The sequence below is a fragment of the Schistocerca americana genome, unplaced genomic scaffold, assembly GCF_021461395.2.
Source record: "Schistocerca americana isolate TAMUIC-IGC-003095 unplaced genomic scaffold, iqSchAmer2.1 HiC_scaffold_51, whole genome shotgun sequence".
In the NCBI taxonomy this organism is placed as follows: domain Eukaryota; kingdom Metazoa; phylum Arthropoda; class Insecta; order Orthoptera; family Acrididae; genus Schistocerca; species Schistocerca americana.
In genome coordinates, this window is record NW_025726247.1 from 1,443,598 (window position 1) to 1,587,776 (window position 144,179).

At 40.8% G+C, this 144,179-nt stretch overlaps 3 protein-coding genes across 3 annotated transcripts; 1 reads left to right on the plus strand and 2 right to left on the minus strand.

The window, feature by feature from the left end:
- Nucleotides 1–18,188: 18,188 nt before the first annotated feature.
- LOC124585878 (molybdenum cofactor biosynthesis protein 1-like) lies at nucleotides 18,189–58,721 on the minus strand. The gene is made up of 4 exons (XM_047131401.1): nucleotides 58,596–58,721; nucleotides 49,237–49,382; nucleotides 40,357–40,442; nucleotides 18,189–18,244 (listed from the first exon to the last, which is right to left on the minus strand). The coding sequence occupies exons 1-4, from the start codon at nucleotides 58,719–58,721 to the stop codon at nucleotides 18,189–18,191; spliced, it is 414 nt and encodes a 137-aa protein (XP_046987357.1).
- A 78-nt stretch (nucleotides 58,722–58,799) lies between these two features.
- LOC124585879 (molybdenum cofactor biosynthesis protein 1-like) lies at nucleotides 58,800–99,050 on the minus strand. Its single transcript, XM_047131402.1, has 4 exons — nucleotides 99,003–99,050; nucleotides 77,066–77,286; nucleotides 72,627–72,882; nucleotides 58,800–58,820 (listed from the first exon to the last, which is right to left on the minus strand). Exons 1-4 carry the CDS (start codon nucleotides 99,048–99,050, stop codon nucleotides 58,800–58,802), a joined length of 546 nt encoding a protein of 181 aa, XP_046987358.1.
- Nucleotides 99,051–133,705: 34,655 nt separating this feature from the next.
- Nucleotides 133,706–134,140, plus strand: LOC124585881 (cyclic pyranopterin monophosphate synthase-like). The gene has a single exon (XM_047131403.1). The coding sequence runs from the start codon at nucleotides 133,706–133,708 to the stop codon at nucleotides 134,138–134,140; it is 435 nt and encodes a 144-aa protein (XP_046987359.1).
- The last annotated feature ends 10,039 nt before the right edge of the window (nucleotides 134,141–144,179 follow it).

The following is a 144,179-nucleotide window of genomic DNA, read 5'->3' on the forward strand; positions in this document are numbered from 1 at the left end:
GCAATTGCATCGGGATTGAATACATAAGGCACAATGCCGACTTAAGTACAAGAAGAGTAAGTCTTCTAAGAGTTTGTGCTTTGAGCGGCTCCTGGGAGACCACTATTCGATTCCGATGCACTAGGGTTGGTTTACTGTATCCCTTGGACCTTCACATTGACCATGAAATACAGCAATTGCATCGGGATTGAATACAAATGGGAGAATGTAAACTTATGTACAAGAAGAGTGGATCTTCTTAGAGTTTGTGCTTTCAGCGGCTCCTGGGAGACCAGTATTAGATTCCGATGCACCACTGCAGGTTTTCTGTATCCCTTGGACCTTCACATTGACCATGAAACACAGAAATTGCATTGGGACTGAATACAAACGGGACAATGCCGACTTAAGCACGAAAAGAGTGAATCTTCTAAGAGTTTGTGCTTTGAGCGGCTTCTGGGAGACCAGTATTAGGTTCCCATGCACCAGTGCGGGTTTAATGTATCCCTTGGACCTTCACATTGACCATGAAACACAGATATTGCATCGGCATTGAATACAAAAGGGACAATGCCGACTTAAGTACAAGTGGAGTGATTCTTCTTAGAGTTTGAGCTTTGAGCGGCTCCCGAAAGTCCAGTATTAGATTCCAATGCACCTGTGCAGGTTTACTGTATCCCTTGGACCTTCACATTGACCATGAAACACAGAAATTGCATCGGGATTGAATACAAAAGGCACAATGCCGACTTCAGTACAAGAAGAGTGAATCTTCTAAGAGTTTCTGCTCTGAGTGGCTTCCGGGAGACCAGTATTAGATTCCGTTGCGCCAGTTTAGGCTTACTTTATCCCATGGACCTTCACATTGACCATGAAACACAGATTGCATCGGAATAGAATTCAAAAGGGACAATGCCGACTTAAGTACAAGAAGAGTGAATTTTCTAAGAGTTTGTGCTTTGAGCAACTCCTGGGAGACGGGTGTTAGATTCCGATACACCAGTGCAGGTTTACTGTATCGCTTGGACCTTCACGTTGACCATAAAACACAGAATTTGCATCGGGATTGGATACAAAAGGGACAATGCCGACTTAAGTACAAGAAGGGGGAATCTTATAAGTGTTTGTGGTTTGAGCGGCTCCTGGGAGACCAGTATTAGGTTCCGATGCACCAGTGCAGGTTTACTGTATCCGTTGGTCCTTCACATTGTCCATGAAAAACAGATATTGCGTCGGGATTGAATACAAAGGGGCAATGCCGTCTTAATTAAAAGAAGAGTTAATATTCTAACGTTTTTGTGCTTTGAGCGGCTCCTGGGAGACCAGCATTAGATTCCGAAGCACCAGTGCAGGTTAACTGTATCCCTAGGAACTTCACATAGCCCATGAAACACAGAAATCGCATCGGTAATGAATACAAAAGGGACAATGCCGACTTAAATACAAGAAGAGTGAATCTTCTAAGAGTTTGTTCTTTGAGCGGCTCTTGGGAGACCAGTATTAGATTACGATGCACCAATGCAGGTTTACTGTATCCCTTGTACCGTCACATTGACCATGAAACCCAGAAATTGCATCGGGATAGAATACAAAATGAACAATGCCAACTTAAGTACAAGAAGAGTGTATATTCTAAGAGTTTGTGCTTCGAGCGGCACCTCGGAAACTAGTATTACATTCCGATGCAAGTGTGCAGGTTTACTGTACCCCTTGGACCTTCACATTGACCATGAAACACAGAAATTGCATCGGGATGGAATACATAAGGGGCAATGCCGACTTAAGTACAAGAAGAGTGAACCTTCTATGGGTTTGTGAATTGAGCGGCTCCTGGGAGTCCAGTATTAGATTCCGATGCACCAGGGCAGGTTTACTGTATCCCTTGGACTTTCACATTGACCATGAAGCACAGAAATTGCATCAGGATTGAATACAAAAGGCACAATGCCAAGCTAAGTTCAAGAAGACTGTATCTTCTAAGGGTTTGTGCTTTGAGCGGCTCCTGGGAGACCAGTATTAGATTCCGATGCACCAGTGCAGGTTTACTGTATCCCTTGTACCATCACATTGACCATGAAACCCAGAAATTGCATCGGGATTGATTACAAAATGAACAATGCCGACTTAAGTACAAAAAGAGTGAATTTTCTAAGGGTTTGTGCTTTGGGCGGCTCCTGGGAGACCAGTATTGGGTTCCGATGCACCAGTGCAGGTTTACTGTATCCCTCGGGCCATCACATTGATCATTAAACACAGATATTGCATCAGGATTGAATACAAAAGGGACATGCCGAAATAAGTACAAGAAGAGTGAATCTCTGCAGAGTTTGTGCTTTGAGCGGCTCCTGGTATACCAGTATTACATTCCGTCGCACCACTGCAAGTTTACTGTATCTACTGGACCTTCACATTGACCATGAAACACATAAATTGCATCTGGCTTGAATACAAAATACACAATGCCAACTTAAGTACAAGAAGAGTGAATTTTCTAAGAGTTAGTGTTTTGAGCGCCTCAGCGGAGACCAGTGTTCAATTCCGACGCACCAGTGCATGTTTAGTGTATCCCTGGTACCGTCACATTGACCATGAAACCCAGAAATTGCATCGGGATTGAATATAAAATGAACAATGCCAACTTAAGTACAAGAAGAGTGAATTTTCTAAGAGTTTGTGCTTTGAGCGTCACCTCGGAGACTAGTATTACATTCCGATGCAAGAGTGCAGGTTTACTGTATCCCTTCGACCTTCACAGTGACCATGAAACACAGCAATTGCATCGGGATTGAATACATAAGGCACAATGCCGACTTAAGTAAAAGAAGAGTAAGTCTTCTAAGAGTTTGTGCTTTGAGCGGCTCCTGGGAGACCACTATTCGATTCCGATGCACCAGGGTTAGTTTACTGTATCCCTTGGACCTTCACATTGACCATGAAATACAGCAATTGCATTGGGATTGAATACAAATGGGAGAATGTCAACTTATGTACAAGAAGAGTGGATCTTCTTAGATTTTGTGCTTTCAGCGGTTCCTGGGAGACCAGTATTACATTCCGATGCACCACTGCAGGTTTTCTGTATCCCTTGGACCTTCACATTGACCATGAAACACAGAAATTGCATCGGGACTGAATACAAACGGGACAATGCCGACTTAAGGATGAAAAGAGTGAATCTTCTAAAAGTTTGTGCTTTGAGCGGCTTCTGGGAGACCAGTATTAGGTTCCCATGCACCAGTGCGGGTTTAATGTATTCCTTGGACCTTCACATTGACCATGAAACACAGATATTGCATCGGCATTGAATACAAAAGGGACAATGCCGACTTAAGTACAAGTGGAGTGATTCTTCTTAGAGTTTGAGCTTTGAGCGGCTCCTGAAAGTCCAGTATTAGATTCCAATGAACCTGTGCAGGTTTACTGTATCCCTTGGACCTTCACATTGACCATGAAACACAGATATTGCATCGGGATAGAATTCAAAAGGGACAATGCCGACTTAAGTACAAGAAGAGTGAATTTTCTAAGAGTTTGTGCTTTGAGCAACTCCTGGGAGACGAGTGTTAGATTCCGATACACCAGTGCAGGTTTACTGTATCGCTTGGACCTTCACGTTGACCATAAAACACAGAATTTGCATCGGGATTGGATACAAAAGGGACAATGCCGACTTAAGTACAAGAAGGGGGAATCTTATAAGTGTTTGTGGTTTGAGCGGCTTCTGGGAGACCAGTATTAGGTTCCGATGCACCAGTGCAGGTTTACTGTATCCGTTGGTCCTTCACATTGTCCATGAAAAACAGATATTGCGTCGGGATTGAATACAAAGGGGACAATGCCGTCTTAATTAAAAGAAGAGTTAATATTCTAAGGTTTTTGTGCTTTGAGTGGCTCCTGGGAGACCAGTATTAGATTCCGAAGCACCAGTCCAGGTTAACTGTATCCCTAGGAACTTCACATAGCCCATGAAACACAGAAATCGCATCGGTAATGAATACAAAAGGGACAATGCCGACTTAAATACAAGAAGAGTGAATCTTCTAAGAGTTTGTTCTTTGAGCGGCTCTTGGGAGACCAGTATTAGATTGCGATGCACCAATGCAGGTTTACTGTACCCCTTGTACCGTCACATTGACCATGAAACCCAGAAATTGCATCGGGATTGAATCCAAAATGAACAATGCCAACTTAAGTACAAGAAGAGTGAATTTTCTAAGAGTTTGTGCTTTGAGCGGCACCTCGGAGACTAGTATTACATTCCGATGCAAGTGTGCAAGTTTACTGTATCCCTTGGACATTCACATTGACCATGAAACACAGAAATTGCATCGGGATGGAATACATAAGGGGCAATGCCGTTTTAAGTACAAGAAGAGTGAATCTTCTAAGGATTTGAGTTTTGAGCGGCTCCTGGGTGTCCAGTATTAGATTCCGATGCAGCTGTGTAGGTTTACTGTATCCCTTGGACCTTCACACTGACCATGAACCACAGAAATTGGATCAGGATTGAATACAAAATGGACAATGCCGACTGAAGTACAAGAAGAGTGAATCTTCTATGGGTTTGTGCATTGAGCGGTTCCTGGGAGTCCAGCATTAGATTCCGATGCACCAGGGCAGGTTTACTGTATCCCTTGGACTTTCACATTGACCATGAAGCAGAGAAATTGCGTCGGGATTGAATACAAAAGGGACAATGCCGACTTAAGTGCAAGTGGGGTGAATCTTCTAACAGTATGAGATTTGAGCGGCTCGTGAAAGTCCAGTATTATATTCCGATGCACCTGCGCAGGATTACTGTATCCCTTGGACCTTCACATTGACCATGAAACACAGAAGTTGCGTCGGGATTGAATACAAAAGGCACAATGCCGACTTCTGTACAAGATAAGTGAATCTTTTAATGGTTTCTGCTCTGAGTGGCTCCTGGGAGACCAGTATTAGATTCCGTTGCACCAGTGAAGGTTTACTGTATCCCTTGGACCTTCACATTGACCATGAAACACAGAAATTGCGTCGGGATTGAATACAAAAGGGACAATGCCGTCTTAAGTACAAGAAGAGTGACTTTTCTAAGAGTTTATGCTTTGAGCAACTCCTGGGAGACGAGTGTTAGATTCCGATACACCAGTGCAGGTTTACTGTGTCGCTTGGACCTTCACATTGACCATAAAACACAGAATTTGCATCGGGATTGAATACAAAAGGGACAACGCCGACTTAAGTTCAAGAAGGGGGATTCTTATAAGTGTTTGTGGTTTGAGCGGCTCCTGGGAGACCAGTATTACATTCCGTTGCACCGGTGCAGGTTTAGTGTATCCCTTGGACCTTCATATTGACCATGAAACACAGAAATCGCATCGGGATTGAGTACAAAAGGGACAATGCCGACTCAAATACAAGAAGAGTGAATCTTCTAAGAGTTTGTGCTTTGAGAGGCTTCTGGGAGACCAGTATTAGATTCCGATGCACCAGTGCAGTTTTACTGTATACCTTGTACCGTCACATTGACCATGAAACCCTGATATTGCATCGGGATAGAATACAAAATGAACAATGACAACTTAAGTACAAGAAGAGTGATTTTTCTAAGAGTTTGCGCTTTGAGCCTCACCTCGGAGACTAGTATTACATTCCGATGCAAGAGTGCAGGTTTACTGTATCCCTTGGTCCTTCACATTGACCATGAAACACAGAAATTGCATCGAGATGGAAGACATAAGATGCAATGCCGACTTAAGTACAAGAAGAGTGAATCTTCTAAGGGTTTGAGTTTTGAGCGGCTTCTGGGTGTCCAGTATAAGGCTGCGTTCACACTGCCGGCCAGGCCGGGCCGGGCTGACGCGTGCTGGCTCGGCTCGTGCCTAGCCAGCTCAGGCCGACGTGTAGTGCATTCACACTGCGCGCCGAGCCGAGCCGGGACGGCGAAATGGGGGAAAATCCACTTCTCCGATTTTCATGTTTTAAAAATTCTTAGCGGTATTTAAGACTTCGCCACATCGTTTTATGAACTTATTTTTTCCTTAAAAGCGTTAGTTACGTCGTGAAAAATGAAAAAGTCTACTTTTCGTTTCGCGTGATTTCTTAGTTTCATAACGCTTCCCAACCGATTTTGAAGAAAGTATGCGGCTATAGAATCTGATTTTTGTACACGTGGTAGTGCAACATCTTAGCTCCGTATCGAATCATTTATCTTTCCATATTTCTTAACAGTCATTGTGAAATGATGCTATTTGTCAACGTTGTGCACTTGATTTACAAATCTTGTAGTGAAAAAGTTATGTAGCGGGTAGCTTACTGTTAGATGCGTTTTACACCATACATTGTTGCGAATGAAATGTAGCTAAAAGTACCAAAAAGTTTTTGAAATGATAATGACACTGATATCTGTCTCTGGTCACAAGGAATGCGAGATATTCAGTGGCGTCAGTGCCGCGTCCGCAAGCCACGGAGTTCGAGCGGTTACAGCTTGGTTTAGTGTAGGCATATAATGCAGGACAGAAAAAAAGTAATTACTAGTGATCAGCGCAGACCTAGTGCCGGTCCCTCGTATTATTTTAATGGTCTTATTCTCTAGATAAATCCAAATGTATAAGAATTTTTCCCTCGGCTACTGGACAATCATCTGCTATGCTTTTATAATTGGTCACACGTTGCATCACAAAAGACAAACAATTATTTGTCATCAACATCGTACAATTAGTATGATGTACATTTCGTATTTCGAACTAAAAGATAACTGATGCGCAATTCTGTAGTCTCGTTGTCTACTTTGACAGAAAAAATAATGGAGAGTTAATGAAACTACTGTAGATCGGCACAGATGTGCGTGTCATTGTTCTTCATTGTTTTTTTTTTTTCTTCCTTGGCGGGCTGCGCTGCACTGTCAAGGTAATCCCCACTCTTTGGCTAAATGGCTGTTAGCTACCGGAGGCCAAATAGATAAATTTAAAAAGATCCCCACCCTTCGACAGCTGACAAGCGAGTCAGTAGAAAACGCAGCTGCAGTCAACAGTTGCTCACCTTTAGCTAGTCTGTGCTGTCGTGTAAAACAATGTCTTCACTCTTTTATTGGTATTGTTTTGACTCTGCAGTAACTCATCGAGTTTTGAAGTACAGAAGAACTAGGAGGTTATGGATTCATCCCATAAATAGCGACGGACATTTAGGAGAGTTTTTTTCTTTATATGAAGAACTTTAAAACTATCCTGAAAAATTTTATTCAAATTACAGAATGAATCATAATACATTTCAGCATGTGCTGCAGAACATTCAAGACAAAATTTCTAAACAGAACACAAATTTTCGCAGAAGTATAACAGCAGGAGAAAAATTGTGTATAACGATAAGGTAAGATTCGTTAGTACACACTTTTTGGTTTGCAGTAGAACTTTGTGCAGCAATCACTACCTCCAATTAATTGTAGTCATGCTTTCGTATTTTAAATTTCACAAACGCTTACCTCTGAGGGGAAGAGAGTTTATAGGACTCCTGAGAATCATTAGGAAGTAATTAGCTTCGTCATTTTGGGTAATGTCTTCCTGTGCCTTCAACGAAGAATCGCAGAAATACTCCTTCAGAATTTTCCAACTTTTTTCTTCATGATGCAGCGCTTGGCAGTGGTGATGGTTCATCATGTGGAGCCACTGATGACCTCACAGAATTCTTTTCATTACCTTGTAAGATAGACAGATTGATAGGCAAAGAGTTTTGAGGTAATGCCCTTTGACTCAGTGGTTCTATCTCCACAGATAAGGAACTGCCACAGCATTACTTTACAATGCATTGTCATCTGGTAGGGACACATTTCCGTCCCTCAGTGACACTCGTATCTGTCTCCGTTTACAAGTAAATGCGAAATATTCAGTGGCGGCAATGTCGCGATCGCTGGCAAGTTATTGTTGTAAATGCATGTAAATACGGTAGATTAAATAAATGAAATAAAGGTAATTTCGCATGTATCATCATAATAAACGTAATTTTTCCTCACTGATTGTGAAATGTGAGGTAACATCTTAAAATAAAAGACGTGTGCAGTCACACTTGAGATGAAAGCAGAAGGGAGACGTGTGATGCGTGTACTGCAACGCCACAGGCTCGCGCCTGCGGCCGGCTCGCGCCGGCAATATTAAACACTCGGAATGTCGTCGGCTCGGCTCCGGGAGGCTCACGCCGTGTCGGCGCGGCCCGGCCGCCAGTGTGACCACCGCCAATTCAAAACCATGTGTTTGATATCAAAGCGGGCGGCGACCCGGCCAGGCTCGGCTCGGCCCGGCCGGCAGTGTGAACGCAGCCTAAGATTCCGATGCAGCTGTGCAGGTTTACTGTATCCCTTGGACCTTCACACTGACCATGAACCACAGAAATTGCGTCGGGATTGAATACAAAATGGACAATGCCGACTGAAGTACAAGAAGAGTGAATCTTCTATGGGTTTGTGCATTAAGAGGCTCCTGGGAGTCCAGTATTAGATTCCGATGCACCAGGGCAGGTTTACTGTATACCTTGGACTTTCACATTGACCATGAAGTACAGAAATTGCATCGGGATAGATTACAAAATGCACAATGCCAACTTAAATACAAGAAGAGTGATATTTCTAAGAGTTTGTGCTTTGAGCGGGTCCTCGGAGACCAGTATTAGATTCCGATTCACCAGTGCAGGTTTACTGTATCCCTTGGACCATCACATTGACCATGAAACACAGAAATTGCATCGGGATGGAATACATAAGGGACAATGCCGACTTAAGGACAAAAAGAGTGAATCTTTTAAGAGTTTGAGCTTTGAGGGCTCCTGGGTGTCCAGTAATACATTCCAATGCACCTGTAAAGGTTTACTGTATCCCTTGGACCTTCACACTGACCATGAAACACAGAAATTGCATCGGGATGGAATACAAAAGGGACAATGCCAAGCTACGTTCAAGAAGACTGTAACTTCTAAGGGTTTGTGCTTTGAGCGGCTTCTGGGAGGCAAGTATTAGATTCCGATGCACCAGTGCAGGTTTACTGTAACCCTTGTACCGTCACATTGGCCATGAAACCCAGAAATTGCATCGGGATTGTTTACGAAATGAACAATGCCAACTTAAGTACAAGAAGAGTGAATTTTCTAAGGGTTTGTGCTTTCTGCGGCTCCTGGGAAGCCAGTATTACATTCCGATGCACCAGTGCAGGTTTGCTGTATCCACTGGACTTTCACATTGACCATGAAACACATAAATTGCATGTGGATGGAATACAAAATACACTATGCCAACTTAAGTACAAGAAGAGTGATTTTTCTAAGAGTTAGCGGTTTGAGCGCCTGCTCGGAGACCAGTGCTCAATTCCGATGCACCAGTGCAAGTTTACTGTATCCCTTGGACCTTCACATTGACCATGAAACACAGAAATAAAATCGGGATAGAATACATATAGCACAATGCTGACTGAAGTACAAGAAGAGTGAATCTTCTAAGAGTTTGAGGTTGAGTGGCTCCTCGGAGATCACTATTAGATACCGATTCACCTGCCCAGGTTTACTGTATCCCTTGGACCTTCACATTGACCATGAAACACAGAAGTTGCATCGGGATGGAGTACATAAGGGACAATGCCAACTCAAGTACAAGAAGAGTAAATTTCGTAACTATTTGTGTTTTGTGCGGCTCTTGCGAGACCAGTATTAAATAGCGATGCAACAGTGCAGGTTTACTGTATCCCTTGGACTTTCACATTGACCATGAAACACAGATATTGCATCGTTAATGAAAACAAAATGTACAATGCCGACTTAAGTACAACAAGAGTGAAACCTCTAAGAGTTTGTGGTTTGAACAGCTCCAGGGAGACCAGTATTAGATTCCGATGCACCAGTGCTGGTTTACTGTATCCCTTGGACCTTTTTATTGACCAGGAAACACAGAAAGTGCATCGAAATTGTATACAAAAGGGTCAATTCCGACTAAAGTACAAGAAGAGTGAATTTTCTAAGAGTTTGTGGGTTGAGCAGCTCCCGGGAGACCAGTATTAGATTCCGATGCACCATTGCAGGTTTACTGTATCCCTTGGACCTTTAATTTGACCATGAAACACAGAAATTGCATCGGGATTGAATACAAAATACACAATGCCTACCTAAGTAGAAGAAGAGTGAGATTTCTAAGAGTTTGTGTTTGAGCGGCTCCTCGGAGAGCAGTGTTCGCTTCCGATGCACCAGTGTAGGTTTACTCTATCCCTTGGACCTTCACATTGACCATGAAATACAGAAATTGCTCTGGATTGAATACAAGAGGGACAATGCCGACTTAAGTACAAGAAGATTGAATCTTCGGAGGGTTTGTGCTTTGAGCGGCTCCTGGGAGACCAGTATTAGATTCTGATGCACCAGTGCAGGTTTACTGTATCCCTTGGGCTTTCACATTAACCATTAAACACAGAAATTACATCGGGATTGAATACAAACGGGACAATGCCGACTTAAGTACAAGAAGAGTGAATTTTTTACGAGGTTGTGGGTTGAGCAGCTCCAGGGAGACCAGTATTAGATTCCGATGCACCAGTGCTGGTTTACTGTATCCCTTGGACCTCTTTATTGACCAGGAAACACAGAAAGTGCATCGAAATTGTATACAAAAGGGTCAATTCCGACTAAAGTACAAGAAGAGTGAATTTTCTAAGAGTTTGTGGGTTGAGCAGCTCCCGGGAGACCAGTATTAGATTCCGATGCACCATTGCAGGTTTACTGTATCCCTTGGACCTTTAATTTGACCATGAAACACATAAATTGCATCGGGATTGAATACAAAATACAAAAAATACAAAATACAAAAAAATACAAAAAATGCCAACTTAAGTAGAAGAAGAGTGAGATTTCTAAGAGTTTGTGTTTGAGCGGCTCCTCGGAGAGCAGTGTTCGATTCCGATGCACCACTGTAGGTTTACTCTATCCCTTGGACCTTCACATTGACCATGAAATACAGAAATTGCTCTCGATTGAATACAAGAGGGACAATGCCGACTTAAGTACAAGAAGATTGAATCTTCGGTGGGTTTGTGCTTTGAGCGGCTTCTGGGAGACCAGTATTAGATTCTGATGCACCAGTGCAGGTTTACTGTATCTCTTGGACCTTCAATCTGACCATGAAACGCAGAAATTGCATCGGAATTGAATACATAAGGCACAATGCCGACTTAAGTACAAGAAGAGTGAATCTTCTAAGAGTTTCTACTCTTAGTGGCTCCTGGGAGACCAGTATCACATTCCGATGCACCAGTACAGGTTTTCTGTGTCCCTTGGACCTTCACATTGACCATGAAACACAATAATTGCATCGGGATTCAATACAAGAGACACAATGCCAACATAAGTACAAGAACAGTGCATTTTCTAAGCGTTTGGGTTTTGAGCGTCTCCTCGGAGACCAGTGTTCGATTCCGATGCACCAGTGCAGCTTTACTGTATCCCTTGGACATTGACATTGACATTGAAACACAGAAATTGCATCGGGATGGAATACATAAGGGATAATGCCGACTGAAGTACAAGAGGACTAAATCTTCTAAGAGCTTCAGCTTTGAGCGGCTCCTGGGAGACCAGTATTAGATTCCGATGCACCAGCGCAGGTTTACTGTATCTCTTGGACCTTTACATTGAACATGAATCACAGAAATTGCATCGGGATTGTATACAAAAGGGACTGCCGACTTAAGTACAAGAAGAGTTAATCATCTAAGAGTTTGTGCTTTGAGCGGCTCCTGGGAGACCAGTATTAGATTCCGCTGCACCAGTGCAGGTTTACTGTATCCCTTGGACCTTTGCATTGACCATGAAACACAGAAATTGCATCGGGATTGAATGCAAAATACACAATGCCAACTTAAGTACAAGAAGAGTGAATTTTCTAAGAGTTTGTGCTTTGAGCAACTCCTCGGAGACCAGTATCAAATTCCGATGCACCAGCGGAGGTTAACTGTATCCCTTGGACCTTCACATTGACCATGAAACACAGAAACATCGGGATGGAATACATAAGGGACAATGCCTACTTAAGTTCAAGAAGGGTGAATCTTCTGAGAGTTTGAGCATTGAGCGGCTCCTGGGTGCCCAGTATTTGATTCCGATGCACCTCTGCAGGATCACTGTATCCCTTGGACCTTCACAATGACCATGAAGCACAGAAATTTCATCGGGATTGAATCCAAATTGGACAATGCCGACATAAGTACAAGATGTGAGAATTTTCTAAGAGTTGTGGTATCAGCTGCTCCTGGTAGACCAGTATTAGGTTCCGATGAACCGGTGCAGGTTTATTGTATCCCTTGGACCTTCACATTGACCATGAAACACAGAAATCGCATCGGGATTGAATATTAAAAGCACAATGCCGTTTTGAGAACAAGAAGAGTGAATCTTCTAAGAGTTTGTGCCTTGGGTGGCTCCTGGGAGACCAGTATTTGATTCTGATGCACCAGTTCAGGTTTACTGTGTCCCTTGGACCTTCACATTGACCATGAAACACTGAATTAAATGGGAACCAATACAAAAGATACAATGTCGACTTCAGTACAAGAAGAGTGAAACTTCTAATAGTTTGTGATTTGAGCGGCTCCTAGGAGACCAGTAATAAATTCCGATGCACCAGTGCAGGTCTACTGTATCCCTTCGACCTTCACATTGACCATGAAACACAGAAATTGCATCGGGATGGAATACGTAAGGGACAATGCCGCCTAAAGTACAAGAAGAGTGAATCTTCTAAGAGTTTGAGTTTTGAGCGACTCCTGGGTGTCCACTATTAGATTCCGATGCACGAGTGCAGGTTTACTGTACCCCTTGGACCTTCACATTGACCATGAAACTCGGAAATTGCATCGGGATTGAATACAAAAGGGACTGCCAACTTCAGTACTAGAAGAGTTAATCATCTAAGAGTTCGTGCTTTGAGCGGCTCCTGGGAGACCAGTATTATATTCCGATGCACCACAGCAGGTTTACTGTATCCTTTCGTCCTTCACATTGACCACGAAACACAGAAATTGCATCGGGATTGAATACAAAAGGGGCAATAAAGACATAAGTACAAGAAGAGTGAATCTTCTACGGGTTTGTGCTTTGAGCGGCTCCAGGGATACCAGTATTAGATTCCGATGCACCAGTGCAGGTTTACTGTATCCCTTGGACCTTCACATTGACCATGAAACACAGAAATTGCATCGGGATTGAATACAAAATGCACAATTCCAACTTAAGTGCAAATAGAGAGAATTTTCTAAGACTTTGTGCTTGAGCGGTTCCTTGGAGACCTGTAATACATTCCGATGCACCAGTGCAGGTTTACTGTATCCCTTTGACCTTCACAATTACCAAAAAACACAGAAATCGCATCGGGATTGAATACAAAAGGGACAATGCCGACTTAAGAACAAGAAGAGTGAGTCTTCTAAGAGTTGGCGATTTGAGCGGCTCATGGGAGACCAGTATTAGCTTGCGACGCACCAGTGAAGGTTTACTGTATCTCTTGGCCCTTCACATTGACCATGAATCACAGAAATTGCATCGGGATTGAATACATAAGGCACAATGCCGACTTAAGTACAAGAAGAGTGAATCTTCTAAGAGTTTCTGCTCTGAGCGGCCCCTGGGAGACCTGTATTCGATTCTGTTGCACCAGTGCAGGTTTACTCTATCGCATGGACCTTCACATTGACCATGAAACACAGATATTGCATCGGGATTGAATACAAATGGGACGATGCTGATTTCAGAACAATAAGAGTGAATTTTCTAAGAGTTTGTGGTTTGAGCGGCTCGTGGGAGGCCAGTGTTAGATTCCGATGCACCAGTGCAGGTTTACTGTACCCCTTCGCCCTTCACATTGACCATGTAACACAAAAAATTACAGCGGGATTGAATACAAAGGAGGCAATGTCGACTTAAATACAAGAAGAGTGAATCTTCTAAGAGTTTGTGCTTTGAGCGGCTTCTGGGAGACCAGTATTAGGTTTCGATGCACCAGTGCAGGTTTACTGTATCCCTTGGTCCTTCACATTGACCATGAAACACATATATTGCGTCGTGATTGAATTCAAAACGGACAATGCCGACTTAAGTACAAGAAGAGTGAATCTCTTCAGACTTTGTGCTTTGAGCGTCTCCTGGGATACCAGTATTAGATTCCGATCCACCTGTGCAGGTTTACTGTATCCCTTGGACCTTCACAATGACCATGAAACGCAGAAATTGCATTGGGATTGAATACATAATGGACAATGCCGTCTTAAGTACAAGAAGAGTGAATCTTCTAAGAGATTGTGTTTTGAGCGGCTCCTTGGAGACCAGTATTAGATTCCGATGCACCAGTGCAGGTTTAGCGTATCCCTTGGACCTTCACATGGACCATCAAACACAGAAATTGCATCGGGATTGAAAACAAAAGGCACAATGCCGACATAAGTACAAGAAGAGTGAATCTCCTAAGAGTTCGTGGTTTGTTCGGCTCCGGGGAGACCTGTCTTAAATTCCGATGCACCAGTGCACGTTTACTGTATTCCTTGGACCTTCACATTGATCATGAAACAAAGAATATGGATTGGGATTGGATACAAAAGGGACAATGCCGACTTAAGTATAAGAAGTGTGAGTTTTCTAAGAATTTGTGGTTTGAGCGGCTCCTGGGAGACCAGTATTAGATTCCGATGCACCAGTGCAGGTTTTCTGTATCCCTTGGACCTTCACATTGACCATGAAACACAGAATTCGCATCGGGATTGAATACAAAAGGCACAATGCCCACTTAAGTACAAGAAGAGTGAATCTTCTAAGAGTTTGTGCTTTTAGCGGCTCCTGGGAGCACAATGCCAACTTAAGTACAAGAAGAGTGACTTTTCTAAGAGTTTGTGGTTTGAGCAGCTCCTGGGAGACAAGTTTTAGATACCGATGCACCAGTGCAGGTTTACTGTATCCCTTGGACATTCACATTGAGCATGAAACACAGAAATCGCATCGGGATAGAATACTTAATGCACAATGCTGAATTAAGTACAAGAAGAGTAAATCTTCTAAGGGTTTGTGGATTGAGCGGCTCATGGGTGACCAGTATTAGATTTCGATTCACCTGTGCAGGTTTACTATATCCCTTGGACCTTCACATTGAGCATGAAACACAGAAATTGCATCGGGATTGAATACAAAAGGGACAATGCCGACTTAAGTACAAGAAGGTGAATTTTCTAAGAGTTTGTGGTTTAAGCGGCTCCTGGGAGACCAGTATCTCTGAAACCACAAACTCTCAGAAGATTCACTCTTCTTGTACTTAAGGCGGCATTGTCTCATTTGTAATCAATCCCGAAGCAATTTCTGTGTTTCATGTTCAATGTGAATGTTTAAGTAATACAGTAAATCAGCACTGGTGCATCGGAATCTAATACTAGTCTCCCAGGAGCCGCTCAAAGCACAAACTCTTAGAAGGATCACTCTTCTTGTACTTACGTCGGCATTGTGCCTTGTGTATTCAATCCTGATGCAATTTTTGTGTTTCATGGTCAATGTGAATGTCCAAGGGATACAGTAAACCAGCACTGGTGCATTGGAATCTAATACTGGTCTCCCAGGAGGCGCTGAAAGCACAAACGCGTAAAAGAATCATTCTTCTTGTACTTAGGTCAGCATTGTCCCTTTTGTATTCAATCCCGATGCAATTTCTGTGTTTCATGGTCAATGTGAAGGGCCAAATGATACAGTCAACCTTCACTGGTGTATCGGAATCGAACACTGGTCTCCCAGGAGCCGCTCAAAGCACAGATTCTTAGATGATTCACTCTTCTTGTACTTAAGTCGGTATTGTGCATTTTGTATTCAATCCCGATGCAAATTCTATGTTTCATGGTCAATGAGAATGTCCAAGGGATACAGTAAACCTGCACTGGCTCATGGGAATCTAATACTGGTCTCCCATGTGCCGCTCAAACCACAAACTCTTAGAAGATTCACTCTTCTTGTACTTAAGTCGGCATTCTGCCTTTTGTATTCAATCCCGATGCAATTTCTGTGTTTCATGGTCAATGTGAAGGACCAAGGGATACAGTAAAGCTGCACTGGTGCATCGGAATCTAATACTGGTCTCCCAGTGCACCAGTGCAGGTTTTCTGTATCCCTTGTACCTTCACATTCACTATGAAACACAGAAATTGCATCGGGATTGAATACAAAAGGGACAATGCCAACTTAAGTAAAAGAAGAGTGAATCTTCTAAGAGTTTGTGCTTTGAGCGGCTCCTGGGAGCTAACTCGTTACAATACACCCAGGAAGTGGAGAGCAACCCGCACTGAGCACCTCAAAAGGCAGAACATTGGGAATTATTGTAGGTGTAGCTTAATGTTATATCTGAAGGGAAGTAACAAAATAATGTGTACTAGGATGGGACAAACCTGCCCAAGTCCTCTACAATGGGTACCAAGGGTCTAAATAATGTTTTGATAACATTTTGTATTTAAAAATATTTGTGTGTATAAATTGTTCATGTTGATGTAAAATTGACAATTTAATAAATGGTCATGCTTAGGAACAATGTAAGAAATAGGTGTTATGTAAAACCCAGTGTGCTTTTGTTTGAAACGAAAATGGCTGTGGTTAGTGGAAAAGATGCGAAAGGCGAATTGGCATGCTACCTTGAGCAAGTGCAGGAAGTAAGTCACACAGTCTGTAGGCAGCAGTGATTGAGGTAACTCCTTTTTGGAGCAGAAGCTTTGCCTGCAAATTTTCATAAAAATGCCTCGGTTGAAGACTGCAAACAGCTTACAGCATAGCTGCGAGTTGTTGAGCTACTGTATGTAAAACTGAATGAAGCCAAGAAGAGAAATTGAGCCCATACAGCAAGAAACTTGCAGGCCGTAGTGTGGGTAGTTTAGCTGTCATAACTGTTCGCCACACCCAAGCCTACAGCCACCAGATAAGATTTTTTTCTATTTTTACCTTTTTACAGCATGAACCATTAATTTAAACTGTGTTTTAATAATCATTCTTGTACTTTACGGAAACTGGCTCACCCTGTTATTTCATTCTAATCATACATCTGTATAGGGTTCCTTCCTGGTGTTTTATTAATCCGAGTGTCCTATTTTACAGACTTATGAAGTTCCAAGTTAATATAAAGAGGCACCATTTAAATAGCTTTAGTGTAAATAATAAAAATGCTTTCTTAACTATTGCAAAGTGTTGTAGTTTGCTTACATAAAATTCAATCAGAGTGAAGCCAAGTTACTAAAACCTGTTAGATGGCTATACCGAATTAGTTCAAAGAATAATAGCTTTTGAAAGTAAATTCCACCAAGAAAGAGGTTTTCTTTAAGTGAAATGTTCAGTTAAAAAGTGTGTGCTTTAGTGTCTAAGTATGTAAGTTTCTTGATTATGGAAAGTGCTTTTCTATAGGTTGTCCCCACCACCCCGGCTAATTTTTTTTTACCTTCTTTGGAGTTATCTACTGGGCTTTTTCTTTTTTAAAAACATAATGTATAAAGATGTAGCCCAAAATTGTTTAAGTGGGGTAATTTATTTGAAGAGCCAAACTAAACAATAGCAAGAAAGTAGGCAAAATTCACATTTCTGCTTCTCCAATACTTCACTATTTCATTGCCAGTATAGGTTGGTGACCATTAAGTACATGTTTTAAACCACTAAATGAACTTGGAAATGAGTTGTCCTAGCTTCAGTATATTATTATTCACACTGTGTTTCTATCTAGCCCCTGGGTAAGATCTTAGGAAAAGAAGTGAATAGTCCAATTTACTTATCCATTAGACGCAACACATGGTAAATACTGTAAGAAGGATAACTCTGTTGATTATCTTTTCCTATAAACAGGACTATCCTTCCATAGTGTATTTTATTTGGAAACTATACTAAATTTTAGTAAGAGGGTTATACGTGGCAACATAGAGACAGGGTTTCTGTTATTTACGTAAAAGCATACTAATATCATAATGGTAGTGTTATAAGGTCCTATTAATGTGTGGACATGACATTTGTTAAATGTCTCACCACATTCCTATTGAAACTATTTACTCTTCTTGTAAATAACACCTATGACAATTTTATACAAATGTCCACTAAGACTTTGCTCGTCAACTTTCATTTAGGTAACAGCGATCTTTTAGATGTATTTAAATCAGTACTGTTAAGAAATACTGACTAGCTTTATTTTCAAGAATCTCAAGTTATACATACTGTTATCCTCCAATAAGAATCATTGGCCGATTCTTCATTTTTGACAGGTTCAGCATGCCTGCAATGCAAAACATTATCTTTTGTATTAACAGATGAAATCCAACTTTTAAATTTAATAAATGCTTATACAAACATAAAGTTTCTTCAAAAAATGTATTTCTGACAACTTCCTGTCACAGATAATTTTCACTGAATGTTGCAACCCAGTTATATTGCTGATGAGAAGCAAATGTTGATCTTTTCCCTCTCTTCCTTCACCATCTCCTGTTTTGTTCACCTTGACATATTTCTACCAAAAAGACTACCCCAATGGATCCACTGCTTATATTTAACACACAGTAAATTCAGTTCAAATATTTCCTTAACACAGGATGTGCATTGACGAGCTTGAATTAATCAGAAAAATATAAACAGATACTAACCATTCCACAGCTCTTACAAAATACTTGCATTAAGTAATCATCAAAGCTACTTTTTGTACAGCAAGAGGACTAACAGTCAAAATGGTGCTACATGCTACAGACAGTGCAATACAATTTATTTTACTCATTGCTACAGCAATAAATGTACTTATAAAAATATTCAGACTTAGACTATAATCAAATACAGAGAGAGAAAATATTCTAACTAAAGAGATATAGCAGCCATAGGCAGATACAAATAAAAAAACTGATACTAATCTTAGCTTTGAGGACCAAAAGTTTCTTCATCTGGAAAATGTAAAAAGAGAAATGAGACTGTTCAAGAATTAAGGATGAAAATTCAGGATCTTGGGTCAAGGAAGATGGATGGTTAAATGAATGAAAAAACTAGACTGGACATGATGAAATTCAGTTGCGAAAGAGCAGCAGATGATGTAATTTTAAATGCTGAGAAATAAGATCTCTTCAAGAGGAGCCACCAAAAGGTCAAATAAGTGAAGAACTAGCTGAAAATACCGGTAAATGGGCTAAAATGGCGGCAAATAGATAAAGGAAACAGAAAGGAAGTGCTGAAGAACAGGCAACCAAACAACAACAACAACAACAACAATAATAATAATAACAGCACATTGTAGTAATACATAATAGCATTCCCACAACATCTGGAGGAAGATTTTCCACTAACAGAGCAATAAATTCATGAAGTCATCAAATCATTCCAAGACTTCAAAGCAACAAATGAAGACTCCACTACAGAAAAATTATTGAAATAGTCAGAACACACAAATGATCTACAACTGCTGTTTGAGAACATTTGGAAGCTGAAGAGAATATGGAAAGCATTAATCCACAGCTATGAAAAAAAGGGGACACACAAAATGTCAACAATTGCAGAGATGCCTCACTTCTGCCAGTGGTATATAAAATATTATCAAACATTCTCTGGACAGAGTTGTAGAAACTTTAGACAAATAACTGGGAGAATCTCAAGGAGCTCTAGAAAGGGAACACCCTGCACAGAACAGATGTTTATTAGAAAATCGATAATTCTCCACATACTGTTAATCACCAAACCTATAAGAGTATCATGTATTGGTTTCAAGAAAACATTTGATTTGGTAGGCAGAGAAATTATAGGTAAAATCATCAAAGAATTTTGTGTTAAAGCAAACATAATCCTCAAAACACTAGCAAATAGGATGACTGAAGCTAAATTTATGGGAGAAGTATCTCAACCATTTGAAATAAAAACTGATGTTAGACAAGGGGACAGTTTATCACCTTTACTGTAACACTGCATTCTAGAAAAAATAGAAAGTATCTGGAATTTGGAGAAAAAAAAATCACAAAATTGAACCAATAATTTTAGGATGAAAAACAAATGGAATTAAGGTAAACTGCCTGGCTTCTGCAGATGATTCTGGTATACTTTCAAAAAATCTGACAGACAGTTATTGAAAGAAATCTTTTGGAAGAAATGGCAAAGAGAGCTGGTCCCAAAATTTCAGCCGAAAAAACAACATTGATGACAATTTCAAACAATGCATCAACATTCTTAGAAAAAAAAAAAATGTAAAATAGCATTAGTAAGTAAATTTAAATATATTGGACAAACTGCACAACAAAATGGACTAGAAGAATTAACAGTAGATGCAAGAGTCAGCAAACTGGAGAGAGCAAATCGTTTGACAAAGGATATTTACAACAAGAAATGTACAACTAAAAAAACAAAACTAAAACACTATCCCACAGTGGTATGACCAGGATGTTTATATGGATGAGGATGCCTAGTGATGAACTATAAGCTGGACAGAACAGAGGTTCCTCAAAGGAGCATTATTAGAAAATAATGGTTGCAATACAAGCTACAGATGGCTGTAAAATGAGAAGTAATGAGGAGTTCTACAAAAATTTTGAGAAAATATCAGAAATAATATCTAAAAGAAGATTAATCTTTTTTTTTTTTATTAGAGACCTCTACTGAATGAGTAGTTCTGGAAGATGGAATCAATGATAGCATGGATTACAGAAATAAGAAAGAAACAACATCAAACAATCAGAAATAATAGAAAGAAACCTTTTTACAGATAAAATACTGAATTTAAAAGGATCATCACCTCTCCAAGATCAAAATTAATTTCATCCCTCTCAATAAGACCATGAAAACCGGAAATAAAATTCATAAATGTGATATTGCGAAGCTCAAAATCAATCAAAACATATTGGAACAATGCCACCAGTAACTGACAGTTGAATCCCATAAATGGGCAGACATTGACTCCATGATCCAACAAGCAGCTAATACTAAAATCCTGACAGCTAAAAAGAGGAATCATACATGGTGGAATGAGGTTTGTGGTGAGGTGGTGGCCCAAACAGCAAGTGCATGGAAAAAGTGGAACTCTACCAGGAGACCTGATGATTTTGATGTATTCCATGAAGTTCGAAAATATGCAGCCAGAACTCTACGAAGGGCTAAGCAGTTGCATGAGAAACAGCAGTTAGAACAGATCGATCAGCATTTCCAGATAAACAATGTCAGAGACTTCTATCAGACGTTCAAATCGAATTTGAAAGGATACCAAGCCCCTAGTTTTTGTTTTAGAGACGAAAATGGAAAGCACAGTGTTGTGTACATAGTTCCGCGTATTCAGCGCGTACACAAATTTCGTACTAGAGTGCGCCCCGCTAAGCACAACAGCGCAGGTGCAGCACTCGTCCATCTCCGCACTACGAGATGGCGCTGCCATAGAGACGGACCAAATTCTGCTTCCGCCGATCCGCGTATTAGTATGTAACGCAGCCAATGAGATTGCTGCTAACATAGAACACTTTCTCCTCGCGCATCACACTCACGCAGTGATACATGAACGTGCGAGGTATTATAACGAGTGTAAAGACCTTCGATCAGTCAGTCTGCATTTGTCTGCACCAGTCTGCATTAGTCTGTACCAGTCTGCATTAGTCTGTACCAGTCTGTACGAGTTCTACAATTGTCTGTACCAGTCCATAGTCAAGATTCAGTCTGCACCTAATAAGATTACCATATTCCTGTACATAGCCATGAAGATAAATGTATAGACACTTTTGTCAAGTATCCGAGATATATGTGAGAATAAGATTAATGTATCAATACCAAACGAACTTCAGATTGTCAATTGTAAATAGCATCCAGAACCAAGTTAAGTAATTTTTATATTTGTTATTATTTTAATAAATGTATGTGAAAATTAATCAAGTTCTGTTTAAAGTTGGTCACTGTCAATCTGCTACTCTAAGTGTGCAAGTGGCATTTCTATCGTCTGACCTAATGGCAGAAGATAAACACACCATGATAAGACCACGAGACATATTGCTGACACTCGCTTACTTTGTTAGAGCAACAAGTCAAATAATCTGATGGTGTGTGTACTCAAGGTCTTACAGTACGCACACCACACTTGGCCTGACCAACAAAAAAACCTGCAAGATAATGTCTCGTCACTTTGAAAACCTACTTAATTGTGATGAACCAAAAGAAAGATTCCCTGTATGTGCCCCAATCCACAAACTACCCCTCATCTCCATCTAGTAAAGAGGAGACCAAAGAGATCATCAACAACTTTAAGAATAATAAGGCAGCTGGAGAGGATTCAATAGTGGTGGAACTACTGAAGCTGGCAAATAATGAAACTCTAGATATACTAGTCCAACTTTTTGAGGAGATCTGGAGAGCTAGGATGATACCAACTGAATGGCAGTCAGCTTTAATCCATCGTCTACACATAAAAGGTGATAAATACAATGTCAATAACTATAGGGGTACCTCATTAGTATCTGTTCCATATAAGATTCTCTCCAAAGTGATACAGAATAGAATAGAAGATCATTGTAACCAACTGATTGGGGACTATCAAGCTGGTTTCCGAAAGGGCGATTCTTGCGCAGAACAGATCTTTAACCTGAAGAACATCATCAGGTACAAAAAAAATTGGAAGAAGTAACTATGTAGTCATGTTTGTTGATTTTCAGAAAGTATATGACTCCATCGACTGACAGGCATTAATGAATATTTTGGAAAAGTTTGGGGTGGATAATACATCAAGAAAGCTGATAAACAAAATCATGCTAACACAGTGTCAAAAATTAATTTTATGGGTGAGGTATCTGAACCCTTTACAATCAGAATGGACGTAAGACGAGGAGATGGACTATCTCTCTCCTTTTCAATTGTGTCTTGGAAAAGGTGATTCGAGAGTGGAGAAAGTTATTAGCCCAAGAAGAAACAAATGAAGAGTGGTTCAGACTTGGTCCTAAGAACAAAGGGGTGTGCATTGACTGCTTAGATTTTGAGACTGACCTGGCCATTTTTGCTAACAACATAGAGTCAGCAGTCAACAAGATAAATAGGCTGTCAGAAATTGCTGAAAAAAGTTAGACTCCAGATCTCTATTCAAAAGACAAAATATATGACGAACATCTGTGACGGACCTGAATGGATGATAACCAACCTGGGAAAAAATTGGATGAGTTAAGAATTTCAGGTATCTCGGTGAAGTCATCCACCAGGAGAATGGATTAAAAGAAGAAGCAATTGTCGGGATGAGGAAGTTAGACCAAGCATACCAACTGACAAAGAATACTTATAACAAAAAGTCTATGAGTATATGGGCCAAGTTCCAACATTATAATACAGTTGTACAACCTGAGGGCTTATAAGCATCCAAAACTTTGACCACGAATAGACAAGGTCAAGCTGAGCGGCTGGAAAAGCGTGAGTGTAGGATATTAAGGAAAATCCTAAGGTAATAGATGGGTCGATGGGCAATGATGAAAGAGAGCAAATGAGGACTCGTGCAGCAAGACAGAACCTATCACAGCATCCATTACAAAGAAATGATTGTTATTTTATGGTCCTCTCATGAAAATGGACGGTGACTGACTAACAAAAAGAATACGGAGTTTCATCCTATCTAAGAAAACGAGGCCGAGATGGTTCAAAGAATGTGAAAAAGATCTTAAGCAGATTGGTATCTCAGAGAGAAATTCCTGAAAGGAACAAATTTAGAAGATTGGTGACCAACTACCACGGTTTTAACATGGTATCAACATCCGAAAGACAGTGAGGACCATTATCTGAAGAGCATAAAAAGGCACTTCTTGGAGGGGCTCAGAAGATACTGGCAGGAAGTCAAAGCTGGAGCAAGAACAAGACCTGGACACTAGAGTGAAGTCGGTTGTTACCACGCAGTCTGTAGAGACTCACCTCGATAAAAAAAAAGTAAATAAAAAGAAAAGGCTTTCAATGCAGAAGAAATAGGGGATTGAGAACAACACGAATAGAATAAAGGGGGAAAAACATGAGGAGGAGATGGACGAGTACTGGAAAAACAGGAGACGACAAGGGAAGAAGAAGAAGTGAAGTTATTACATGACGAGAGATGGTGATTGGATTTGATTTGATTCAGTTTTCGTTACATACACCGAAAAAATGAGATGATTCTATAATGAATACTACCCTGATCATTTGTCACGATATTGTCAAAATAGGTGAATACAATACAGTAAACTGGAAAAGCTAATATTTACATAATTAATACGCTGTCAGAACGAAACATTGTTATGCACTATTAATAAATTTATCATACACAAAATACTTAATATTGACTGTTGCAACCAAGTGCTGTCAAAACTTAAATCTAACATATTTTTACTTAAGCTGGCCTAATAGTCTCTGTTAGGATATTCATCTATAGAGTAGAAGGCATTGCCTATCAAAAAGTCATTCAAACTCTGTTTAAACTGTACTTTATCTGAAACCAAGTTTTTAATGGTTGCTGGTAATTTATTGAAAATGTGTGTTCCTGAATATTGGACCCCCTTTTGGACCAACATAAGTGATTTTAGGTCTTTATGTAGATTGTTCTTATTCCTAGTATTGATAATATGTATTGAGCTATTTGTTGGAAATATAGATATATAACTTGCAACAAATTTCATTAAGGAGTAAGTATACTGAGAAGCAATGGTCGGAATTCAAAGTTCCTCGAATAGGTTCTACACGATGTTCTTCAAAGACTGGTCCCAGATACTCCATTGCACGATTCACCGAACCTGATAACCCCGAGCCGTCAGTAACAAAAATTAAGTCTTGCTTAAGAGATTTACAACACTACATGCACTTGTTACCAAAGTCTCATTTACTTTTAGAGCTATCTGTTCCACTTCCTTTTTGGCCCCACTTCTCTCTGTCTTCACTATATCCCATACAGTTCTTATTTTGTTGCCCTATACAATTATCTTTTTCTCTTAATAAAGCTACTTCGATTTCTGGATTACTTGATTCAATATTTTGCAGTATTCTTTGTAATGCATTACAATGCTAATATCAGAAATGTTCCTAGATAGTAGATACAGTCTCCTTTTTGCCCCACATGATATCTTTATTCCTTGTGTAATCCATGGTTTATCTTTTGATTTCTGTGTGATTTGAGATACCTTTAGGGGAAAACAATTTTCAAAAGAGGAGGTAACTTTATTAATAAATGCTTTGTATTTTCCATTTGAGTCAGCTAAACATCTCTCCAGTTCATGTCTTTGAGCAATTTCCTGAATTCCTCAATTTCTGGCTTATTTATTATCCTCCTGCACTCAGATTTAATTTTTTTTTTATCCTGACAAGTTTCAACATTTAACACAAGATGCTGCACGTCATGATCAGATAGTCCATTTACTATTGGTTTTGTGATATGACTTTTTTCCCCTAGATTTGATCATAAAGATATTATCAATAGCAGTCTCAGAGCATTTACATATCCTAGCTGCAAAGTTCACAATAGGAACTAAATTGAATGATAGTGTTAAAAACACCAGCAACCACTATTTCCTCTTCTTCTTTTTTTTTTACACAAGCCATTCCTTTCGCTTTGTGAAATGAAGCACTGCCTAGTTCCAAAACACAGGACTACTATGACAAGATGAAATGTTCTCAGAGTGCTACATGTATGATAGTAAATGTAATCAGCACTATAGTTGTTTTCTGAGTAGTTATGCTGTGTGTGTTTCATTCAATCAGATGAAATGGAATAAAATCATCAATTTATTTATTTGGGCTCTTTATCACCAAGATACATTCAATGTTGGTTGAGGTTTATCTTTTGAATTCACTCCAGTGTAGATTGTCAAAATTTTATCAGTTGTCAAAGTACTTGTAACACAGTTTCCGAATTTACTGCCATCCAGGAAAGTCTCGCACTCAAATTACTCTCAGAGACTGAGAGCTGGCTGAAACCCATAGTAGAAAGCTCTGACATATTTAGTGATTAATGGAATATATATCGGAAAGGCAGGTTAGACACTGTAGGAGAGGAAGTGTCCATTGTCTCTATTGAGGTCAAAGCTGATTGTGACAGTGAAGTTATCTGGTTGCGTATAACAAGTCTAAGTGAAATCACGTTAATTAATGAATATTTTAATCAGCCACCCAGTTCCACTATGACAGTTTTGGAGCCATTCAAAGAAAGTCTACAGACAGCAGCATGTAAATACCTAGATCATGCAATACTAGTTGGAGGTTAATTTAGCCTACTGAGTATAGATGGTAGCCTATGGCTTCATTGCAGGGGGTGCAGTCAATCTTGTGAAGCACTTTTGAATGTGGTTTTCGAAAATTGTCTTGAGCACCTAGTTTGGCACGCCACATGCAATGGAAATATCTTAGACCTTGTAGTTACAAACAGGCCAGATATCATCAATGACTTCAGCATAGAGATGGGGATTAATAATCACGATAACATCATAACAACTAAGGTTACAAAAATTAATAAATCAGTCAAGAAGGCTAGGAAAATGTTCATGCCAGAAAGAGCAGATAAGCAGATGTTAGCATCTCACCTAGACAGAACTGACATTACTTAGTTCCATTAAGATGGACGTAGAGAGATTATTGTCAAAGCTTAAACAGATCGTGAATTGCACTCTCAACAAGTCTGTACCTAGTAAACGAATTAAGGATGCAAAAGAGCCACTGTGGTTTAACAATGAAATTCGGAAAATACTGAGGAAGGAAAAGCTACTGCACTCTTGGTTCAAAAGAGAATGCCAAATGGCAACAAGGAAAGGTTACAACCACTGTGATACCTCAGCAAAAGATCTGGCTGAGAAGCAGGGGAAATTATTGTCCTATGTAAAATCACTAAGTGAGTCAATGGTTTCCATCAAGTCACTTGACCAGTCTGGTGTGGCAGTAGGAGATAAATGTTTTAAATTTTGCATTTAAGAAATCATTCATGCAAGAGAATCATATAAACATACCATCATTTGACAATAGCACAAAGACACCTAACAACAATCACCACAAGAGGCCAGCACTAGCACAAGTTGTTCACATGAGTTTCATTGGACTGTTGCCTGTAAACCCGTCCCATGTCAGTGCTCTTGGAAGAGAGCTGTGGCAGTGACATGGCTCTGTTGTTGTTCCTGTGCAGTGATCTGCAAAGACGCGACGGTACGGGACGGGGGGTCGGGTCGAGATTCAAGCAGTGATTAAATACTTCATAAAGAAAGGTATGAAAGCGAAGGACATTCATGCCGATTTCCAGAATACACCAGGGGCTCTGCTCCTTTGTCTTCAACTGTTGCCAAGTGGATAAATGAATTTCAATTTGGTCAGGAGAGCTTAGATGATGATCATCCATGAATAGGTCAGCCAAGATGTGTCACTACTCTAGAAATCATTGCAAAAGTGCGCATAATGATCAAGGAGGATCACCAATTTAGAGTGCATGAAATTGCTAACGCTTGCCAGATGTCATCTGAAAGGTATACACAAGATGGGTGCCGTGACTCTTGACGCTGGGTCAAAAACGCATGAGAATGGACATATCACAACAATGTTTGGCCTGTTTTAGGAGAAACAAACAAGATGTTTTGTGCTGGTTTGTGACCACGAGGAAACTTTGGTTTACTACTATACCCCAAGGACAAAGCAACAATCAAAGCATTGGAAACATGCTGAATCTCCGCCGCCAAACTCCTTCAGCGGGGAAGGACATGGCGTCAGTGTTCTGGGATGCGCCACCAAATTCCTTCAGCGGGGAAGATCATGGCATCAGTGTTCTGGGATGAGAAGGGGATTCTGTTTGTACTTTATCTCCCCACTGGGCAAACAATTACTGGAGAATACTATGCTAACCTTCTGGACAAATTGCAACAAAAGATATACAAAAAAGGCCAGGTTTAATAAGGAAGAAAGTCATCTAGCATCAAGCCAATGCACGCTCGCACGCATGTGCCATCGCCATGGTAAAATTACACAAACTAAGGTATGAATTGTTGCCACACGTGCCTCTTCCCTAAACTGAAAATTTTTCTATGTGGATGAAGATTCACTTAAATGAAGAATTGATAGCCTGAGTTGACAACTATTTTGTAGGCCTGGAGGAAAATCATTGTCGAGATGGGATAAAGGTATTGGAACACTCTTGGACCAAGTGAATTAATCTACAAGCAGGGTACATTGAAAAACAAAAAAGTTTCAGTGACATAAGTACTTTTTTTCTATTCTGTTTCAAGAACTTTTCAAACCACCCTCGTAAGCATCCCCGACGCCTGAAATAATTAAAAACAAATAAGTCGCCAGTTGCAGATGGAATCTCAATTTGGTTTTACAAAGAGTGCTATATGGCACTGGACCCTTACTTAGCTTGTATTTATTGTGAATCTCTCACCCAGCAGAAAGACCTAAGCAACTGGGGAAAAAATACAGAGGCGTCTCCTGTATATACGAAGGGCGAAAGAACAGACCCGCGAAATTACAGACCAATACCCGTAACATCAGTTTGCTGCAGAATTCTTGAACATATTCTGGGTTTGAATCTAATCAGTTTCATAGAGACCAATAAGTTTATGTCCACAAATCAGTACAAAGCATCGCTCATGGGCAACTCAGCATGCCCATTTGTCATACAACGTCTGTTCAAAAAATTCCAGAACTTTGTCCACAAAATTTTCTATGCTTATCTTTTAGTTACTATGGATTGTCTCCTTCGAAATACTCTCCTCCACAATTGATACACTGCTCCCAATATCATTTCCACTTCCGGGAGCAGTCTTGACACACATCTTGCTGGGTTGCATAAAGTGCCGTCTGCGAATCATCTTCTATCTCATCTACCATTGCAAAACTTCATTCTTTTCACCTTTGGAAATAAAAAGAAGTCTGCAGGGGTCATACTATTCTCGCAAGGAACATCTCAGTCTCATTTGTGAGATCCAAAAGGTTTTGTTGGTCTTGACTCATGAGCCGTGGAATGAACTTGACGGCAAAACAATGCATTCCAAGATGCTGTGTCATTTGATAACATGATCCAATTTAAATGTTACATTCTTCTACAATCTCTCGGACAGTGAATCTTCGACTGGCACACACAATTTTGTTGACGTTCTTGACACAAGCATCATCAGGGGACATCTAAGAGCGTCCTGAACAAGGATCATTTTTGACTTTTATAAAGCCATTTTTAAAACGTGTGAATAATATGTAACACCGAGTATGGCTTAAGTACTCATCGCTATAGGCTCCCTGCGTCATTTGGTGTGTCTCTGTAAATGTTTTCTTGAGTTTCACACAAAATTTAATGCAGAAGCATTGCTCCTCCAACTTTGCCATCACAAACTTCACAAACCCAGATTCCATATTCCTTGATTTCCGAGAAGCATTTGACATAGTGCCTCACTGCAGACTTTTAACAAAGGTACAAGCAAATGGAATAGGTTCCCAGACATGTGAGTGGCTCAAAGACTTCTGAAGTAATAGAACCCACTACATTATCCTGACGCTGAGTGTCCATCAGTGACTAGGGTATCATTAGGATCGTTCCAGGGATGTGTGATAGGAGCGCTATTACTCATATTTTCTATGTGCATAACTGATCTGATGGACAAAGTGGACAGTAATCTGTGGTTGTTTGCTGATGATGTTGTGGTGTATGGAAGGTGTCATCGTTGAGTGATTTAGGAGGATAAAAGATGACCTGGACAAAGTTCCCAGTTGGTGTGATAAATGACGGCTAACCCTAAATGTAGAAAAATATAGGTTACTGCAGATGAGTTGGAAAATCAAATCCATAATGCCAGAATCCAGCATTAGTAGTGTCATGAATGAAGAAGTCACATTGTTTCAATATCTGGACATAACATTGCAATGTGATATGAAATGGAACAAACGTGTGAGGGTCATGGTAGGGAAGGCGAATAATCATCTTTCGTTTGTTGGGTGGATTTTACTACAGTGTGGCTCAGCTGTGATGGACATCACATATAGAATGCTAGTGTGATCTCTTTTTGAGTACAGTTTGAGTGTCTGGGATCCGCAAAGGGTCAAATTAAAGCAGACATTGAGGTAATTCAGAGGCAGGATAATAGATTTGTTAACAGTAGGTTGAAACAACAACATACAAGTATTATGGAAATGTTTCTGGAACTCAAATGGGAGTCCCTGGAGGGATTTTGAGGAACACTGTGCTGACTGCAGAACAATTCTGCTTGCACCAACATACATTATGCATAAGGACCACGAAGATAAGAGACGACAAATTAGGACTCATAGAGAGGTATGTAGACATTCACTTTTTCCTCACTCAATTGGCAGATGGAACGGGAAAGCAACTGACTACAGTTGAAATAAAATTACTTCATAGTTGGCACTTCAAACGCCAATAAGAGTAGTCAGCGTCACACTTGAACTGTCTGCTGTTGCCAAACTCCACCAAAATTGGCCAGTCACTTCCAATTCCTGGTTCAGCATTCTTTCTTGATGTATTTGTATCCCGAATTACGAGCCCGACACTTTTATTATGTATTTCATGACACGCGATAGCTACACCAAAAACAACACACATTAACAATGCTAATGAAAGACACACATTTCATTCATAGCACTAACCAAACACTACCGAATAACTCAGCACAAGGTGTAATTCAGTATCATACGTATAGTTATCATATTCACAGTGATCATCTTACATTAGATAAGCTTTTCACTACACTGCGTGAAACTGAAATTTTTAAGGTTGCAATTCATAGTTGCAACTGGGTCACTACATTCACATATATAAATACTTCATGCAGTGCTGTGGCATAGCACAATGGTTGGCAGATTAATCTAATGTGTGGCATGTCGTAGGTTTGAATCTCATCAATGTAGCAAAATTTTTATTTCTAAATCTAACCAAAAGAGTGTGATTATTATTTTCATTCAATTAATTGGTTTAAATATATTTTTTTTATTTTTCATAATTTGCTGCATCATTTTTCATCATTGTTTTGACTGTTCTATTTGGTCTTATTTTTCGTCCTGTCATTATTTTTTCATTTGGAATCTGCCTCAGTCATCTATAATCCACGACCAAGTGCCCACATGGACTGTTCACTGGTTTCTAACATGGCAGCATGTGCAGCTAGTGTAAGGATAGTTACAGGTAACAAATGACACGGAGAAATTTCAATTTGCTTTCAGCCCTGAAACTGAGTTTTTGTTGTCTTGAGTTTACCCTTAAGGGTTAGCTTTAATCGCCATGAACAAAGCGATCATGATATTAGTACTGCTGCAGACTGTTGACCACAATTATCTCGGATGGGTTAGGACACAAGTTTACAGTCAGGGATACAAAACGGGTCGTCTGCCCCAGTTCAGTCACTGGTCACTTTAAATCAACAGTCGACAGAGTATCCAACATTTCTGACATACCTTGCACCAGCCACTAGAAAAATTCCTCTGTGTTAAACATTTAACATAATTTGTGAAGTGAGCTGCTTGTTTGTTGTCACCTGTAACCAAATGGTAGCTGGTAGCCAATGTGGCAACATTGTTGCAGCAAGTGATTGATGTCAACTATCAAGTAATTTTATTCAGACTATTGTAGTGAGACAGGGTACCTTCTGCCATGCACCATATGGTGGCTAGTGGAGTATGTATGTAGAAGTGCAATCACATCCCATCTGGAAAGTCAGCCCTTGATCTCCAGTTCTGGGTAACTTTCTCAAAATCTACCCTTTTTCCTAGACCTATCCTTCACCCCTCTTCCTTCCACTTCCACCTTCTGCCTGAAGAATGAGCTACTGGCTCTGGAAGCTCGCCTAATTATAATCTTCTTTTATGTGTGTGTTCTGCCACCACTTAGCGAGTAGATTGTTTATCTATCCAATTCAATTATCATGTAATCAAAAGCTGCATTTAACACACCAAGTCTCTTTTACCAATCACTTTTAATATGTCCTACAGAATGTACTGTCTATCCTGTCCTTTTTTGAGATTACTGTTTTGTTGTACTTTTCCACAGGCATCATCTTACTTATTAGGACTCAGTTCCTTCATGTTGTTGTTGTTGTGGTCTTCAGTCCTGAGACTGGTTTGATGCAGCTCTCCATGCTACTCTATCCTGTGCAAGCTTCTTCATCTCCCAGTACCTACTGCAACCTACATCCTTCTGAATCTGCTTAGTGTATTCATCTCTTGGTCTCCCTCTATGTTTTTTACCCTCCACGCTGCCCTCCAATGCTAAATTTGTGATCCCTTGATGCCTCAAAACATGTCCTACCAACCGATCTCTTCTTCTAGTCAAGTTGAAGAGCTGCATGTCCTCGGGAAAAATCATGGCTGCAGTTTCCCCTTGCTTTCAGCCGTTCGCAGTACCAGCACAGCAAGGTGTTTTGGTTAATGTTACATGGCCAGATCAGTCAATCATCCAGACTGTTGCCCCTGCAACTACTGAAAAGGCTGCTGCCCCTCTTCAGGAACCACATGTTTATCTGGCCTCTCAACAGATACCCCTCCATTGTGGTTGCACCTACGGTGCGGCCATCTGTATCGCTGAGGCACGCAAGCCTCCCCACCAATGGTAAGGTCCATGGTTCATGGGGGGAGTTCCTTCATAGTCAACAGTTAAGGAATGGGTGGCTGAATTCATATGTGGCATATGTCTCTGTAAGATGACTCATGAACTACTTCCTAGAATTACAATCAAATATGAAAATGCTGAGAAAGAACACAGTGTGATATTGCAAGATCAGTAATTAAAAAGATGTGCAAAACAGTTGATGCCGTGGCCGTACCAGAAAGTGAGTGGCATGTCTGTTGAAGCCTCACTACAACCTAATGTGAAAAACAATTTGGGACAATCTGACGCACAACTGATTCTATGCACCAATCTGTTCCCGTGGATGAGAGATGACTGAAATGAAACAGCAGTTGCACAAAAATAGCCAAGGTGACTTCATCGGAGAGAAAGAGTGGTCATTGTTTTCTAGGATGCAAAAGGGATTGTATTTTAGATTAGCTTGCGAGACTGAAACAATACCTCACAAATACTATGCAAGTATTCTGACTCAACTGGATGAAAAAATATGGAGCCAAGACCCAGGGGGGAAAAAAAGTTTGTCATCAGTGAAATGCATATGGTCACAAAGGCACTTTCACAATAGGAAAACTGGGAGTTTCAAGTGTGAAGTCTTCAAATATCTATTCCATTCTCCAATTTTTTCACATTCTGACTTTAGCTTCCTCTTCTTTTCTTTTTGTATGAATGATTCACTTAAGACTACATGCGTCACAGCTCAAAACCGTTTTGTGAGTCAACAACTGGATATGTTTTCACTGCTCTGTCTCTTGTAACTCCATTGGACATGGAGGTAGCAAATGAGGATGTAGGATGTCCATGACATACTGCTGTGCTGTCAGAGTGACCTGAAGTCATATCCGATGCTGCCCCACACGCCCTCTCCCTATGTCGTTGTCATACTCACTGACAACTGTCATCGCGGGTCTTGCAGGATGTGACTCACTGCTAATCACATGACAGGTGCAGGTGTGAAAGGGTTACAATGTGCTCAGCGTACTTACAGCAATTCTCCCATGGGCTCATCAGACACGGTCAACCGGAAGCTTGCTGACAAGCATGCCACCCTTACGTACCCAAGCAGTCCAACATGGGGACACTACCACATCTGAATGTCTCACAAATCTGCATATTGCATAATTCAATCAGCCTGGCAAATGGAGACACACAATTAGGCCCCTTCAAATTTTGTTACGTGCTGATAATGCTGACTCACAGAAGTGCAGGGCATCTGTGTCCTTCACAGGGATCACTCAACATCTTACGCTCTTCACATCTCTTATAGCTCCTACCATTCACGGTAATAATCCGAGACACAAACAAAGCTAATGCAATCTGGTGGCCTTTGAATCAATTTCAGAGAGTTGCGACTCTCATACTTTACCACTGGTATGCACACTTGTGAAACTACGTTGCTTCAGGGAGCTTCCCTTTTTTTTCTTCAAGCAGTTTAGTTCTTTGAATCCATTTTTCTTGTAGCTCAGAATAATTATTTTATTGGGTAGCAAACTTACAGACTAGCATTCTGGCCTGAGCTGTCGGAGTTGGCGGTCATGTGTGTGTGAGGTGTGCTTGCTTGTGTGAATGAATGGCGTGTATTTCTATTTCTTTTTCTGATGAAGGTTGTGGCCAAAAGCTTATGTGTAAGTGTCTTAACTGTGCCTGTCTGCATTTTAACGTGCCATTTTTATGGTAATTAGCACTCTATCTTTTCCTACACTGCTGATATTCCAACCTGGAGTTTCCATTGTTTGAACTTACGGTCTACTGTTTTATGTTGCAGTGCACTTCTACAAGTGTAATACACAAATGTTGCCTTAGGAAAGAGTCACAATAACATCCATGTCTACCGTTTGCTATTTTTTACGAAATAGCATGTCACACTCGAAATTTAACTTAGCCAATGAAATAAATTTGAAGATTTATTGTGTGTAAAAGACACTATGGCCCACTGTGTGGGAAATGTGGGAAGTTCTGTGCAGAGACGGAGTTATCCACAGACGTGGTAAGTCTGGGGAGCTATACGGGTGTTAAAACATCGCCACCTGCTGGGATGAGGGGCCACTTACTCTGTGGTGGCGCTGTGCCAGCAACGAGCTCGACCCATTGATTAGCACCACAGATGACAATGAGCAACCAGCTGCTTCTCTGTGCAGAGAGATAAAATTTATCGATTTTGGACATCAGGTGACAATCTGTCACATGGATAACAATGTTTACTCTGGAAATTTTAACACTAATCTAGTGTTCTGCAACATATTAATGTGAAATGTTGTCTATGATGTTGAGGAGTGTAAGTTAAACTGATATCTGAGAATTTGTTGTTTTTGTGGCACTATCTGGAAAATGGCCTCTCTTGCAGCACCAAGCATAAATGTATAGTGAAGAAGAATAATTAGCACAGCACACTGGAACCAAGTAGGGATCCGGTTTACTGCTCGGCCACTAAATTAGCATATCATGAGTACACCAGAAGAGATGCTGTACACACTTGCATATACTACATACACAAGTACAAGCATCGATCAAGCTACTGTGAAACTGCACTCTGTGTGACTCATCACTACATCAGAATACTGTAAATGTGGTGATTCCAATTTCTTAAGGTCTCTTCCTGTTTGTTTTCATCAGTTGGATCTTATTTTTCAAGTATGTGGGAATCCAATGAGCTGCCTGTTTGGTTACATTCTTTCTGTATGTCCCACAAGTTGGATTCTTTGGAGACACATTGTAACAAGAGCTTTTAGGAATTTGCCTGGAGATTTCACACTGGGTTCTGTGTGATGTATTCCATCTTTTATTCTTGGACCTAAGATTTTTACTACAATTTTACATTCTTCTAATTCAGTTTGCTGTTTTCATGTCTTGTGTTGGACAAAGAGTCTCTCTCATGCATAAAGAAATTCTAATTTGATCACTGTTGTACAATGTTAGATTTTTGAGTTCCAGGAAAAATACTTTTAGTTAACTGAGAGACAGTTTGTATTTTCTGAAGTCTGGATTCTATGGCCTTCTTTTCATTATGATGTTCAGTGGTCTTTTTCGCCTAATTATTTAAACTATTTAACACCGAATACTATGTCGTTGCCTATATAAGTTCACCCAGTGCCATTTTGGTATCAGCCAAGAATTTTTTCTCCAGGTGAAATTAGTAGTCCAATTTTCCTAGCTTGCTCCCTTAATATTTCAAATTGCTTTAGCACATCAGTGATGTTTTTGTCAATTAGTATTATGTCATCAGTATAGGTTACACAATATAATTCTATCTTTAAGTTTACGTTCTAGTCAGTGTAATAGTGCACCTGCTCTTCTCCATTACCTTACAATTTTCTTAGGGGCATAGTTGAATAGCAATGTGATATGCCATCCCATTTTCATATTCTTATGTCTGTCTTAAATTACACTGCTTGAAAAAAAGTGAGACACTCAGAAGGTGGGGAGAAAACAAATTGAAACATAGCTAATTTAGAGGGTATGTGATGTTATTTCAGTGATAACAAAACAGTCAAATTTACACAGAACTTATCAGTTTGAGCCCACTTATCAATACAGCAATGCACCCTGTCTGGCCTGGACAGTGCGGGAGGATGTCGTAAAGCTGCTGCATACCCTCCTGAGAAAGGTGATCCACAACTGTTGTAACTGGACATTGCAATCATGGATACAGGCAGTGGGATGGAGTTGACGTCCATGTTGGTCCCATAATGTTCTATTGGGGACAGATATGGGGACTTTGCTGGCCACAGGAGTATATCAACATCACGCAGACAATTTAAAGAGACACATACTACATGTGGACAAGCACTGGCCTGTTGAAAAATAGCACCACAATACTATTACACACTGCTGTACCATCAGAGTTCCCTCGGCCATTACAAGCCGTGACCTGAAGTCATACCCAATGGCTCCCCACACCATGGGACTGCTTTGTGACCCCCCCCCCTCCCCCAAAATGTGGAAGAATGGGACCTCTCCCAATCTCCCCGGGTCACTGTCAAACTTCTCCACAATAGTCATTTGGAGCAGTGCAGGACTGGGACTCATTAGTGAACATAATGTGACACCATTCATTAGCAGTCCGTACTTCTCGATCATGGCACCACTTCACATGCAGTCATTTGCTTGGGTGTTAATGGCAGCCTATGCGCAGGACAGCAATTCCATAGTCTGGCTGCTCCTAGCTGTATGACACAGCATGTTGCAAGGAGTCTATTACAGTGAACTCCTGCTTATCCGAAATGATTGGGAAGGTGGCCGGTTCCGATAACGAAAATTTCAGATAAATCAAAGTCCCCCTGTTTTCACATGTGAACACTACAAATTTCATCAATATTGCGAAATACAATCATAAAACGTGGGTAGAGTATGTAAAACGTTACTGATACGGTTGCAAATAACCCTGCACTTTTTTACTGAAAAAATTGTGTTGACATGTTAAAAGGCACCAAACTATGATTGAAAACTCAAAGTTTTTAAATGCTGTATAACAAAGCTCGTTTATTTTGCATTCTTACAGAAAAAATCTCCCTTATTTGGCAGCAGGAAACAACACTAGTTTTAATTTTATTACCTACTCTTTTGAGTAAAAAATAAACTACTGAACCAAATTATGAAACAAATCTAGAGATTACTCAAAGGAACGAAAAGTCAGTCTAGAGGAACTTTCTAGAAAGTTAAAAAAGAAAAAAACTTTTTAAGTTATGGACATAGAAGTTCTAGGATGCTTCATTAGAGTTTATTTTTTGGTAACGAAGTCACAAATGTCTTTTTTTGTTTTGTTTATTTGCTTGAGAAACTATTGCTGCAACAATACATCTCCAACGTTGAAATCAAACTATTTCAGGATAAATCGTCTCCTCCTGTTGGCTGATGTACTTCAGGGCAGTTTGGATAACATCGTAACAGAATGTGCGAGGAATATTTTTCTCTGATTCATCATCAGAAACATAGTCTTCTGACGCTTTATGATCGGTCACAATTTGGACGATTTCATCCTCAGTCACATGAAAAAATGCCATTTTCCATCCACTCTTCAATGTCTTCGAAGTGTGTGTCTTTACAACCAGCTTCTCCAGTAAATTCACCAAAATTATGTCAGCTTGAGTTTCGGTGTTGCCTCCTCCTTCCCACCACTTAGGTTGCCTTACGATCTAAGAGTTTTTTCCAAGACCTAACAAGAGGAACTGGAGGAATTAGATTCCAAGCTTCAGCAATCAATGAATGACACTTAAAACATCGATTTTTTTAAGAGCTTCCACAAAATCATCTGGAGCATCAATCACACCTATTAAGTATTCCAGCATCTTGTGTCTGTAATGTTTTTCCATCGCCTCAAGAATACCTTGGTCCATCGGTTGACATAGAGATGTGACATTTTGTGGGAGAAATACAACTTTGATATCCCCATCTTGCAGATCACCTGGGTGATAAGGAGCACTGTACACAAGAAGTAGCGCTTTTCAAGGAAGTCCATTTCCTTCCATGTAATTTACTACAGCTGGAACAAACTCTGCCTGGAACCACTCTCTGAAGATGGCACTGTTCATACATGCCTTAAGACTGATTCGTGTACCTCAGTGGCAAAGCTGGTTGGTTGGTGTCTAAATGCTCTTGGTGTTTTGGATTTGCCAATTAAAGTAAGACACAGTTTATGATTGCCAGTGGCATTACTGCAAGTGAGGACAGTAAATCTTTCTTTGATTTTCTTGTATCTGGAAGCCATTTCTTCTTCTTTAGAGGCAAGGGTTTTCGTTGGCATCATTTTGTAATTCAACTCAGTTTCATCACATTTGTAAAGTTGATTGCCAGTATAACCTCCTTTGTCAATGATTGTGTGCAGTTTCTTCTTAAAATCAGCGTAGCAGCTTCATCCCCAGATAATGATTTGGCACTGATGGCAATTTCATGAATGCCATGCCGCTTCTTGAAACGATCCTGCCGGCCATTACTTCCGAGGAATTCTTACTTCTTTCCTTCAATCAGCTCATCAGCTCATTTTGACAAAGTAGAGGACCTGAAACTGACACACATTTGGCTCTTATTTATTCGTGCCACAAAAATAATGCCTCTTCTAACTGAGGATGTGCACCTTTTCTCATTGTTTTTCAAGATTTCACTGCGCTGCCCAATGCTTGGATGGAACAAAATTTTTCAATTCCTGATCGATTTGTCTTCCGATCAGTAATTGTACTCCTACTCTGCAGCAACTTTTGTGGGTGGCTCACCAGCATCAATTCTCTGCAAAGTGTGAAGCTCTTTTTCCAACAAGATCACATTCGTTTTATGTTTTATGCCCGTAGTCACGTTCAGTGTTCTTTTTACAGACACTCGACTGAGTCCTTTATGGTTTTTGGCCCCTTTTATCTCTGGACACTTTAAGGCACATAGTGGGAGCACAAAACCTCAAATCAGAAACACACAGATGCATAACTTGACAACACTCGAGATGCACTAGACAAACTTTTGACTTTTGAAACCAGGCTGTGGCAGCCATCAAATGAAAGCATTCGATACATCTATGCCATTTCCTCTGTTCTACCCAAGCCCACGTGGCAACACAACAGGGTGTTGTACATTCACTGTTAAACACTCAGCTTTGATGTACCAACAACAAGTGGAAAGTGTTAGGCAATGCACTCTAATTGTCGGTTTTGACAGGGCTACGTTGCGCTGCATAGAACAATACTGTATGTACTGTACTTCCAAGGAGTTCCAATAGGTGGCATGAAACCATGCAATACGAATAAGAAACACACTAGAGCTTCAACCAACACATGCACGAATTGACGATACTTGGACTTTTGACACGCACCAGTGCACTGATTAGCAGTAGATTGCCAAAAAACACCAGCAAATGCTTGGCTCCAGGTGCACGCAAATTGAAACTTGTCAAGTGTCAATCTAGCTAGCCAAAAGTGTAGCTGCACGAGAGTTTACTGTACTTGTTCTCAGATGGCAGTCACAGACGTGAACGGGTTACAATGTACTCAGTACACTACACAGTGATGCTCCCTTGTAGTGGTCTGATGTAGTCAACTGGAACATTGATGATGAGTATGCCCTTACTTTCCAACATCAGGCCACTGTCAGATCCAAATACTCCAAAAATACAGATGTTGCAAGGTTTAACCAGGCGACCAAATGGACACCCACAATGAGGTTTCTTCAAACTCTCATCAGATAATGCTGTCTCACACCAATATGCAGCACCTTCATATCCTCCAGAGTGAGGATTCAACATCTGACACTATTCGCATCCCTTATATACCACATGATGCTTGCTAAACAACAATAAAAATGAAGAACACTAATGAATAATGATGGAAAAGACAGACTGTTACTTACCATAAAGAAGATACCTTAGGCTGCAGATGGGCAGAATTAAAAGACACTTACATAAAGCTTTCAGCCACAGCCTTCACCAGTAAGTAGTAATCTGTCTTTTCCAACATTGTTGATATTCCTACTGGAATTTCCATTGTTTCAAGGACACTGATGCTTTTCTGTGAGTGTTTCCTTTATGATGTTTTCTGCATTTTAGCTTTTTTTTAAAAAAGGAAAAAAAAAGAAAGAAAGAAAGAAAAAAAAGAGATTTGTTGCTGGAAAACTTCTGAAGTCCAATAAAGGAGTTACAACAGCCATATATGGTTATCTGGTGGACCTTGCAGAACCAAATTCTAGGGCTGAAATGTACTGTTGACCAATGGGCATTAATCAGAATGAATACTAAATAAAAATTAAATCCAAGTTTACACAAAAAACACAGGTTCTATCACTGTTGTTTTTCGTTCTATTTTGCTCTTATGTTTGCTATGACTTGTTAAGCAGAAATTTTTTTCTATCTATAGAGTTACATTTGCTGTAATGTATCTTACCTGCATGTTGTTTCTTCTTTCTTCTCACTGCTGCCCCAATCATGGCAAGCAAGTCATCCTCACTGCATTTGCTTCGTATTGCATCTCTGAAACAACAGTTAAAACACCCGTTAAACAGTACCAGGCAATTACCACACAGTGAAATGTTGGTACACTAAAAAGGAAGAAAAACTTTGCAGAAATCTTCAACAGTAATCTTGTAGTCTGCAGTAGGCAACAGCAGGGTAACAAACCCACTGGACAAGAATGGGAAAGTCATGATAGAAGTTACTTTTATTTTTATAAATAAACAGGTATCTTACACAAATGCTCAAGAGTATACATAGGATCTCGGGCTGAAGAGGTGGAGCAGAAACTGACATTAGTTTTGTTGAAGAGGGAGTACTGGAACACAGCACAATTTCTTGCAAAATGAAGCCAAATTTATTGATAAACTGTTAATTAATTGCCAAGCTCACTAATGCGACCATTTTACAACAGGTACTTACTGCTTGGAGTATATGTGACTTTTCAGACTTGCCTGATAGATCTGTTGCAAAAACACTTTGGGTTCCCCACCAGATAACATTATGCAAGTCCCTCCCTCAATATTTCAGTGACACAACATTTTGGCATCTTCAGGTGGTGGTGATTCCCACCATCACTGCTGCAAGATGCAACTGGCAATTTCCACATGACAGCTTTGAAATTTATCATGTGGATGACTATGACCATCATATTTAGAATTCAGAGGATTTCATAGAACACCTGAAGATGCTTAAACTAGAACTTTCAGATCTTTTAGTTAGCTCAAATGTTATATCATTACTTACAAAAGTGCCCCTGCAGCCCTAATTAGAGGTTATTAGCAGCAAGTTTGAGAAAGAAATTGTGGTGCTGTTTACACATGTGCATACCTCATCCTATTTCTTATGTAACACCAACTACTTTGATCAAGTGGACAGTGTTCCCATGGGAGATCCTCTATTTCCCTTAGTAAATATCCAACATTCCTCCTTCTGGCAGAATGCTGAAGAGACATTTGTGGTGTGGCCCACATAATACAGACACTACCTATGTTCCTGCAGCATTTGCACTCGTACCATCTGAATATTCAGTTCACTGTGGAAGTACAAAAAGATAGCAGCTTACCATTCCTGGATGTCACAGTCAGAAGAAAAGCTGACAGAACACTGGGGCATAGTCTCTACTGCAAACTGATACACGCAGAGTTATATTTGCGGTCCAAAATTTGCCGTCACCCTGCACAATGTGGTAGTGTCTTACACTCCCTGGCACATAGAGCACACGTGATCTCAGATACTGACAGTCTGCCTGGTGAACTGTAACACCTAAGAACAGTGTTCCAGCAGAATGTTTATTCTTGTAAACAGATTTGCAATGTGTTCTGAGCAAAGCAAGTTCAGTGTAGGGATGTAAATGAAGATACTTAGACAAGCACTGCAAATGGCTTTCTTGCCATATTTCTGTGGCATGTTTTCAAAAATAGAAATAATTGCTAAGAGAAACAGAATCAAGTGTGTTTTTCGTCTACCAGCAAAACTAAGGAATTGTTTGTGTTCAGTTAAAGACAATCTTGACCTTAGAAAACACAGATCATATATAAGATCTGATGCCATTATGGGAAACCTTATATAGGGCAGACACCTCACATTGTGCAAGAACACTGTGTTCAACAGCGCTGACAAAAATGCCACCCAGTAAATTAGTGGTAGCAGAGCACTGCCTGAATACAGGACACCACATGTTTCCCAAGAGGACTGAAATTTTATCCTCAGCATCATCACTCTAGGATTGTGTTTTTAAGAATGAGGCATGTATCCATACGGTGGGCAATCTTACCAACAGGAATATGGAATTTTGACTAAGCACTGTCCAGAATCCAGCACTGACTGCCATGAAATTAAAACAGTAGAAACCAGATCCTCCGATGTATAACCTGATGCAGCACCTTGCAGAGAGTTAATTCAGCTTTTAACCACACGAGTGTCCAGAAGTGCAGTCATTGCCCACAACACATAAGCAGAAGGCTACTATGAATGGCATTTCCATCCAACTGGGAGTGCCTGTCCACACATTCGTACTCCTGCTTCTAGCCTGACAAATTTCAATTCTGCTGTGCGAATATCACCAGCCACATCTTGCAGCAGTGATGACAGGACCCACCACTACCTGAAGATGACGAACAGTTGTGTTGGGGAAATATTGTGAGGCTTGCACAAAGTTATTCAGTGGCAAATCTGAGAAGATTTGTATACATTATTTTTCTGTGACGCAGGTAACGTGCAGCAAAATGTGATAACTTTCCGCATTTGCCTTTTTGTACATTTCAAAATACCCCCAAAAATTGGTGAGAAACACTGAACATATGACGTAACCAGATGACATACCCCACAGCATGTGCAGCAGTCGGGGTTGAATGTAAAGGAATGATTGAGCAGTGCAATACTTTCATTTGAGCAAACAGAGCAAATTTCGAAAACATTTTGTAAATATGATCTGTTGTAAATGTAGATGTTACAAAATTATTGTCCCTGCTGTAATCAAGCAAAAGCAGTTCTGATTTTGTGTTTTTTGCTTCTGTCACTTCTCTTTTTGTTTACAGACATTAGTTAGTAAGGAAAACAAAGGTCATTTAATGGCGATGATGCTATTCTGAAGTTTACACTCATCTACTTGTTATGCAATATGGTAGGTTTTCATTGTACTGTACTTTGCAAGAAATCAAGGAAACTGCAAGATCGGTAAATAAAATAATAAACTTCAATATAAATACATAATTGTTTAACACAATGAAAAAATACTGCCTGCCAGATGCAAGACTCAAATCCTGAACGCCATCACTTAAGTCGCACATGTGTGTCCGTAGCCACAATGATATGAATACTTGACTTGGGTTGGGATGATCAAGTGTGACAGACCAAGAGGCTCTACCACTGCAAGCATGGCAAGGTACATCATCTGGTGACATTTGTCATTCGCTTTTGACACATTTCCCAACATTTGTATCGTATCCAACATTTGTGATCCCATGTGTCTTGTATTAAATTACTTGTCTCAGGGTCATCTACAGTGCTTTGGAGGTTTTTAAATGTTAATACGCATCACCCTGTGTGTGTGTGTGTGTGTGTGTGTGTGTGTGTGTGTGTGTGTATGTGTGTGTTTATATATATGAAACAAATACTAACAAAGAGATAGAGGGCCTGGCCAGTACTTACCTCAGCTCAGTACAGCCGATACATACACAAAACAGAACAGAAAATTGACGTATCCTAGCTTTCGGAACTTCGTTCCTTCATCAGGGAGGAGAGAGGGGAAAAAAGGGGAAGAAGGGAAAGTGGATTCAGTTATTCACAACCCAGGTTATGAAGCAACAGGGGAAAGGTAAACAGGGAGGGTAGCAAAGATGGAGGCATGGATGTCAGAGGGAAGCCAAAGATATTCTACTGTAATTACTGTGCCAGCTTCAAACCAAGGAGGATGAATACAGAAGTAAAGAGGTACATAGTATAAAGATAAACACAACTATGTAGGATGAAAAAATGCGTGAATGGCTAAAGAGGAAAGGGAAAGAGGAGAAGACTAAAGAGTAAATGGGAGTGAGGTTGGTTAACATAGGTTCAGTCCAGGGGGATGGCGGGATGAAAGGATGTGTTGGAGTGCAAGTTCCCATCTCCGCAGTTCCGAGGTACTGGTGTTGGGTGGGAGAAGCTAAATGGCACATATGGTGTAGCAGGTTCCTAGATCCCTAGAATTATGCTGGAGGGCATGCTCCGCTACTGGGTATTGGACATCTCCTAGGTGGACAGTTCGTCTGTGCCCATTCATGCGCTCAGCCAGTTTAGTTGTCGTCATGCCAATGTAAAAGGCTGTGCAGTGCAGGCACGTCAGCTGATAAATGACGTGTTGTCTCACATGTGGCCCTGCCTTGAGTTGTGTATGTTTTACCAGTAGCGGGGCTGGAGTAGTTGGTTGTGGGGGGATGCATGGGGCAGGTTTTGCATCGGGGTCGGTTACAGGGGTAGGAACCGCTGGGTAGAGAAGATGGTCTGGGAATATTGTAGGGTTTGACAAGGATGTTACGGAGGTTAGGGGGTCGGCAAAAGGCAACTCTGGGTGGTGTGGGGAGAATATTGTCAAGGGATGATCTCATTTCAGAGCTTGACTTGAGAAAGTCATATCCCTGGCGGAGTAATTAGTTGATGTATTCGAGGCCAGGATAATATTGGGTGACAAGGAGGATGCTTCTGTGTGGTCTGGGGGTAGTAACATTGTTGTTGGGTGGGGAGGAATGTATTGCTTGGGAGATCTGTTTGTGGACAAGGTCTGCAGGATAGTTGTTGGAGAGGAAAGCACTGATATATAATATAATACAGGGAAACATTCCAAATGGGAAAAATATATCTAAAAACAAAGATGATGTAACTTACCAAACGAAAGCATTGGTATGTTGATAGACACACAAACAAACACACACACAAAATTCAAGCTTTTGCAACCCACAGTTGCTTCATCAGGAAAGAGGGAAGGAGAGGGAAAGACAAAAGGATGTGGGTTTTAAGGGAGAGGGTAAGGAGTCATTCCAATCCTGGAAGTGGAAAGACTTACCTTAGGGGGGAAAAAGGACAGGTATACACTCGCACACACACACACACACACACACACACACACACACACACACACACACACATATATCCATCCGCACATATACAGACACAAGCAGGGTATATGTGCGGATGGATATGTGTGTATGTGTGTGTGTGTGTGTGTGTGTGTGTGTGTGTGTGTGTGTGTGTGTGGCATACTGATCTGAACTATGCAGCCTTAAAATGGAAGTTTTTTGATCATTCCTTATTTTTCTCCCTGCCACCTTGGCAATATGTACCGCAAATCATCAGACAGACGACCTTCCTGCATGCTTCGAGCATCCCCTGGTGCTGTTCCGAACCAATGCTAATCTTTGTAACTGTGACGAGCAGTGTGCAGATTGCATCTTTGTATCCCACAAAGAGGTGACAGTTCCCAGTGGCATGAATGGTTACTGTTTATTGACTGTCACTGAGTTGGTGAGTCATTTGCTACATTGCGGCCCACCTGTTCGCTGCTAAAGCCATGCTAGTCAGTGGTAACCCCTGTCAATGATATCCTGTTGCCCATAGCAGTTCACTCTGCTGATTGTGGTAGTATTTTCCTTGAATAAATCTGCTCACAGTACACCTTTGACACTGTGGTTTTAGAAAGCCCAATGACTACACACCCTTATAGAATAAGTGTCTCGGGTCATGGGTACCCACGATATGGCAGTGATAAAATCACCCTGTGATCAACTGTCACACTGCAGCTGTAAGCTGCACCTCCTTTTTCAGAATACTCAGGTTTATTAATTTGAAGTAAATCAGATCATTTGAAGGAAGATTTAACAAAAAGAGCACATCCAGGAAAGGATGAAACCATGTCCAATTAACTGGAACACAAAATTAATAATTAGTGGTGACAAAGATCCTCTGCAATAAAAAATAATGTCCACTTACTTCATGTATTAGTCTTCAAGTGACAGAATATATGTAACTGTGTCCTTCTTATTTACACTGATTAAACAATGGAAATTCCAGGTAGGAATATCAACAGTGCAGGGAAAGATAGATCACTATTTACCGTAAAGAAAACAAAGTTGCACACAGGCACAACACACAAGCAAGCACACCGCGCATGCACGCACGCACGCACACACACAGAGAAAAAAAAACTGCCAAGTCCAGCAGCTAGGGGCAAGCTGCTGGAGTTGGCAGTCATATGTGTGTGACATGTGCTTGCCTGTGTGTATGAATGTGTGTGTTTCTCTGTATCTCTTTTGCTGATGAAGGCTGTGGCCGAAAGCTTTGTGTAAGTGCCTTTTTAATTGTGCCTGTCTACAATGTAACATGTCTCCTTTACAGTAAGCAGCAATCTATGTTTTCCTATATTTTTCATTTACACAGATGTAATTAACAAATCAGAGTCTATTTATTCCAGAGAAGTGACAGTTTGTTCATGACAGTTCAGCACAAATCTGATTTTTTATATACAGCAAGGCTACCTATAAATTATTCTGTGTGCCAGTGTTCATGCTGACTATAGGGATTCACACTGATCATGTGTAATTTGACATCTGGTCCTGTAAACTTACTTCTGCTCAACGTGAAAAATTCTCCAATCCACATTTTGTAATTAACCTTAACATATCAAATAATGCACCCTTTGATATAACTGCTTATTGTCCACTTCCCATCACTCTATTCCCAATGTCAACCCAGCTGACCTCTACTTCTAATCCAAAAACCATGGTTGACTCAATGTTTGCTATTGCAAGCTATTGCTATTGCAACACAAAAGTGCCAGAGGCATCAGTAATGATATATAATTAAAAATACTAGAAAGTAAGGCTCACCGGTTAGTACATGCTAAGACAAACACTACAAGTGTCTAAGACACTGCGCTCTCACACAACAAGTACGAAGTCTGAATACATTCCACTTACGATACACTAAACTGTTTCGTTCACGGTGGCAATATACATACTCTCTCCCCATTAAACAGAATAGTTATAACTCAATTGTTCACAAGTGTATATTATGACTCTTGCCACAGCTATGCAGTCAGTATGCCACAGGTGTGCCATAGAAAGGGATCAGGTTCAATTCCTTGTAGAGCCGGGAAATTCTGCTCAGTGGACGGACTGGAATAGGGTACACTCTGCTTGCAGTTCCAGCTGAGGAGCTACTCAAGTGAGAAGCAGTGTCTTCAACTTCTGGAAGTTGATAACAGCCTGGAGAGTTGTATACTGACCCCCTAACTCTCCATAGATATATAGTAGAGGACATCTCTCGAAGAGCATTGCGTGGTCTTCTGGGCCCAATGCAAAGTTCCTTTATCAATGTATATTGTATATCACCACTCGTACACACTCATCAGCACAGTACCATATTGTCTCTTCACGTGGCAAATTTTTATTCCCTTGTTTTCAGATCAAGACTTTTCCTCTTCCTCTTCTTAGTTTCTTTTTTTTACTATCATTACTTGTACCACACATATTCCACACGGTTTATGCTCACTCCTTCAATGATACTTCCCATCCTCCTCTAGTGTGCGAGTTGTCCCTGCTTTCCTGCGTGTTTGTTGGTTTAAACACCCTTGTTTCAAAAGAGAGTGACAGCTTAGATACAGTCTTGTCAACATTTTGTAATTTTATTTAGCAATTATTGTTTGAGCCTTATAGGCGAATGTCACAAGATATTGTCAACCACTGCATTCACTAGATTGGAATGGGGTTCATGGTAACTTATCAATTCATTTTTTAAGTTGCTGTTATCTTTTTCATCCTATCTTGGACTAGCTTTTCGATACTCCCACTCTATTTTACGTAGTCAAACAGTTATCTGCCCTTGCAAACTTGCTCCTTTACTACCAAGTGAACTAATACTGGGCAGCCTAACAGAAGTTACAATATCCAGTCTTTCACCACAATTCACCTACACACAGTTTTCACTCACTGATTTTCTTTTTTCAATGTCATAAATATTTTGCTTTCACAGACTGCTGTGCTTTGAACATAAAATTGTAGGAAAATCTGCCTCACATGTCATTTTTTTTTTTTTTTTTTTTTTTTTTATTAAAGAATATGTTCCTTGCTTATTCCTATTTGCTTCTGATACATTTCCATTCTCACTTTTATTTTGTTTTGATCCATTTCTTTTTTCTTTGATAGACAAGTCAAACAACAACGGCAATATGTTGCAGCCCCCTGTGTTTCACCCTACTTACTACGAACTTATTTTTCTTAGCTTCTAATTTTATTAGTCATTTGGTTTTTAAGATACTTAAATTAATTGTTTGACCCTGTATTTTTACATCTTATTTTACCTTCGGTTGATAAAGGATTTCTGGTATGCTCACAAAGAGAGAGCTGATTCTTCCCACCCCTCACCCCCCTTACCTTGTCCTGAAGCAAACTTATCGCCAAGTATCTTGCAGTTTTTTTCCTATTATTAATCTCTTAGTCTAGTCATCAATTTAAAAGTGTCAGTTGTTGGTCCCATTGTCTAATAATTTGTACATTTATACACATGAAGTTCCGATTTTTATTTGGAACATATAGACTCTGATAATCATGAATCACAGTTCAAATGGCTCTGGGCACTATGGGACTTAACATCTGAGCCAAGGCAGGATTCAAACCTGCGACTGTAGCAGTCACGCGGTTCTGGACTGAAGCGCCTAGAACCACTCGGCAACGGTGGCTGGCAAATCATAGTTACCATCACATGGACAGAAATACTGTGTTAACTTTATTAAACATAGGGACATAGCTAAAAATGTCTTTACATAATTTCCAGTTCTGATTACTTTCCTTTAATTTAATCTCACAAATAGGTTAGTGTAACATGATGTTGACAGAGGCAAATTATATATACTCACAAATTATTTAGCTAGAGGTATCTGGTTTGTATGTCTGGGAGGGAGGAGGGTGCAAGCTGAAAACTTCAAGAAAAGATTACTCATTTCATACCTGCTGGATTTAACTGCAGTTTATCTCTTCCATATACCAACCACATACCTAATGTGCATGGCAAACAGTTTGAAAGTATTATTCTATACTCAGCATTTGGAACTATCAGTTCCTTCATGAGAGAGGAAAGAGGGATAAGTTTCTGAAGGTCTGAAAGGTCACTCGGACTCCACGACTAATGTGAGGACAAGTGGAACGAATGTGTCTATAAGAAGTTTTGGAATTTCACCTCCTGAAGGTAAAATACTGACCAGTCTGTCAGTCTTCTAGTAATTTTATGGTTTCCTCGCATGAATTTTCACTTGGACACGATTATTCTATGTTTCATCACTCACCTGAGAGATATCTCTGAATTCCCAAAGAGACACACCTCCAAATTGCCATCAGCTGTTATCCGTAAACGGTTGCACATGCCACAGAAGTGTTCACTCATTGAGGTAATAAATCCCACATGTCCCTTGAAGCCCGGGACATGGTATGCCTGCAAAAAGAAATTGTAAGAAAATAGCTACTGCTGTTGTGAAAATACTATAAATGTGTTGCTCACCAAGTGGAGGAAGGAGAAAATGTGCATTAAGGGGAGTTTGAACGCCCTATCCTGACAATGTTAAATTTGGTGACTTAACTTCCCCGTATTTCAGGAACAACTGTAGCCATTGACAAGAAACTTTTACAGGACATTAAACTATATGTTCTGAGTCTTACAATAATTGCATTTCAGCCACTGCTTTTGGAAATACAATTGTTTAATTACACAGTTAAAATTTTGTGTACTTTTTTGTATGTTATTCTAAATAATTTTATTTGTACATAACATTATGTTCTTCTTTTAGTTCAGAAGACTCAGGATACATATGTTATTACTCCCTGAAAATTTGAATTCGCTACTCGAAGTAGTTTCTGAGATTTAGGGAAAAATGCAAGAGAAAATGTAAATTTTCAGGAAGAGTTTTTAAAGTTTTAATAGACTGTAACTCAATATATGCTTAACATTTTATTTTTAGTCACTCAGAAGCACCCTGCACCATACTGTATATCATCCTCTTGATCTTTTTTAAGTTTTTTCTTGTTTTCTTCTTTCTGGACTCCGTAGTGGCCAACTGTGCTGCATACTCTGCTTTACCAGTGCAAACCTTGTCCATCCATTCAAATTCTCTGATGCAGTTTGCTCCAGAATTAATTCCCATATGTTGTAGCACTTTCACGCTACCAATGTTGCCATCATTAAAAGCAATAACAGCATGACTGACCCCCACTTTAGTGTCTTCATTACAAGAAAAACATTTTTTGATCTACATCTACATCTACATCCATACTCCTCAAGCCACCTGATGGTGTAGGGTACCTTGAGTACCTCTATTGGTTCTCCCTTCTATTCCAGTCTCGTATTGTTCGTGGAAAGAAGCATTGTCGGTATGCCTATGTGCGGGCTCTAATCTCTCTCATTTTATCCTCATGGTCTCTTCGCGAGATATACGTAGGAGGGAGCAATATACCGCTTGACTCCTCGGTGAAGGTATGTTCTCGAAACTTCAACAAAACCCCGTACCGAGCTACTGAGCGTCTCTCCTGCAGAGTCTTCCACTGGAGTTTATCTAACATCTCTGTAACTGTTTTGCGATTACTAAATGATCCTATAACGAAGCATGCTGCTCTCTGTTGGATCTTCTCTATGTCTTCTATCAACCCTATCTGGTGCGGATCCCACACTGCTGAGCAGTATTCAAACAGTGGGCGAACAAGTGTACTGTAACCTAATTCCTTTGTTTTCGGATTGCATTTCCTTAGGATTTTTCCAATGAATCTCAGTCTGGCATCTGATTTACCGACGATCAACTTTATATGATCATTCCATTTTAAATCACTCCTAATGCGTACTCCCAGATAATTTATGGAATTAACTGCTTCCAATTGCTGACCTGCTATATTGTAGCTCAATGATATGGGATCTTTCTTTCTATGTATTCGCAGCACATTACACTTGTCTACATTGAGATTCAATTGCCATTCCCTGCACCATGCGTCAATTCGCTGCAGATCATCCTGCATTTCAGTACAATTTTCCATTGTTGCAACCTCTTGATATACCACAGCATTATCCGCAAAAAGCCTCAGTGAACTTCCGATCTCATTCACAAGGTCATTTATGTATATTGTGAATAGCAACGGTCCTACGACACTCCCCTGCAGCACACCTGAAATCACTCTTACTTCGGAAGACTTCTCTCCTTTGAGAATGACACACTATGTTCTGTTATCTAGCAACTCTTCAATCCAATCACATAATTGTTCTGATAGTCCATATGCTCTTACTTTGTTCATTAAACGATTGTGGGGAACTGTATCGAATGCCTTGTGGAAGTCAAGAAACACAGCATCTACCTGGGAACCCGTGTCTATGGCCCTCTGAGTCTTATCAACGAATAGCTCGAGCTGGGTTTCACACGATCATCTTTATCGAAACCCATGCTGATTCATACAGAGTAGATTTCTAGTTTACAGAAAAGTCATAATACTCGAACATAATACATGTTCTAAAATTCTACAACTGATCGACGTTAGAGATATAGGTCTATAGTTCTGCACATCTGTTCGACGTCCCTTCTTGAAAACGGGGATGACCTGTGCCCTTTTTCAATTCTTTGGAATGCTACGCTCTTGTAGAGACCTACGGTACACCGCTGCAAGAAGGGGGGCAAGTTCCTTCACATACTCTGTGTAAAACTGAACTGGTATCCCATCAGGTCCAGCGGACTTTCCTCTTTTGAGTGATTTTAATTGTTTCTCTATCCCTCTGTCATCTATTTCAATATCTACCATTTTGTCATCTGTGCGACAATCTAGAGAAGGAACTACAGTGCAGTCTTCCTCTGTGAAACAGCTTTGGAAAAAGACATTTAGTATTTCGGCCTTTAGTCCATCATCCTCTGTTTCAGTACCTTTTTGGTCACAGAGTGTCTGGACATTTTGTTTTGATCCACCTACCGCTTTGACATAAGAGCAAAATTTCTTAGGATTTTCTGCCAAGTCAGTACATAGAACTTTACTTTCGAATTCATTTAACGCCTCTCGCATGGCCCTCCTCACATTACATTTCGCTTCGCGTAATTTTTGTTTGTCTGCAAGGTGTTGGCTATGTTTATGTTTGCTGTGAAGTTCCCTTCGCTTCCGCAGCAGTTTTCTAACTCGGTTGTTGTACCACGCTGGCTCTTTTCCATCTCTTACGATCTTGCTTGGCACATACTCATCTAACGCATATTGTACGATGGTTTTGAACTTTGTCCACTGGTCCTCAACACTATCTGTACTTAAAACAAAACTTTTGTGTTGAGCCGTCAGGTACTCTGGAATCAGATTTTTGTCACTTTTGCTAACCAGAAAAATTTTCGAATCTTTTTTAATATTTCTATTTACGGCTGAAATCATCGATGCAGTAACCGCTTTATGATCGCTGATTACCTATTCTGCGTTAACTGTTTCAAATAGTTCGGGTCTGTTTGTCACTAGAAGGTCTAATATGTTATCGCCACGAGTTGGTTCTGTGTTTAACTGCTCAAGGTAGTTTTCAGATAAAGCTCTTAAAAAATTTCACTGGATTCTTTGTCCCTGCCACCCGTTATGAAAGTTTGAGTCTCCCAGTCTATATCCGGCAAATTAAAATCTCCACCCAGAACTATAACATGTTGGGCAAATCTACTCGAAATATTTACCAAATTATCCTTCAGGTGCTCTGCCACAATAGCTGCTGAGCCAGGGGGCCTATAGAGACATCCAATTACCATGTCTGAGCCTGCTTTAACCGTGACCTTCACCCAAATTATTTCACATTTCGGATTTCCGTCAATTTCCTTCGATACTATTGCACTTCTTATCACTTTAAACATGCCTCCCCCTTCACTGTCCAGCCTGTCTCTGCAGTATACATTCCAATCTGATTTTAGAATTTATTACTATTTGAATCGGGTTTCAGCCAACTTTCTGTCCCTAGTACTATGTGGGCATTGTGACCATTTATTAATGAGAGCAGTTCTGGGACCTTTCTATAGACGCTCCTGCAGTTTACTGTTAGCACATTAATATTGTTATTCCCTGTTGCATTTTGTCTACTCCTACCTTGCCGCATCTCAGGAGGTGTCTTGTCGGGCCTAGGGAGGGAATTCTCTAACCTAAAAATCCCACATGTGCACTCCACACATACTCCGCTACACTTGTAGCCACTTCCTGCATGTAGTGCACGTGTGACCTATTCAGGGGGACCCTACATTTCTCCACCCGATAGCGGAGGTCGAGAAATTTGCACCCCAGATCTCCGCAGAATCGTCTGAGTCCCTGGTTTAAGCCTTCCACTCGGCTCCAAACCAGAGGACCACTATCGGTTCTCGGAACAATACTACAAATAGCTAGCTCAGATTCCACCCCGCGAGGCTTTCCGCCTTCACCAACTCCGCTAACCACCTGTACGAACTGAGGATGACCTCTGAACCCAGACAGCAGGAGTCATTGGTGCCGACATGAGCAACAATTTGCAGTCGGGTGCACCCAGTGCTCTCTATCACTGCCGGCACAGCCTCCTCCACATTTCGGATGAGACCCCCGGCAAGCAGACAGAGTGAACACTGACCTTCTTGCCCGACTGTTCCGCTATTTCCCTAAGCGGCTCCATCACCCGCCTAACGTTGGAGCTCCCAATAACTAATAAACCCCTCCCCCCATGTGCCTGCTCGGACCTTGCTGAAGAAGTGGCCACATGTCCACTCACAGGCAGAACGGGCGATGCCACACAGCCAGCCTCCACACTGACCCTCTGCCTCGTGCGCCGCGAATGCCGCTGAACCCGCCACTCCCCTTGGGAAGAGGGTGGCCCAACCGCGCCCGGTACCCGCAAAGATGTGTCGACAGAAGGGTCAGTGGGTGAAGCATGTAACACCTGGGGTGTACCATGCAAAGCACCAGACTCCCCACTGCCACTACACTCCGAGGCAGCAGCCTGAAGACAGCTAACCGATGCCATCAACACGTTCAGCTATTCGCGAACAGTGGCCAGCTCCTCCTGTGTCCGTACACAGCAGTCACACATCCTATCCATCCTAAGAAATCAATTTACTGTAGAGAGTTAATCAACTTATAACTAGACTGCTAATTCACTAAAGGCGGCTGATAGTTGACTAAACTGTGGTTACTAGACACTTCCTGTAGAAAACAATGAAAATAGCACTACCTGTCTCTGGCCTGTATTGAAAACAAACACTAGCACTACTGGCACTATGGCTTACTAAAAGGACTCTCTCTGACTGTATTCAAAACAAACACTAAATCTATGGAACACTATTACTAGCACTCGACAATTAAAGCTTCCTAAAAGCAAAAACACACGGAAGAAGAAGTGACAAGTAAGAAAAATAGAGTTAATACTTATATTAGCGTAGCTCGCTGCACAGCAGACATGACGCAGATGGCAGTTACGACAACACTGACACTATAAGATTATTGAACGACTCATTGGGATTTTGAGTCTGACAATGCAGACACTTCTTCAATAATTCAGGATTGCCAAGTCTCTGTAAACAGGTTTTATGATATCCACAACTGCTGCTGGGATAGAATGTATGTGGCTGTATGACCTGTTTGAGTACTGGGCATTGCGGTAATTGCACCATGAACCAGATCCAGGAGGGCAAAGATGGTGTACTGGTTTATCATCAGCTGACAGTCTCTGGAAGAAGGTAGCCCATACTGCCTGCTTCATTTTCAACAAATCATCAGTATTATTTCTATGGCAATCTCATAATACTGTTGTAGTTGATCAATCATTTTGTCTGTCAGCCTGCTTCTTATGGTCTTACCACCTGAAAGTTTCTTGTATCTCAAACTTTGTTTCAACTTCCTCAATCTGGTACCCATCCTCTTCTGGACATGACCAACACATTCCAGTTCTGTGATAAGCTTCTCACCATAAGGCTGAGTGGCTACTACACTGTTATATGCATTTGAGTCTGCATAACCTAAGAACTTAGTGTAACACACTCCCCTTTAGTTTACAGATCGATTATAAATTTCAACAGCTGCACAGGCCTCCGTACGACTAGTTGTCCTTCATAATTTCTGTCACAGATATGCCCTTCTTCATTCCCTGATTTATACTTATAACAATGTTTGGTTAAAATCTGGAAATCTATTAGCTTTCCAGTATCAACACTGGTCACTGTAGCAACAGAATTCTTAGAACTGCAGCTGCGCTTCTACCAAGTGCCCCAAAAGCTACTGATATGACAATCATACCATCGTTTATTTCAGCAGCTTCATTTGTAGCACCCTTAATTGACTCACATGCAGTGGATTTCACAGCAGCTCCAATAAATCCTGCATACTTGTCCATTTTACAAAGTGGGCGTGGCATATACATCACGACACACATTGTTTCTGCTGCAGTGTGTCCTTTGCCAATAGCTCTCAATCCATAAAACCACCTAACATTTATGTCAAAATAATCATCTTTACACTTATCAGAATTCCAAAATGAATGAGTGTATTTACAAATGGCAGAATTAATGGTAAGTTTCCTGGCTAGTCCATTTGATACCTCAATGTCTTCATGTAAACTAACTGGCCCTCCACATACATACAGCACACACATTCAAATAACACCCCTGTTAGGATGTGTAAATGTATCAGAATATAACCTAACCTACCATTTACATGAGTTTTGTTTTGAGATAACTGTGTTATCACTATGTTTCATTTTAATCTTCGAAGCACTAATGGGTGTTTCGCTAGATACTCATGAGTTTGCCAGTATTTCATTGTCTGTAACTTCACACACCACATGCTGAACACAATGTTTCTCTTTATTCAAAAATTTATTACCATGAAACCCACATTTCTTAAAAACACTTCATTTTGGAGTCATACTTTTTGAGAGATTTACCAGTTTATTCGTCACTTTTCCTCGGAAAAACGTTAGCACTTCGATATACAAAGCATGTTTATACTATGAAAAGATACGATACTATTTTCGACAGTGCTACCAATACAAACACATAATTTAACCTTTATAACACAGCAATCCACAGCTTTCTACAGGGTGGTCCATTGATAGTGACCGGGCCAAATATCTCACGAAATAAGCATCAAATGAAAAAACTACAAAGAACGAAATTCATCTAGCTTGAAGGGAGAAACCTTGGCCTGCTAGATGGCACTGCCATAGGTCAAACTCATATCAACTGCATTTTTTGAAAATAGGAACCCCCATTTTTTATTACATATTCATGTAGTACGTAAAGAAATATGAATGTTTTAGCTGGACCACTTTTTTCGCTTTGTGATAGATGGGGCTGTAATAGTCAAAAATGGTTCAAATGGCTCTGAGCACTATGGGACTTAACTTCTGAGGTCATCAGTCCCCTAGAACTTAGAACTACTTAAACCTAACTAACCTAAGGACATCACACACATCCATGCCCGAGGCAGGATTCGAACCTGCGACCGTAGCGGTCGCGCGTTTCCAGACTGTTGCGCCTAGCACCGCTCGGCCACTCCGGCCAGCTGCTGTAATAGTCACAAACATATCAGTATGTGGTATCACATAACATTCCACCAGTGCGGACGGTATTTGCTTCGTGATACATTACCCGTGTTAAAATGGACTGTTTACCAATTGCGTAAAAGGACGATATCGTGTTGATGTATGGCTATTGTGATCAAAATGCCCAAGGGGCGTGTGCTATGTATGCTGCTTGGTATCCTGGACGACAGCATTGAAGTGTCCGAACCATTCGCCGGATAGTTACATTATTTAAGGAAACAGGAAGTGTCCAGCCACATGTGAAACATCAACCACGACCTGCAACAAATGATGATGCCCTAGTAGGTGTTTTAGCTGCTGGGGCAGCTAATCCACACATCAGTAGCAGACAAATTGCGTGAGAATTGGGAATCTCAAAAACATCGGTGTTGAGAATGCTACATCAACATCGATTGCACCCGTACCATATTTCTATGCACCAGGAATTGCATGGCGATGACTTTGAACGTCATGTACAGTTCTGCCACAGGGCACAAGAGAAATTACGGGATGATGAAAGATTTTTTGCATGCGTTCTATTTAGCGATGAAGCATCATTCACCAACAGCAGTAACCTAAGCCGCCATAATATGCACTATTGGGAAATGGAAAATCTACGATGGCAGCAACAAGTGGAACAGCAGCGACCTTGGCAGGTTAATGTATGGTGTGGCATTAAGGGAGGAAGGATAATTGGCCCCCATTTTATCGATGGCAATCTAAATGGTGCAATGTATGCTGTTTCCTGCGTAATGTTCTACCAATGTTACTACAAGATGTTTCACTGCATGACAGAATGGCGATGTACTTCCAACATGATGGATGTCCGGCACATAGTTTGCGTGCGGTTGAAGCAGTATTGAATAGCATATTTCATGACAGGTGGATTGGTCGTCAAAGCACCATACCATGGCCCGCACGTTCACCGCATCTGACGTCCCCGGATTTCTTTCTGTGGGAAAAGTTGAAGGATATTTGCTATCGTGATCCACCAACAATGCCTGACAACATGCGTCAGTGCATTGTCAATGCATGTGCGAACATTACGGAAGGCGAACTACTCACTGTTGAGAGGAATGTCATTACATGTATTGCCAAAGTCATTGAGGTTGACAGACATCATTTTGAGAATTTATTGCATTAATGTGGTATTCACAGGTAATCACGCCGTAACAGCATGCGTTCTCAGAAATGATAAGTTCACAAAGGTACATGTATCACATTGGAACAACCGAAATAAAATGTTCAAATGTACCTACATTCTGTATTTTAATTTAAAAAACCTACCTGTTACCAACTGTTCATCTAAAATTATGAGACATATGTTTGTGACTATTTCAGCGCCATCTATCACAAAGCGAAGAAAGTGGTCCAACTAAAACATTCATATCTCTTTACGTATTACATGAATATGTAATAAAAAATGGGGTTCCTATTTAAAAAAACACAGTTGATATCAGTTTGAGCTAAGGCAGCGCCTTATAGCAGGCCAACCATTGCGCCAGCTGGTTTCCCCCTTCGAGTTGACAAATTTCGTTCTTTGTAGTTTTTCGTTTGACACTTATTTCGTGAGATATTTGGCCCGGTCACGATCAATGGACCACCCTGTACATAAAAAATTACCGATTTTATTAGGTCTTGAAGTAATGCATGTAAAAATTTTAACATTTTCAACTGGTGTAGATTACATTTTAGAAAATAAAATAAAATACTTCCCACGCAAGTTTATAAGTAATATACATTTCATTTTATTTGGAAAATTGAAAATTTTATAATCAGATAAAAACCCAAAAAAGTGAAAAAGAATGTTTTCCCCTTCTAACTCCCCTTAAAGTTACGGAAATGTGCAAACTTTTGGAGTCAGTGGCTTCTTCTTCTGCCAGAAACAATGAAGGGGAAGGAAAAGGGAAGAAAGAAAAGGATTGTCAAGGTTTAGGAAATGGGGAGAGTTGCAGAAAAGCTGCAGAGAAACCCAGGCCAGGACAGACTTACTGAATGGGATGAGAAATATGTAACTAAACCAGTCCATCTCTCATACCACCAGCAGATGTGAAGTATTATTGTGATTGGTAGTAAGTCATAAACATTAAATTATTTTCAATGTATGTTCATATGTAATACTGCACGTACCTTTGAGGTATCATTGGGCCCATTGGGAAGAGGATCAAAATCAGGCCACTGCTTTCTAATTATTTGGAGCATTTCGCTAAATGAGACCATCTTCCCATCGTTCCATTTGTTGCCGCTGAAAGGCATGTACTCGATAAATCTTACATCAACATTTTTCCCTTTTGTTAACTCCACAAAACTGCACACTTCATCTTCATTAAAACCTCACATTACAACACTATTTATCTGTGGAAGAAAGACACCATTAAAAACTTGGTATCAGATAAAGCATGGTTTAAACAGAGTTTGAAAGACTTTTTGATTGGCAACTCATCCTACTCTATAGATGAATATCTTAACAGTGGCTGTTAGGCCAGCTTAAATAAGAATGTCTGTTAGATTTCAGTTCTGAGAGCACTTTGCCATAACAGTCAAGATTATGTACTTTTTGTTTGATAAATTTATTAATAGTGCATAACAATGTTTCAGTCTGACAGCGTATCAATTCTGAAAATATTAGCTGTTCCAGTTTGTATTGTATTCACCTAGTTTGACAATCTCCTGACAAATGATCAGGGTATTCAAATGTTTTATATTTTTTATGTTATACTTTCTGGCATGTTACTCACCCATGAGAATCATCTCATGTTTTGGGTCTTGGAACAAAAGCTGAATCTAATCTAATCTAACCTACAAAATAATGGTTCTACAAGTCTGTTGTTATATTTGTATACCTCACTGATTCTGTTAAATTAATCTTTTTCTCTCTTTTTAGAGAATGTGGGAATTTATCTTAGCATGTCAAGCTGTTAACCTTCTTAACAATTTAAGAAAATTAAACTACATACATCTCCAATCCTTTCTCCCACTCCAACGCACACATCTTTTGCTGAAGGTATTATTTTAACTATTACATTAAATTATGAAGCTTTCTTGAAACTGTGCTGCCTTTTGTGAAACAAAGTTAAAAGTGTTCTCAAGATAAAAGGTCTTCACAAAAGGAGCATTTAGTATCTGTGCAGGTGGTAACACTGACAGCCTTCATATAAACAAGCCCAAATGGTATAACATTCTGCTTTACACATACACGCAATGGCAGAAAAAAGGAAAAGAGCACACCTTTCATTCAAGCATTGAATATATAAACTGATGAGACAAAACACTATGACCTCCTGTTTGATAATGTGTTTGTCCACTGTTGGAACACAATACAGCAGTGATTTTGTGTGGGACAAGTTCAACAAATTTCAGGTATGTTCCCAGCATTATGTGAGGTATGTTCCCAGCATTATGCAGCACCGCATGTCTAAGCACAGGTCATGTAATTCCCATAAATTGGAGATCAGTGGTTTCTGGGTGCAGAACTGGTATCTGATAGCATCGCAGATGTATTCCATCAGATTCAGAAGGGGTGAATTTGATTCTGGCCTCGTGACACTGAAAGTCATATTGTTGAAACATGTCACCTTCATTAGGGACAGGGTGCGGACAGTGCACAATAATGTTCACACAGAACAAAGCTGTTATGGAGCCTTCAGTTACTACCACAGGACCCATAGAAGACCAGGTGAATGTCCTCCATAGCATAATATTGCTCCCACTGGCCTAAGTCTGTAGCAAAGTGCACCTTTCAAGCACCAATTCACTCTGTTGACAGTGTATGTGCACAAAACCGTCAAGCAGGTGTAATGCGAAACACGAATGATTCAACTAGATGACACATTTCTATTGATTCACTGCCCAATCTCAATGCTCCTGAGCCACAGAAATTGTAATTCAACAGTGTTGTCAACATGGGAACATACAGGGGTAGTCTACAGCAGAGCCCTATTTTTAACAATGTGCAATGAATGGTGTGCTCTGAAATACTCGTGCTTCCACCAGCACTGTGTCATCAGATGTGCCACAGAAATTAGCTTCCTCAGCTGAATGTCATCTTTTTCAAAGGAACCATCCCAGCATTTGTCTTAAATCATTTAGGGAAATCAAGGAAAACCCAAATTTTGGTGGCCCCATGGGACTCGGGTCCGTTGTCCTCTCGAAGGCAAATCCACTGTCTGACCACTGTGGTGGCATGACCTAGTCTTAATTAAGCCAGAAAATCCTGGGAAATGCTGACATACTTATTGATTTAAGATATAACAATTTAAAACAATCCTTTCATGAATTTCACTACAATTTTCTGCTCTTTTGAAAAACAATTTCTTTTGACTGTTTTGATGTTGTTTGGTATGTTTAAATAATAATGGCAGTCTCTATAAATAGGCAGTTTGACTTTTAAGTTTAGTTATACTGTTTTGAACTACATCCTGCATCTATTTGTCCATCCAGAAGTGCTATAGGATATAACTTGAAGACTATGGTGAGGTGGTGGGGGACAGTCATGTGTTGAGAAGGAGGTGCTGCCAGAAATGAAGTGTGTGAGGTGACGTTATTGACACTGCATACAGGGAGAATAAAAATACTCTATTCCACATTCATTTACAATCTACATCTGGCCCCCATATGGTTTTACTTTTCTCCAATAAGAAAAAAAGAAATTGTCAGTAACTGTCTTTATAAGGTCTTAAAAGGAAACAAACAATAGAAAATCTAGGCTGGAATAATGACCATATTATAAAAAAGATACATTGCTATTCACTGTATACAGGAGATGTTAGGTCACAGACAAGCACAACAAAAAGACTACTAAACACGTAAGCATTCGATCAGAAAGTCTTTTTCCAAAGTGGACAAAACACACACACACACACACACACACACACACACACAGACCCACACACCCACACCCACGACCGTTGTTTCTCCCATGATGCACAGTTGCTCCCAGTCCGGCCCTAGCAGCCAGAGACAGTGGTCATGTATGTGTGATCTGCATTTGCGCGCGCGCGTGTGTGTGTGTGTGTGTGTGTGTGTGTGTGTGTGTGTGTGTGTGTGTGTGTGTGTGTGGGAAGGGGGGGGGGGGTTTGCACCAAAAGCGTACGTGTTTAATAGGTGGTGTCTTCCCCCCCCCCCCTCCCCCCTGCAAGCAACACACCGACACTATACAGTGAGTGCCAATCTATCCTTTTCATAATACTGTCGTTACCACCTTGCCAAGAGGCATATTGTGGAGTAATCCGAAGGGCTCTACTAATTTGTACAAGAGGAAGGAGAGCACAATCTCAATGTAAGCTTTTAGAAAACTGGTATGTGCATTACTTCTGCAAACCATTCAGAAAGGACATGGTATGCACTTCATTCAGCAAGATGAGTAATAAACAATATTAGCAATACTGCATCAAACTTGTTCACTTTCATCTTTGGATTAAACATTCGATTTCAGAGAGTACAAAATTTGGCAGAATCAAATTTTGGGCATATGTGTAACTGGGACAATGGCATATTTTTTACCCATTCAACAAACTAAGCACTGCTGATTGCTACTTTTATTGTGTCTGCTGCTGCAATGCATATATGAAACTGTAAGTGCAGCATCTATGATGGAATAAAATGTTATACAAATGAAACAAACAGGTACAGTGAAATAGAGTAGTATGGCTCATCATTTCGGTCTCACAGATTAGCAGGTATTGACTTGAAAGATAATACTTAAGAAGCTGAATCCAAAGGAAAGGATGTACTGTATTTACTCAAATCTAAGCCGCACTTTTTTTCCGGTTTTTGTAATCCAAAAAACCGCCTGCGGCTTAGAATCGAGTGCAAAGCAAAGGGAAGTTCTGAAAAATGTCGGTAGGTGCTGAAACAACTAACTTCTGCCATCGAATATATGTAGCGCTACACAGGCATGCTTCGTAGGCACAAAGATAAATACTGGCGCCAAAACCTCTGCGTCCATAAATAAATTAAAAAAAAAGGTGGAAGACAATTTTCATACATTACCCAACGAAGTAAATACAAATTCTGTATTGTTCATCTTCGAATGTAGCAGAACTTCAATGTATTACGAAAATCCGACTGGCAAGGCTGTTTGGGAAGTTTGTCAATATGGCCATCTCTATGTTCTGAATTTTTTCCTACCTGTGAGAAGAGATGGTTGCTAATAGGAACCTGATGAAATGTGAATCACATGCAGTATTCTCCTCATCATAAGAGTAATACGAATATAAACATTTTGCCACGTATTCTTTCGTGTTTGCTGCTATCTTATTTAAATCCTGTCTGCCTAACAAACTACGAAACTAGAGTGAGACAACAGCAAATGCAGAAGAATATACGTATCATGTCATGTTTATATTCGTATTACTCTTATGCCTAATAGTGATACAGTCAGAAATGAAGCACGACAACTGACTAGATTTTTATATCTAAGATGACTCTAATTTCTGTGCAGAATTTGATGTACTAAAGAAGCGGCCGCAAAGATTTTCAAATGGAGAAAAATTTTCGCCTAACTCTCGTTCAGAACATGTTCTATCATACGCAGTCTATTATTTGGTTCTTGTTGATCATTATCAAAGAAAGCAGCAGTGTAAGTAACAACAAATAGTAGTCTCTTGCCATTGTTTCGCTAATGAGATGATTTCTCTCTCTTTTTTTTTTTTTTTTAATTGTAGGCAGCGGTAGCGTGCACAAAAGCAAGCCATGCCGCGAGCGACGACAGGCCGCAAACACGCACTATCAGAATGCGACAAACAATGCATGACACAGTACAGTAATGTATTTTCAGCTTAGAGTGACATAAACGCCTATAACAAGGAAAACGGCACTTATCAGATCAAAGCAAAATAAGCAATCGATTCAAACCAGACGAAGCACGTGAAAAAGGAAGGGTACCAGTATAAATACGGACGGAGCGCCTGACGCATAGCAAAGGCTACCTGGTAAAGCTTAAGTGCTAAGCTTACGACTCGAACCAAACTACTGTAGCTGTATCGTCATTCATTCGACCTAAATTGTGTCTCATATTACAATGGACTGACTTTGTTTCGATTTGGAGGTGCAGCCTAAAACTTTTCTCTCCCCTTGAACTTCGAGTCTCAAATATGAAATAAAACAAAGTACAGCAGGGCGCTCTGACGAATCAAAGAGCAGCGATGAAGATTCTGATGAATAGTAAAGTATGAGTTAAGTAATAAGATGCTACTGAGATCGTAAATTTTTGTTGTGTTGATGAATCTGTTAACAAACATATTCAAAAATGCACTGAAACATTGGCACATGTAGTGTTGGGAGGTGATAAACTGTCATTACTGTTAGAGGAGCTACGTATTTCTTGCTGTTCTACTCCTACATGACACTGTATCTGAAGGTATAGAATGAATCTTCACTGGCTAGAGAAATGGGTAACACAATTTTACAAGTCTCTGCTGTCATGTAATCTCTTCAGGGAAATCATGACTGTACTACGATTCGGTTTGTGGTTGACAAGGTCAGAGTCATTAAGAAATGCAAGGCAGCTACCATGTCAGTCCTAGAAGAGAGAGACGTAGCAAACTGTCAAAGCATGTACATTCCCAGTCCATATGTTTGTGATGATGTACTAACCAAGTAATACTGAAGTGTGATCCAAGTCGCACAAATATGGCTTTAATAATAACCTCCGAACAATATGCCTCTAAGGACTCAACAAGACACAGAACATTGATGTGCACATTACAAACTAGAATCACACAGAGAGTCAGTCAGCACTGTTCCACACTTATATATGTGCAAGTCGCCAGCAGATGGCACGGCAGGGACCGCACGGCACGCTTGGCTCCCAGAGACGGCCTCCAGCAGCCAGCCTGCAATGATCAGTCGGTGACCAATTTAAAGACGCATGTACAGCAACACCACTCTCGGTGCACTCACACTGACATGTACTAGTTGCACGATACAGCAGTGATGAGCAGTAGTACCCCTCCTGTCTTGCGCGCCTTTTATCTGGCTCTACAATTTACTTTCATAGACCCACACAAATGCCTGATCCTCCTAATTCAATTTGCTCTGCAGACTACTTAAAATTCATAAAGAAAAAGGAGCCACAATTGCACTTTGTGTGCCAGTTACTTTCCAATACATTGGCACCAGCTGATCTTATTTAAGAATACTCAACTTTCGTAGCCATACTTACAGCGCATCCTTTGCTTCCTGGTCTAAATCCAAGTTAACTCCCAGCCCCCCTCCCCCCCCCCCCCACACACACACGCCCCTCCCCCCCCTCTCCCCCCTCCCAATCAGCTAGTTGTGTGCTGTTATCTCACGTCACACCCTAGTCTATGAGTGCCCAGCTGTCAGTCGCCTGACTCCTCTACCTGCACCCCTAGCTAGCCCACAGATGGCTCCACGAGCCACTAAATGCTTCCCTCCAAACCCCTCCCATCTCTCTCCATCCCTCACATTGCCTCAACCCACCCCATCCTACCCCACTCTAAAGCCCCACCTCACTCCAGAACACTCAACGTGGGCCAGTAAAGAGCTGGCAGTTGAGCGACCACAACATAAGGAGACATGCATGCGCATGTGAGTGTGTGTGTGTGAGTGTGCGTGCGTGCGTGTGTGTGTGTGTGTGTGTGTGTGTGTGTGTGTGTGTGTGTGTGTGTGTGTGTGTGCGCGCGCGCGCGCATGTTTTCCCTACAGCTAGAAAAAGAAAGTGCATTCTGGAAGCTCGCCAAGCAACGTACCTTTTAGTTTGGAAGGTAGAAGACGAGGTACTGGTGGAAGTAAAGCTGTGAGGACGGGTCGTGAGTCGTGCATGGATAGCTCAGATGGTAGAGCACTTGCCCACAAAAGGCAAAGGTCCCAAGTTCGACTCTTGGTCCGGCACACAGTTTTAATCTGCCAGGAAATTTTCATATCAGTGCACACTCCACTGCACAGTGAAAATCTCATTCTACATACCTTTTGTTCATGTGCCTATCGATGAGACAGTGCTTCTGCCTTTTGGTGAGCCATCTCCTTTATTCCTAAATAATTCGTAATTTTCAACAGAAACTTTCCATACGTTATTATTGCATCCTACATTACAATATGCAATTTCCACAATATGTGGTCATCTGTGAATATAATGGGGGTAACAACTGTAGGAGACCAAAAACTGACTGCAGTAAGCAAGTTCAAGTTATTGTACGCTGCAGTAGTTATGCAGAGGTGAAGAGGGTCACACAGGATAGGCTAGCATGGGCAACTCTATGAAACCAATCTTCAGATGGAAGATCACAACAATAAAAACACTTGATTCAGCATACACCAGACTCCAAACAGCGTACACAACCTGTATGCTCAGAAACACAGAAAATCATATTGGTTCCATCAGCAGGAAACTTCAGCCCGTAATTGTTATGGAATACTGCGGCGATTTTGTTCATTAATAAAACCCATAACTGGGGAGTAATAAGAGAGTATTGTTGTAACTTCTTATCAACCTGGTTACCAAAATACATATTAAGAAGACTGGTAAAGTGTTATTTTAAAGGGGTCACTCCAAAGCCCCCGCCACGAAAGTATTTGAGCAATGTATAAAATTAGAGAATCAGTGCACAATATTGAAAGCCTATCTACATTATCTATATCTGCATGACTAGTCTGTAATTCACAATTAAATGCTGGCAGAGGGTTCAGAGAACCACCCTCAACCTATTTATCTACCATTCCACTCCCCTACAGCATTTGAGGAAAAACAAACACTTCAATATTTCCGTACAAGCTCTGATTTCTCTTATTTTATTACAATGATCATTTCTCCCTATGTAAGAGGACTCTAACGAAATATTTTCACATTAGGAGGAGAAAGTTGATGATTGAAATTTTAAGAACCTGCTCCAGCAAAATGCTTTCGCTTTGATGACTGCCACCCCAATTCACATGCGATATCTGTGGCATGCACTTTCCTGTTTGCCAATAATACAAAATGAGCTGCACTTCCTTGAACTTTTAAATGATGTCCTCTGTCAGTCCTATCTGGTAATGATCCCACACCATGCAGAATACTCCAAAAGAGGACAGACAAGTATAGTTGTAGATAGTCTCTTTAGTAATCCTAATCTTCTAAATGTTTTACTATTAAATCACAGTCTTTTGTTTGCTTTCAAACCACATTATCTATGTGAGCATTCCAATTTAAGTTATTTGTAAATGTAATTCCTAAGTATTCAGTAGACTTCACAGCCTTTAGATCTCCGTGAATTATCATGTAACCAAAATTTAGTAGATGCCATTTACTACTCATGCGGATGACATAACAATTTTTATTATTTAAGGTCAGTTACCACTTTTTGCATCATATGGATAGGTAACCTAAATCATTTTGCAGTTCATTTTGATCATCTGATCACTTTACAAGACAGTAAATGATTTGCAAGACTGTAAATGATAGCATCATCTAAGAGGACTGCTCAGATTCTATCTTAAATTGTTAATGTAGATCGGCAACAGCTGGTGGTCTATAACACTTCCTTGAGGAATGTCAGATATCACTTCTGTTTTACTTGACAATTTTCCATCAATTACTATGAACTGTGACCTTTCTGACAGGAAACCACACATCCAGTTGCACAACTGAGACAATACGCCATAGGCACACAATATGATTAGAAAATGCTTGTGAGGAACTGTTTCAAAAAGTCTTCTGGAAATCTACAAATATGGAATCAATTTGAGATCCCCAGTCGACAGCACTTATTACTTTGTGTGACTAAAGAGCTAGCTGTGTTTTAAAAGGTCGATCTTTCTGATACTATCTTGGCTATTTATCAATGAATCATTACCTTTGAGATAATTCATAATATTCAAACACAATATATGTTCCAAAATCCTAATGCAAATCAACATTAGTGATATGAGTCTGTTATTTAGTAGATTACTCCTCTTTTCTTTCTTGAGCATTGGTGTGACCTGAGCAACTTTTCAGTCTCTAGGTATGGATCTTTATCAAATGAGCGGCTATATATGATTTCTAATGGAGCTATTGTATCAGCATTCTCTGAAAGAAACATAACTGCTTTATTACACCAAGGAGAGCTACTACTAAGTTACTCACAGTTGCAGTTGTTCTTGATTTGAATACTGCAATATTTACTTTGTTGTCTTTGGTGAAGAAATTTCAGAAATCCATGTTTAGTAACCCTGCTTTAGTAGCACTGTCATCAGTAACATTACCACAGCTATTGCGCAGTGAAGGTATTGGTTGTGTCTTGCCATTGGTGTACTACACATGCAACCAGAACCTCTTTGGATTTTCTTCCAGATTTCAAAATGAAGTTTCACTATGGGAACTATTAATCACATCTTGCACTGAAATCCACCCTAAGTTTCGAGCTTCAGTAAAACATCACTAATCTTGGAGATGTTGCATTCTTTTAAATTTTGACATGCTTTTTTTAATTGCTCCTGCAGCTGAGTTTTGACATATTTTGTGCACCACCCTTTTAATTTATTTGGTACCCTTTCAATTTATTTGGTATATATCTCTTAATTGATGTCGATACTATTTCTCTGAATTTAAACCATCTCTGGTCTACACTTACATAGTCAGACATGAAGGAGTAGAGACTTAGTAGAGACCGTCTCCTTGGAAGGCATCAAGTTAATTTTTATCTGCTTTATCATTAAATGCCCTATTGTGTACGGCTGAAAATTAATAGAGATAAGGCAAACAGAATGTGCAAAGTAAGTGGAAATTACTCGTCTCTTCCCCGATTACAGTGCAATAGAAGATACTACAAGATGTTGACAGATTGCCATATCTCGGTAGCTTTATATGTAATAATGAGGTCACAGATGCAGAAATCACCAGCAGAACTGGAAAATCAGTCCATATGGTAATTAGGTCTGTAATATGTCAACAAAGCTTTGACTGTACTCCTTTATCGTTTATATGTGTGAGACTTGGAAAATGTCAGTAAAATCAGCACACAGTCTCCATATTTTTCACCAACAATGCTAGAGATGAATTCTGAAGATGTTAACCCAACCAAGTTACAAATGATGAAGTGCTGAGAATACGAGGTCTACACAGCCTGCACAAAATTATTGTTGAAAGAAGACTGAAGATTGCAGGTTATGTTCTACGCATGTAAGGTGGAAGAATCCCAAAATCAACACTGTTGTGGAAATCAATGGACACATACAGATGTACAGGAAGACCTTTTAACACCTGGAACTTTTGCAATGAATCTTCAATCCATGGACACAAACTTGGAGGGAGGTGAGAACTTGGCAGCTGATCGAGTGAACTAGTGGAAACCAGTTCCTTGTATGGTACACAGCAAATCTGGGTAAGTTAGTAAGTAAGTAAGTAAAGTAAGTACAACTGGGGATTTTGCAAAACTGTTGGATGATCGATATTATTGTCTAGATTTGACACTGATGAACTTCTACCTTTTCCTTGATGTGTATTCTTCAAATTGTGAGTTTTATGAGAAAGCTGATAAGTAATTACCAATCAACCTTCCCTCACACGAAATGACATTGTCTCTTTATAAATTCTACTGTGCTAACAATTATCTACTGAGAATCCTCGACTAGGTCTCCGCAGCTCAAATGAGCCAGTTTCTTTTAAATTTCTGTCTTTGGCTATAATTGTCTTCCAAGTATGGTGACACAACATCCTGTCATGAAACTTTTGCCTTTACACTTGTTTACTTTTCTGGACACTGCCTTTTTCTGCACTGTGCACTAAATACACTATGTGAGTAACGCCCAATCTCCAACAACCAATCGTGAACTGTAAACAGTTGTAAACTCTACCAGGGCACATAACAAACAATTAACATTTGCATTTTAGTGTTCTAAGCTGTGAGGTCATCAGCGGACAAATAATTTAGTACCTATTCCTGGACAGCCGGAGTGGCTGTGCAGTTCTAGGCGCAACAGTCTGGAACTGAGTGGCCGCTACATTCGCAGGCTCGAATCCTGCCTTGGGCATGGATGTGTGTGATGTCCTTAGGTTAGTTAGGTTTAATTAGTTCTATGTTCTAGGTGACTGATGACCTCAGAAGTTAAGTCGCATAGTGCTCAGAGCCATTTGAACCTATTCCTGACATGCTGTTGTTTGGAACAACAACTGACATGATCCAAAATATTACTTTCTTTTATTATAGCTTCACTTTTATTTTGTCTAATGATTACTAATTTCAGTATCAAATTCCATCATCAAGCCACTATATGATCAGAAAGCATAGTGTATCGTTAAAATATTGTTTAATAAACAGATTACCATTATATCATCATTCCTTAAAGTAATGTCCAAAGTGGAAGGACAGATGATTAATTTTGAGTATATACTAAAGTCAGAGTACTGAACCGGATATGAAAGAAGGAAAACCAGAAGGGCAGTGAGAGACGGGTGCCTTCTATCACCTTACTTCCTTAATATGTTCATCAAGGAAGTAATAACAGCAACAAAGAAAAGATGACAAGAATCAAAAGGTAATTTCTGGAATACTGCAAGGAAATGTGATAGGACCATTAGATTTACAGTGTATATAAATGATCCAGTAGAAAGTGTCAGAGGCTCCTGAATGTTGTTCACAGGTACTACACTTGTCCATCAGAAAGTAGCAACAACAGAAGGCAGTATCAATTTGCACAATGACCTGCAGAGGATTGGTGAATGATGCAGGCTCTGGCAGTTGACCCTGCACATAAATAAATGTAACATATCACACACACACACACACACACACACACACACACACACACACACACACACACACACACACAGGAAAAGAAATCCAATACTGTACAACTTCACTATTAATGACAAATTGCTGGAAACAGAATTTACTGTAAAATATCAAGAAGTAACTATCCAGAGCAACCTTAAAATGGAATGACCACATAAAACTGCAATAGAAAAGCAGATGCCAGACTAAGATTCACAGGAAGAATCTTAAGTGAATGTAAATTACCCCTGTGTCCTTACCCAGTAGGACTGACAGAAGAGAGAAAGAAGATCCAACGAAGTGCGGAGTGTTTTGTCACAGGATCATTTAGTCACTGTGAGATCATTACAGAGATGCTCAGCAACTCCAGTGGTAGATGCCATAAGAGAGCAGTTGTGCATCACGGAAAGATTTACTACCCAAATTTCGAGAGAGTAGTTTCCGAGAAGAGTCTGACAACATAATAGTTTCTCTCATATACAATTCACGAAATGATCACGTGAAGAAAATTTGAGAAGTTAGAGATAATACAGAAGCATACTGACAGTCATTCTTCCCAAGCACTGTTCACAAGTGGAACAAGGCAGAGGGGATCAGTTGGTGGCATGAGACGTACCCCCTGCCACACACAGTTAGGTGGTTTTTGGAGCATGATGTCGATATGGAAACTTAATTGCATGCATATACACTGCAGATTGATGACATCACAATAGTAAATCAGAGTAGGAACTAAATAAAATGTTTCAGGCCTTAAATCAAGAAATGGTAAAACTAAAGCTAAAAATGAATACAAAGAAGACTAAAGTTATGGCTACAGACAAGAAAGGAGGTGGAGGTAGGACTGACACAAGAACAGGCAATGAGCAACTCAAGAAAGCAACTGAAATTCAATATCTCAGTAGCATTTTGCAAGAAAACAATCAATATTTCAAGGCATTCAAGAAAAGAATAGCACAGGTGAAGAGTTCCTTCCAAAATAAGAAGAAGCTGCAACTGAATAAACATATCAGCTTCCACATTAAGAAAATATTTGTAAAGACCTTTGTGTGGAGTGTTCTGACACACAGATGCTAAATCTGTACATTACAAAAGCCAAAGGAAGCTCGCCTCAAACCTGCTGAAATGTTGTTCTGGAAGACAAGTACAAGAACTAGCTGCATTGACAGAAAAATTAAAGGAAATAGGAGAGAAGAAAGAACCACTGAAAGTTATAGGCCAGGGCAAAGCAAAATACACTGGACACTTAACTGGAGATGATTATCTGAAGGCAAGATCATAGGTAAGAAAACAAGGGGATGACTGAGAACATCCTGCTTAAACAATATGATCAATGAATGGGATTTTCTTCACACATGGAGATGAAGACAACTGCTGAAGAGAGGAAGCTGTGGCTGCAGAGACAAGGTTTAACCTTTTGGAAGAGTAAGGACAAACTAATACAAAATATGAGTCTGCATGGTAGCTACATATGGAATACATGACAACTTCTTGTGTGCAGTCATCAAGTCACTTACCCCAGTAGGTGTCTTATCTACTAAGAGTAAAGGTCACTATTGTGCTTTCAATAGATGTGAACTGCACCCTGAAAATGGTATGTCTAGTTTGCAGTTGTACAGAAGCTTTTTATTTTGCAAAATGGTTCAAATGGCTCTAAGCACTATGGGACTCAACATCTGAGGTCATCAGTCCCCCAAACTTAGAACTACTTAAACCTAACTAACCTAAGGACATCCCTGCCTGAGGCAGGATTCGAACCTGCGACCGTTGCAGCAGCACGGTTCCGGGCTGAAGTGCCTAGAACCAATTGGCCACAGTGGTCAGCTTATATTTTGCAAAGAAATTTTTGATAATAAGATGAACTGATGCTGGTACTTGCTACTGAAACCAGTAGTACTTAGACACAACAAAAATGTGACTATAGAATTAAGAAAAATTTTTCCAAACAATCGAGTAATTTTTTCAAAACAACACCACAATAGGGAATACATATTTTAAACTACAGACACAAAAAAAAAAAGAGAAACTGTAAAGATCTTGAGTTTTATAAGACCCTCTTGGGAGGAAAATATAAGATACCAATTACAAATTATTTGTTTCAGTTCCTTTAGAATAATTTCCTGTTTCACAGGTGCCTTGAAGAAAATAAAAGATCTAGAAAGTGTCTTAATGACAACCGATGGCCTCATGTTGACAATAATTGGTAAACTTGCAAGGCATACTTTTTTATGTAGTATAAACTACAAAACTGTTAGCATCGTCAGCTAAAATTTACTTCTTCTGTCTTAATATACCTTCCTTCACTTACAGCTGCAGTGTGGAGACAGGGGTGAGGGTGGGAGCGGGGATGGGGGCGAGGGTGAGGGCGTACTGCTTTAAAATGGTGATTCTTGTATTGATATTCTTAACAACAGATTTATATCTTTTGCTTATGAAAGTCTGCATGTGATGACAGCTGCACTAGTAATACCTTCACAGGTTCGTATTCAAGTTGCAAGGCTAGATCTATGCCAGCCATTACATGTTCCCAGCCTTTCCTCCTCGTGATCTGGTTGTAGCGTCGGGACTGCAGGGTGTCTAAGCTGATGTTCAGACCGTCAAGCCCTGCCCTCTGCAAGGCAACCAGCTGTCTTGTCAACATGAGGCCATTGGTTGTCATTAAGACACTTTTGAGATCTTTTATTTTCTTCAAGGCACCTGTGAAACAGCAAATTATTCTAAAGAAACTGAAACAAATAATTTGCTACATTGCTGCTGCATATGAAACAAAACTCCAGTTGATAAATTGAAAATACAAATTTCTTAAAAGTTAACTGTACATTTGCCCCAATACAAAGAGATATGAAGTGTTAGTAAACTGAATTGAAGAATGCAAGTTAAGATAGCAATGAAAAAATAATTAGAGGCATAAGATCACCTACTGCAACAGGGAAATGGGAATCAATATGAACCATTACCCAGCTACTGTCAACTGATTCCATGTCTCCATGCACACTGTATAAACCACTGTTGGTTTGTCCAACAAAGTACATTGTTGTACCACACATTATGGTTTTTCCCCATTCAATGCTCATGTAGAGTGTGGGAAGAATGATTTTTTAAATGGTTCTGTGCATGCTGTAATTAATCTTGCCTTCATGGTCCCTATAGGAGTGATACATATGTGGTTATTGTATAATCCCTAAATACCTCGCTTAATACTGGTTCCTGAAATTTTATAAGTTGGGTTTTGTCATATATTTGGCGTCTATCTTCACTTGTCTGGCATTTCCAATTTTTAGTAGCTTGTTGATGCTCTCCCATGCATCAAATAAATCTATGATCAATCATGCTACACTATTTTGTATACATTCAATGTCTGCCATTAGCCTTACTTGTTATGGGTCATACTTAAGCAATATTCTAGAATGGGCCACACAAGTATTTTGTAAGCAATGTCCTCTATAGACTGATTGCATTTTCCAGTATCTTACTAACGAATTAAAGTCTGCATGCTGCTTTGCCTACAAGTGAGTCTATGTCACCATTTCATTTCATCCAGATATTTGTATTAGTTGACCAATTAAAACTGTGATTATTTGTTAATGTAGTCATACAATACTGTCTTTTATTTGTTTTGTGATGTGCTCCAATTTACATTTCTGAAAACTTAAACTCAGTTGCCTATCTATGGACCAATTTGAAATGTTATGATCTGACTCAAATTTGTGCAGATTTTTTTCAGGCAATAATTCATTATAGACAACTCTATCATCCAGGAAAAGTATGAAGTTCCTTATAATATCGTCTTCCAGAACATTAAGGTACAACATTAATGTAATGGTATAAATTACTATAACTGTATAAATAAGTTTATAAGTGTGTAAAATACATTGAACTATTTGTTACAACAAAACATTGTACTGGTATACTCAGCAAGATGTTAAATCAGCAGATAGCTACATTTTATGTTCAACATTTTGTGTACAGCATATATGCTGGAAAGGATTTATACCCAAATTAAATAAATCTGAAGAAATGGTAGTGTGTCTCTGGAAAAAAAAAATCCATAAAAACTCATACAGTCCAATTTGCTATTATGTCACTGTTACTGAAATATAATACAAAGTAACTGAATTCGATGAACATTCTCAGAGTGCAATATGCCTCAGAGTGAAATGCACAGTAATGTCAACATTATTTTTCAAGGCTATGTTTGTGAAAATGGATGAAAGCAAACCACACATTTTGTTCTCAGTCTGCGGAAGCATTATGCACTGTGAAACATTGTACTGCCGTTCTACATAAAAGCTGTCTCATTGCCAACATCTTTCCCCTGCTGGCTGTTCTACACTTCTCATCACTGATTCAACACGTTGTAAGATATTTTATGCTGTATGACACCACAGTCCAGTCTGGTTAGGACAGCATAAAAATAATATATGAATTTCAGTATTGAAAGTGGAACAGCAGAACAGCTCTCATCACACTGGATATCAAATCGAGGTTGGATTACAGCCATGGGTACATCATTTCATGCTACTCAACTGTATGTCATATGTCAGAGTTCTTCAACTGTAGTGGCTGGCGACTGGTGGCCGGCGACTGGTGGCATACCCATCTCTTGGCATCCTGTGAACAGACTTTCTCCACAGGTGACAGATTTGAAGAAAATGCTGGATACGGCAACAGTGGAACACTCTCTGTATCGAGGTAGCACAGTACAGCTCAGGTGATGTGTAGTATTGCATTATCTTGTTAAAAGATAACATCACGGAGCCCTTGAAAATAGGGCACAGCGATAGGCCTTAACAAAACACAAATGCAATGGCTGCTGTCCAAATAACTGGCTATGTGAACCAGAGGTTGTGACATGTATCCAGTTGCACCCCATACCATCACATCACATGCTGGACCCGCATGTGAATGTTAGGTACAATCTGGCCAGGTCTGTTGGCATCAGAGCCTCCACACACAAGTACATCAATTGTGACGATGTTGCAGAACCGAGACTCATCTGATACGATGACACAGTGCCATTCCTGTGTCTGGCATTGTTGTCAGTTGCACCGCTGTCAGTTCACCTCTCTCTAGAGCTGCATTAAGGGCTTGACAGTCTGTGCTGCTCCAGATGCCATCACATTGTCTGTGTGGATACTTGTCTCACTGTATACAAGCCCACTTCCTCATTAAATGTACACAACTTCACTGCAGGATCACGTACGCATGAGCCAACACTTGTCTGCCCTCTCAGGTGCTAGTTGGGTGGCACTACTGAGGCCCTGCAAGGCATTTAGCATGTCCCACCTGAACCTACCAATTCTATGTTTGCACAAAATGAGATTCTGTGCAATGCAAGCAGCAATATAGTGAAACAATAAACCAGAGTCTCAGCAGACCATGAGCCTGCCACTGCCAAATCTGGAATGCTGATAAACATTTATCCTTCTTCCATTATGCTTAACACGGACTTCGTGTAAACAACCAACACTGAAATAGAATTTCTGAATGAGAAACCTGCTCCATAAGCTTTTCTTGCATACAGAATATGCATGGGAGTGCTGAAAAGTAATGCCTCTGAATTTTTTATTCTGTTCTCAATATCGGTCGAGGTATGACACGTCACGCATATTACTTGGTCAACTTTCCCACTTCACTGACTCATGGCACACCCACCTCCCGCAAACAGATGGAGTCGGAATAGGCAGCCCAATCTGGCCAGAGATTGTGAATATGTTTACGGTGCACTTCGAGGAAGAGGCCCTGATGTCATCCAAATGGAAATCCATCTTCTTCTTCTTCTTCTTCTTCTTCTTCTGTTATGTGGATAACACACTTGTCATCTGGCCTCATGGAAGAGACAAACTTCTTGACTTCTTTGTACATCTGAACTCCACACGCCACAAAATCAAATTCACTATGGAGACCAAAGAAGAAGGAAGACTACCATTCCTGGACATCATAGTCAGGAGAATAACAGACAGCACCCTGTGCCACAGCGTGTATCTGACTCTATAAAACACATAAACTCAGTTTTCCCTATGGCACTGTGAATAATTTCAATAACAAAAAGTGAGATGAATGTTGCAGCGTACATTTAATTTCCACTTTGGCTTTGCATTCAAGATCAGTCTTACCTGAGAGTGCAACATTACATCTTTGGTTAATTTAATTATATGTTCATTAGATTTTGGTTATAAGGCACGTTTTGCTGCCTAATGTTTCATCTCCAAATGCTGGAAACAATCCATGGAGGAAGAGGAGTATGTAAGACATTGGTGGACCATGTTGGAAGAATCTGTGAATTTCAATACTCTGTAGAAGAGCTCAATCATTTGAAAATAACTTTCAGACCTTGTGGCTATTCTAACAGATATACATAGGGCACTACATTCTAAAATATTTGCATCTTTCAGTGAAAAACAAGCAACTAGAGGAAAAGTTCTCTTGCCACTTGTAAAAACAGTTGCAGATGGTGACCTCCGAGTGCTATAAAGAGAAGGTATTGACGCAGTGCTTAAACCAAACTGAAGACCAGAACAGCAGCCATACTCAAGCAAATTGCTGTGCAGTAGTTTCAGTGAATTTGACAATGATGTGGCTGCTTTCATGGTGGCCCAGTCATATTGTGGGGTAGGGAATGCCAGTGACAGAGCTGGAATTGTAGGTGACAGATGGGTTTTTGGCAAAGCCTTGTATCAATACCTCCTTAATTATTGAGCTGAAAAACTGTAAAAAACATTCATACAGTAAAATCACACAAAAAAAATTTCCTATTTCTGCAGGTATTGCGCCTTCTGTTTCTTTTTCATTACAAAAACATATTGATTCAAGTTTATAAAGTCACAGCTATGTCACTGTGATTTGTGTAACACACATTCTGGAACATGTTCCAGGAATGTCATGAAACAGACAGCTTTAAATACTTACTCTAGCTCATCTTTCAAGACTTGCATGCCAAAAACAACACCATCTGTCCAATCTGTTTTTAATTCACCTTCATGTAAAAATTTCTCCACAAAGGATATCATCTTCCATGTAGGCAGTGCAAGAGGAAATTCCACACTCACATTTGGGTAACCAAGTGGATTCTGTGTCTTCTCAGAACCAAGTACAATCAACCCAATTTCATCTTTACCACTGGTAAATATCTGGAAACATATTAAATGGTAATAATAAGTTTTGTTTATAACAAGTTGTATACCAATAAAAACATCATGCACAGATACTCTTTATAAATTATTTAATTCGATAGATAAAAAATCTACTCACCAAGCAGTGGCAGAACACACACATAAAAGACTGTTGTGATAGGCAAGTGTTTGGAGCCAGTGACTCCTTCTTCAGGCTGAAGGGTTGCAGGGGAAGCAAGAAGGGTGTAGGAAAAGGACTGGAGAGGTCTAAGAAAAGGGGTAGATTTTGGGAAAGTTACCCAGAACCATGGGTCATGGGTGACTTACCTTACAGGATGAGAAGGAAAGACTAATTGTTGGGGACTGCATCGGGCAAGATTCGGAAACCTGAGAGCTTAAAGGTGGAAGACAGGGTAATATGCAAGACAGAGATTACTACTAAAACTGTACATGAGTTAATAAGAGTGAGAAGCTAAGTGTATTGTATGCAACAACTGTGGGAGGGAGCAGTGAAAACAGACGGGAAAGACAATGAAAGATGTAGAAACCTAAAACAGAGTGAAGCAAAGAGTAATTACAGTAAAGAAAATCTGAGAAAGGAGAAATTAACGTAAATTAAGGCGAGGTGGGTGGTGAGAACCAAGGACACGTTGTAGTGCTAGTTCCCACCTGCAGAGTTCTGAGAAACTGGTGTCTGGCGGAAGAATCCAGGTGGCATGTGTGGTGAAACAAGTGCTGAGGTTGTGTATGCCATGTTGTAGAGCATGATCTGCAACAGGATATTGCGAGTTCCAGGTATATACACTTTGCCTATTCCCATTTATCCTAACTGATAATTTGGTGGTAGTCATGCAGATGTAGAAAGCTGAACAGTGTTTACATAATAGCCGGTATATGACATGTGTCGTTTCTATTTTTCGCCTGATCCACAGTTCTGTGTGAATTTCCCAAAATCTACACCTTTTCCTGGAACTCTCCAGGCCTTTTCCTTTACCCTTCTTCCTTCCCCTTCAACGCTTCTGTCTGGAAGAGCCACTGTCTTTGATGTGTATGTTCTGCTGCCGCTTGGTGAGTAGATTTTTTATCTATTCAATTAAATAATTTTAACAATAATTCATTGTTTTTGTTGTTACAGTTACTCTTTATAACCTACTTAAAATACATCACGTACCCTCCTCTCCACAATTCTTCGGACACATAGTTTTGCCTTTTGTAAAAAATCACTGCGTTTCTGTATAACATACTTGGAGTCAAAGTGTCCAACATCTGTTACAATTATAAACAGATGAAAGAAAGTCATTGTATTTATTGGCAGTATTACGCAAACAAATATTTTGAAAGAGTTCCAGTGGTATAAATTTACAATATCTTACAAATAAATATATACGTTTATTCTTTAAATCAATTCTTAGCAATAACATAATAGTATAAATTGCAGAATCAATATAGCCAATTTTAATGTAATGACTGCAATACAAATACAAAATAACAGTGGTAAGTTATAACAAATTAGAGAGAGAGAGAGAGAGAGAGAGAGAGAGGGAGAGAGAGAGAGAGAGAGGCATTTAGACAATGTTTCATTACAGTGTGAAACTTATTAGAATTAAAATGAAGCCATAGTGAATTATTACATTCCAAAAATAATAATTATTGTGTTCTTTCACCCCAAAATAATACATTCATTAGGCAATATATACTTTTAATTTGAGAAAATTTTCAACAGCTCTGAACTTCACTGCTTCGATGAATTTATTACATGTGTCAATGAATGAGGGTTGATAACACTGCTTTAGTCATTCAATTGTTCATCATGTGATATTCGCAATGTTCTTAATAACTTCTTATGTAAAGTTCTATCATCAAAAAGATAATCTACGTAAGTTTTAAAAGTCGCGAATCTTTAAACAACAATTTGAAAATGGGTATATCAGTATTCTGTATACATTCTAGCATTGCTAGATTTACTTTTAAATTTTAAAGTATATGAGCAGATTGAGCGAATTTCCATCCAGAAAATTTGCTGTTGGCAAGACCTCACTACAAAGAAAAATGGTCTTTCCGGAGTCAAATGCAAAAAAATTCATAAATACCAGCATTGTAAGTGATACAAACAGGTATTAAGCACCGGGCATAAATATCGTTCTGCTTGATGAGAAAAAAAGTAGGTAGATGAAAGAGTAAATTGGGTGCAAGGATTGAACATAAACTCACCCAAATTGCAAAAAAAAAAAAAAAAAAAAAAAAAAAAAAAAAGAGGGTCACTGCTCAAGAAGTGAGAACTGCCCCCCTTTTCTTTTACAGGTTTGTTTTCATTTTTCAGATGAGACCATGTCCCCCATATGTGAAGGAAATAGCCAATATGTAAAGAGAATTACAGATAAAGAGTTTTCTAGAATGAGATTTTCATTCTGCAGCATAGTGTGCACTGATATGAAACTTCCTGGCAGATTAAAACTGTGTGCTGGACCAAGACTCAAACTTGGTGATCGTAACCCCAGACCTGTGTTGCCATTTTGGGAGGTAGATCTCGTATCTGGAAAGAGGAGATGACAGTTAGGGTACTATGGGTGAGCAGCTGCCATCAATTTTTGATGGTGCAGAACCCACAATAGTGGAACTGCTGCCTAGTCCAAAGGCACCTGTTACCAGTCTTACCCCACAATAGTGTATCGAATCCAGACGTAATGTCGAAGCTGATAAAAAGTCATATGAGAGATTCCTGTAATCTAGGTGTGACTGCACTAATGCTGGATACAGCCATATCAAAGTAGAGTGGACCACACCGTGGTCGGTGTCGCTGAGGCATAGAAGAGCATTCAGGTGCGACCTACATGTCTGCTTTAGTTGACAAAGACGGGGAAGCCATGTCAACTAGGCATCAAAGACCGGTCCTAAAAAACACAATGACAGAAATGCATAACGTAGGTCATGGCAGCCAAAAAATGGATGCTATGAGTGAAAGGCCAAGATTGTGCTTGGTGTATTGCTCCCTGCATTCTGCCTCCAGCAATAGCCGTCGTGGATGAACAGAAAAGATGGGGACACCAAATGTCATGCAGCTGCTGCCAGATCATTGATAGCCACAGAAAGGAGAGTGGCACTCAAAACAGAACCTTGTGCAAGCCCCTTCTCCTGCAGGGGGGGATGCTACAGGAGGCACCAACCTGTACCCAAAAAGTGTGACATGGAAGAAAGATCTGGATAAAAATCAGGAGTGGGTCATGGAGGCCCCACTCCTTTAAGGTGGCAAGGACGTTATGGCTCCATGTGGTATCATAAGACATATACGCAGATCAATGAAAACTGCAAGAAGGAAATGATGCTGAGCAAAAGCTGTTCAGATAGCACACTTCAAGTGGACTAAATTATCTTCAGTAGAGCGCCCTTGGCGAAAAGCACCCTGGATCGAAGCCAAAAGATCCGGGGATTCAAGGACACAATACAGCCTTCGACTAACCATATGTTCAAGTAACTTGCAGGACACTGAGTAAACAATCTGGACGACAGCTGTCTGTTTGAAGAGGCAATTTATCTGATTTCAAAATTGGAATAACGGCATTTTCTCGCTACTGGGAAGAGAATTCTGCATTGCACCAGGGATGGTTAAAGAAAGGCCAGGTACACTGACGGAAAAATTTGCAACACCAAAAAATAATTAATGTAGAGTAATTAAATACCAGGAATATATTTGTTGAGACAACGTATGTAAAGTGATTAACGTTGCAGGATCAGAGATCAATGTGAGTGTGAGATACGCCACTTCAAATGTAAATGTAAATGCTGGTACGCTGTTGTACACGTGTCATGTGTCAGTTTGTGGGATGGAGTTCCATGCCTGTTGCACTTGGTTGGCCAATATAAGGACAGTTAATGATGTTTGTGGATGGGTTGAAGCTGTCATCAGATGATGTCCAATATGTGCTCGATTGGAGGTAGAGCTGGTTATCGAGCAAGCCAAGGCAATATGTTGACACACTATAGCATGTTGGCTTACAACAGCAGTATGTGAGCAAGTGTTATCCTGTAGGAAAACACCTCCTGGAATGCTGTTTGTGAATGGCAGCACAACAGGTCAAATAACCAGACGGACATACAAATTTGCAGTCAGCGTTCGTGGGATTCATACAGACAGTTTTGTCAGTGGAAAAGCGAAAGCCATTGTTGATGCTCCAGGAGTAAAGACAATCAGGACATTGCTGAAGATGCCACTAAGTGAGACAGGTTCATAGAGAACTGCAATAGAAGGCAAAATTGTCAAAAAAAAAGGGAGCCGGAGATGCCCAGTGGGAGACAGGCCGTTATAGGGTTAATGGCGATAGCAAAGAGAATGACACTCAGAATGGAACCCTGAGACACACCATATTCCTGGATAAAGGTTTCCGACAAGGCAGACCCTTCATGCACCTCGAAAACTCGGTCTTTTAAAAATGTCTGAAGGAAACAGGGTAGGTGGCCACGGAAGCCCTACATGTGAAGAATATGGAGGGTACTAGCTCTCTAGCAGGTGTCATAGGCCTTCTCCAAATCGAAAAACACGGCGACAATCTGGGATTTCTGCAGAAAACCATTCATGACATGGGTGGGCAAAATAATGAGACGGTCCACTGCAGAATGACGTGTTGAAAGCCACACTGTGCATTCATCAAAAATTGTGAGACTCGAGCCACCATATCATCCGGGCATGAATCATATTTCCCATCACCTTGCGAACACACTGGTAAGAGAGATGGAGTGGTAGCTAGAAGGAAGTGTGTGTGTGTGTGTGTGTGTGTGTGTGTGTGTGTGTGTGTTTGTGTGTGTGTGTGTCAGAGAGAGAGAGCTAATTTCGGCAAGAGCTGGATTTCAATCAATAAACTGAGTTGAATTCTGCTGTTGTGGTCTTCATCCAACTACTGCTTTGGTGCATCTCACCAGCCTATTCCAGCCTTAGTAAGCCTCTTCATCTCTGCATAGTATTTCAACCTAAATCCACTTAGAATGGTGAACCACCATTCAGAGAATAACTTTTTAACAACACAGTTTGACTTCTGTAAAGGCTTCTATACTGAGAATCCAACATAATATCTCACAAATTCAATTCCAGTAGAATTAAATAGTGGAAATCATCCCCTCTGTCATCTTGCCAAAGCCTTTGACTGTTTAGATTAAAAAATTCTGTGAGGGGAAGCTAAAATAGTATGGCATTAAAAGTCTTCCCCTTGCATGGATTGAGTTGTACTTTAACTACAGAAAATGGAAGGTCACATTAACAAATAATAAGACAGGAATAAGATTAAACTCAAAAAGGGAGAACATAAAATATGGTGCGGCACACAGTGTTTGCTTCCAAGTCCACAAAAATGATTTACTTGGGGCACTGGAGGGCTTTGGAAAAACTCTAAGGTTTTGCAGTGTCACAAACTTATTGATGCAAGATCTAAACTCATCCATACCAAAAACATCCAGGAGAATAACAGAACAGGCTTGTACTGATCCACAGGTACCAGCTTAATGCCTAAAAACTTGTATTGTGCAGTTCTAAAGAAATAAAAGTGATTTGCATGGATTGAGTTGTACTTTAACTACAGAAAATGGAAGGTCACATTAACAAATAATAAGACAGGAATAAGATTAAACTCAAAAAGGTAGAACATAAAATATGGCGTGGCACACAGTGTTTGCTGCCAAGTCCACAAAAATGGTTTACTTGGGGCACTGATAAGATTATCAAAAATAGGGATAAATGGGCAATTAGGCTCCTGTGTTCTAAGTACCTGGGTATGCAGATACCACTCACGTGTGAGACCAGCATGTGAGTCAGTTAACCGAGAAGCTCAGTTCTGACCAATTTGTGCTTAGAAATCTCTTACTGAATGAAACTGGACAAAGGATTGCTAACACACTTTCACTCAGTTTACTCATATGGCATAATCTTCTGAGGTACTTCAGCTAAGCGGAAAAAAATATTTATTCTACATCTTGAAAAAGCTTCTTCAGGGACCCATGGATTCTCACACTTACATGCCTATAGAAGTTATATTCCCTAATGGTATTTGTGATTAATAACAAGATTTAGTTTAAGATAGACTCAGCAATTCAGAACTGCAATACTAGAAGCAAAAGTAATTTCCATATATAAAAACCTAAAATCAGGGTTGCCACAAGTTTCTCCAAGTGAAATTCCCTGATATTTCTCTGATTCCACAGACACATTTTAGAATTTTTCCCCAACAAATTTTGAGGTCTCAAGGGGAGGTAAGGACATACGTTGACAAAAGAATGTAAGGGCTTTGTATTTCTCCCCCATTTTGTTTTAGGGCGCAAAAACAACTAGGGTCATATGTGTCCATGCCAAAACTGTGAAACACAAAGATGAAGAGAGGAGTTAAAAATGATTACATGTCAACGTTTAATGACAGGAGAGAGGACAGCTACAATCATGGATGTGAAGAAAGGTCTATGAAATACGCAATAGGGAAATGGAGGCCCAGAACTAAAAATTAAATGGCCTTCACCATATTGCTACAACTGATAAAAAGTAAAACACGGTCAACAGCCCACGCATTGTTCACTAAAACGGCCAATAACTCAGATGGCAAACCCAAATATGAACGTAAACGGTAATAAAAAAGGGCATCCCCTCAGGAAACAGCAGACAGTTAAAAGTTGGGTGCAATGTACACAAAGTAGTGGGGGAGCACCACTTAACAAATGGTTATGGCTAAAAAGGCAGTGCCCAATATGCAACCTAGTTAAATGACCTCCTCGCCGCAGGAGGACTGAGAGGAGGTTGTCCAAGCCACTGGAAGAGGCTTAAAACCCAGAGCTTATTCCTATGAATGGAGGACCAGTGGTAATGCCAAAGTGACACCACCTCCTGACAGAAAGCAACAAGAGATCATCAGAGGGAATGCAAGAATTATTGGGCTGATGTATGAGGAATGCAGCTTTGGCAGCAGTGTCAGCAACCTCTTGGACCGATATGACCTGTAACCGACGTAAACATCACAGTGGCTCCATAAAAAGTGAGCAAGTGGAAGCTTACCTGGAACCGGTGCACTAAGGGATGGACAGTCTACAGTGCACAGAGGCTTTGAAGGATGCCGAGAGAGTCTGAGCAGTGACACAGTTGAAAAGAGTATGTCACCAGATGTACTCCATGATCTGATACAGGGTGAAGAGCTCTGCTGTAAATACTCAGCAATGTGCCGGAAGTCAGTACCAAAAAATGTTGGTTGATGTTGAAGGCACACCCGACACCGTGGTCAGTCCAAGAGCCATCAGTGTACACAAAGATACTGTTGCGAAATTCCATGCATAGGTCGTGAAACTGAAGGCAATTGAGCAAGCCTGGTGCAGTGTCTTTAGAAAGTGAATGAAGGTCAAGGTGAAGATGGGCTGCCGCACGAAGCCAAGATGGTGAAGGGTTCACACCCATCGAAAAAGCTGAAGGGAGCATGAAGTGGGAGGACCAAGATAGTTTTGTATAAAGCACGAGCCTCAGGAATTTTGTAGTTTCAATGAATGGAAGAGCAACAGGCGCAAGATGTAAAAATGGTGGGAGAAACCAGCTGTGCTGCCAGAAATTCACACAAATGTTTTTGTCAGTAGAAAAACAAAAGCCACTGTCGATGCTCCGTGAGTAAAGACGATCGAGACATTGCTGAAGACACCACTCAATGAGACAGGTTCATGAAGAGCAGCAGTAGATAGCAAAATTGTCAACAAAAAGAGAGCCAGAGATGCCCGGCAGGAGACAGGCCATTGTAGGGTTAATGGCGACAGCAAAGACAATGACACTCAGGACAGAACCCTGAGGTACACCATTTTCCTGGATAAAGGTGTCCGAGGAGGCAGACCCCATACGTACTTCGAAAACTCGTCTTTTAAAAATTCCTCAAGGAGATGGGGCAGTTGGCCCCATGTGTAGAGAGTACAAACGATACTAGTCCTCCAACAAATGTTGTAGGCTTTCTCCAAATTGAAAAACACAGCTAGTCTGGGATTTCCACAGAAAACCATTCATAACATGGGTAAACAAGGTGGGTGATAGCCAGAAGGAAGTTGTTTGTCCTTACCGGGCTTAGGTGTGGGTATGACAGTGCCTTCACAACAGTTGCTGGATAACATGCCCTCTGCCCAGGTCTGGTTGTATGTATTAAGCAAAAAGTGCTTGCCCACAAGAGAAAGGTGCTGCAACATTTGAAAGTTAACAGTGTCTGGTCCAGGGCGGAGGATTGAGATGAAGTGAGAACGTGATCTAGCTTCCTCATAGTAAAAGCAGCACAGTAACACACACGATTCTGAGAAGAGGAGGGTATTGCCCAGGTCTTGTCTGCTCATTTCCAATAGAGGTAGGCAGGATGATAGTGGGAGGAGCTCAAAATTTCTGCAAAATGGCGACCCAAGGTGTTGGAGATAGCAATATGGTACACGATGATATTGTCTGCTACTGTCAGGCCAAAAATTGGGGAATGGATCTTGCTCCCAGAGAACCGTTGGAGATTGGTGCACACGATGGAAGAGGGGGGTGAAACTGTTAAAAGAACTAGTGAATGAAGTTCAGCTACCTTTTTGGTTATCCCGAAGAATGCGAATTGCATTGCAGCAGGCTTCAGTCCACCAAAGGACTGGGACACAGCATGGTAAAGAGGAAGTGTGAGGAGTGGAATGTTCTGCGATGGTAAGGATAATGTTTGTAAGAAATTCCACCTGGTCGTGACAACTGCGGAAATCATGTTTGTTGAAGGTCGCCAGGTAGGGGTAAAGTCTCCAGTCAGCCTTAGTAAGCTGCCATTTTGATGTGCATGGAGGTGGGGTAGGAATCAGCAAATGGATAGCACACAGGAAGTGGTCGCTCGAGTAGGTGTCAGAAAGAACGGACCGTTCAAGATGATGTGCAGGACGGGCAGTGAAGACGGAAAGGTCCAAATGGGAATAAGAGTGTGACGAGTCTGAAAGCAACATGGGTGCTTCTGTGTTAAAGATGAAAAGGTTAAGTTGATTAAGAATGGCAGCGAAGACGGCACCTCTCGGATAGGTTCTGGAAGAGCCCCAAATGGGATGGTGTGCATTAAAGCCCTCAAGCAGCAGAAATCGGCGAGGAAGCTGTCCAATAAGCTGGAGGAAGTCGAACCTGGTGACATCGAATGACGGAGGGATGTAAATGGTAGAAAGGGAAAAGTTCAAGTGAGGAAGGAAAAGACAGACTGCAACAGCTTGATGACAGGTAGTCAGGGAGATGGATGGGTTGACTATGAATGTCATCCCATATGAGCAGCATGACTCCCCCATGAGACAGAATGCCAACCTCGAACAGAAGGTCAAAACAGACCAGGAAGAAATGCGAAAGCTCAAAGCAGTCGTGAGGATGCAATTTTGTTTCCTGAAGGCAGAGTACAAGTAGAAGCTGCGATTCTAAAAGCAGTTATAAATCCTCTTTGTTGGATCAAAGGCTGCAAAAGTTGCATTGGAGGACAGTCACGATGAGGACAATACAAAGGGGTGTCACCTCGGCAGCTGCCGAGTGCCAGTCTGCAAAAACTCGCTGCTACAGGGCACAGAGGCAAGAGGATCCTGCTCCATGAGGTCCTACAGAAGTGTCGGCTTTCTTCTGCTGTTGACATGAGGAATCCAGGGCATGATGTCTGTAGTTCAACAATGCCTAGATGATCTTTACTAAAGTTCGATTGCATCTGCATTATTACTTTGTGCCAAGAAGGGCTCTCAGCAAGGGTAGCGTCCAGGCATCGTGGAGTGAACCGTGGCAATGTTGTTCGGGCATGGAGGAGATACAGAGGGACAGGAACTGTCAGTGACATACCTTGCTCAGGCGTCCCGAGGGCTACCACTGCTGTGGGTGCCTGCTACCAATGGATTATGGCTCTGAGGACCCCTGACAGCAATGCCACTGTGTCGAATGATGCTTTTCGTTCAGCCACCGGACGTCATGTTACAACTCAAACTGTGTGCAATAGGCTGCATTATGTGCAGTTTCACTCCACACATCCATGGTGAGGTTCATCTTTGCAACTGCAACACCGTACAGCACGGTACAGATGAACCCAATAACAAGCTGAATTGGACTGCTTAGGATTGGCATCACGTTCTCTGCACCAATGAGTGTCACTTATGCCTTCCGACGATTGTCAGATATGTGTTTGGAGGCAACCCAGTCACGTTGAACTCTTAGACACACTGTCAAATGAGTGACGCAAGGTGGAGGTTCCCTGCTGTTTTGGGTGGGATTATGGGGGGCTGATGCACACTGTTGGTGGTCATGGTAGGCACCATGACAGCTGTGCTATAAGTGAATACCATCCTCATATTAGAACAAATAAGCCCTCGGTCACAAATATTAAGTCAAAATTGACCAGGTTTCAATGCTACTATGAGCGTCGTCTTCAGAATTAGACTAACTGTTCTAAAACATATTAGGTATATAATACATTAATAAAATTAAAGTTTGTACTGACTGGAAAAGATGAAGTACAAACTTTAATTTTATTAATGTATTATATACCTAATATGTTTTAGAACAGTTAGTCTAATTCTGAAGACGACGCTCATAGTAGCGTCGAAACCTGGTCAATTTTGACTTAATATTTGTGACCGAGGGCTTATTTCTTCTAATATAATTCTGACACGGGCACTGAACCTTACCAGCTATGTTCAAAGTTTTACGAATGCCATCCTCCGACCAATAGTGCAGTCGTATTGGCAACATATTGGCGAGGCATTTGTCTTCGTGGATGACATTTCGCATCCCCATTAGCACATCTTGTGAATGACTTCCTTCAAGATAATGACATCACTTGACTAGAGTGGCCAGCATGTTCTCCAGACATGAACCCTATCGTACATGCCTGGGATAGATTGAAAAGGGCTGTTTATGGGCAATGTGACTTGCCAACCACTCTGAGGGATCTACGCCTAATCGCCGTTGAGGAGTGGACAATCTGGACTGACAGTGCCTGGATGAACTTGTGGATAGTATGGCACGACAAACACAGGCATGCATCAATCCAAGAGGACGTGCTACTGGGCATCAGTGGTACCCGTGTGTACAGCACTCTGGACCAACACCTCTGAAGTCTCACTGTATGATGGTACAACATGCACTGTGTGGTTTTCATGACCAATAGAAAGGGCGGAAACGATGTTGATCTCTATTGCAAATTTCTGCACAGGTTCAGGAACCGAGGTGATGCAAAACGTTTTTTGATGTGTGTATGTATGTATGTATGGGATGGGCATCAGTTGTTTGGTAAGTGGTGCTTAGGTGTGTGTGTGTGTGTGTGTGTGTGTGTGTATGTGTGTGAGAGAGAGAGAGAGAGAGAGATAGAGAGAGAGAAAGAGAGAGAGAGAGAGAGAGAGAGAGAGAGAGAGAGAGAGAGTGGAGGGGGGAAACTGTGGTTGGTAAGACCTTTTTTCCTTTTTGTAAGAGTGTAGTGGATTTGTTTACGGTTCATTGAGGTAATTTATGTTTGATTAATTTGGCATTATTTTTTGGGGGTATTTATTTGCTTATATAGTTGGGTTTTGTGGAGTGTGGTCTGCTGTTGTTGATTTGTGGCAGTTGGTAGTATTGTGCACCTCGGTTGAGCTATATAGGTCAAGTGAAATTTGCAGTACCAGGTTTTTGTGTCTGGTTTCATGGTATCTCTGGCTATGTTTGAGCCGTATAGACCAAGTGAAAGTTTCAGTGTATGTGTGGGTTTCTAGTATCACTGTCTTCATTGGAGCTGTTTAGTTCAGGCAAAATGTATGATACCAATAGCTGTTTTTCGCAGTTTTGGGGTGGGATGATTGTTTAGGGTTTGTTGAGTATTTTGTGTGCATAATTTTTGGTTTGATATTTATTTTGGAATGGTGTCATGATCCTTATTGTTGTGTGTGGTGATTGACACTGCCCAAAACCCCTACTTCGAGCGGTTCCCCCATTAGTTTCACTTTATTTCTGGTGTTAAGTATTCCACTTGTTAGGGCCTGTTTATGTTTGTTCATGGGTGTAGTGATAGATGTCATGGTCTCCATATTGAAAACGCTTGAAATAGGAGTGTCACCATCTTGAAGATGCCACGGGTTAAAGCAAATAAGAGAACAAGAACTTTTGGTAATCCCCTGCTGCCTATGTCTGTAAAATATGCTAACAACAAATTATGGCTAGTGCTTCTCTGCTCGAATTGATAATTATGAAATTACTTGTAGATTTGTTATGTCAGCGGTAAAACAGCGATTTTGAAAATATCCACTGCTTGTCCTATACTATTTAGCTGCTATTTTTATATAATACTTCAAACAAAACATTCATGTAATGGGACACAGACTACTGTCAGCTCTCTATATATGCGTAAGGTCAGGATCTATATAATACTATTAGTATGCAGAATTTACCTTCTGGAGCCCAGGTATTCTTATAAATTATGGACACCTTGTCTCATGGGGTATTTTTTTACTTCATTTTTAAGGATTTGGAAATTTTTGTTGGCCTGTCCGTCTCTTGTCATACTGTTACACATTTGTAGCAGAATATAAAGCTGTAATCTGAACCGTACGGAGAGGTGCACAGTCAACATGGAAATATGCCATTGGTACTTGAGGGAACATAGATATATCAATGCTTAAATTCACATTGATTTTCCACAATAGTATTTGTTTTATAGTCTGTTATAAAGCAGCTTTTGGCATTCTGTGTCATCCTCGACAATTTCTGATGATGTCCTAAAAAGCCAAAATCTGATTCATAACGAACTGTAAAATAAATGACTTTGATCATGCTGAGCACCACAGCTGAGACCAATATTAATGATTATATGTGTTATTACATATTTATCATGTTGCAGTTGGTATCACTGATTGAACATCTTCAAATTGCCCATTTGTGTCATGACTTTACACATGTAGGTCACCTGAATATGTTCAGTGAACAAATCTGGTCATAACACAATAAATGTGTAATAATACAGCTTAGATGGTTATTAATATGAAATAAATATTGTTATGGCACATCAATCATGTGTATTTCCAGGGTTGCCACATGTTCTGGAAATCAGGGAATTTCAAATGTATCAGGAAAATTTGAAAAGAGCACTGGAAAAATCTTGTTTTTGTCTCAGTAGATGAAATGGTTTGTTTACTGAGATGTCACGTGTCATCACTGGCTGGGCGCAGCTGAGTACGTGCGTAACTTCCCTACTTCCTTATTCTTACTGCTTCTCCCCTTTATACCACTCCACTCGAGTTTCAGTCAGTACCGCCACCACTTCTTGCCACTAGCCTAGCAGCTATCGACGAGAGACAGGGAGGCAGGAGGAGTGGTTATTTGAATCTGATTCTCAGAGATTGTTGACGCAGCAGCCAGAGGTGGTGATCACGTATACATGAGTTGTGTCTGAGTGACTGTCTGAATATCTTTGTGCTCTTGTTTTCTGACAAAGGATATGGCGAAAGTTTAGTTGTGAGAATGTTATTGTCCTTTTTACATGCCTGGATGTGGCTCAGCAATCATCTTTACCGTGAGTTGCTACTATCCTCATTAGTGTTGATTCTCAGAGTATTTGTGCAACTCACCAGATACACAACCGGCAGGCCGGAAAGGACAGAAGGAAGACTCCCTTGAAGACTTGCTACATCCCTCCAGCCAATCAACACATGAGTCTCCCTCTGCCAACTGGAAAGGCTCGAAAAAGTCCAACAAAGGCAAATGGTCTTCTCTTTCGCTGACCCAAAAATCCTCTTTGACAGTGTCGCCATGTGATACCTTCTCCTGGCCGGCCTCCATGTCGCCAGAGTGCCCCACCTTTCTTGTGCCCTGGATTCCTCATGTTGACAGTAGAAGAAAGCCGACACTTCTGTAGGACCTCATGGAGCAGGATCCTCTTGCCTCTGTGCCCTGTAGCAGCAGTATCAATGTGTACACTGATGGCTCTTGGACTGACCATGGTGTCGGGTGCGCCTTCAACGTCAACCAACATTTTTTGGTACTGACTTCCGGCACATTGCTGAGTATTTACAGCAGAGCTCTTCACCCTGTATCAGATCATGGAGTACATCTGGTGACATACTCTTTTCAACTGTGTCACTGCTCAGACTCTCTCGGCACCCTTCAAAGCCTCTGTGCACTGTAGACTGTCCATCCCTTAGTGCACTGGTTCCAGGAAAGCTTCCACTTGCTCACTTTTTATGGAGCCACTGTGATGTTTACGTCGGTTACAGGTCATATCGGTCCAAGAGGTTGCTGACACTGCTGCCAAAGCTGCATTCCTAGTACTTCAGCCCAATAATTCTTGCATTCCCTCTGATGATCTCTTGTTGCTTTCTGTCAGGAGGTGGTGTCACATTGGCATCGCCACTGGTCCTCCATTCATAGGAATAAGCTCTGGGTTATTAAGTCTCTTCCAGTGGCTTGGACAACCTCCACTCAGTCCTCCTGTGGCAAGGAGGTCATGTTAACTAGGTTGCATATTGGGCACTGCCTTTTTAGCCATCACCATTTGTTAAGTGGTGCTCCCCCACTACTTTGTGCACATTGCCGTTTCCTGAGGGGATGCCCGTTTTTTAACTGTTTACATTCCCGTTTGGGTTTGCCATCTGAGTTATTGGCCGTTTTAGTGAACAATGCGTGGGCTGTCGACCGTGTTTTACTTTTTATCAGTTGTAGCAATATGGTGAAGGCCATTTAATTTTTAGTTCTGGGCCTCCATTTCCCTATTGTGTACTTCATAGACCTTTCTCCATGTCCCTGATTGTAGCTGTCCTCTCTTCTGTCATTAAGCGTTGACGTGTAATCATTTTTAACTCCTCTCTTCATCTTTGTGTTTCACAGTTTTGGCATGGACACATATGACCCTAGTTGTTTTTGCGCCCTAAAACAAAACGGGGGAGAAATACAAAGCCCTTACATTCTTTTGTCGACTAATGTCTTTACCTCCCCTTGAGACTTCAAAATTTGTTGGGGAAAAATTCTAAAATGTGTCTGTGGAATCAGAGAAATATCAGGGAATTTCACTTGGAGAAACTTGTGGCAACCCTGATTTTAGGTTTTTATATATGGAAATTACTTTTGCTTCTAGTATTGCAGTTCTGAATTGCTGAGTCTATCTTAAACTAAATCTTGTTATTAATCACAAATACCATTAGGGAATATAACTTCTATAGGCATGTAAGTGTGAGAATCCATGGGTCCCTGAAGAAGCTTTTTCAAGATGTAGAATAAATATTTTTTTCCGCTTAGCTGAAGTACCTCAGAAGATTATGCCATATGAGTAAACTGAGTGAAAGTGTGTTAGCAATCCTTTGTCCAGTTTGATACGGTAAGAGATTTCTAAGCACAAAATGGGTGGAACTGAGCTTCTCGGTTAACTGACTCACACGCTGGTCTCACACGTGAGTGGTATCTGCATACCCAGGAACTTAGAACATGGGAGCCTAATTGCCCATTTATCCCTACTTTTGATATTCGTATCTGTAAGTCACTTTCATTTCTTTAGAACTGCACAATACAAGTTTATTGGCATTAAGCTGGTACCTGTGGATCAGTACAAGCCTGTTCTGTTATTCTCCTGGATGTTTCTGGTATGGATGAGTTTAGATCTTGCATCAATAAGTTTGTGACACTGCAAAATATTAGAGTTTTTCCAAAGCCCTCCAGTGCCCCAAGTAAATCATTTTTGTGGACTTGGCAGCAAACACTGTGTGCCACACCATATTTTATGTTCTCCCTTTTTGAGTTTAATCTTATTCCTGTCTTATTATTTGTTAATGTGACCTTCCATTTTCTGTAGTTAAAGTACAACTCAATCCATGCAAGGGGAAGACTTTTAATGCCTTACTATTTTAGCTTCCCCTCACAGAATTTTTTAATCTTAACAGTCAAACGCTTTGGCAAGATGACAGAGGGGATAATTTCCACTATTTAATTCTACTGGAATTGAATTTGTGAGATATTATGTTGGATTCTCAGTATAGAAGCCTTTACAGAAGTCAAACTGTGTTGTTAAAAGGTTATTCTCTGAATGGTGGTTCACCATTCTAAGTGGATTTAGGTTGAAATACTATGCAGAGATGAAGAGGCTTACAAAGGCTGGAATAGGCTGGTGAGATGCACCAAAGCAGCAGTTGGATGAAGACCACAACAGCAGGCTTCAACTCAGTTTATTGATGGAAATCCAGCTCTTGCCGAAATTAGCTCTCTCTCTCTCTCTCTCTCTCTCTCTCTCTCTCTCTCTCTGACACACACACACACAAACACACACACACACACACACACACACACACACACACACACACACACACACACACACACACACACACTTCCTTCTAGCTACCACTCCATCTTTCTTACCAGTGTGTTCGCAAGGTGATGGGACATATGATTCATGCCCGGAATTATATGGTGGCTCGAGTCTCACAATTTTTGATGAATGCACAGTGTGGCTTTCAACATGGCATTCTGCAGTGGACCGTCTCATTATTTTGCCCACCCATGTCATGAATGGTTTTCTGCAGAAATCCCAGATTTTCACCGTGCTTTTCGATTTGGAGAATGCCTATGACACCTGCTAGAGAGCTAGTACCCTCCATATTCTTCACATGTGGGGCTTCCGTGGCCACCTACACTGTTTCCTTCAGACATTTTTAAAAGACCGAGATTTCGAGGTGCATGAAGGGTCTGCCTTGTCGGACACCTTTATCCAGGAAAATGGTGTGTCTCAGGGTTCCATTCTGAGTGTCATTCTCTTTGCTATCGCCATTAACCCTATAATGGCCTGTCTCCCACTGGGCATCTCCGGCTCCCTTTTTTTTGACGATTTTGCCTTCTATTGCAGTTCTCTATGAACCTGTCTCACTTAGTGGCATCTTCAGCAATGTCTTGATTGTCTTTACTCCTGGAGCATCGACAATGGCTTTCGCTTTTCCACTGACAAAACTGTCGGTATGAATCCCACGAACGCTGACTGCAAATTTGTATGTCCGTCTGGTTATTTGACCTGTTGTGCTGCCATTCACAAACAGCATTCCAGGAGGTGTTTTCCTACAGGATAACACTTGCTCACATACTGCTGTTGTAAGCCAACATGCTATAGTGTGTCAACATATTGCCTTGGCTTGCTCGATAACCAGCTCTACCTCCAATCGAGCACATATTGGACATCATCTGATGACAGCTTCAAACCCATCCACAAACATCATTAACTGTCCTTATATTGGCCAACCAAGTGCAACAGGCATGGAACTCCATCCCACAAACTGACACATGACACGTGTACAACAGCGTACCAGCATTTACATTTACATTTGCAGTGGCTTATCTCACACTCCCATTGATCTGTGATCCTGCAACGTTAATCACTTTACATACGTTATCTCAACAAATATATTCTGTTGTGTCTAGACAAGACAGCCTAGACACAATGAGAGGAAGCCGAAAGGCATGCGCTACGCTCACGCAGATGGGCGTGAGGTCTGAAACAGGATACGTAATGAACGCTATAGAGAAAAGTACGTAGCTTCTGTAATACTTAACTTAAATCCATCCTTTTGGTACATCTGGAGATTGTGGCGATACAAGTGAGATTCTTTAGATACATGCAATGTTACTAATGGTGCCTTGCTAGGTCGTAGCCATTGACTTAGCTGAAGGCTATTCTAACTATCGGCTCGACAAAGGAGCGAGGCTTCGTCGCTATAGTCGCTAGCTACATCGTCCGTACAACTGGGGCGAGTGCTAGTCCGTATCTCGAGACCTGCCTTGTGGTGGCACTCGGTCTGCGATCCCTGACTGTGGCGACACGCACGTCCGACATGTACTAATGGACCGCGGCCGATTTAAAGCTACCACCTAGCAAGTGTGGTGTCTGGCGGTGGCACCACATTCCTCCCCCGCAAATCGGCGAACGGTCGTGTTATAAGGCTTCCGCCCGCCGTGGGGAGGACCCCATGTTGACATATGCGATGAGGTGAGGAAACTAACAACAGGCGAGGCTGTGCCACCCAAACCCCGCCATTCGGTCCGAGGGGATCTAGGAAACGCCTGAAAACCGAGTCCAGGGTGCACGTCAATATGTGGTGTATGCGCCCGTAAAGAGACAGGAGGGGCCGAAGGGTCGACCTCCATTGCGTCGGGGTACCCGACGCGCGAAGACGCCATGTGGTCCGGAGCGGGCAAGAGTTCCATGGCCGAGGACAGATGGTCACGGGAAGCGATCGGCGGCGCGTGACCCAGGGAGGCGCTTGGCGGCTGCAGTGAAGTGTCCACTGTGGGCGGCGCCAGCTGGAGGACAGGCGGCGGCGGCGGAGGCGGGAGCGGCGCGTCGCCATGGGGCAAAATGGAAGGCATCGTCGGTAACACCTGGGGATGAGGCGAGCCAGTAGATGGGTCCCCAGGGAGCTGACCGGACGGCACCGTCGCTGAAAGCAGACGGGGAGCGGCAGAACCCGTGCGACGACAGAGGCGCAGCTGATTGAGATGCCGATGCACCTCACCAGAGTCCCCCAAAACCAAATACATCGCGCGGCCGAGGCAGCGAAGAATGCGCCCTGCGAGCCAACGCCGTGAACCTCGATAGTTGCGATAAAATACAACGTTGCCTGGAGCAAAAGCAGAAGTCTGCTGCTGCACAGGAACCTGATGCGGCGGGTGCAGCAAAGACATCAAAGTTCGATGAGGATGACCGTGGAGCAACTCATACGGCGAGCGACCATCTTGAGGCTGAGAGCGATACGAAGACAAAAAGAGCAACAACGCGTCCTCCCGAGAATGCGTCTCTTTCAACTTCAACATCTGTGACTTGAAAGTCCGGACCAATCGTTCAGCGGCACCGTTTGACTGAGGCGACAACGGCGCGGATGTCAGATGTTGAATACCATTGGCCTGGCAGAATGACTGAAATTCTGCGGACATGAATTGTGGGCCATTGTTGGAAACAATAGTCTGCGGAAGACCTTCAATGCAAAAGATAGCAGACAACGCTTGGATGGTGGCAGTTGACGTCGTGGAAGACATCCGGACAACAACAAAAAAATTACTGAAGGCATCTACCAGAACAAACCACCGAGCATTCCAGAATGGACCAGCAAAATCGATGTGCAAGCGTTGCCAAGGGGAAGTGGCTTTTGGCCATGCAAAGAATTTCCGCGGCGGTGCTGATTGTTGTTCGGCACACGCCATGCAAGAAGAACACATATTCGTAATCGCAGCATCGATGCCGAACCAAGTACAGTGCTGACGAGCAAGTTGCTTCGTTCGCACTATACCCCAATGTACTTGGTGAAGAAGCCGTAAAACAGAGGACTGTAATGAACGTGGGACCACGACTCTGGACTGATCATTATCAGAACGCAACAACAAAACACCACGTCGAACAAAAAGTGTCTCCTTGTGAGCAAAAAATCGGCGAACCAACGGATCCTCGATCCGAGACTTTGACAAAGGCCATTGCGTAGCAACAAAACGCAAAACGGTAGCAAGGACCAGGTCAGCAGCTGTGGCTGTAGCTACACGACGAAAATCAATCGGAAACGATTTGACCACGTCATCGGTTTCCGAATCAATGAGCATACAAGCAGGTTTGGAAGAGTCGAATGCTCTATCCTCAGCTGCGCGGACGCGTGCGAGGGCAGTCTACTGGGCCGTGCAGTGCGCCCGGCTGACCGGGTAAATACTTTTCGAAGTTGGACCTAGCAGATGCGTACTTGCAAATCCCAGTGGACGCCGAATCCCAGCGCGTCTTGGTGGTTAACAGGCATCTTGGTTTGTACCGATTCAAAAGACTGTCATTCGGGTGTGCATCCGCCCCTACATTGTTTCAGCAATATTTACAAACTGTTTGTGCGTCGGTGATGATGGTAAAGTGACGATCATACAAGAAATCATGGAACTTAGTAACACCAAACACGAGAGCCAAAGCTTCTTAATGTGGTGTCACCGCCAGACACCACACTTGCTAGTCGCTAGCTACGTCGTCCGTACAACTGGGGCGAGTGCTAGTCCGCATCTCGAGACCTGCCTTGTGGTGGCGCTCGGTCTGCGATCCCTGACAGTGGCAACACGCGGGTCCGACATGTACTAATGGACCACGGCCGATTTAAAGCTACCACCTAGCAAGTGTGGTGTCTGGCGGTGACACCACATATTCCTGGTATTTCATTACTCTACATTAATTATTTTTTGGTGTTGCAAATTTTTCCGTCAGTGTACCTGGCCTTTCTTTAACCATCCCTGGTGCAATGCAGAATTCTCTTCCCAGTAGCGAGAAAATGGCGTTATTCCAATTTTGAAATCAGATAAATTGCCTCTTCAAATGGACAGCTGTCGTCCTGATTGTTTACTCAGTGTCCTGCAAGTTACTTGAACATATGGTTAGTCGAAGGCTGTATTGTGTCCTTGAATCCCCGGATCTTTTGGCTTCGATCCAGGGTGCTTTTCGCCAAGGGCGCTCTACTGAAGATAATTTAGTCCACTTGAAGTGTGCTATCTGAACAGCTTTTGCTCAGCATCAGTTCCTTCTTGCAGTTTTCATTGATCTGCGTATATATCTTATGATACCACATGGTGCCATAACATCCTTGCCACCTTAAAGGAGTGGGGCCTCCATGGCCCACTCCTGATTTTTATCCAGAACTTTCTTCCATGTCACACTTTTTGGGTACAGGTTGGTGCCTCCTGTAGCATCCCCCCCTGCAGGAGAAGGGGCTTGCACAAGGTTCTGTTTTGAGTGTCGCTCTCCTTTTTGTGGCTATCAATGATCTGCCGGCAGCTGCATGACATATGGTGTCCCCATCTTTTCTGTTCGTCCGTGACGGCTATTGCTGGAGGCAGAATGCAGGGAGCAATACACCAAGCACAATCTTGGCCTTTCACTCATAGCATCCATTTTTTGGCTGCCATGACCTACGTTATGCATTTCTGTCATTGTGTTTTTTAGGACCGGTCTTTGATGCCTAGTTGACATGGCTTCCCCGTCTTTGTCAACTAAAGCAGACATGTAGGTCGCACCTGAATGCTCTTCTATGCCTCAGCGACACCGACCACGGTGTGGTCCACTCTACTTTGATATGGCTGTATCCAGCATTAGTGCAGTCACAACTAGTTTACCGGAATCTCTCATATGACTTTTTATCAGCTTCAACATTACGTCTGGATTCGATACACTATTGTGGGGTAAGACTGGTAACAGGTGCCTTTGGACTAGGCAGCAGTTCCACTATTGTGGGTTCTGCACCATCAAAAATTGACACCCATAGTACCCTAACTGTCATCTCCTCTGTCCAGATATGAGATCTACCTCCCAAAACGGCAACACAGGTCTGGGGTTACGATCACCAAGTTTGAGTCTTGGTCCAGCACACAGTTTTAATCTGCCAGGAAGTTTCATATCAGTGCACACTATGCTGCAGAGTGAAAATCTCATTCTAGAAAACGCTTTATCTGTAATTCTCTTTACATATTGGCTATTTCCTTCACATATGGGGGACATGGTCTCATCTGAAAAGTGAAAACAAGCCAGTAAACGAAAAGGGGGGGGGCAGTTCTCACTTCTTGAGCAGTGACCCACTTGTTTTTTTTTTTTTTTTTTTTTTTTTTTTTTTTTTTTTTTTTTTTTTTTTTTTTTTTTTTTTTTTTACCCTTTGCAATTTGGGTGAGTTTATGTTCAATCCTTGCACCCAATTTACTCTTTCATCTACCTACTTTTTTGTTCGTCAAGCAGAACGATATTTATGCCCGTTGCTTAATACCTGTTTGTATCACTTACAATGCTGGTATTTATGAATTTTTTAGCATTTGACTCCGGAGAGACCATTTTTCATTGTAGTGAGGTCTTGCCAACAGCAAATTTTCTGGATGGAAAGTTGCTCAATCTGCTCATATACTTTAAAATTTAAAAGCCCTCTCTCTCTCTCTCTCTCTCTCTCTCTCTCTCTCTCTCTCTCTCTCTCATTTGTTATAACTTACCGCTGTTATTTTGTATTTGTATTGCATTCATTACATTAAAATTGGCTGTATTGATTCTGCAATTTATACTATTATATTATTGCTAAGAATTGATTTAAAGAATAAACGTATATATTTATTTGTAAGATATTGTAAATTTATACCACTGGACCTCTTTCAAAATATTTGATTGCGTAATACTGCCAATAAATACAATGACTTTCTTTCTTCTGTTTATAATTGTAATAGATGTTGGACATTTTGACTCCAAGTATGTTATACAGAAACGCAGTGATTTTTTACAAAAGGCAAAACTATGTGTCCGAAGAATTGTGGAGAGGAGGGTACGTGATGTATTTTAAGTAGGTTATAAAGAGTAACTATAACAACAAAAACAATAAATTATTGTTAAAATTATTTAATTGCATAGATAAAAAATCTACTCACCAAGCGGCAGCAGAACATACACATAAAAGACTGTTGTGATTGGCAAGCTTTCGGAGCCAGTGGCTCCTCCAGACAGAAGCGTTGAAGGGGAAGGAAGAAGGGTAAAGGAAAAGGCCTGGAGAATTCCAGGAAAAGGTGTAGATTTTGGGAAAGTCACACAGAACTGCGGATCAGGCAAGAAATAGAATCGACACATGTCATATACCAGCTATTATGTAAACACTGTTCAGCTTTCTGCATCTGCATGACTACCACCAAATTATCAGTTAGGATAAATGGGCATAGGCATAGTGTATATCCTGAAAACTCACAATATCCTGTTGCAGAGGATGCTCTACAACATGGCATACATGACCTTGGCACTTGTTTCACAACACATGCCACCTGGATTCTTCCGCCAGACACCTGTTTCTCAGAACTCTGCAGGTGGGAACTAGCACTACAACGTGTCCTTGGTTCTCACCACCCACCTCGCCTCAATTTACGTTAATTTCTCCTGTCTCAGCTTTTCTTCACTGTAATTACTCTTTGCTTCACTCAGTTTTAGCTTTCTACATCTTTCATTGTCTTTCCCGTCTATTTCCACTGCCCCCTCCCACAGCTGTTGCATACAATACACTTAGCTTCTCACTCTTATTAACTCATGTACATTTTTAGTAGTAATCTCTGTCTTGCATATTACCCTGTCTTCCACCTTTAAGCTCTCAGGTTTCCGAATCTTGCCCGATGCAGTCCCCAACAATTAGTCTTTCCTTCTCATCCTGTAAGGTAAGTCACCCATGACCCACGGTTCTGGGTAACTTTCCCAAAATCTACCCCTTTTCTTAGACCTCTCCAGTCCTTTTCCTTCACCCTTCTTGCTTCCCCTGCAACCCTTCAGCCTGAAGAAGGAGTCACTGGCACCAAACGCTTGCCTATCGCAACAGTCTTTTATGTGTGTGTTCTGCCACTGCTTGGTGAGTAGATTTTTTATCTATCCAATTAAATAATTTTATAAAGAGTATCTGTGTGTGATGTTTCTATTGGTATATAACTTGTTGTAAACAAAACTTATTTTTACCATTTAATATGGTTCCAGATATTTACCAGTGGTGAAGATGATATTGGGTTGATTGTACTTGGTTCTGACAAGACACAGAATCCACTTGATTACCCAAATGTTAGTGTGGAATTTCCTCTTGCACTGCCTACATGGCAGATGATATCCTTTGTGGAGAAATCTTTACATGAAAGTGAAATAAAAACAGATTGGATAGATGGTGTTGTTGTTGGCATGCAAGTCTTGAAAGATGAGCTAGAGTAAGTATTTAAAGCTGTCTGTTTCATGACATTCCTGGAACATGTTCCAGAATGTGTGTTACACAAATCGCAGCGACGTAGTTGTGACTCTATAAACTTGAATCAATATGTTTTTGTAATGAAAAAGAAACAGAAGGCACAATACCTGCAGAAATAGGAAATTTTTTTGTGTGATTTTACTGTATGAATGTTTTTTACAGTTTTTCAGCTCAATAATTAATGAGGTATTGATACAAGGCTTTGCCAAAAATCCATCTGTCACATACTATTCCAGCACAGTCACTGGCATTCCCTACCCCACAATATGACTGGGCCACCATGAAAGCAGCCACATCATTGTCAAATTCACTGAAACTACTGCATAGCAATTTGCTTGAGTATGGCTGCTGTTGTGGTCTTCAGTTTGGTTTAAGCACTGCGTCAATACCTTCTCTTCATAGCACTCGGAGGTCACCATCTGCAACTGTTTTTACAAATGGCAAGAGAACTTTTCCTCTAGTTGCTTGTTTTTCAGTGAAAGATGCAAATATTTTAGAATGTAGTGCCCTATGTATATCTATTAGAATAGCCACAAGGTCTGAAAGTTATTTTCAAGTGATTGAGCTCTTCTACAGAGTATTGAAATCCACAGATTCTTCCAACCTGGTCCACCAATGTCTTACATACTCCTCTTCCTCCATGGATTGTTTCCAGTATTTGGAGATGAAACATTAGGCAGCAAAACGTGCCTTATAACCAAAATCTAATGAACATATAATTAAATTAACCAAAGATGTAATGTTGCACTCTCAGGTAAGACTGATCTTGAATGCAAAGCCAAAGTGGAAATTAAATGTACGCTGCAACATTCATCTCACTTTTTGTTATTGAAATTATTCACAGTGCCATAGGGAGAACTGAGTTTATGTGTTTTATAGAGTCAGATACTCGCTGTGGCACAGGGTGCTATCAGTTATTCTCCTCCCAATGATGTCCAGGAATGGTAGTCTTCCTCCTTCTTTGGTCTCCATAGTGAATTTGATTTTGTGGCGTGTGGAGTTCAGATGTACAAAGAAGTCAAGAGTTTGTCTCTTCCATGAGGCCAGATGACAAGTGTGTTATCCACATAACAGAAGAAGAAGAAGAAGAAGAAGATGGATATCCTTCCTCGAAGTGCACCGTAAACATATTCACAATCTCTGGTCAGAGTGGGCTGCCTATTGCGACTCCATCTGCTTGCGGGAGGGGGGTGTGCCACGAGTCAGTGAAGTGGGAAAGTTGACCAAGTAATATGCGTGATGTGTCATACCTCGACCGATATTGAGAACAGAATAAAAAATTCAGAGGCATTACTTTTCAGCACTCCCATGCATATTCTGTATGCAAGAAAAGCTTATGGAGCAGGTTTCTCATTCAGAAATTCTATTTCAGTGTTGGTTGTTTACACGAAGACCGTGTTAAGCATAATGGAAGAAGGATAAATGAGAGAGAGGTGAACTGACAGCGGTGCAACTGACAACAATGCCAGACACAGGAATGGCACTGTGTCATCATGTCAGATAAGTCTCGGTTCTGCAACATCGTCACAATTGATGTACTTGTGTGTGGAGGCTCTGATGCCAACAGACCTGGCCAGACTGTACCTGTTATTCTCATGCGGGTCCAGCATGTGATGTGATGGTATGAGGTGCAACTGGATACATGTCACAACCTCTGGTTCACATAGCCAGTAATTTGGACAGCAAATATTTCATTTGTGTTTTGTTAAGGCCTATTGCTGTGCCCTATTTTCAAGGGCTCCATGATGTTATCTTTTAACAAGATAATGCAAGACTACACATCACCTGAACTGTACTGAGCTACCTCGATACAGAGAGTATGCCACTGTTGCCGTATCCAGCATTTTCTTCAAATCTGTCACCTGTGGAGAACGTCTGTTCACTGGATGCCAAGAGATGGGTATGCCACCAGTCGCCAGCCACCAGTCGCCAGCCACTACAGTTGAAGAACTCTGACATATGACATACAGTTGAGTAGCATGAAATGATGTACCCATGGCTGTAATCCAACCTCAATTTGATATCCAGTGTGATGAGAGCTGTTCTGCTGTTCCACTTTCAATACTGAAATTCATATATTATTTTTATGCTGTCCTAACCAGACTGGACTGTGGTGTCATACAGCATAAAATATCTTACAACGTGTTGAATCAGTGATGAGAAGTGTAGAACAGCCAGCAGGGGAAAGATGTTGGCAATGAGACAGCTTTTATGTAGAACAGCAGTACAGTGTTTCACAGTGCATAATGCTTCCGCAGATTGAGAACAAAAGGTGTGGTTTGCTTTCATCCATTTTCCCAAACATAGCCTTGAAAAATAATGTTGACATTGCTGTGCATTTCACTCTGAGGCATATTGCACTCTGAGAATGTTCATCGAATTCAGTTACTTTGTATTATATTTCAGTAACAGTGACATAATAGCAAATTGGACTGTATGAGTTTTTATGGATTTTTTTTTTCCAGAGACACACTACCATTTCTTCAGATTTATTTAATTTGGGTATAAATCCTTTCCAGCATATATGCTGTACACAAAATGTTGAACATAAAATGTAGCTATCTGCTGATTTAACATCTTGCTGAGTATACCAGTACAATGTTTTGTTGTAACAAATAGTTCAATGTATTTTACACACTTATAAACTTATTTATACAGTTATAGTAATTTATACCATTACATTAATGTTGTACCTTAATGTTCTGGAAGACGAAATTATAAGGAACCTCATACATTTCCTGGATGATAGAGTTGTCTATAATGAATTATTGCCTGAAAAAAATCTGCACAAATTTGAGTCAGATCATAACATTTTAAATTGGTCCAAAGATAGGCAACTGAGTTTAAGTTTTCAGAGATGTAAATTGGAGCACATCACAAAACAAAAAAAAGACAGTATTGTATGACTACATTATCAAATAATCACAGTTTTAATTGGTCAACTCATACAAATATCTGGATGAAATGAAATGGTGACATAGACTCACTTGCAGGCAAAGCAGAATGCAGACTTCAATTCATTGGTGAGATACTGGAAAATGCAATCAGTCTATAGAGGACATTGCTTACAAAATACTTGTGTGCCCCATTCTAGAATATTGCTTAAGTATGACGCATAACAAGTAAGGCTAATGGCAGACATTGAATGTATACAAAATAGTGTAGCATTATTGATCATAGATTTATTTGATGCATGGGAGAGCATCAAGAAGCTACTAAAAATTGGAAATGCCAGACAAGTGAAGATAGATGCCAAATATATGACAAAACCTAACTTATGAAATTTCAGGAACCTGTATTAAGTGAGGTATTTAGGGATTATACAATAACCGCATATGTATCACTCCTATAGGGACCATGAAGGCAATATTAATTACAGCATGCACAGAAGCATTTAAAGAATCATTCTTCCCACACTCCACATGAGCATTGAATGGGGAAAAACCGTAATGTGTGGTACAACAATGTACTTTGTCGTACAACCCACAGTGGATTATACAGTGTGCATGGAGACATGGAATCAGATGACAGTAGCTGGGTAATGGTTCATATTGATTCCCATTTCTCTGTTGCAGTAGGTGATCTTATGCCTCTAATTATTTTTTCATTGCTATCTTAACTTGCATTCTTCAATTCAGTTTATTAACCCTTCATATCTCTTTGTATTACAGCAAATGTACAGTTAACTTTTAAGGAATTTGTATTTTCAATTTATCAACTGGAGTTTTGTTTCATATGCAGCAGCAATGTTACAAATTATTTGTTTCAGTTTCTTTAGAATAATTTGTTGTTTCACAGGTGCCTTGAAGAAAATAAAAGATCTCGAAAGAGTCTTAATGACAACCGATGGCCTCATGTTGACAAGACAGCTGGTTGCCTTGCAGAGGGCAGGGCTTGACGGTCTGAACATCAGCTTAGACACCCTGCAGTCCCGACGCTACAACCAGATCATGAGGAGGAAAGGCTGGGAGCATGTCATAGCTGGCATAGATCTAGCCTTGCAACTTGAATACGACCCTGTGAAGGTATTACTAGTGCAGCTGTCATCGCATGCAGACTTTCATAAGCAAAAGATATAAATCTGTTGTTAAGAATATCAATACAAGAATCACCATTTTAAAGCAGTACGCCCTCACCCTCGCCCCCATCCCCGCTCCCACCCTCACCCCTGTCTCCACACTGCAGCTGTAAGTGAAGGAAGGTATATTAAGACAGAAGAAGTAAATTTTAGCTGACGATGCTAACAGTTTCGTAGTTTATACAACATAAAAAAGTATGCCTTGCAAGTTTACCAATTAAATATTTTATATTTTCCTCCCAAGAGAGTCTTATGAGACGCAAGATCTTTACAGTTTCTCTTTTTTTCTTTTGTGTCTTTAGTTTAAAATAAGTATCCTCTATTGTGGTGTTGTTTTGAAAAAAATACTCCATTGTTTGGAAAAATTATTCTTAATTCTGTAGTCACATTTTTGTTGTGTCTGAGTACTACTGGTTTCAGTAGCAAGTACCAGCATCAGTTCATCTTATTATCAAAAATTTCTTTGCAAAATAAAAGCTGACCACTGTGGCCGAGCGGTTCTGGGCACTTCAGTCCGGAACCGTGCTGCTGCTATGGTCGCGGGTTCGAATCCTGCCTCACGCAGGGATGTCCTTAGGTTAGTTAGGTTTAAGTAGTTCTAAGTCTGGGGGACTGATGACCTCAGATGTTAAGTCCCATAGTGCTTAGAGCCATTTGAACCATTTTGCAAAATAAAAAGCTTCTGTACAACTGCAAACTAGACATACCATTTTCAGGGTGCAGTTCACATCTATTGAAAGCACAACAGTGACCTTTACTTTTAGTAGATAAGACACCTACTGGGGTAAGTGACTTGATGACTGCTCACAAGAAGTTGTCATTTATTCCATATGTAGCTACCACGCAGACTCATATTTTGTATTAGTTTGTCCTTACTCTTCCGAAAGGTTAAACCTTGTCTCTGCAGCCACAGCTTCCTCTCTTCAGCAGTTGTCTTCATCTCCATGTGTGAAGAAAATCCCATTCATTGATCATATAGTTTATGTAGGATGTTCTCAGTCATCCCCTTGTTTTCTTACCTACGATCTTGCCTTCAGAAATGTTTTTTAAAAGATTATCATCTCCAGTTAAGTGTCCAGTGTATTTTGCTTTGCCCTGGCCTATAATGTTCAGTGGTTCTTTCTTCTCTCCTATTTCCTTTAATTTTTCTGTCAATGCAGCTAGTTCTTGTACTTATCCTCCAGAACCACATTTCAGCAGGTTTGAGGCGAGCTTCCTTTGGCTTTTCTAATGTACAGATTTTGCATCTGTGTGTCAGAACACTCCACACAAAGGTCTTTACAAATATTTTCTTAATGTGGAAGCTGATATGTTTATTCAGTTGCAGCTTCTTCTTATTTTGGAAGGAACTCTTCACCTGTGCTATTCTTTTCTTGAATGCCTTGAAATATTGATTGTTTTCTTGCAAAATGCTACTGAGATATTAAATTTCAGTTCCTTTCTTGAGTTGCTCATTGCCTGTTCTTGTGTCAGTCCTACCTCCACCTCCTTTCTTGTCCGTAGCAATAACTTTTGTCTTCTTTGTATTCATTTTTAGCTTTAGTTTTACCACTTCTTGATTTAAGGCCTGAAACATTTTATTTAGTTCCTACTCTGATTTACTATTGTGATGTCATCAATCTGCAGTGTATATGCATGCAATTAAGTTTCCATATCGACATCATGCTCCAAAAACCATCTAACTGTGTGTTGCAGGGGGTACGTCTCATGCCACCAACTGATCCCCTCTGCCTTGTTCCACTTGTGAACAGTGCTTGGGAAGAATGACTGTCAGTATGCTTCTGTATTATCTCTAACTTCTCAAATTTTCTTCACGTGATCATTTCGTGAATTGTATATGAGAGAAACTATTATGTTGTCAGACTCTTCTCGGAAACTACTCTCTCGAAATTTGGGTAGTAAATCTTTCCGTGATGCACAACTGCTCTCTTATGGCATCTACCACTGGAGTTGCTGAGCATCTCTGTAATGATCTCACAGTGACTAAATGATCCTGTGACAAAACACTCCGCACTTCATTGGATCTTCTTTCTCTCTTCTGTCAGTCCTACTGGGTAAGGACACAGGGGTAATTTACATTCACTTAAGATTCTTCCTGTGAATCTTAGTCTGGCATCTGCTTTTCTATTGCTGTTTTATGTGGTCATTCCACTTTAAGGTTGCTCTGGATAGTTAGTTCTAGATATTTTATGGTAGATTCTGTTTCCAGCAATTTGTCATTAATAGTGAAGTTGTACAGTATTGAATTTCTTTTCCTGTGTGTGTGTGTGTGGGCGGGGGGGGGGGGGGGGGGGGGGGGGGGGGGGGTGATACATTATATTTATTTATGTGCAGGGTCAACTGCCAGAGCCTGCATCATTCACCAATCCTCAGCAGGTCATTGTGCAAATTGATACCGTCTTCTGTTGTTACTACTTTCTGATGGACAAGTGTAGTACCTGTGAACAATATTAAGGAGCCTCTGACACTTTCTACTGGATCATTTATATACATTGTAAATGTAATGGTCCTACCACATTTCCTTGGCGTATTCCAGAAATTACCTTTTGATTCTGGTCATCTTTTCTTTGTTGTTGTTATTACTTCCTTCATGAACATATTAAGGAAGTAAGGTGATAGAAGGCACCCGTCTCTCACAGCCCTTCTGGTTTTCCTTCTTTCATATCGGTTCAGTACTCTGACTTTTGTATATACTCAAAATTAATCATCTGTCCTTCCACTTTGGACATTACTTTAAGGAATGATGATATAATGGTAATCTGTTTATTAAACAATATTTTAACAATACACTATGCTTTCTGATCATATAGTGGCTTCATGATGGAATTTGATACTGAAATTAGTAATCATTAGAAAAAATAAAAGTGAAGCTATAATAAAAGAAAGTAATATTTTCGATCATGTCAGTTGTTGTTCCAAACAACAGCACGTCAGGAACAGGTTCAAATGGTTCTGAGCACTATGCGACTTAACTTCTGAGGTCATCAGTCACCTAGAACTTAGAACTAATTAAACCTATCTAGCCTAAGGACATTACACACATCCATGCATGAGGCAGGATTCGAACCTGCGAACGTAGCGGTCACTCGGTTCCAGACTGTAGCGCCTAGAACCGCACGGCCACTCCGGCTGTCCAGGAATAGGTACTAAATTATTTGTCCGCTGATGACCTCACAGCTTAGAACACTAAAATGCAAATGTTAATTGTTTGTTATGTGCCCTGGTAGAGTTTACTAATGTTTACAGTTCACGATTGGATGTTGGAGATTGGGCGTTACTCACATAGTGTATTTAGTGCACAGTGCCTAAAAAGGCAGTGTCCAGAAAAGTAAACAAGTGTAAAGGCAAAAGTTTCATGACAGGATGTTGTGTCACCATACTTGGAAGACAATTATAGCCAAAGACAGAAATTTAAAAGAAACTGGCTCATTTGAGTTGTGGAGACCTAGTCGAGGATTATCAGTAGATAATTGTTAGCACAGTAGAATTTATAAAGAGACAATGTCAGTTCGTGTGAGGGAAGGTTGATTGGTAAGTATCTATCAGCTTTCTCGTAAAACTCACAATTTGAAGAATACACATCAAGGAAAAGGTAGAAGTCCAACAGTGTCAAATCTAGAAAATAATATCGATCATCCAACAGTTTTGCAAAATCCCCAGTTGTACTTACTTTACTTACTTACTTACTTACTTACTAACTTACTCAGATTTGCTGTGTACCATACAAGGAACTGGTTTCCACTAGTTCACTTGATCAGCTGCCAAGTTCTCACCTTCCTCCAAGTTTGTGTCCATGGATTGAAGATTCATTGCAAAAGTTCCAGGTGTTAAAAGGTCTTCCTGTACATCTGTATCTGTCCATTGATTTCCACAACAGTGTTGATTTTGGGATTCTTCCACCTTACATGCGTAGAACATAACCTGCAATCTTCAGTCTTCTTTCAACAATAATTTTGTGCAGGCTGTGTAGATCTCGTATTCTCAGCACTTCATCGTTTGTAACTAAGTTGGGTTAACATCTTCAGAATTCATCTCTAGCATTGTTGGTGAAAAATATGGAGACTGTGTGCTGATTTTACTGACATTTTCCAAGTCTCACACATATAAACGATAAAGGAGTGCAGTCAAAGCTTTGTTGGCATATTACAGACCTAATTGCCATATGGACTGATTTTCCAGTTCTGCTGGTGATTTCTGCATCTGTGACCTCATTATTACATATAAAGCTATCGAGATATGGCAAACAGAGAAATAGTATCGATATCAATTAAGAGATATATACCAAATAAATTGAAAGGATACCAAATAAATTAAAAGGGTGGTGCACAAAATATGTCAAAACTCAGATGCAGAAGCAATGAAAAAAAGCATGTCAAAATTTAAAAGAATGCAAAATCTCCAAGATTAGCGATGTTTTACTGAAGCTCGAAACTTAGGGTGGGTTTCAGTGCAAGATGTGTTTAATAGTTCCCATAGTGAAACTTCGTTTTGAAATCTGGAAAAAAATCCAAAGAGTTTCAGGTTGAATGTGTAGTACACCAATGTCAAGACACAACCAATATCTTCACTGTGCAATAGCTGTGGTAATGTTACTGATGACAGTGCTACTAAAGCAGGGTTACTAAACACGGATTTCTGAAATTTCTTTACCAAAGACAACAAAGTAAATATTGCAGTATTCAAATCAAGAACAACTGCAACTGTGAGTAACTTAGTAGTAGCTCTCCTCAGTGTAATAAAGCGGTTATGTTTCTTTCAGAGAATGCTGATACAATAGCTCCATTAGAAATCATATATAGCCGCTCATTTGATAAAGATCCATACCTAGAGACTGAAAAGTTGCTCAGGTCACACCCATGCTCAAGAAAGAAAAGAGGAGTAATCTACTAAGTAACAGACTCATATCACTAATGTTGATTTGCATTAGGATTTTGGAACATATATTGTGTTCGAATATTATGAATTATCTCAAAGATAATGATTCGTTGATAAATAGCCAAGATTGATTCAGAAATATCGACCTTTTAAAATACAGTTAGCTCTTTAGTCACACAAAGTAATAAGTGCTGTCAACTGGGGATCTCAAATTGATTCCATATTTGTAGATTTCCAGAAGACTTTTTGAAACAGTTCCTCACAAGCATTTTCTAATCATATTGTGTGCCTATGGTGTATTGTCTCAGTTGTGCAACTGGATGTGTGGTTTCCTGTCAGAAAGGTCACAGTTCATAGTAATTGATGGAAAATCGACAAGAAAAACAGAAGTGATATCACTCCTGTCTTTACTTTGAACGGTTCATAGATCTCTCCCATGAACTTCACTTTCGATATTGCATTTTTCATGTTTCTTGTCATATTAACATCAAAGATAATGATAATGTGCAAGAATAATGTAAGGCTAGCATCTTTTTAGTCACATGTTTCTGCTGATACAGCTTATATTGTACACCTGGAAATACAATGTCAATTTTGTTCTGATGACAACACATGTCACCTGGGAATAGTAGATGTACTGGCAATGGTTTCAGTGTCATCCGCTAACAGATAGTGTAATGGCATAGCTATCAGAGTGCTATATGTGTCTACCCTTTAATAGGAAATGCTCACAGCCAGTGTGATGCAGACATGTGAAGCAAGCAGGCAACCATGCCAGGAAGGCACACTCGTGATTCTTATAGCCAACGAGTGAGTTTAAAAAGGGGTCAAATTGTGGGCTTCCGAGTGGCAGGATGGTCCTTTTGGGGGAATTGCCACACAAGTTGGACGTGCTGCGTCAGCAATGCAACGTTGCTAGTATCAGTAGTCACGTGAACATTATCACACACGTAGTCGAGGTTCTGGACATCCACACAGCACAGATGCTCACTAGGATTGTTGTACTGAAAGGGCAGCAGTTGCAGATTGTACGGCTACCACAGCACAGATAAAAGGTCTTGTGAGCCCCAGATGTGTCAACACAAACTGTTGCGAAGCAGTTATGGCCAGTTGCATTTCGGATGTGCACACATCTATCCCGTCTTCCAATCGTGCCTCAGCACTGACATGCATGGCTCGAGTTGTGCCATCAGAGGATCTCTTTGAGGATGGCATGGCACGCCATGGTCGTAAGTGATGTAAGCAGATTCCGCTCGCACACAAGTGATGGTCGTATCAGCAAATGACATGAATCTGGTGAGCACTCTCTTGTAGAGTGCATTTGTCCAAGATACAGTGGCCCCATCCCAGGCCTTATGGTCTGGGGTGCGATAAACTACAACTCTGATTCATTTGTGGTGTTTCTGCACTTGGTACATGCAGAATGATGTTACACCCGTTATTTTTGCATTCTTGCAACTGGAAGGTAATGTACTGTTCCAACGGTATAGTGCGGACCCACACGCTGCCCATGAAACTCAGTGTTCTCCGAAAGATGAGCAGTGACTTCCCGGGCCAGCATGTTCAAAGAGTTTGTCTCCAACCGAGCACATGTGGGAACATGGGATGAGAAGTGACTCGTGCAACTTGTCAACCAACAACTCTTACATAACTATGTGAACAGATTGAGCATGTGTGACATAATTTATCTCAGGACAGTTTTTGCCATCTGTACTATCGACTGAATGCCATAGTCAGTGCCTGCATTGTCACCAGTGAGGGCTACACCACATACTAATGTGTGTGTTTTGGCACGGGTCGATACATGCTAGCTGAGAAGCATTTGCAGTATTGATCTGTAAATGTGATCATTTCATGTACTCCATATGCACTGTTGCAACATTGAATTTAGAGTGAATTTTCTTCTGGCAGTGGACACAGACTTTTACCTCACAAATTTGATACATTTTACTTTTTCTTTTTCCTAGTCTTTATCCCCTGCTATCACAGTCTCAGCATGTTAATGTGGATTTGGCAGTATTAGTGGTAAATTGTGGCCAGATGCCCTTTCCATGCCACCTCCCCCCCCTCCCCTCCCCCCCCTTCCAACCCACACCAGGATGAAAGTTATGTGCCCTGTATCTGTATGTATCTAATATTATCATGTGTGAAAGTGTGAGAATGTTTTCAAAATGTTTGAGGATCATGTAACTGATGTGGGGTGTGCATACCAGTCTGCTATTCATCTAGTCGGATGTGGACAACAGCCTAAAAACCATGTCCACACTGGCTCTAGCTGCATGCTAACGTTGGCATCTACCCAGGAGTATTACAATTTCGATAGAGTACAGTAGAGTTTTAATGATTTATACAATACTTTTATGTCATGAATTTTAGAAAATTGATTGAAGATGTCTTCCTGTTGTTGTTTAATTTATGATATAGCTGCAACAGAAAATCAAACAGAATATGTTAATTATTCTGGTCTTGTTCATTTCCGTATTTGTTCTGTGTTAAAGTAATTGTTCAGATGCATACAACATAAAAGTTAAAGTAAGGTCTATGATGACAGGCAGTGACTGGGCTGTTGTCCTGACAGCAGGTAGGGTGCAGCCTTTGTTCACCGTGGCACTAGGAGGGAGAGGGTTATGGCCTATCACCCCAGCTTCCTTTTACCCCTGGGAAATATCCCCAGGAGTCACCTGATAGCAGGTTGGCGTCACCTGGGGCCATCCTGCAGTCACTGGAACAAGGAAAAATCCCCACCTTTTATGTTTTATGGGGAATCGAGCCCAGGACCTCCTGATTGGAGTCTAGTGCGCTACCCATTAGACATCCACAACCACTGTGCTTATGGGATATGAAATGTCAGCATCTATATGACTACTCTGCATTTCACAGCTCAGTGCCTGACAGAGAATTTATCAAACCACTTTCATACTGTTTCTCTACCGTTCCACTCTTGAACAATGTGTGGGGAAAAGTAACACTTAAATTGCTCTGTGTGATCTCTGATTTGTTGTGTTTTATTATAATGATCATTTTTCCCTATGAAGGTGAGTGCTATGAAAATGAAAATGTTTTTGCATTTGGAGGATGAAGTTGGAGACTGGAATTTTGTGAAAAGATCTTGCCACAGCAAAAAAGTATTTCTTTTTGTGATTACCATCTCAACTCGCATATCATGTCCGTGACTCTCCCTCTCCTAATACTTTACAATAATACAGACTGAGCTGCCCTCATTTTGACTTTGATTTCCTCCATCATTCGTATCCCATGGTGTACTTGTGAATTGTCATCTTGAAACACACCCAATGATCATCCAAATGTCGACTATATGACAGGACAGTAGGTTCGAGGATCCTATCATCATATTGCACAGCCCTCAAATAGCCTTATTAGAAATGAGATGTGTCAGACATCTGTATACCATACTGGCCCAAAACATGACCGATCCATCTGCCTGCTAAACTTAAAAGACTGGACTGCAGGTCTGAAACTCATTTTTCACTGGAGCGGACACAAATGAACAAGAATTCTCTGTGGCTCTGAACAGTAGCTGAGCACAAGCAGACACCATTCTGTTGCATTTCGTTAGCATTCACAGGTGTTCACTCATGTTCTGCCCATTATCAGTCTTTCGATGAACTGTCAAACGAAGTCTCCATCATCTCTGCATTGGTGAGAGCAGGAGAGAAAGAGCTAAATTCTTGTGTTTCATCAGTGAACTTTTGTCTTCAACTCAAGATCTTTGAGCAGCAGAATGGTCTGAAGAGAATGTAATGTTTCTGATAACAGAATAGATGCTCGTGAATTCCAAGATGTCCACACCATAAATGCCAAATAAAAAGAAATACAATTGACAGAGAGTTTCCAAGGTACTGGGAACATGAGAAAGATGATAATTACATTAAATAGTTTCATCAGCCAGGAATAGAGTGAATAAGCACGAGCTTCGTATTTGTTTTCATTAAAAAAGAACAGCACAACAAAGTTCCTTGAAAGTAAACATGTACAAAAATGTATCTATCATGCTGATTAAAATTATGTACATACCCCACATGAGCTTTGTATTTGTTTTTATTAAAAAAGAACAGCACAACAAAGTTCCTTGAAAGTAAACATGTATAAAAATGTATCTATCATGCTGATTAAAATTACATACATACCCCACAAGCCACCTTAGTAATTTCTTATCCTGTTCCACTGACAAATAGTGCTAGGAAAAACGATAGTCTATATGCCTCTGTAGAAGCCCTAATTTCTCTTGTCTTTGTGGCCTTTACATGAATTGTAAATTGGTGGCTGTAGGATCGTCCTGCATTCAACTTCAAGTACGAGGTACCTAAATAGTTTAATAGTGTTTTGTGAAAAGAATATCATCTTCCCTCCAGGGGTTACTATTTGAGTTCATGAAGCATCTCTATAATACTTATGTGCTGGTCAAACTTACTTGCGATAAATCTCTGAATTGGTTCAATGTCTTCCTTTAATCCAATGTCATGCAGATCCCAAACACTCAAGCGATGCTAAAGAATGGGTCACACTAGTGTTGTGTCCTTTACAGATAAGCTACACTTTCCTAAAATTCTTGCAATAAACCTATTTGGCCATTTGCCTTCCCTACAACCAATTTTGCTTGTTTCATGTCGTACTGCTTTGCAACATTATGCCTAGGTATTTAATTGACGTGACTGTCAAGCAGCATACTACTGATGCTGTATTCAAACATCATGGGATTTTTTTTCCTTCTCATCTGCCTTAACCTACATTTTTTTAATATTTACAGTGAGCTTCCATTCATTTCACCAATCACAAATTTTGTCTAAGTCATCTTATATCCTCCTATAGTCACTCAATGGCGACATTTGCTCATACACAATAGCGTCATCAGCAAACAGCCTCATAGTGCTGGCCACGTTGGCTGTCAGATCCTTAATGTACACTTATTAGCCAAAACATTATGACCACTGCCCACTGCGAGTTGGATGCTGCCTGGTGGCATTGCGGGCATGTGATGCGGTAACAAAAATATGTAAATAGAGCAGACACAGATGGGGTCTCACTTAGGTAAGATATGGGCTGCAAATGGGGAAATCAGTTGAGATAAGTGATTTTGATAAATGGCAGATTATTATTATGCAAAGCCTGTGACACACATCTCAAAAGCGGCAATGCTGGTCAAATGTTCATATGCTATCTATCACTAGGAGCTGAATGGTTAGACATCCATGACTCTTCACAGTACTTGGGGTTTGGCGGCATGTCTGGCTGCAATGTTGGATAGACGGTGATTTGTAGCAACTCTGCTGAAAGAGCACAATGCTGGTGCACGCACAAGTGTTCCATAGCACACTGTTCATTGTAAATTCTGGAACACGGAGCTCCACAGCAGACCACTCCTACATGTTCACATGTCTACCCAACAACATCATCAGTTGTGATTGCAGTGGGCACAGGACCATTTGGATTAAACCATCAATCAATGGAAATGTTGGCTCTTTGGGTGAATCCCATTTTTGCTACACTAGGTTGATAGGTGTCTCCACAAAAAACATCATTGAGCTGAATGGCAGCTCCAAATGTGCAGCACACCATGGATGCTGGCTGGTGGGAGCAGCATTATGCTTGGGAGACATTCTCCTGCACTTGCATGTAGTAATCAAAGACATGCCGACAGCTGTGAATCACCTGTGTCCCTTCATGCTTGATGTCTTCCCCGACAGCGATGTCATCTTTCAGCAGTGTAAATGTCTGTGTCTCAGAGCCAGAATCATGCTACAGAGGTTTGAAAAGCATTATAGTGATGTCACGTTGATGTCTTGGTGGCCAAATTTGCCTGATGTAAACCTAAAGAACCCATCTGGATCGCTATCGAGCATCATTACCACGTATGCAAATCAGTGATATGTTATTTACGTGAATTACAAGACCTGTGTGTAGACATCTAACGCTTCATACCTCCTCAAACCTAACAACAAGCTGTCTGATCCCTGATATGCAGAATCAGTGATGTATTTTGTCCCAAAGATGGACAAACAAGCTATTAAGCAGGTCATAATGTTTTGGACCACCAGTCTATACAGGATGTTACAAAGAGGTACAGCCAAACTTTCAGGAAACATTCTTCACACACAAAGAAAGAAAATATGTTATGTGGACATGTGTCCGAAAACGCTTACTTTCCATGTTAGAGCGTATTTTATTACTTTTCTTCAAATCACATTAATCATGGAATGGAAACACACAGCAACAGAATGTACCAGCATGACTTCAAACGCCCGCATCTCGTGGTCGTGCGGTAGCGTTCTCGCTTCCCACGCCCGGGTTCCCGGGTTCGATTCCCGGCGGGGTCAGGGATTTTCTCTGCCTCGTGATGGCTGGGTGTTATGTGCTGTCCTTAGGTTAGTTAGGTTTAAGTAGTTCTAAGTTCTAGGGGACTTATGACCACAGCAGTTGAGTCCCATAGTGCTCAGAGCCATTTGAACCATTTGACTTCAAACACTTTGTTACAGGAAATGTTCAAAATGTCCTCCGTTAGCGAGGATACATGCATCCACCCTCCGTCCCATGGAATCCCTGATGCGCTGATGCAGCCCTGGAGAATGGTGTATTGTATCACAGCCTTCCACAATATGAGCACGAACAGTCTCTACATTTGGTACCGGGGTTGCGTAGACAAGAGCATTTAAATGCCCCCATAAATGAAAGTCAAGAGGGTTGAGGACGGGAGAGTGTGGAGGCCATGGAATTGGTCTGCCTCTACCAATCCATTGGTCACCGAATCTGTTGTTGAGAAGCATACGAACACTTCGACTGAAATGTGCAGGAGCTCCATCGTGCATGAACCACATGTTGTGTTGTACTTGTAAAGGCACATGTTCTAGCAGCACAGGTATGAAATCATGATAACATGCTCCATAGAGCGTAGGTGGAAGAACATGGGGCCCAATCAAGATATCACCAACAATGCCTGCCCAAACGATCATAGAAAATATGTGTCGATGACGTGATTGCACAATTGCGTGCAGATTCTCGTCAGCCCACTCATGTTGACTGCGAAAATTTACAATTTGATCACGTTGGAATGAAGCCTCATCCGTAAAGTGAACATTTGCATTGAAATGAGGATTGACACAATGTTGGAGAACCATTCGCAGAAGTGAGCCTGTGGAGGCCAATCAGCTGCTGATAGTGCCTGCACACGCTGTACATGGTACGGAAACTACTGGTTCTCCCGTAGCACTCTCCATACAGTGACGTGGTCAACGTTACCTTGTACAGCAGGAACTTCTCTGACACTGACATTAGGGTTATCCAACTGCACGAAGAATTGCCTCGTCCATTGCAGGTGTCCTCGCCATTCTAGGTCTCCCCAGTCGCTTAGTCATAGGCTGGAATGTTCCGTGCTCCCTAAGACGCCGATCAATTTCTTCGAACGTCTTCCTGTCGGGACACCTTCGTTCTGGAAATTTGTCTCGATACAAACATACCGCGCCATGGCTATTGCACACTGCTAATCCATACATCAAATGGGCATCTGCCAACTCTGCATTTGTAAACATTGCACTGACTGCAAAACCACATTCCTGATGAACACTAACCTGTTGATGCTACGTATTGATGTGCTTGATGCTATTACTGTAGAGCAATGAGTCACATGTCAGCACAAGCACCGAAGTCAACATTACCTTCCTTCAATTGGGCCAACTGGCGGTGAATCGAGGAAGTACAGTACATACTGACGAAACTAAAATGAGCTCTAACATGGAAATTAAGCATTTCCCGACACATGTCCACATAACGTATTTTCTTTATTTGTGTGTGAGGAATGTTTCCTGAAAGTTTGGCTGTACATTTTTTGTAACACCCAGTATAGAGAGTGAGAGTGGTCCTATCATACTTCCCCGGGGCACTCCTGAGAATAACCCCAATACCCCTGCCTCTGATGAACACTCACCATCAAGGACGACATTCTGGCTTCTACTACACAAGAGGTCATCTCGAGCCATTCACATATCTTGAAACCTAATCTGTAATTTCAGACCTTCATCAACAGTCTGCAGTAGCGCACTGTGGCAAACACTTTCTGGAAATAGCAATGTGGAATCTGTCTGTTCCCTTCATCGCTGATTTGCAGGATATCTTGTGAGAAAGGGGCAAGTCGAGTTTCACAGGAACGATTATTTCTAAATCTGTGCTGATTTGTGAACAGAAGCTTTTCTGTCTCATGGAAATCAAAGTGAAAATACATTCAAGAATTCTGCAGCAAACCAATGTTAAGGATATTGGTTTGTAATGTTGTAGGTCCATTTTTTTACTCTTCTTATATACAGGAATTACCGTGCTTTTTTCCAATTGGTTAGGACTTTGCATTAAGCAGGAAATTACAATAAATGCATGCTAAGAACAGGACCTATGCCATAGTGCACTATTTGTCGAGAGACCCATTGCTGAAATTTTGACATTATGTTGGCTAGACAGTAGGTTGGAGGATTCAGTTCTGATACTGCACAGCTCTCAAATTATACTTACTAGTTATTAGAGGCATTTGATATCCATAGGTGACACCAGACCAAAACCAGACTGACTCAACTATGCGCTGAATCTGTGGGTCTTCACACTTGAGACATGCATTGGTACCTGGCCATTTCCGCACCCTTCTACAAGGATCATCAGGTATCAGAGAAATGCTTCACTTATTGTGAAAGGAATACAATACCACTGATCCAAGTTCCGCTGGAGGACACCCTGTATCACCACTAGTAATTTCCTTTCCTGTTGCACCACAAAGAGAGTGAGGGCAAAATGACTTCTCTATATGCCTCTGAATGAGCCCTAATCTCTCTAAACTTGTCTTCGTGGCCCTTACATGGAATGTACATTAGTCGCAGTAGATTGTTCTGCAGTCAGTGTCAACAGCCATTTCTCTAAATTATCTCACTAGTGCTCCTCAAAAAGAATGTCGCTTTCCATCCACCGGTTTCCATGTACACCACGATTCTTTGTGCACTACATTTCCCGGGGGTTTGTACTGTAGTACTGTGTAGTGGACACCTAGAGACCCCACTGAATGTGTCGAGATGGTTGTGTACCGTGTGAGTCAACACAGCTCTCCCCATTATCTGCAAAAAAAGTCACAGTGCAGTTACAGTAAGCTCCTGAGGTACTACCTGTCAGCTATAATTTGAAGTTAGCAGTCGTCAGTTGTTGTTGGCTCTGAGCAATCTCTGTAGTGCCGATTTTTAACATTTTGTTACTGCAAACGCTGTGGAATGTTCATATGGCGTCGCTGTAGCATTTGCCAATTGTGTGGTAACTTTCCATGCTGACAAACATTCTGACTGTAAAGTAACAATGCTTGGGCAGTCTTTAAGCATTAACGCTTTAATCCCTTTGCAAAGTCAAACTTTTTGATGTTATATTTGACATGTGATCAGTTTGTTTATTTATTTATTTTTGTAATTTTATTTTTGTGGTTTAGGACAAAAACTGTAGTGGTAGTGTATTTCTCCTAGAGCCCTTATGTGAGCTACTATTTTCCACTGTGAAAATGAGGCAATTTTTTTTTCCAACTACACAAGTGACGATAGTAGTGATCTGACAATAAACAAAAACTGTTTGTTGTAGCAATTTTTATGCATCTGGTACAGTGTACTATCACAAGATACCAGGTACATCTACAGATGGTAATATATATATTCCCAAAAGCTTTGTAAAACCACTAAGTGGTTGGCAAGTACGCTTCCCGAGATTCACAAAAGACATAATTGTGTAATACCGTATTTACTCATATCTAAGCTGCACTATTTTCCGGTTTTTGTAATCCAAGACACCGCCTGCAGCTTAGAATCAAGTGCAAAGTAAGCGGAAGTTCTGAAAAATGTTGGTAGGTGCCGCCACAACTAACTTCTGCCTTCGAATATATGTAGCACTACACAGGCATGCTTTGCAGGAACAAAGATAAATACTGGCGTCAAAACCTCTGCGTCAGTAAACAAATTTAAAAAAAACGGGGGAGGGCGGTGGGGCGGGGTGGGGCGGTGGGGGGGGTGGGGGGGGGGGGGGGTGGAAGACGAGCTTTTTTCTCTGCCCCGAGTTTTGACCACTGCATTTTCATACTTTACCCAACAAAGTAAATACAAATTCCATATTCTTCATCTCTGAATGTTGCAGCCTTTCAATGTACTATGAAAATCCGACTAGAAGACTGTTTGGGATGTTTGTCAATATGGCCAAGTCTACGTTCTGAATTTTTGTCCTACCTGTGACAAGAGATGGTTGTTAATAGCAACTTTTATGAATTGTGAATAACATGCAGTATTCTCTTCACCATAGGAATAATACGAATGTAAACATTTTGCCATGTATTCCTATGTGTTTCCTGCTATCTCATTTAAATCCTGTCTTCCTAATAAACTACGAAACTAGAGTGAGACAACAGTAAACGCGGAAGAATATATATATCATGTCATGTTTATATTCGTATTATTCCTATGCTGAATAGTGATACAGTCAGAAATGAAGCACGGCAACTGACTAGATTTTTAAACCTAAGATGGCTCTAATTTCTGTGCAGAATGTAATGCACTAAAGAGGCATCTGCAAAAATTTTCAAACGGAGAAAGTTTTTCGCTAAACTTTCGTTTGGAACATCTATCATATGCAGTCTATTAAATGGTTCTTGTTGATCATTATCAAAGAAAGTGGCAGTGTAAGTAACAACAAATAGCAGTCTCTTGCCATTGTTTTGCTGATGAGACGATTCCTCTCTCTCTTTTTTTTTTTTTTTTAAATTGTAAGCGGCAGTAGCGTGCGCAAAAGCAAGCCATCCCGCGAGCGGCGACAGGCCGTAAACACGCATAATCAGAATGCGACAAACAATGCATGGCACAGTACTATAATGCATTTTGAGCTTAGAGTGACGGAAACACCTATAACAAAGAGAACGGCACTTATCAGATCAAAGAAAAATAAGCAATCAATTCAAACCAGACGAAGCACGTGAAAAAGGCTCTCTAGTATAAATACGGACGGAGAGCCTGACACAGAGCAATGACTACCTGGTAAAGCTTAACTGCTAAGTTTACCACACGCACCAAACTACTGTAGCTGTATTGTCATTCATTCGACCTAAATTGTCTCATATTGCAATGGACCAACTTCGTTTCGGTTTGGAGATGTTGTCTAAAACGTTTCTCCCCCTTGAACTTCGAGTCACAAATTTCAAGTGCTGCTTAGATTCGGGAAAATTTTTTTTCCTTGATTTCGACTCTCATTTTTCAGGTGTGGCTTAGATTTGAGTGCGGCTTGGATTTGGGTAAATACAGTAAGTGTACTTCCCAAACCATTTTGAGAAACTATTTTGATGGAAAGCATATTTTCCAAGAGCCATTAAAACACTGTTATTTGGCGGGCTGTATATTTCTCACAGCCCTAAAAGCTATATTTCATAACAAAAAGAAAGTAAACTGGTGCAGCGGACTATCACTGGTTTCCAGGAGCACGTAGAAGTGGTTCAATGTATTCCCATAAATGCAGTAAAGAAACACAGCTACTGCTAAGTATATCTCTCATGACCAGTAAAAGCCTTAAGTGACTCTTTGCAGCAGGTTGACAGACTGTACTGCCCATGTGAGTCACACTGCCCCATTAACGAATGGAGACACAGTGCACTCTGCTAAAGTAAATGAGAGTGCAGGTTCGCTTTCACCTACATTACACAGTCAGTTGTACTTAGTGATTTCTGGTGGACTAAAGAATATTGAGAAAGGAGAAATGAAGGAAGATAAGTGTTTAATGTCCCATAAACATTGAGGTCTTTAGTGTCTGAGCACAAACTCTGATTGTTTCAAGGATGGGAAGGCTATTTATTGTGCCCTTTCAGAGAAACCATCTCGGGCATTTGCCTATACTGATTTAGAGAAAGCTCAGGAATCCCAAGTCTGGGTGGACTAGATGGAGCTGTAGAGAGCAAAAACTGTAGAGGAAAACAGAGATTGGAATACATCCAGCAGATAATTGAGGCTGTAGGTTGAAAGGGCTACTCTGAGATGAACAGGTTACCTCAGGAGAGTAATGCATGGACTTTATCTGTTAGTCGCCCTGAATGTGAGTCCAGTGAGCTCACCACTGTGCCACCTCGCTCGATATATTGTGAGAGAAGTTCCTGATTTAACCATTTCACAGGATGTGGGAAGTGTACTTACCATCAACTGTATTTCTTTACTGTATTCCTGAGAACACATCACACGAGCTCTGTATGCACCTGGCACCTGATGTTAGTTTGCTGCACCAGCTGAACTTTCTGTCTGTTATGAAATGTAGCTTTTAATTGTCATTAAATGTCACTTGTTCCTTTCAGAAGCAGTTGCAACTATATGTGCCACCAAATAATGTTGTTTTGAAGGCCACTGGGAAGTATGCTTACTACCAAAGTAATTTTTCCATGATACAAGGGGAATATACTTACCACAAAATTAATTTCTTTTTTTGGACTGCAGAAATGATACAGTTACCACCAACTGACCATACTTACCACTAATTTAGTTGTTTTACTATGCTCTTGGGAAAATGTTGTACCTCCTCTGGATGTGGTTGACCTTTTGTGATAATATGCTAAACAACTGGTGTCTGTTTGTCATGACATCAGTGCTGTTGTCACTTGTTACAACAGAACACATTGTTTCATTCTGCAATATATGCTATTGTGACTTGTCTCAGCTCGTTTCTTTAAGTAGTGTTAAATGAAGTTTCTAGGATTGTAAAATAGATAGTCAAATAAAAACAGAAAATTCCTTTTTTTCACATCTAGTAGTAACACATAACAGCTTACTAAAGACAGTGGGAAGTATACTTACCACTATAGTTTTTTGCTCCTAAATCACAAAAATAAAATAATCAAAAATTAAATGTAGTTGAAACTTCTAAAATGATACCAAAACAATTAACTTTACAGGGCTGCTACAACAAATGTGCCTACAAATGGGTTAAAAACAAAGTATGCAAGCTGTGGGGGCAGTGTGAAACATTTTTAAGCACTGTATTTGAAAAATATTATTCATTTTGTTCCACATCTAGAATGTTAGGTTTTGTGGATTTTTGCCTGTACATTAATGGGTGTGGATGCGTTCAGTGGAGGCAAGTGTGTCGTGTATGATTTTTCTCAGTAAATATGTCCTACTGACGTTGCAGTATATCTCCAATGTTCTGGATGCATCAAATGAAGTTTAAAAGACAGCTAACTGCTGCTGCTGGTATGCCTCTTCATGTAAATGTCAGAGTTACTATTATTATTCAATACAGAAAGGAAGATTACCAGCTTAGCAATTTGCTGAAAATGAGTTCATTAAAGGGAATATTACAATTAACATCCTGTTAGCGGCAAATTAATTAGAGATGGGAAGCAGCCCCAGATTGGAGAAGGAAATTGGATGGATAGCTGACTCCATAAAAATTAATACATTTCATACTGTGCTCGAGCACAGGCAATAAAAAACAGTGAGCAAACATGATGTGTGTACTTGTTGCCTCATGGTCTCCTGCGAAACTGAGGTGCTTGAGTAAGCTACATCGCACTGCTTCGTTGTGTGCTTGTTGTCAAGCCAGTTTATGAAGTACACATCCCTCTTCATTTTTATATAACTTTGTTTTGAATGCACTGTACAAGAATATTGAATACCTTGAAAATTATCGAGTTCAGCCATTCATTCACATGTAATATTCCAACAGCTCCATCACCGATGAGAGCCTTCAGGGGTGTAAAACGAGTAAGTGAGAAGTGCCACTGAACTACTAACAACCATTTTCATCTACTACTAATCTGCTCACATTAATCATTATTCAAGGGGATCAGTTCTACATCATTTTATTTTTATAAATATACAGAGAAGCAACTACTTGAAAAAAGCCAATGCTCTGCAACTTAAACTGCTCTGCCAGTATTTTGATTTAATACTTCATGCTAAATGGGCATTTAATTTTACACAGGACACTGTCATCTAAACTTATTCTGATAAAATCATATACTTCCTTCCTGTGCAATGCCCTTTATGCTGTCAATGCCACGTTGGGACCGGTACAGTAGTTAATGTTCCGTGGAGAACCAACCGTACCTGCACATAGGCTATTATTATGATGGAATCACCACTTCAAAAGGCATTCCTGTCTGCTCCCAGAGAATATGTTGCATGGCTAAATATGGTTTTCTGTTAGAAAGTGTTTGTGCGTTGTGTATTTGAGGTGGGACAGGTAGTTAAATTCACATATCCAGGTAAATTATTGGTGGACTGGCTAATAAAACATTTTTTGCTTTAATTTTGAATATTTGGGGATTTCCAGATTGCTCCTAATGTCGGCTGGCAGATGTTAAAAGGGTGTTGCACCTGAATATAAAACAGTTTTCTTAACCCTAAGGTTCAATGCATATTCTCTATGGAAATTATTTATATTGTGATTGTTATGGTTGCAAATTTTGCAATTAATGCTAAATTCTCTCTTGTCCATTTGAGCAGCTCAGAGGTCAGCATATCTTGCTGCTATGTGGAGGACCCAGGTCCAATTCGTGGTAATGCCTTTTTTTTTAAGGGGCGAAGCTACCCCACACCCACACTGACATAGTGACCATCACCAAAGTTCTACCATCACCTCCGTTTGCTTCGTTACAATTGAGAAGTGCACAGGATGTGGGGTCATGATGTTGTCCGTAGGATTACCCACTAATACAGGCACTTTGAGGCGATAGAAGTGGTCGAGAAGTGAGCAGAAGGTAGCAGTTTTAAGGGCAGGGGGAGAAAAGTGCCAAGGCAAGCACCAAAGGAAAAGAACTTCTGCAATAGTCTGGACAGATAGTAAGAGCAGCAACAGTTTCTTTCTGTCTGCAAGGGTGAGGTTGTCGTTAGTTTTGGGTATCGTGCGATGCTCGATACCATTGTCGCAGCTTAAAACACTCTTTACGAGTGTCAGGCCTATTGAGGAGGGGTACTCCTGGGCTGTGCACCTGAGTGTCTCCTGTGTCACCTGCAGCACCTGTACTTGTAACATGCCAAGGTCATTATACGAGTGGTCAATTGGCCATAAAGAGGTTTGGTTGGATATGTTTATGTTTAGTGTGCAATACTGCGTTCCCGTATTGACAGTTGGTCAGCTAGATATTTGCAGCTGGTAATGCCATTTAGTTTTGCTGTAATGCAGGGATTCACCAGTGTTTATTTTGCCTGTGAGCTTGTGCTGTCCACAGGTGATTAATTGTCCCTAGATAGAAGTGTTTTTCAGCAGTTGTGTTTTCACCCGTAGTTGTGGTCGTAGTTTCCCAGGTTAAGAATGAAGTGATTGTCAGAGTGTCTCAAGTTCCTTTACAGTCATGTGGTGAGTTTTTTGAATATCTGTGTGTGAGTCTCAAGGCCGTATTCTCTGTGAAGGTCGACAGTGTGTGTGGACTGTGGTGCACTTCGTTCTGTATCACCTGTAGGCGGCACATGTGGTCAGAGCCAAGTAATCCCAGACTGCAGCTGCATGTATCATCATGGATCTAATCAGTATCATGTACACGGACCTCGATACCCTCCTATTCAGTGTGCTTTACCTGTTGAGCTTAGAGTAACACTGTTTGAGCCTTGCATTTGCTCAGTTGGCCTGTCACTGAAGTGTTTGACTTTCACACTGAAACGTATTGGGCGTGTGTGTAGTGTTATTTGTCTGCAGTCTTAATGTGGGGTCCAGCCCACTCATCTTGTATAGGGTGCCTAAAGGATGCTGCATTATCAAAATGCTATACAACAATTCAAGCAAACAACATTAATAGTTTTTATTACAAATAAGAAGCTTGACAATGCTTAACCTGGAATTTACAATGGTGTCGCAAGCAATAGGCGACATGCAGTATAAATCTGAGTCCTTTGCTATATACAATGTTCGTGCAAGTTTGACACACAGTTTGTGGATCACTAATAACTGTTATTGTAGCATTCAGCGCTAGGCCTGTCCGTATACTGTCATAATCCTGTCCAAATACTGAGTGGCCGAGTCTGGCAGGAGCGGCACTTATATTCTCTATGTCTAGGGGCCTGCTCCCGTTGTGGTGTGGTCCTTGCCAGTGGGCTATTGGCTGACGGTGTGTTCACTGCCTACTTTGCTCTTGCGATCTTAATTTTCATTCCAGAGCTTGTGGGTATGCCAGAACACTTAATGTTTGTGCAGTTGTTATGGTTTGTCAGTGAACAGAACTGCTTCACACTTGTCAGCATTTGCTTTAACACACTGTCCTTCCAGCTAGGCAGTTTTGCTTGCAGTTGCGAATTATGCCTGATGGTTTTCAGTCTTGCACTAGGATGGTAATGTCATCTGCGTAGATGGTTGCCATTGTGTTTTGTTCAGTTGGAAAGTCATTGACGTAGAGATTAAACAAGAGGGGCCCTTGGATGCTGCCTTGGGGTACTCCCATTTGTATACTGTGTTGTGTTGACTGTTTGCCCTGAACGTCGGTGTTGAAGCTTCTGTGGGTGAGATATGAGTGTGTAAGATGCATGAACTCGTCGGAGAGACTAGCAGTGCAGAGTTTGCGAATGAGACGATTGTGCCGTAGATGCCTGAAGACCAGGAACAGCGCTCCTGTAGCTTTGTTGGTGTTGGGGGTGTGTGTAATATGTTCTTCTACACCGAGGAGTTGTTGTGTTGTGGAGTGGTGATTGCTGAATCCAAATTGCTCCAGTCTCAGCGAGTCATTGGTGTTGCAGTGCATAGTAAGATGTTTGAGAATCATCTTCTCAACAATCTTATTCAGGGAGCTCAGCAGGCTGATGGCTCCGTAATTTTGTGGTTGGGAGTGGTATTTCCCTGGCTTCCTGAACATCAGGACAGGGAAGTGTTGATGTTGTAGAATGGTATTCGTCATATGTGTGAGATGCTCTATAGCTTTATTCGTGAACTCCTGGGTGACACGGTTTTGAAAGTGATTGGGACCAGGAGCTTTTCTAGCTGTTTTGTGCTTAATAACCTGTGTAATTTCATGTGTAGCTGTATGTATTGTTACATTGCACTTGGGCTTGGTTACAAGGCATGTAACCTCCTGGTTCATTTCAAGTAGCAGCGCTGGATTGGAAGGAGCCAGATTCAGTGTGAATGATGTTGCTAGTGTTCTGGTCATCAGCTCATGCTTCTCCTCCATGGAGTATGCTGGTCTGTAAGGCAGTGGTAAGGGCTTTGACAGCTTCAACAAGTTTCCTGCTTTGTGTAACTTTGGGAATTTGTGGGATACGACTTTTCAAGCATTTCCTTGAACAATGCCCAATTCACACGCTTGTAGCTCAGTATCCTGTGAGATTCATCATACTGCTGTGTTTCTTCCAAGTAAAGTATTACAGGTGTTTGGTGAGGCCAAATCATGTATAATTTCAATGTTGATTGTGACTATAATGCGCATCACATCTAATGTCTATCACATTTAGTCTCTGTTCCCTGTTTTACGTGTCACCTCAGCTGGCACTAGTGTAATGTAGTTTGGGCGCAGTGCATGTTTGCATAGTTTTTTTGCTATTGGTGTTTGATCTTTGTTAGTTCCAAGCAGAGTGTTTAGCATTAAGATCACCAGTAGCTTTTAGTCACTATGCTATGTTGAGTATTGTGCTGATATCGCTTGTTATGATGTTACCAGATCAATTGTATATCGATATCAATGTAGTGTTCACTCAGTTGACTTGACCCTAACAGCTGTGGCTTCTAGTCTTTCAGGTTCAGGGATCTTAATATTTGTGTATTCTTTGTCTCAATATATGATGATTGCTGTTCCACCCACAGTTGTGCCTTCAGATGGTCCGTACAGTAGATGTGATATCTTGGGAAGAGCAGTTGTTTGTGTGACTGGAGCTCAGCTTCATTCATGAGAGCATTCCAGATTCCCTTCTCCTCCATAAATGCAGCTAGCTCTGCCCTTTTGTTGCCAATCCCATCTGCATTCCAGAATAGCATCTGGGTCAAAGTACTGTTGTTTGTGTTTTGTGGTGTATTATCTATGGAAGAGTGTGGGCAGTGTGGTGATAGCAGTTTGTATAGCAGCCACGCACTGGCTGGGTGTAGCCGTCATGAGTTTGTGCATGTGTTACGATGAAGAGCCTCAAGAGGATCTTAAGCCACGTGAGTGGGGAATAGTGTATCCACTATGCCTCTGATTGTGGTGAGAATGTTTGTTATGTCAGCCAAAGTGTTGGCGGTGGTGTTGGTGGCTGGTGGTCCTTATGTTGGTGTACTGGATGGGCTGGCTTGTGTGTTATTCATGGTTCGTATTTCATCTGGGGTCACCTGTGTTATTGCTGTGGTGAGGGGGGCAAGAGTGTGAGTAACAGTTACATTGTTCCTTTGAATGTATTCCTATGTTTGTCTGGTCTGTTGTGGGTGTATTTGTTGTGGTGTGATAGTGTCCCCTCTTTTGTTTTTTGGGTACCTTCGTTTCATATCGTGTTTTTGAGGTGCCCTAGTTTGGGTGTGTCTTCTGTGATCTCGCGAGTGTCACAATCTGGCCTAGACAGAGTTGACTTGGTGTTGTCTGGGACCGGCAGTGTTGTCATCAGTACAGGGGCAGTTTCTAGCATTGCAGGTGTGGGTTGTGGTTCTGTTGTTGTGGGGATGTGCCATGAGTTTGTGGAGCTCTGTGCATCCTCAGTTCATCCACTTCCACTGACAATGCCAGTAAAAGAGATTCCACACCTTACTGGTTGGGGGGTGGGGAGTGTCTTGGAGCTGTTCTGGTTACCACTTGTCTGTCTTTGGCACTTTTGCACCTTAGAGCTTCTTTGTATGCTGCACACCATCTGTTGTTTGCACATGGACCCGTCCACATTTGGTACATTTGATAGTTGTACCAAGTTTAAAGTGTCGTGCTACACGGTTACCAGTGCATTTGCAGCACCGTGTGCCAGATCACATCGGGTGCCACACGGCCAAACTGCTGGCAGTGGTGGCACTGTTGCGGGACACACGGAGGTGTGTATATTTCTGCTGCGACCATGTGAAGCAGGAGCATCTGTGTCAGAAAGTTGCAGGAGTAAGCTGTGTCGTCCAACTCCACTAAATAGTTTGGCTGCAGTCTGTGTGTCACAAATCCCCGAATTCATCTCATGCTCTCACAGTCCCAGCTGAGAGCTGTGATTATACCATGAAGAATGTCATTGAGGGTTGTGGTGTCAACTCCTTTCACGATGTACATTCGAGTTTTTCCCCCTTGGGTGCTATATTTATGATACTCAATTCCCCCAGCTTTGATGAATTTCAGGAGTTTTGTGCAATCTGTTTTGTTGCATACATACAGTGATACATGGTCCCTTGTGAGTTTTGTGTTTGGTATATGGTGGGGAGTGACATTCTACAAATGTATTGTTTAGCTCGCCGAGGCAAGTGTAATTGTGTATTATGACCAGTGGGAAGCCAGTCGGTGTAGTGTTCTGCGTAGCGGCTGGGGTAGTGTTGTGTAGTTGAGGTGCTGCAGAATTGTTTGTATGGTCCCTCATATTACCGATGCTCAGAACTGGTGTTGGTAAAAGCACGCTGCATTTGCCGTGTGAGTCAGTAGGCGCAGTTGTTCATGTATGTTGCTGCTGATTGCATTTTGGACCCACCAGCTTCCAAGGTCCATCTTTGTTCCACGGAGCTGTCACTTCCAGCTCGAGGACTACTGCGGTGATATTGAGGGCCACTCTAGTATATTCACTGGTGGTGTGACTGGTGTTGGTGTTGCTGTTGCTGTTGCGTTGCTTCCACCCGTCAGTTGGACAATGAGCTCATGCTGTCTCCGAGCCATTGCTTCTTGATTTGTGGCAGCAAAGTCCAGATTTAGCTGGTTCATCACTTACTGATAGGTGGCAAAGCAAGACAGAAACGTTGAAGGGAACAGATGGCACTCCTGCCTCTTGTGCTGCAGACTTGCTACGGGTCGTCGGGTGGAATCTGCTTGGTGGATCTGCCGTCTCCCAGACATAAGGATACTTTTAAGGATAGAATGTGGATATGAGACAATTTTACTTTTTCGTCTGAAAAGACAATTTTGCTTTTTTAGTGTACATACAGAAGAGGGGAGTCCTTATGACTCACTTGTGCAAGATTCAATGCACAGTGCAAGAGGGCACGGGTGGAAGACAGCAGCCTGTACTGGACAGTGATGTCCAATGTGAACGTGCCCCATACACTGAAATACCCTATTAAAGAATGGGAGAGTCACACTGGGGAAGTTTCAACCACATTTGTAGGAACTTTGAGCCAGAACTCTTGGCCACCTAGCACTGTCAAGTGTGTAGCAGCGTGTGCTTGTTAGTGACACTCCAAAGAGTGTCCTGTGGCATCTACGCCCGTTTTAGCGTATGTGTAACACAAATATCCTCTCGCAGCTACTGCAGGGTCAGGGGGAAGGCAGCTGCTCAGCTGTGACTCACCCGTAGTACTGCCCGTGGTTTTCCTTGGTGGGAGGACTGGAACGAGGTGCACCAAGCCTTGTGATGCCCATTGAGGAACTGTTGGACTGAGGCGTAGTGACTCTGAGGTCAAGAAAGCTGGCAGTGACCAGAACAGGGAGTGCTGACTCACGCCCCCCCCCCCCCCCCCCCCCCCCAATACTGCTTTCAGTGATGCCATTGCAGAGGATTACACTGTGGTTGGTCATCTGGTTTTGATGTGGCCCAGAACATGAAGCTTTCCTTTGCTTTTTTTTGCTAAATTGATTCTTACTTCTGGACACAAACACCTATACAGAGCAAATGTATTGGCATCCAGGGTTTGGTTATTTGGGGGGGGGGGGGGGGGGGGGGGGGGAGTGACGGTTTGTTGTTGTTTCCACACCCCCTCGCCCAGCTTCCCTCAAAAATGCAACTCGCTAGCAACCTCGCTGTTAGCATACGACAGACATCTACAATTTTAATAACAATAATAAACACACAAAAATACATTAAATTATTCAATATAATAGTAACAATACAAATAGGTGGATCAAAGAAGGGAGAAAAAATAGAACAAACAAATGAACTTCAGAAAGTGTACAAACTGACATGGACACACTATAATAAAAGAAACATTTCAGTACAAGGCAAACACATGCGCTACAATACAGTTGTTGTATCAGAAGCACTCTTTGCATCAGAAATGACCACAATCTGTGGACCAGGCACCACAAAGCAGAAAGAATACAATGCAAAATCCTCAGAAAATTTTTTGGAGCAGTGCACAGAGATGGCATATGGATGAAGAGATCAACCAGTGAATTATAAGAACACAGAGGCAGACTCAGTCACAATCAGAAAACACCGACTAACGTTCTGTGGACTCATACACACAATGAACAGCGACAGATTCACAAAGGGATTTAGGATGTAGTAAATGCCTTAATCAAAAAAACCAGTTGGTTTCAAGAAATAGAAGTAGGCTAAAACGAGCAGGAATCAGAATGGAAATGATGAATGAAAGAGACAAATTCAGAAACAAAATTATGAACATAAAACTTGAAGTAAAGGGAAGGAAGAAATCAGAGAAAATATGTACATATCAAAGGAAACAAGAACACAGTCAAAGAATGAAAAGATTTTGGGAAGAGAAAAGGGAGAAGGAAAGAAGGAAAAAGCTGAACAATCACGTAACAACCAAGTTGAACTCTGTCAAAGTGTGTGCTCACCATCATTATTTCAATAAACATTATGACTGTACAGAGGTCTGCAAACACATGTGAATGAGGGGAATACTGTTTCTATCAGTGATTTCCAACTGTATTCGGGAAGTCATTCTTTCTGTTGTTGTTGTATCGGATCTGTTGTTGACAGCTGGTATGTTCAACCCAGTGGTGTGCAGCTTTACCCGGCTGGAATGTTGTCAATCAGACCAAAAGCATGTCCTTGTGGGCAGACCCTAGCACGAGCAACTGAAAAGTGTCCTTTATTACATGTAGCTTGTCATTGCTGGAAGAACTTGGCATTTTTGACACACTTCTGTTTCCACGCTACCTCCTTCTCCAAAAGTTATGTGTGCATTTGGAAATTGGTGAACTAAAAAATATAAAGACATCGTGTCATTCTGCCACATCTGTCTGTAGTGTGCATTATGGGGTGCGTGTACGATACAAGGCATTTAGGTATGGTGAGGTTACTTAGCCATTAGTGTTCACAGTGGCTGGCATAAAGGAAACATGACAAGTATTACATTAGAAAGCAACAGCGATAGCTTTCCGACCGCATAAATTCTACTAGGCAGAGTCAGAAGCAGACACAGTGGCCTGTGCCAGATACGAGGGTTGGAAGTGGCTGAAATGTGAGTCGTGGGACAGAGAGAAAGAGAGAGAGAGATAGAGAACACACAGACAGCACCATAAAGCATTCCCCATCTCTTTCTGCACAGAATGCACCACACTGCTGCCTTCAAAGGGCACCCCAGTATAATATGTTGTTTGGGAAGTGTTTGGTAGTTATCATCATTGCTATGACCTCCCCTTGTATCCACTCCTGCAAGATTGTGAAATCTACAGCCACTGAGGAGATTTATGTGAGATGTTCCTATCAACTTTATGTAATATTCATATTGCACACTTCTGCAGACAAAACAGATTTTCGACCTTAGCTTAGGAAAGAAAAGAATCATCACAGATCATTAAGGTTCAAAGAACTTGTCTTCAACACTGTAAGGGATCCGTGATCCCACAAACATAGATCCTAGAATCTGACGCCCAGGTCGATAGCGGACAGGAGTCGATTGTCGAGCGCTGCAGTAGGCAGTAAGACTAGTGCTGAGTGCGCAGTAGTATGGTAGAGTGTCGAGTGAGAAGTAGAGTGGGAAAGACGGGCAAGAATGGTGGTCGAGTGAGTTGTAAACGGTAAAATTCACTGGAGTATGACGAGTGAGCACGTCCCCCTGATCGTCGTGGGGTTGACTCTCACTAATGCCAATTCGCGAGTGATAAGAAACAGAAAGTCACAAGTGCCGAATTACGTGTTTCACGTCAACCGCGTCGGCCAGCAACAACCATGGATTGCAGTAAGGATTGTTGTGAATGTTAACCATCAGCATTGCGTGTGACAAAGTACTGAAAATCAGCAATCAATAAAAAGAGATAACCGCAATTAGACGTGTAAGGCAAAGGTAGCAACTGCCTCAGAATTTGTGTGTTAGTAGGAAATATATATCAGTTGTACATCACAACCTTTGTGATACTTAACAATAGACAAACTTTCAATCATTAGCTATTCCGTCTCAGAACAGCCGCATTCGGTTGAAATACTCCTGAAACCACAGCAGAACAACCAATAGCCTTTCATCCATTAAGCACACAGTCATATATCATAATAATTAACTGTTTGGTGGCTTCGGTAAATTACCCAAAATCCAGTAAAGGAATTAATCGGGGGTGTTTCAACACGAATGCTTAAAAATTCTTTTGTAGTTAACCTATTTTCAGATCATGAAGAGTTCTTTGTTACAGCTTGTATTTTTGTTCCAGGTGGCACTGAACTTGATGGCTGTAGTGATGTCATGAAGGCACAAAGTCGGAAGTTGTTAAAAGTTCAGAAACAAGATTTTCAAAAGTACTTCTTCTTGGATACCAATATTTCGCCCCTGTTTGTGTTGGATACACAGATGTCTCAGTTGTTGTCACATAATTTGAGTGTAGTGACTGAATCTAGAAAACAGTTTCTTTTGCTTCCCTGTACCCCAACCATTATGTGCAATGCAGGACTCCTAACTAGACAAACACACAGAGCACAGCCCTCTGTCTTCTCTTGCCATTTCTGCAGTTTGGGAGCACAGTACGGAAGTCTGACTCATGTTGACCGGACCGGCAGGGCGAAAATGGTCGACGTGGGTTTGAAGCTGGTGACAGAACGGACTGCTACAGCACGAGCAAAGGTTTTTGTGGGACCCGAACTGATGAAACTCGTACGAGAAAATGGTCTGAAGAAAAGTGACGTACTTAGCGTTGCTCGCCTGGCGGGAATTGTGGGGGCCAAGCAGACGTCCAGCCTTATCCCTCTGTGTCATAACATATCTTTATCCTCTGTGGCTGTGGACATTGAACTGGACTCTGCTCTCAACTGTGTGATTATAACTGGCACGGCAAAGTGTAGAGGGCAGACGGGCGTGGAGATGGAAGCTCTCACTGCTGTATCGGTGTCTGCCTTAACAGTGTACGATATGTGCAAAGCTGTGAGTCATGACATTGTGATATCTGAAATAATGCTTCTGGCCAAAAGTGGGGGAACTAGAGGAGACTTCCACCGGACATGAGCATCTGTGTGGGTCAGTGAAATAAGTTAAGTATACCTGGTGTGATGTAGGCAAATTTCAATGTCTGTTCGTAGTTATCATAAATTATATACACATCGAATTGGCCTGAATATAAGTTGCACCTTTAATTTCAAAAAAGAGAGAAACTTAATTAAAAATAATTTGTCAAGTTGCCCATTTACAAAAGCTTTTCAAAATGTGATTTACCCTTAACCACTTTCTTTGTAGTACACTGTAGATAAATTACACACAAAAACAAAGCTTTCAGTTGCAGTTTTCATGTAAGACACTCTTAACTTCACTAACATTCATTGTTTTGTCACTGTCAGTATTTTTGTCACTCTCCTCCCAAAGTACAGTGCCGTCGCTACAATCCCGGGCATTGCATGTGCAGCATTTCTTGAACCGTATCTTTAAAAAGCACATCTGTTAGATGAATAACTGTGAGTTTGAAATTTGCAACGTAACTGTACCGAATTCCAAAATTTTCTCTCAATGTTGTGCTTCATTGGTGAAGAATAAATTATATTCTTTAGTTAGAGAAAAACTGTGCCTGTCCCATTGTCTAAAATAGTGAAACTGTGAGAATGGTAATACAGAGGGGTCCAGAAAAATGTAGACTCTCTTTGATAGTCAATATTGATGGAACAAAATGGCATAGTGTCAAAATTCTTGCATGGGAGGAAGATCATTTTGTGTGTTCAAAGTGACACCTGTTAGCAGCCAAGCAACATCAATGTTGCTGAATTGTTGACTGAAGTACAGCTGTCAGTGTTGCCAGTGTGGTAGCTGCACAGGATGTCTTGATGGTTTCTCATATCTCATTCAGTGTAGCTGAGTTCTGTTGGTAAACTTTGTTTGTCGAGGTCCCCCATTGGTAGAAGTCGAGAATTGTAAGGTCCCGTGACCTTGGTGGGCACTTGACAGCTCCTCTTCGACTTATCCGTCGCCCACGTAGATTTTCATCTAAGTAGAATCTGATATCTCTTTGGTGGTGATGCGGAGTACAGTCTTGTAGGTAAAAATCTTTTGTTTCCAAACACCTCTTGGATGGCTAATAAAATCAATGTTTGCAGCATATGATACACCTCACCAGTTATGTACCTTCAAAGAAGAATGGGTCAGAGAAAAAATACTATGACGGACCACACCACACATTAACACCAAGTGAAGTAACATGTTTGTCCATGTGAACATGAGGATTTTCAGCAGGCCAATACACGCAGCTATGACAGTTTACATTACCATTCAGGTTGAATTGTGCCTCATTAGGCCAGATAACCTTCCCTGCAAATCATCATCTTCGTGAAGCATGCCTTCAGACCACTCGTAGTGCTCCATCCTTCGATTCGGGTTGTCCTCATTCATAGTGTGAAACAATCTTGGAATGTACACTTTCCACTTTGCAGTCTTCAGAAAGTATCATGCACTTGATCAGCTTATCCCACTTCCCCATACACCCTGCTTCATAGATATTTGAGATGATCTAGAAAAATGTTGCAATACAGCAGTGTTGGAACCTGGAGATTGATGTTCTTGTTCGGAGGACCTTTCCTTGTGCACATTTTAAACAGTATTGTCTGCTTAAAATTTATACCAAATACAATAAATTGTTGTTTCAGTACAGCCTTGCATTGCTCAAACAATAGTTGTATTTCATTCAGTGCTGCATTGTCATCTGCTGGAAACCCACACGACAAGATCTGTTGGGAAAACAGTGGTTTATGCTACCACTCAAAATTGCAGCCATATAACACTTTGTTCCAAAGGTAATGACTATCAGAGAATGTCTACATTTTTCAGGATCCCTCTGTAGTCACTACCTAAATGGGATATCAACAAAGAGAATGTTTGCATTGCTACCTCATACACAACAAATGATTTACAAACTGTAGTGATATTTTTGTTTCATTTCAAACTTAAGAAGAAGCACTACAGTTGAGGTTTCTATGATTCAGAAAAGTCCCAGTTTTTATGGGGTGTGCTGTATACTCTAATTTTTTTGGAGATTTTTTGTAGAAATGGTGTATCTTATATTCAGGCCAGTATGGTACCTGTTTCCATCCTGTTTTAAGCCTTAATTCAAAATATTTATCTTTCTTTTTCCAATACCTGATCAATTTGAGAGAGATATTTGAAACAAAAAATAAGCACTAGCAAGTACGTTAATTTGCTATTGTTAAAACTTTTTCTCGTGCATGTTCTCTACAATTTTGATATGACACCACCTGCACTCTTATCTTGTTGCCAGTAAAAAGTGAGTAAGTAGGTCATTAAACTCTCTCTCTCTCTCTGTGCCCTCCCCCAGCTGTGTGGTAGTGTCCTCTGTGTTGCTCTATTGTTTCAATTTTTGATGGTCCCGTGCTCTGTTAAGTTGAGGTGAAGTGATCATTCTTAAATAAATAGTGTGTATCAGCTCTTTTCTCCTAGGATCAGGTTGTCATTGCTGTGTTCATTGATGTAAAATGACACTTTTTTAACAGTTCCTAAAAGGTGCACCACTTCATTGACATTTTTGCTCAGGTGTAGAGCATATTGGCCAGACCAATTTACATGTTTCAGCTTTACACTGTATGGTATCCTCTTTTTTAAAGGCCTATTATCTTTCTTGTGTGTGACTTGTCCAGAGATTGAAAATGTTTTATTTTGTAAGTTACCAATCCAGAACAGGTTTCTGTCAATTTAATTCTTCAGGTTTTTCCAGAAGTTTGCTGAAATTCCCGAGTTGTCCTTTGCACAGTCGGACATCATTGTCTTCCTCGCATATTTCGGTGACATTAGTTGTTGCTTTTACAAAGTGCTACTTGAGACTGACTGTCAGATGGAGCAGGTCTGTAATTTGTTCCCTCTGCCTTCGTGCTTCATCTGCAATCTGCTCTGACAGACACCATCCTCGGGTATCCGTGTTGCGTGATATTCAGAGTGCCATCTACACTCACGGGCACGATCCTTGTGTGTTATGTTTTCAGTCCAAGCTGGCTGGTAGAATTCTGTTTGCGGGCTGTCCCCGTTTGGGGACAAGGATCGGCAGGGCATGAAACCCTAATCTTTCATCTTTCAGTTAACTCAAATGTCGAGTGTCACGTTTTTCATGTACTGCGGTTACAAATATAAGAAAATACAAAATGAAAATTTCTCAACATAGTCATGTTTCTTTTCAGTATGTTTCTCAGATCAGTACACTGCAATGTAAATATTCCATTAAAAGAATATATTTTTGATTGTTTCATCAGTCAAAGATGCATTGCCTTTTTGACTTAACAATCAATGTCAAATCATTGTCCCTCAAACAATTAGTCATTACCTATGATTGCCCCAGTGGCAGAAGTATGTATAATAATGTCAAAACATTTGTGACACTACACACTAGGAGAAGCTCAAGTTTCAGATACACGTTGATTGCGTTCTTGATGATGCTATCTACATGTTCATCCACACTCTGCAAACCACTATGAAGAGTATGACAGAGGGTACATCTCACTGTACTAGATGTTAAAGCTTGTTCATGTTTCAAGACCATTTAAATCTTTCTCTGCATGCTGTAATTAATCTAATATTGTCCTCACGGTCCCTATGGGAGCAATAGTTACAAGGTTGTAACATATTCCTAGAGTCGTCTTTTGGTAAGCATACTTTCTTAGGATAGTGTACATTTTATCTTGAAGCGTCCGCCAATTCAGTTATTTCAGCATCTCTGTGACACTCTCCCTTGGGTCAAACAAACCTGTGACCATTTGATCCTCCCTTCTCTGCATGCGTTCAAATCACCCATTAATCCATTTTGATATGGATCCCACACATTTGAGCAATATTCTAGGATGGATCATACAAACCATTTGTAGAATTACTGCATTTCTATGGTATTCTACCAAAAAAAATCTAGCTCTTTCGCCTGCCTTACCCCTGAGTGGGCCTATATGACTGTTCCATTTCATATCCCTACAAAGTGCTCCACCCAGGTAATTGTATGAATAGACTTAATCCAAGCAAGACACCCTGTTACTGTAGTCATACCACACTGCGTTTTCTTCATTTTGCAAAATGCACGATTTTACATGTCTGAACATTTAAAAGAAAGTTTGAAATTATCAAGATCTGACGAATGTTTGTACAATTTCTTTCAGACTGTGCTTTATTCTAGATAAATGCACTATCTGTGAAAAGAGTGCTTTACTATTAATATTGTCTGCAAAGTCATTAATGTACATGAACATGAACAGCAATGGTCACAACATACCTCTCTATGACACATCTGAGGTTACTTCTACATCAGATGATGACTCCCCAGCCAAGATAACATGTAAGTCATTCCTACCAAAATATCCTCAATTCCAGTGACAAATTTCACTCGATACCTCTCACAGTAGCAATTTTGATAATAAGCATCAATCTGGCACTAAGTCAAAAGCTGTTCAGAAATCGAGAAATACTGCCTGCACCTGTCGAGTCAGGTAGACGAAAGTTTGAAGGTCAGGTTGACAAAACAGATTTTTAATACTCTTGGAAACAACCTTAAAGTTTCTGACGTAGTTCAGGGGAATGACAAAGAGATCTTTGACAGGCTGGATTAAATCTAGGCGGCATCTCAGACCGACCAGAGTTACAACTTTAAAGGCTTCTACGCTGAGCAAATACAACAGGCTGTTGGAGGAAGAATGCAAAGGCAGCTTCTAGTAATGTGCAATTGCTATTCTGCATGGTCTTTAATGGCCATTATCAAATTTTAAATAATTAAGAATAACAATAACACAGTACACAACAGGAAGGGTACAGCGGACTTTCCCTGATTGTTCCTTACATTACCTTTCCTTGATTTTTTTTTTTTTTTTTTTAAATGATAATGTTTCTAAGTCTTTCCTGGTTTCCATTGAAAGGTTTGGATTGTTTCAAAGATTAATTTACACATTTTTTAATATTTTATGTATTCTAGGACAGGAACTCAAAGAGCACAAGTATAAAAAAAACTGCATGTAGGACATTCATGTAAAGCTTCCCATTTTTAACTACAAGGTAATGCCAGTCTATTTTGTTACAAGAAAATGAATCAGGACTTAGTTCTCCAGAGCTGATACTATTATAAGGAGTTGTGATGGAAGAACATGAGTTCCAAACAATGGATGCCTTGGATCTGTTTGCTGCTGCTTCTTTTTAATCTCTGCTGCTAATCCCATGAGTGAAAGATCTCTACCAATGAAAAAGTAGATTTGAATGACATCAAGTTTCTTCTCTTGTCTATAGTTGTTTCTACTGAAGAGAAATGAGTCTGGTCATCTTTGTCCATTTGCAGTAATTCAAAGGTGTCGTAGCACCTGACATGTATGCTTGAAAATAACAAACGATCAAAATTGTAATTAACAAAAGTATTGACAGCAGTAAGCTGTATTCATCACATTCAGAAAGTTTGTAAAAGCTGTGGACCCTTGTTTTATCATGTCAATCCATTTGTGCCAATGGCTAACAGAGTACCATTCACCATCATGTCAAGTGGCAATAACAGTTTGCTTGCATCATAAATATTGAGTGTCAAAAGTTAATTCTAACAATATGAAATAGGACAGATTGCTACTCACCAGTTAGAGCAGGCAATGGGCAGCAGACAAGCATACTGAAAAAAAAACTGTGAGATACTATATACTCAAAAAAACACTTAGGTACTGAAGGAATTATCCAAATACCAAATAGGGCTGAAATCAGTAAATGTGACATACATGTGAAGACAGAAAAATAATTACAGTTTCAGAAAAAACTGGATGATTTATTCAAGAGAAAGAGCATCACAAATTGGATGAGATGGTCCACCTCTGGCCCTTATACAAGCTTGGCTCTGGCTGATAGAGTTGTTGGATGTCCAACAGAGGGACATCATGCCAAATTCTATTCAAATGTCACGGTAGATAGTCAAAATCCCGAGGTGGTCTAACGGCCCTGCCCATAATGCTCCTTACATTCTCAATTGGGGAGAGATCCAGCAACCTTGCTGGCCAAGGTAGGGTTTGGCAAGCATGAGGACAAGCTGTGTGCGGACAGGCATTATCTTGCTGAAATGTAAGCAATGTATGGCTTGCCAAGAAGGGAAACAAAATAGGATGTACAGTATTGTCAACAGACAACTATGCTGTAGGGGTGACATCCATGTCACCCCTACAGCATAGTTGTCTGTTGACCGAAAGGGATCTGTTACGAAAAAAAATCGCACCCCAGATCATCAGTCCTGGTAGTTGGACCGTATGGGATGTGACATTCACGGTGGTATCCCACCATCTGGGGCGTCTTCAGACACATCTGTGCTGATCATTGAGGCTCAGTTCATAGTGGGATTCATCACTGAAGCCAATTATATTCCAGTCAATGCAATTCCAGACCAGGGACGTGCCTGGGGACACACCAGATAGCAGTGCGATTCCAACCCGGCTGCTGGTTGCCATACAGCCAAACGAGGACTGATGGTCTACTGTGCCATTTCTTTTCATAACAGGACCTCTTTGGTAGTCATCTGTGTCACCATTACAACACAGACATCTGTTGACGATATTATAAACCCCATTTTGTTTCTCGTCATGACAATCCATCATTTGCTTACATTTCAGCAAGATAATGCCTGCCCACACACAATTTGTCTTCATACTTGCCACACCTTATCTTTGCCAGCGAGGTCACGGGATCTCTCCCCAACTGAGTATGTCTGGGGCATTATGGGCAGGGCCACCCAACCAGCTCATGATTTAGACAATACAATGCGCCACTTGGATAGAATTTGGCTTGATGTCCCTCAGTAGGACATCCAACAAATCTATCAATGCCAAACCTGCTCAAGAGTCAGAGGTGGACCAACTTGCTCAATTTGTGAAGCTCTTTCTCTTGAACAAATCATTCAATTTTTCTGACATTGTAATTTTTTTTTTTTTTTTTTGTCTGTGCACGTACATCACATCTACATATTTCCATCCCACACAGATAATTCTTTCATGCTGCATAATGTTTATTTTTATCTTACGAGTGTAATCTAATGGACAGAGCCCACCTCAGCATAGGGAGTCTCTGCAGGTTGGGAGTGTGGAGGTGGACAGACAGAGAGAGGTGTACTAGGGGGACGTAACAGTGTGTGAGGTTGGAATGGGAGCAGGAGAGGGCATTGAGGTGTGGGGCCACAGGAACGAAGCCTAGAAACTCTAGCTGCGACATATTCTTCACTCCTGTAAACCCCGTTACCTAAACCTTTGCTAGTCTCTCTGTCTCACATATCTAGGCCTTTACCTGCTCCCACCCCGGCCTCACACCACCACACCTGCTAGATGAGGACTGTCCCATACTTTCTAATATCTAAAAATCTTCCTTCAATGTGCCAGTCTGCCACTCAGTGTTTCCTCTAGGTGGGGAGCAGAAAGCTATCCTATTCCATATTATTGTTATATCATCCCAGATTTCCCAATGCTTAAAAATTAATTTTAGGCTTGCCATAAAGTATTACACAAACACTAATTGGTTATTTTTTCTGATATTCAAATTATATTTTGCTCTCATTTTTGTCCCTTTATCTAATCAACTTTGCATTGTGACATTTCTGACGAAAGTACGAGTTATTCAGAAAGTAGGTAAAAAGTAGTGAATTCTTCCTTTGAATCACTCTCACTTTGTCTCAGGCGCGAGCAAATGTGTGTACCTGTATATGCATTTAGCTGTATCAAATTATCTTCCCCAACACACAAAATGGGGGTCATTATTCAATTTATCTTGAAAGTATGTGTGAAACGCACTTTCCACAAAAAGGCTCAGATGCATAACTCTCAAAATATGTGTTTGAAAAATAGGTCTGGAATTTTTAAAGACAAGGTGAAGAAACCATTGGATCGTATAATTTTTTTATTAATCACAAAGAAACAACATGATTCAAAGACATCAACAACAGCAATGGAAGTTCAAGTGAATTGTCTGCCTCCAATTCTGATCACATAGAAACACTCCAATAGGAAAGAGGGCACAACATCCTGCTCCATTTTCAAAAGCTGCAATGTCAAATATTACAACCTGTAACAAAAAAAGGTCATGTGATAAATATTGTTTACATATCGATTACAGTAAGAGAGGCATATATGGTCTAATAGGAAGGGGGAACAGAAGGGCAGGACATGGGGAACAATGAACAGATGAGATGTGAAACCACGGTAAGTTAATAGTGGTGATAATGCCAGTTAATTACATGTGTGGGAAAAGCAACCACTCTTGCAACTCAGAGCTATTCTTGTTTCTGCAACTGATCTTCCATTCCTTCATTGTTCCCATTTTTCTCATATTAATAATTCTAGTTATAGAAGGTTTTCTAACTAAAAGCTTATTAGCATTTTGTAATGAAACCGATAAACAATACAGTCTCATTCTCTAATGGAAGAACACAGTACATCGCGTTCGTAAATAACTTGATCCAACAAAACTTTTTATATGAGTATCTGGACATTCATTACATGACATTTAATTTTAAGTATCAATACAAACACTTACATAAAACATTATTTACACTCAAAACCCATTATTCAAAACTGATGTCCATTTGTGTAACTGTTTACAGTAGCAATTATTAATATAGTTACTATTGCTAGCTTTAATATGGATTGTTAAAAAGTTTAGAAATGTTAACTTAAAAATGAACTGTAAGCAAAATCTTTTCTGTTAAAAAGTTAATGTTGTAACCACTGGAGAAACATTATAATGTATTATTGTAGTCATCATGTACACTGAAAAAAAAAAAAAAAAAAAAAAAAATTGCAACACCAAAAAGTAATTAATGTAGAGTAAAGAAATTTCAGGAACATATATGTCTAAGTAACTTATTTAAGTGATTAACGTTGCAAGATCACAGGATAATATAAGTGCGAGATACACCTTTGCAAATGTGATACACTAATACATTGAAATCCAGTGTAACTGCCCAAATGTAAGCATGCAAACGTGCCTGCATTGTGCTGGATATGAGTTTGTGGGATGAAGTTCCATGCCTGTTTCACATTGTCATCAAAACAGAGATGGTTAATGCTGTTTTTGGGAGACACTGGAGTTGTTCGATGATGTCCCGTGTGCACTGAATTGGAGCCAGACCTGGTGATCAAACAGGTCAAGGCAACATGTTGACATACTGTAGAGTATACACCCATGCCTCCATCTTTGCTACCCTCCCTGTTTACCTCTACCCTGTTGCTTCATAACCTGGGTTGTGAGTAACTGAATCCACTTTCTCTTCTTCCCCTTCTTTCCCCTCTCTCCTCCCTGATGAAGAAACAAAGTTCCAAAAGCTAGGATACGTAAATTTTCTGTTATGTTTTGTGTATCTATTGGCTGTACTGGCCAGCCCCTCTATCTCTTTGTTAGTATTTGTTTCACGTCTTTATATGAGATTTTCCATCATCACAATAATGTTAGTTTATAATTTATGGACAGCCTAATCCATTATTTCCTGTCAAGGTTTGAAACTTTAGTAAATCATAATTTTTGTCTTGGTAAAATAAAGGTGATTAGAGGTTTCCCTTATGCACATGTCAAAGACTGTCAGTTCACATCTATGTTTATAATCTGCAATCCACCAGGAGGTGCATGGTACAGGGTAAGTCCCATTGTACCAGTTATCAGGGTTTCTTGCTGTTTCATTCATGTATGGAGCGTGGAAGAATGATTGTCTGAATTTGTCTGAATGCCTCTGTGTGAGCAGTAATCATTCTAATCTTATCTTCATGACCCCTGTGAGAGCAATATGTGGGGTGGGGGGTGGGGGGGGGGTTGTAGTATATCCCTAGAGTAATCATTTAAAGACAGTTCTTGAAACTTTGCTAATACACTTTCTTGGGATAGTTTACACCTGTCTTCAACAGTCTGCCATTTCAGTTCCTTCAGTATCTCTGTGACACTCTCCAATGGAATAAGCAAACCTGTGACCATGCTGCCTTTCTTTGTATACATTCAATGTCTCCTGCTAGTCTCATCTGGTACAAGTCCCACACACTTTAGCAATAGTCTAGGGGGGTGTTGGTGGGGGGGGGGGGGCGGGGGGGGG

What these genes read in the sequence shown, in the direction of transcription:
- LOC124585878 (XM_047131401.1), bottom strand. Translation starts at nt 58,721, where the DNA reads ATGCCTTTCAGCGGCAACAAATGGAACGATGGGAAGATGGTCTCATTT. An exon ending in GGCCCAATGATACCTCAAAG is followed by an intron (nt 49,383 to 58,595) that starts GTACGTGCAGTA and finishes TTCTTTTTGCAG; the next exon opens with GCATACCATGTCCCGGGCTT. An exon ending in AATTCAGAGATATCTCTCAG is followed by an intron (nt 40,443 to 49,236) that starts GTGAGTGATGAA and finishes CTGTTGTTTCAG; the next exon opens with AGATGCAATACGAAGCAAAT.
- LOC124585879 (XM_047131402.1), bottom strand. Translation starts at nt 99,050, where the DNA reads ATGGTCTCTCCGGAGTCAAATGCTAAAAAATTCATAAATACCAGCATT. An exon ending in AATTCATAAATACCAGCATT is followed by an intron (nt 77,287 to 99,002) that starts GTAAGTGATACA and finishes ATATGTTTCCAG; the next exon opens with ATATTTACCAGTGGTAAAGA. An exon ending in TTGAATACGAACCTGTGAAG is followed by an intron (nt 58,821 to 72,626) that starts GTATTACTAGTG and finishes TTTCTTCCACAG; the next exon opens with ATAAATAGTGTTGTAATGTG.
- LOC124585881 (XM_047131403.1), top strand. Translation starts at nt 133,706, where the DNA reads ATGGTCGACGTGGGTTTGAAGCTGGTGACAGAACGGACTGCTACAGCA.